Consider the following 144,179-nt stretch of genomic DNA (forward strand, 5'->3'; position numbering starts at 1 on the left):
GAGAAATCTATATAATTGGTGAGAATTCTCCATCAGATAGAAATGAATAAAAAGTAGTGGGATTTCACCTGTGTAGTAGGTTTTAATATTTAAATCTACTCTTTTTGTATCTATAATCACCCTCCATACTCCCAAAATGTGATTCGAAAATATTTTTTGGTACATTGCTTGTTCACACTAGAGAAGCTGCTACACAAAATATGGAAAAAATTCAAGTTATCAAGGTATGTATATGCAATCTCTAATCTCTTACGGATTTTATTACTAATGTTCATTAAAATAATCTGTTCTCTCAGGATTTCCCATGGATCCTGGCAGATGAACAAGATGTACACATGCAGGAACCTCGACTTATACTGCTGAACACAATGACCTCTGATATATTAAAGGTGAGCAGAATTCTGCAGAGAAAAATGATTAGTACAATTTGACCTGTGGTTAAAGGGGTTCCCAAATGTAGTGAAGGCCCAATGCAGAAGAAGGAGGTTCCATAAAATACACATAAAAATAGGAACAAAGGCACGCTCACTTCAATGCTTCTGCAAAAACTACAAGGCTTTTTCTTTTATTTATGGTGAGAGCTCAGCATAAATAAAAGAAAAAGCCTTGTAGTTTTTGCAGAAGCATTGAAGTGAGTGTGTCTTTGTTCCTATTTTTGTGTGTATTTTATGGAAGCTCTTTGCAGCAGGGCTAACATTGCGCACCTGTCATCGGTATATATAAACCTCTCTTATCTGAAGATATACAGTATAAGTGGAAATTTTTGGATTCTGTACCTACAGAAAAAGGAGAGCAGCCTGAAAGCTGTTTAAGGTAGAGTGATGTATTATTGCAGGAGCGCCCATACTTTACTAATGTGTCTACTTTTAGTGATGATGTCCTATTATGATCTACATCCATAAAAGCTTTGTTAACATTCTGTTCCATGGAAAATATTACTTAAATGTTGATTTATGACAAAATGTATATTGCTAACAAACAACTATTTCTTATGTAACCATAACAATAACAAATAATAGTAATACATATCTGAATGAAAAGCATGAAACAGGAGGGTAATTTAGTCAAGCTGTTTGCTGACAGTGTCTTGACTGATCACCAGCTAAAGATCGACTAGTAGATCCCGAACTACCTTTTGGGCACCCCTGCATTACTGCATTGCAGTAATTTAGCAAAGTGACTGTTATGACCATGTGTGCGTGTGTTTATGACCTTGTTATCATATATTATACTTTGAGAAACAGCCTTAAAGGGTTTGTTCACCTTTAAATTAACTTAGTATGATGTAGAGAGGGATATTCTGAAACCATTTGCAATTAAATTTTGTATTTTATTATTTGAAGTTTTTGAGTTATTTAACTTTGTATTCAGCAGTTCTCCAGTTTGCAATTTCATAAATCTGGTTGCTATGGATGCAGGAGCTCTAGCCTAGCAGGCAGTGAGCAAGGCAATTTTTTTATTTAAAATGTCCAAATTATTTTTTATATAAAATTGGCATAACTGTGCAGCCTAGAAGACTCAAGGGGTTATTTATTAAAGTCACAAACTTGGTGGCAAAAAAATAGATTTTTTTAATATAAAAAATCTGAATTCTTTCAGGGGAAAAAAAAAACCTTGAATTTTGAGATTTATTATACCCGAAAGATGCAAAACATCTGAATCCGGAAATCCACCAACTCAGACCTACCAAGGTTTTATATAAGTCAATGGGAGAGGTCCCTATCCAATTTGGAGGTTTCTGTAGTCTGCGCTGGTATTTTTGGCAAAATTCCCAAAAATTTGGAAAAAAATAAAATAAATGGGGACGCTTTTACCACGTTTCATCACAACTTTCTAGATTCCTGACTGCCCGTATCAATATGCAGAACCAGGATGCCACGACTCCCCCAGTTCCCCTTTGTCTGTGATCACAATTTTGTTGTTACTGACCCCATTAGCAGGCCTTAAATGTTGTGTCCTGTTCTCCTCTAGCAAAGACTCAAATGCTTTGCACACCATAGTTGTTGTTATTCTTCTTCTCAGGTCTGTTTAGAACAGGCAAGTCATTCTGTGAATTTGAGTCTTGGTTGGAGGACAGATGATAGCCAAGAAAGCCAACAGTGAGAATAGAAATAGGCTGACAGAAACTGTATTTAAATACCATTATATTTGCAGATAACTTTGAAATCATTCAATATCAGCCATATTCCAATGCCACCGTAACAATAACTCCAATAAGAGTAGTGCAATAATTTTGGGATAAATCAGCAGCACACTGGATTTATGGATAAAAAGTACCAAATGTGATTTATTTGCTAACAGTGGCATAGACCCAATGTTTTGGGGATCACAGCACTTTATCAGGTCAAATTATTTCTGCTCCCATGTAAGTTATAAAGTGTACAGGTTAGTAAGTGAGGAAGTGGGTAGGCGAAGAAGAGAGAATGAGGATTGGTAGGTGGAGCAAGAAGCAGCTCATTTCATTTACATTTCATTTAAAAAGTAAATGTCCCATTGCAGAGTCCATAGTTGGCCAAAAAAAAAAACAGATTAATGGCCATTGCCATACCCATTTTTGTGGATCAGTGTGGTCTGTGAGATCCAAAAAGTGTTTAATTGCTTTTAATTCAGATTTATGCATAATGGCTGTGTACAGAATAGTAAGATTTACATTTACAAGAAAAAAATCATATTCAGGTAAGGTGAAGTAAGTAAATTAAGCAGATGTGTAGTATTTCTACATAACATTTTGCAGACTAAGACAATGGTTACAAAATGCTATCCAAAAATACCACGAGGGCAGTCAAAACTAATTTGGTACCTGCTACAATTGATCGGCCAGGAGGTTTAAGTACAGTACATTGTCTATTTTGGGTAGTGTGTAAAAACAGGCATTCAGGATTATGTTTAGGGAGGAAATTTTTGAGGTTCTCGTCTATAATCCCTTCAGCAAAAGCTGTAAAAACCTTACCCATTATACACTGTTGGCCTCACTCACTGGGAGTTCCATTTTAGGGCAGGATACACTGGATCTAGGGGGGGTGGTGGAAGCACTCTTAAGGCTAATACAAAATATATTTAAGTATAATGGAAGTGCTACTACAATGCACTTCCCTGGGCCCCTGTCTCATAATTAATTCAATATGAATGCAAAGTCATATGTTTACAAAACAGGGGTTTTTAGTTACAAAGTTATGATCATAAAGTTGAAAAGCCACCATACCACATCAAGGTAAACCCCATATGGCGGTCCCTAACTTACTTAACTCAGGTCACAATATAAAAAGATACTTCTCTGCATAATAGCATTACCTGTACACAATGTGTGTTGTGCATTGGTTTCAATCTGAAGGCTGAATCCTCCCCCGCCAGCAAGGGCTTTTAAGAGAGAGATTGCTCAAACCAACGCCCATATTTAAAAGCATAGGACCACCATTAGTATAAAGGAGTGGGTATGGGGTGCTATTAAAAAACCACACTGAGCTGAGCCACAGCTTCAGGCGAACATACAAAAATCTAGGGGGGGGGGTGGAAGCACTCTTAAGGCTAATACAAAATATATTTAAGTATAATGGAAGTGCCACTTACAATGCACTTCCCTGGGCCCCTGTCTCATAAGTAATTCAATATAAATGCAAATGCTTATTTTTACAAAACAGGGGTTTTTAGTTACAAAGTTATGATCATAAAGTTGAAAAGCCACCATACCACGTCAAGGTAAACCCCATATGGCAGTCCCTAACTTACTTAACTCTGGTCACAATACAAAAAGATACTTCTCTGCATAATAGCATTACCTGTACACAATGTGTGTTGTGCATTGGTTTCAATCTGAAGGCTGAATCCTCCCCCGCCAGCAAGGGCTTTTAAGAGAGAGATTGCTCAAACCAACGCCCATATTTTAAAGCTGACATAGATGCAGAGTAGCACAGTGGTGTTCGTTGGCACCATCTTCTGTAATTGTAATTATTTTGTATATATGGGTTCACCAACACCGAGTTTTCTGCCAGAAGCACAGTTAGGACACTTCTTCAAGAAATAGTTTCAGTGGGGGGCAGATGGAGGGCAGTGAATGGAAGCTTTTGCCAGTGTGTGGGAAAAGGGTTAGTTCTCCTTTAAGGCATATCACACAACAACAGAATAACTAGAACCTTCCAAGATTATTCAACCGAGTGTTTGTAGGTTGAAATCCACCTGTCACTCTAACACCGTGACATCAAGTAGTGACAGGTGTTTCTCCACTGTTGCAGCAAGTGCTACTGTAAATGCCATAAGCTTTATTCTTTACTAGCATTAATAAGAGAGAAAGGAAGAACACACATGGCAGTTTTAACCAATGTAACTTTATGAAAACTGAATATATTTAGCAACAGATAAAGGGATAGCATTCCTTTAAAGGGGTTGTTCATCTTTAAATTAAGTTTTAGTATGACGTAGAGAGTGATAATCAGACAATCTGCAATTGGTTTTCAATGGCATTTTGTTTTATATTCATAATGTAAAATACATTTAAATATTTAAAGGAAAACTATACTCCAAAATTAATATTTAACCAACAGATAGTTTGGTATAAACTAAGTGGCATATGTAAATATTGCCCTTTTCACCTGACCAGAAATACTGCAGCTCTAACTGTAACAGGAAAAAGTGTGGACGCAAAAGTTAGAACTTAGTCTGTTAATTGGCTCATGTGACCTAACATGTATGGTTTATTTGTGTGTGAATCCTAGGATCCCAGGGGGCACAGCCCTTATTTTTTAAAATGGCAGTTTTCTATTTATGATTACCCACTAGCACATACTACTAGAAGAGTATATTATTATGAAAATGGGTAATTTACATGAAGCAGGGTTTTACAAATGAGCTGTTTTATGCAATATCTTTTTATAGAGACCTACATTGTTCTGGGGTATTGTTTTCCTTTAAACTACTACAGGTATGGGTTCTGTTAAACAGAATGCTGGGGACCTGGGCTTTCCAAATAACTGATCTTTATCAAATTTGGATCTTCATACCTAAAGTCTACCTAATTTCAACATTAAATAAACCCAATAGGCTGGTTTTGCTTCCAATTAGGATTCATTATATCTTAATTTGGATCAAGTACAAGATTCTGTGTTATTATAATGAAAAAGAAAATAATTTTTAAAAATATGGATTATTTGAAAAAAATCGAATCTATGGGAGACGTAATTTGGATCTTTCTGGATAACAGGTTTCCAGATAACGGAGCCCATACCTGCACTTTGACTTCAGGGTACTAACGCTTGGTACGGATTGATGTCAGCCAGCAACTATAGATTTAAGAGAAGAATCCAAGGCCGGATTATACTGTAAGTAATTAGCAGAAACTTAAATTCTAACATAGGAACTATTCTGAAATTAGTCTTTATTTCACACAGGTGCAGAAGAGAATGGCAACAGTTAGTGATAATATTGTAAACTGGTATGTATGTAACTATTAAAGGACAAGGAAAACCTGTTCATGATAGACTACAAAGAGTGGTGGTAAATGGAACATTTTCTAATTGGACCAGTGTTGTTAGTGGAGTACTGCAGGGCTCTGTACTAGGTCACTTGCTTTTCAACTTGTTTATTAATGACCTGGAGGTGGGCATTGAAAGTACAGTTTCTATTTTTGCAGATGATACTAAATTGTGCAGAACTATAGGTTCCATGCAGGATGCTGCCACTTTGCAGAGTGATTTGTCTAAACTGGAAAACTGGGCAGCAAAATGGAAAATGAGGTTCAATGTTGATAAATGCAAGGTTATACACTTTGGCAAAAATAATATAAATGCAAGGTTATACACTTTGGCAAAAATAATATAAATGCAAGTTATACACTTAATGGCAGTGTGTTGGGAGTTTCCTTAAATGAGAAGGATCTAGGGGTCTTTGTAGATAACAAGTTGTCTAATTCTGGGCAGTGTCATTCTGTGGCTACTAAAGCAAATAAAGTTCTGTATTGCATAAAAAAGGGCATTAACTCAAGGGATGAAAACATAATTATGCCTCTTTATAGTTCCCTGGTAAGGCCTCATCTGGAGTATGCAGAGCAGTTTTGGACTCCAGTCCTTAAGAGGGATATAAATGAGCTGGAGAGAGTGCAGAGACGTGCAACTAAGGGACGGAAGACTTAAATTAGTGAATATATACCATTTAAAGATGAGAATCTATGGATATAGATCAAACAGTATGTTGTATTTTAAAGTGAACCAATTTGTATCTGAGTTGAACTAATTTGTATACTAATGAGGTGGGTGTGTATATTACCTTAAATAGGATATGATGTCATTGTAATTACTAATGCTTGAGAAGAAGCTTCGAAATGTTGCATATTATTTACCAGTTTGGTAAAAATCTTTTTGTTTCATGCACAAAGTTGTCTTTTTTGTTATATATATATATATATATATATACTCAAAGGAAGACCAGCAACACCAGGATTTCAGTGTAACAAAGCAAAGTGTATTCAAATATACATGAAAAGCCGACGTGACGTTTCGGTCCACGCAGGGACCTTCCTCATGGCAACCATGCTCATAATCCACATTCCCATAAATACCCAAGAAAAGGAAGTGACATCAATAGCAATTAGTGACTGCTGTGCATCTTCAAAAAAATTTTTTAAGATCAATGATAAAAGGTGATCTTTAAAACAGCCCGGCAAATGCCAATAGTGTATTTAAAATGTTACTTAGTGAAATATCATGTGTACCAAATATTTCATATAAATACATAAAACATTAAATATGTGCATGAACTATATGTTCATTAAAATTATATCTGTGTTTAGAAAGTAACGAAGTGTCAAAATATTCAATGTGTAATGGCTAAAAGTTATATGCTTAAAAACAATTACAAATGCCTCTGACAGTATATGAGCACCGTTAAAGTTAAATACTATTCATACAATCAAATAAAGAAGAAAAGATCGTGGGAACTATTCCCATTCTATTCGTTTACTTGTGGGGGCTCTAATCTAAGTCCGAGGCAAAAAAAGAGACAGTCAGAATCAGTCCTAAATACATGGAAAATCAGGCCACATTACTTGAAAAGGGAAATAATATATTACAAAATAGCCCAAAAATACTGACTATACGGGGGGCTCATTCATTCACAGGTAACAGCTCAACGATAATGAGGTATTTAGACCCTTCGGATGAACACAGTTCAGTTTATATGTCCAGAATGCTTCTCTCTGTAACAAAGCTTGGTCTATATTGCCTCCCCTTGGTAGATCTGCAATACAATCAATAGGCATGCATTTAAATGCAGAAGCAGGATGTTTAGCCATCAACCAATGTTGAGCCACAGGTTGTTTCGATATATCCTGCTTGGTATCTTTCCTAGGTTTAGGATCGAGTGCGGCCCTGATGGTTGCCCGGTGCATGCTGATGCGCTCCCTCAGTTGCCTACGAGTTTTGCCACAGTATAATAAACCGCACGGGCATTTAATTATATAAATCACGTTCTGTGAAATGCAGGTCAATCTCTGCTTAATCTCATATGATTTGCCAGTGTGTGGATGAAAGAATTTATCTCCTGTGATCAAGGAGCTGCACATAACGCAACCACCACATCTGTAAACACCCACTTTGCCTGTAACCATCAATGATTTGTATTTGCTTACCGGGTCCGCCGGTGACAGAAGTTCTTTTATATTCCTATGCCTTCTGTGTCCAAAACGTATCCGTTTACGGTTAATGCCCGTGAGTTCCGTGTCAGTTTGAACTATAGGCCATTGCTGTAATACAGAATGCTTGATTAAAGGAGTACATGCATCAAATGTGGTCATATAATAAACCATATCCTCCGCATTTTTCTTTTCAGCGGTACCCATTGGACCCCTCAAGATAAGCTCTCGATCTTGGGATTCAGACCATTCCTTTGTTTTATCTATTAGATCACTGGGGTACCCCCTCTCACGAAACTTCTGAGCCATAGCCTGCAGTGCCTTAGCCCTTTCATGCTCGTCACTCGTTATGCGAATGACACGGAGCATCTGTGATCTTGGCAACGAATTGAGCAAATGACGGGGGTGTCCACTGCTGTAATGCAGTAACGAATTCCTATCCGTAGATTTTTGGAATATCTTAGTATGTAACCGGTGTGTTTCCATGTCCTTATACACCGTTACATCAAGATAGTCTATACTGTTACAATTTTTCTGTGCAGTAAACCGTATTGGAGAGACTGTCCCATTAAGATCGGATATAAAGAGCGATAGCTCCTCCTCAGTGCCATACCACAAAAAGAATAAATCGTCTATGTAGCGCCTATAGTACCCACCATGCTTGCGAAACATCGGATGGCAATATATGTACGTTGTTTCATAATCATGCATAAACGTATTTGCATAAGTAGGCGCTACATTAGAACCCATGGCGGTCCCCGACAACTGTATGTAGAAGTTGTTTTCGAACTTGAAATAATTTTTGTGCAATATAAAATCAAGTAAATCTATTACAAATTCCGATGGGGGACCTGCATATGCTGGGCTTTCATGCAGTAGTTTTCTCACTGCTTCTATTCCTTTATCGTGTGGTATGCACGTATAGAGACTGTGGACGTCCATAGTTACAAAAAGGAAGTTCATGTTGGCTGTATCAATGCTAGCAACCATTTTTAAAAAATCTGTTGTGTCACTTAGATAAGAACCCAACTGCCTTACTAGGGGCTGAAGTAACACATCCACATACCCCGATATTTTTTCAGTCAGGGAACCCCTGGCCGATATAATTGGCCTCCCTGGGGGTTGGGTTAACGATTTATGGACCTTTGGTATAGTATAAATCACGGGTCTTACCGGATGCTCAACGTATAATCCATAGTATAAAGTCTCCGATATCCATCCATGGGTGCATGCTTCCTCCAACAGAATCTTGAGCTGTGTCTGAAATTTAAGAGTAGGGTCATAGCTTAGTTTACAGTAACAGCTTGCGTCTAATAACTGCCCCAATATTTCAGTTCTGTAATACTCGTAGTCAAGAACAACTACTGCACCTCCCTTGTCAGCAGGCTTCACGATTATATTGGAATTCTCACGCAACCCCCTTAGGGCCATGCGTTCCTCTTTGGTACAGTTCCCCCTATTGCGTGATTGTTGTAAGAGATCTGGTACTGCTGCGTCCAACATGCGCGAAAATGTGCGTAAAGATGCATTATTAATAATCGGGTCAAAGACACTTTTGGCTCTAAATTGGGGTGTAATGCTATTATCCTTTGTTGTGCTTCCCCTGGCTCCTTTAAAGTGCTCCTGCAGTCTCAATGTACGCGAAAATTTGTAATTGTCCACAACAATATTAAAGTCCTGAGGCACTACAGAGGGAACATAGGATAACCCCTTAGTCAATACGCTTACCTCTGGTGGCGTTAACTGATGTCCAGACAGGTTTATAATCGCCTGTTCGGCAGTGCTCTGCTCCCCTGGCGTGGAGGTCTGCCCCGTCCTCTTGCTTTGCTTGTGTTTGCGGCCTCCTCTGCGTTGCTTGCTGTGGCCCCTGCTCCTTGGGGCTGCTCTCCGCCTAAAAAAGGCTGCTGTGTGGAATTCACCTCTGCCACAGGTTCTTCCTCCGATTCCGCGCTGCTTGAGATGTACCCCAGCGGCTTTCTCACTCGCCGCGTCATCATTCTGCGCCTCTGTACTCCGGATCTCCCTCCATGACGCCATCTGTATACGCCGTCCTCTCTGTAATCCTGCTGCACTCGAAGATATTTTGAACGTTTAAAGGCCAGTATCTCACTTTTGTATTTAATCAGCTGATCTTGCAGCTTATTTAGCCAGTCTCCGTCCTTGTCCATCCTCAGAGTGTTTAGATTATCTGTTTCAAATTGTATTATCTCACCACGCACTGTCCTCAGTTCCCGTCCTGTCTCTTCAATTACCAGCAATATCAGCTCATGTGAACATCTATCTAGGGCTGCACACCACCGATTACAGAAATCCTGGTTACTGCGCCCAATGGTCGGCATATTATTAATCCGAAAGCCGCGTGGGATCCTCTTTTCTCTGTAATATTCAGAGAGGGACACCCCATGTAGGTGCAACTCCACCTCTCGTCTTTTCAGTCGCAGTAACTCATGATAGGTTTCCTTTGCCCCCAATTCACCGAATGTGTCCTTAAATGTCTCTGTAAACAGAATTTTATCAACCTCTTCCGTTATGTATGGTCTGTATTCCATGTCTTGCTGTGTTTGTCTATCCATGTTATTCTTGGATGTAGGACAGAGACTATGAAATAAAATATTATGTAACAAAAAAAAAATAAAATATATCAAAGAAAATTGCAGGTGCTCGTCAAACTGTGTCCAGTATAGTATATCCTCATTAGGACAGCACCCTGCTGATGACGTGTTACCTGGGTGCAAGGTAAAAATTGTAGATACTCAAAGGAAGACCAGCAACACCAGGATTTCAGTGTAACAAAGCAAAGTGTATTCAAATATACATGAAAAGCCGACGTGACGTTTCGGTCCACGCAGGGACCTTCCTCATGGCAACCATGCTCATAATCCACATTCCCATAAATACCCAAGAAAAGGAAGTGACATCAATAGCAATTAGTGACTGCTGTGCATCTTCAAAAAAATTTTTTAAGATCAATGATAAAAGGTGATCTTTAAAACAGCCCGGCAAATGCCAATAGTGTATTTAAAATGTTACTTAGTGAAATATCATGTGTACCAAATATTTCATATAAATACATAAAACATTAAATATGTGCATGAACTATATGTTCATTAAAATTATATCTGTGTTTAGAAAGTAACGAAGTGTCAAAATATTCAATGTGTAATGGCTAAAAGTTATATGCTTAAAAACAATTACAAATGCCTCTGACAGTATATGAGCACCGTTAAAGTTAAATACTATTCATACAATCAAATAAAGAAGAAAAGATCGTGGGAACTATTCCCATTCTATTCGTTTACTTGTGGGGGCTCTAATCTAAGTCCGAGGCAAAAAAAGAGACAGTCAGAATCAGTCCTAAATACATGGAAAATCAGGCCACATTACTTGAAAAGGGAAATAATATATTACAAAATAGCCCAAAAATACTGACTATACGGGGGGCTCATTCATTCACAGGTAACAGCTCAACGATAATGAGGTATTTAGACCCTTCGGATGAACACAGTTCAGTTTATATGTCCAGAATGCTTCTCTCTGTAACAAAGCTTGGTCTATATTGCCTCCCCTTGGTAGATCTGCAATACAATCAATAGGCATGCATTTAAATGCAGAAGCAGGATGTTTAGCCATCAACCAATGTTGAGCCACAGGTTGTTTCGATATATCCTGCTTGGTATCTTTCCTAGGTTTAGGATCGAGTGCGGCCCTGATGGTTGCCCGGTGCATGCTGATGCGCTCCCTCAGTTGCCTACGAGTTTTGCCACAGTATAATAAACCGCACGGGCATTTAATTATATAAATCACGTTCTGTGAAATGCAGGTCAATCTCTGCTTAATCTCATATGATTTGCCAGTGTGTGGATGAAAGAATTTATCTCCTGTGATCAAGGAGCTGCACATAACGCAACCACCACATCTGTAAACACCCACTTTGCCTGTAACCATCAATGATTTGTATTTGCTTACCGGGTCCGCCGGTGACAGAAGTTCTTTTATATTCCTATGCCTTCTGTGTCCAAAACGTATCCGTTTACGGTTAATGCCCGTGAGTTCCGTGTCAGTTCGGATGAACTGTGTTCATCCGAAGGGTCTAAATACCTCATTATCGTTGAGCTGTTACCTGTGAATGAATGAGCCCCCCGTATAGTCAGTATTTTTGGGCTATTTTGTAATATATTATTTCCCTTTTCAAGTAATGTGGCCTGATTTTCCATGTATTTAGGACTGATTCTGACTGTCTCTTTTTTTGCCTCGGACTTAGATTAGAGCCCCCACAAGTAAACGAATAGAATGGGAATAGTTCCCACGATCTTTTCTTCTTTATTTGATTGTATGAATAGTATTTAACTTTAACGGTGCTCATATACTGTCAGAGGCATTTGTAATTGTTTTTAAGCATATAACTTTTAGCCATTACACATTGAATATTTTGACACTTCGTTACTTTCTAAACACAGATATAATTTTAATGAACATATAGTTCATGCACATATTTAATGTTTTATGTATTTATATGAAATATTTGGTACACATGATATTTCACTAAGTAACATTTTAAATACACTATTGGCATTTGCCGGGCTGTTTTAAAGATCACCTTTTATCATTGATCTTAAAAAATTTTTTTGAAGATGCACAGCAGTCACTAATTGCTATTGATGTCACTTCCTTTTCTTGGGTATTTATGGGAATGTGGATTATGAGCATGGTTGCCATGAGGAAGGTCCCTGCGTGGACCGAAACGTCACGTCGGCTTTTCATGTATATTTGAATACACTTTGCTTTGTTACACTGAAATCCTGGTGTTGCTGGTCTTCCTTTGAGTATCTACAATTTTTACCTTGCACCCAGGTAACACGTCATCAGCAGGGTGCTGTCCTAATGAGGATATACTATACTGGACACAGTTTGACGAGCACCTGCAATTTTCTTTGATATATTTTATTTTTTTTGTTACATAATATTTTATTTCATAGTCTCTGTCCTACATCCAAGAATAACATGGATAGACAAACACAGCAAGACATGGAATACAGACCATACATAACGGAAGAGGTTGATAAAATTCTGTTTACAGAGACATTTAAGGACACATTCGGTGAATTGGGGGCAAAGGAAACCTATCATGAGTTACTGCGACTGAAAAGACGAGAGGTGGAGTTGCACCTACATGGGGTGTCCCTCTCTGAATATTACAGAGAAAAGAGGATCCCACGCGGCTTTCGGATTAATAATATGCCGACCATTGGGCGCAGTAACCAGGATTTCTGTAATCGGTGGTGTGCAGCCCTAGATAGATGTTCACATGAGCTGATATTGCTGGTAATTGAAGAGACAGGACGGGAACTGAGGACAGTGCGTGGTGAGATAATACAATTTGAAACAGATAATCTAAACACTCTGAGGATGGACAAGGACGGAGACTGGCTAAATAAGCTGCAAGATCAGCTGATTAAATACAAAAGTGAGATACTGGCCTTTAAACGTTCAAAATATCTTCGAGTGCAGCAGGATTACAGAGAGGACGGCGTATACAGATGGCGTCATGGAGGGAGATCCGGAGTACAGAGGCGCAGAATGATGACGCGGCGAGTGAGAAAGCCGCTGGGGTACATCTCAAGCAGCGCGGAATCGGAGGAAGAACCTGTGGCAGAGGTGAATTCCACACAGCAGCCTTTTTTAGGCGGAGAGCAGCCCCAAGGAGCAGGGGCCACAGCAAGCAACGCAGAGGAGGCCGCAAACACAAGCAAAGCAAGAGGACGGGGCAGACCTCCACGCCAGGGGAGCAGAGCACTGCCGAACAGGCGATTATAAACCTGTCTGGACATCAGTTAACGCCACCAGAGGTAAGCGTATTGACTAAGGGGTTATCCTATGTTCCCTCTGTAGTGCCTCAGGACTTTAATATTGTTGTGGACAATTACAAATTTTCGCGTACATTGAGACTGCAGGAGCACTTTAAAGGAGCCAGGGGAAGCACAACAAAGGATAATAGCATTACACCCCAATTTAGAGCCAAAAGTGTCTTTGACCCGATTATTAATAATGCATCTTTACGCACATTTTCGCGCATGTTGGACGCAGCAGTACCAGATCTCTTACAACAATCACGCAATAGGGGGAACTGTACCAAAGAGGAACGCATGGCCCTAAGGGGGTTGCGTGAGAATTCCAATATAATCGTGAAGCCTGCTGACAAGGGAGGTGCAGTAGTTGTTCTTGACTACGAGTATTACAGAACTGAAATATTGGGGCAGTTATTAGACGCAAGCTGTTACTGTAAACTAAGCTATGACCCTACTCTTAAATTTCAGACACAGCTCAAGATTCTGTTGGAGGAAGCATGCACCCATGGATGGATATCGGAGACTTTATACTATGGATTATACGTTGAGCATCCGGTAAGACCCGTGATTTATACTATACCAAAGGTCCATAAATCGTTAACCCAACCCCCAGGGAGGCCAATTATATCGGCCAGGGGTTCCCTGACTGAAAAATATCGGGGTATGTGGATGTGTTACTTCAGCCCCTAGTAAGGCAGTTGGGTTCTTATCTAAGTGACACAACAGATTTTTTAAAAATGGTTGCTAGCATTGATACAGCCAACATGAACTTCCTTTTTGTAACTATGGACGTCCACAGTCTCTATACGTGCATACCACACGATAAAGGAATAGAAGCAGTGAGAAAACTACTGCATGAAAGCCCAGCATATGCAGGTCCCCCATCGGAATTTGTAATAGATTTACTTGATTTTATATTGCACAAAAATTATTTCAAGTTCGAAAACAACTTCTACATACAGTTGTCGGGGACCGCCATGGGTTCTAATGTAGCGCCTACTTATGCAAATACGTTTATGCATGATTATGAAACAACGTACATATATTGCCATCCGATGTTTCGCAAGCATGGTGGGTACTATAGGCGCTACATAGACGATTTATTCTTTTTGTGGTATGGCACTGAGGAGGAGCTATCGCTCTTTATATCCGATCTTAATGGGACAGTCTCTCCAATACGGTTTACTGCACAGAAAAATTGTAACAGTATAGACTATCTTGATGTAACGGTGTATAAGGACATGGAAACACACCGGTTACATACTAAGATATTCCAAAAATCTACGGATAGGAATTCGTTACTGCATTACAGCAGTGGACACCCCCGTCATTTGCTCAATTCGTTGCCAAGATCACAGATGCTCCGTGTCATTCGCATAACGAGTGACGAGCATGAAAGGGCTAAGGCACTGCAGGCTATGGCTCAGAAGTTTCGTGAGAGGGGGTACCCCAGTGATCTAATAGATAAAACAAAGGAATGGTCTGAATCCCAAGATCGAGAGCTTATCTTGAGGGGTCCAATGGGTACCGCTGAAAAGAAAAATGCGGAGGATATGGTTTATTATATGACCACATTTGATGCATGTACTCCTTTAATCAAGCATTCTGTATTACAGCAATGGCCTATAGTTCAAACTGACACGGAACTCACGGGCATTAACCGTAAACGGATACGTTTTGGACACAGAAGGCATAGGAATATAAAAGAACTTCTGTCACCGGCGGACCCGGTAAGCAAATACAAATCATTGATGGTTACAGGCAAAGTGGGTGTTTACAGATGTGGTGGTTGCGTTATGTGCAGCTCCTTGATCACAGGAGATAAATTCTTTCATCCACACACTGGCAAATCATATGAGATTAAGCAGAGATTGACCTGCATTTCACAGAACGTGATTTATATAATTAAATGCCCGTGCGGTTTATTATACTGTGGCAAAACTCGTAGGCAACTGAGGGAGCGCATCAGCATGCACCGGGCAACCATCAGGGCCGCACTCGATCCTAAACCTAGGAAAGATACCAAGCAGGATATATCGAAACAACCTGTGGCTCAACATTGGTTGATGGCTAAACATCCTGCTTCTGCATTTAAATGCATGCCTATTGATTGTATTGCAGATCTACCAAGGGGAGGCAATATAGACCAAGCTTTGTTACAGAGAGAAGCATTCTGGACATATAAACTGAACTGTGTTCATCCGAAGGGTCTAAATACCTCATTATCGTTGAGCTGTTACCTGTGAATGAATGAGCCCCCCGTATAGTCAGTATTTTTGGGCTATTTTGTAATATATTATTTCCCTTTTCAAGTAATGTGGCCTGATTTTCCATGTATTTAGGACTGATTCTGACTGTCTCTTTTTTTGCCTCGGACTTAGATTAGAGCCCCACAAGTAAACGAATAGAATGGGAATAGTTCCCACGATCTTTTCTTCTTTATTTGATTGTATGAATAGTATTTAACTTTAACGGTGCTCATATACTGTCAGAGGCATTTGTAATTGTTTTTAAGCATATAACTTTTAGCCATTACACATTGAATATTTTGACACTTCGTTACTTTCTAAACACAGATATAATTTTAATGAACATATAGTTCATGCACATATTTAATGTTTTATGTATTTATATGAAATATTTGGTACACATGATATTTCACTAAGTAACATTTTAAATACACTATTGGCATTTGCCGGGCTGTTTTAAAGATCACCTTTTATCATTGATCTTAAAAAATTTTTTTGAAGATGCACAGCAGTCACTAATTGCTATTGATGTCACTTCCTTTTCTTGGGTATTTATGGGAATGTGGATTATGAGCATGGTTGCCATGAGGAAGGTCCCTGCGTGGACCGAAACGTCACGTCGGCTTTTCATGTATATTTGAATACACTTTGCTTTGTTACACTGAAATCCTGGTGTTGCTGGTCTTCCTTTGAGTATCTACAATTTTTACCTTGCACCCAGGTAACACGTCATCAGCAGGGTGCTGTCCTAATGAGGATATATATATATATATATATATATATAACAAACAAGGGAAAGTTGTGCTCACCACTAGTTTTTAAAATCATTAGGCGGGGGTGCAATGAGGCTGTGACCACAAAATACATATAGACAAATACAAGATTCCTCTGCACTCAACACATTATCAATATATTTAAGACAGAGAAATTTTGTGCATACTGCTACTGAAAAATGCCTTACCCTTTAAACAAAACAGGGATTGTTTTTCCATATATTGCAATATATTTAAGCTGGCCAACTACGTCAAAGTCATCCCATATCTGGCCAGTCCTATGCTCAATTTTCATCTGATTCATTAAGAATTCTATGGTTTAATTATACATTTTATAAAAGGGACGAATACGTTTTACCTGCAACTTACTAGCTGCTTTCAAAGTAAAACTCCCAAAATTGGCTGCCCTTTTATTAGACACCAGTGGGATCACCTGACTATAGTTGGAGAGGGTGGGAGCTACAACATGGAGCTGGTCACTGCTCTTGTAGAACTATAACAAACAAGGGAAAGTTGTGCTCACCACTAGTTTTTAAAATCATTAGGCGGGGGTGCAATGAGGCTGTGACCACAAAATACATATAGACAAATACAAGATTCCTCTGCACTCAACCCATTATCAATATATTTAAGACAGAGACATTTTGTGCATACTGCTACTGAAAAATGCCTTACCCTTTAAACAAAACAGGGATTGTTTGTCCATATATTGCAATATATTTAAGCTGGCCAACTACGTCAAAGTCATCCCATATCTGGCCAGTCCTATGCTCAATTTTCATCTGATTCATTAAGAATTCTATGGTTTAATTATACATTTTATAAAAGGGACGAATACGTTTTACCTGCAACTTACTAGCTGCTTTCAAAGTAAAAACTCCCAAACTTTGAAAGCAGCTAGTAAGTTGCAGGTAAAACGTATTCGTCCCTTTTATAAAATGTATAATTAAACCATAGAATTCTTAATGAATCAGATGAAAATTGAGCATAGGACTGGCCAGATATGGGATGACTTTGACGTAGTTGGCCATCTTAAATATATTGCAATATATGGACAAACAATCCCTGTTTTGTTTAAAGGGTAAGGCATTTTTCAGTAGCAGTATGCACAAAATGTCTCTGTCTTAAATATATTGATAATGGGTTGAGTGCAGAGGAATCTTGTATTTGTCTATATGTATTTTGTGGTCACAGCCTCATTGCACCCCCGCCTAATGATTTTAAAAACTAGTGGTGAGCACAACTTTCCCTTGTTTGTTATAGTTCTACAAGAGCAGTGACCAGCTCCATGTTGTAGCTCCTACCCTCTCCAACTATAGTCAGGTGATCCCACTGGTGTCTAATAAAAGGGCAGCCAAGTTTGGGAGTTTTACTTTGAAAGCAGCTAGTAAGTTGCAGGTAAAACGTATTCGTCCCTTTTATAAAATGTATAATTAAACCATAGAATTCTTAATGAATCAGATGAAAATTGAGCATAGGACTGGCCAGATATGGGATGACTTTGACGTAGTTGGCCAGCTTAAATATATTGCAATATATGGACAAACAATCCCTGTTTTGTTTAAAGGGTAAGGCATTTTTCAGTAGCAGTATGCACAAAATGTCTCTGTCTTAAATATATTGATAATGGGTTGAGTGCAGAGGAATCTTGTATTTGTCTATATATATATATATATATATATATATATATATATATATATATATATATATATATATATATATATATATATATATATATATATATATATATATAAATATACTCATAATTTGGAATAAAACATTCCAGGCCAGCACTTCCCTTAAAGGACCAGTAAAATAAAAAAAAAATGTTTAAAAATTCGTTAGTGCACAACGAAAAATAAACACTAAGACAAAAGAAACTTTTAAATAGCAAAGCCTTTATTAAGAAATAACTTAGTGTCCACTTCCTGTCTGCTTCAGAAACGGCAAAAAGGCAACCATCCATCCTGCAACGATCAATTTCTCCTCCCTGGCTATTCACTGACAGGCATCGCTTTCATCCTCCTCCTGGTCTCCCGACGCACACTTCTTCCTGCTACTGTTGTGGGGAAGTGAGTTCGGCTGGAGGGGCCTCCAGTTAGTTGGAACTTGGAGCCGGCTGGATCGATGTGCAAAGTCCTGGGGCAGGAGCTGTAGTTGTGTCCCCGCTTCATGGCTGCTGCTTCGTGTCTGTGGCTGCTGCTCCCGCTGTGTGCCCATGACTGGCTGCTGACACTGTGCTCCCTGCGCTGCCTCTGCCAAGCCATCCCTTTACCACGGTCCCAGCGCAGCCGACACTTCAGTACTGGTGGCGGCGGTAGTGCAGGAAGCGGAGGGGGAGCGGCTGGGGCACTGCACTCCTCTCAGGGGGGAAATGGTACAGACTACAGTGCAGCCGGCAGGGCAGTGAACACAGTCCGTCCACCAGTACTACCGCCGCCTCTGGTTCTCAGACTAGCCCCGGCAGGACCCAACCTCTCAGCTTCATGGCAGTTGGGGCAGTCACAGGTGGCTCTGCCCGAGTAGTGCCGAGCTGCGGAGTGCAGGGACTCCCCCCAAGGGCCCGGTAGGTGACTGCCCGGGCCTCCACCGCTCCCTGCCCCAGCTGCTCCCCCTCCGCTTCCTGCACTACTGCCGCCACCAGTACTGAAGTGTCAGCTGCGCTGGGACCGTGGGAAAGGGATGGCTTGGCAGAGGAAGCGCAGGGAGCACAGTGTTAGCAGTCAGTCATGGGCACACAGCGGGAGCAGCAGCCACAGACACGAAGCAGCAGCCATGAAGCGGGGACACGACGTTTCTGAAGCAGACAGGAAGTGGACTTTCTGTAAGTTATTTCTTAATTAAGGCTTTGCTATTTAAAAGTTTCTTTTGTCTTGGTGTTTATTTTTCGTTGTGCACTAACGAATTTTTAAACATTTTTTTTTTATGTTACTGGTCCTTTAAGGGAAGTGCTGGCCTGGGAATGTTTTATTCCAAATTGAAAAAGGTCCCAAGAGGGACCAAAACGTTGGAACACTATGATGTGTAAAAAATAAAATCACTTGATTCATTAAGGGAAGTGCTGGCCTGGGAATGTTTTATTCCAAATTGTGAGTATATGACTGATATTTGGCCATGCACCCCTAAGATTTCTTTGTTGGAGTGCGGATACTGAAGACATAATATAAATAAATATATATATATCTATATATATATATATATAGACATATATAATAAGTTCTCTGCACTCAACCCATTATCAATATATTTAAGAATGAGACATTTTGTGCATACTGCTACTAAAAAATGCCTTACACTTTAAGCAAAACAGGGATTGTTTGTCAATATATTGCAATATATTTAAGCTGGCCAACTACGTCAAAGTCATCCCATATCTGGCCAGTCCTACACTCAAATTTCATCTGATTCATTAAGAATTCTATTGCTTCATTATACATTTTGCAAAGGGACTAAGTTTTACCTTAGTCACTGCTGGTCACTGCTCCTGTATAACTATAACAAACAAGGGAAAGTTGTGCTTACCACTAATTTTTAACACCATTAGTCGGGGGTGCAATGAGGCTGTGACCACAAAATACATATAGACAAATACAAGAGTCCTCTGCACTCAACCCATTATCAATATATTTAAGAAAGAGACAATTTGTGCATACTGCTACTGAAAAATGCCTTACCCTTTAAGCAAAACAGAGATTGTTTGTCCATATATTGCAATATATTTAAGCTGGCTAACTACGTCAAAGTCATCCCATATCTGGCCAGTCCTACGCTCAATTTTCATCTGATTCATTAAGAATTCTATTGCTTCATTATACATTTTACAAAGGGACTAAGTTTTACCTGCAACTTACTAGCTGCTTTCAAAGTAAAACTCCCAAACTTGGCTGCCCTTTTATTAGACACCAGTGGGATCACCTGACTATAGCTGGGAAGGGTGGGAGCTACAACATGGAGCTGGTCACTGCTCCTGTATAACTATAACAAACAAGGTAAAGTTGTGCTCACCACTAATTTTTTTGCAGGTAAAACTTAGTCCTTTTGTAAAATGTATAATGAAGCCGGTCCTTTGTCATACAGGGCGTGTGGTGTGGCCACTAAATAATTTGCTGTCACTGCAGTGTATTCAGACATGTTTTCTTTCTTCTGTAGCCTCAGGCACTCCTGCAGTTTTTTGCTGTTCAGTTCATGCTTTGTCCTTTTCTTTGTTTCCGATTCCGAATTAAAAGGTATCTTTACACTTATCGCAGTTTTGCAGTCTCTAATGTAGAAAAGATTTCCTGCTGTATTGGAAGAGTTGCTTCTATGATATGTCTTACAGGACTAGGTCAGGCCCCAAAACACTTTAGCCCAAAACCTCACTTTGGGCAGTTATTGTAAGGATGCTCAGTGGGTAGTTTTTTTTGCACATAATCCTTGTTTGTTTCTAAACCAGCAGCTAGGCTACAGAGCAAAGCTGTAATAGTAATGAGTTATATACTGTATATCCTGCCAATTGGCAGTATCTAGAAATTATACATTTATTATACAATACTAAAGCCCAGAAATATGGTGACAGACTGGGTATAGTTTATTTGTGTATAGTGTAAAGATACATCCATATAATGTATACATCTTTGCAAGTGTTTGACGTCTTCCCTAAAATGCATCACATTAATGGAGGAGGGTGCAGTAAAGCTGGCCACAGATGGGTAATCTGCCCTATTAGATCTTTGTACCCACCAAACTTTCAGAAAGCGCAAAGCTAACGCAAAAGCTATGATATCCAATTGAGGGATGCATTATGGTATGGAATGAACAAGTGTGCATGTTGCTTATCACAACTGAAATGTAACTTAGATGGTTCAAAGAATTGTGAATAACTGGTGTGGAAATTTGAGCCTGCTGTTTTTGAGAGTTGTACCAGACTTAATGGCACACAAGCCAGTCACACCAGTCATTGCCTGCTTGTGATGAAAGCTGGCATAAACAAAAATCCAGTTTATAATAGAAGGCAAATGAAACAACCGCTCCAACTCACCGTCCCACCCCTCACAGAATATACAGTATGGAGGAAGAAGAAGACTGAATTCCCAAACACCGGGCAACTAAAAACCAGAATCTTTCTTTATCAGTGCTAAAAGACACGCAGCATACTTAGCTTGACGCGTTTTAGGTGTTTTTCCTGCCCTTAATCATAAGCAATGCGTCAGGCTAAGTATGCAACACTGGCAAATAAAGATTCTGGTTTTTAAAGTTGCCTGGTGTAGCGGAATTCCACCTTCTTCCTCCATAATAAAAGATCTGCGTGTTTGGAGAAGTCATCAAACAAATCAATATACCCACATTGAGATGGGTGATAGTGGGCCAAACGATCAGATCACAACAATGGGAATACAGAATATTGGGATGAGGACTGCATTAACAACTGGTCATCATCACCCTGATGGGATCGTTAATCCTGTGCATTTGATATCTGGTCAATTTTTGGGCAGGTAACAGTCGGCAGGCTCCTTGGTGGGCTCCATACACAGGCCAATAAGCTGCAGCCAAAGTTTAAACCCCAAGCAGCAGACTTGGGACATTGAAGCTGATCTATCATCTGTTACTTGTGCTCCAGAGCAGCCTGTGTATTGAATGAAGGCTATATGAAGTATAAATGTAAACAGAGAAAGCGTTTGGGATGAGTAAGATCAGAAGCGAGACAGAAATCAGCAGAAAATCCACTCAGTGAATCCATAGAATGCTACTTCTAGCTTTTATTTAGACACAAGTTCAGCTGCGAGAGCCAAATATTTCTCGATTGTCATCATTCAATGTGAACGACACAATACATGAGGGTCCAGTGCAGAGATGGGGCAAAGAGGGCTCGTTAAAATAACATATGTATCTCCTTGTTTAAGCATTTGCTTGCACGAAATCAACCCCCTCAAAAAGGTACATGGCATAAAATACTATACTACAGAATATTTACAAATTTAACATGCAAGATGAAATGGACCATTTTACAAAATTCACAATACCTACAGCTCAACTTACAAAGCTTGTGTAAAATGCCCCCCTCCTCCCGAACAGTCCACTGCCCCCTCAAACATTCTGTAACAGTATCAAAATATTATATAAAGGACAACTTAAATTAGAGCAAGTTCATTGAAGAATGACGGCACATTCTGAAACCCATTTATGTGAGGGGCAATAATAGCAGAATACATTTCCATTTGTCTTTCCAACCCCCCCCCCCCAAAAAAAAAAGCTGAAAAATGGGCAGATTTATTAAGGGTCGAATAGTAAATTTGAATTGTATTTTTGGTCAAAACTGACAAATTTGAATAGGAAAAAATCCTGACTCGAGGTTTATCAAACCTTGACCCTGGGAACAATTAGAATTAGACCAATCGCCACCTCAAACCTGCCGAGTTCATGTAGAAGTCAATGGCAGAGGTCCAGTGACCCATTTGAAGATGAATAGCCTTCTTGACATTTAAGTTTTTTTCAGAGAAAAAACAAGTTTCAAGTTTAGTCGCATTTGATTTGAGTTTTATAGTTTAATATTAGTTTGTTTTAGAGGTTCAAATTTTTCTTAAATAACCTCCCATTCAAATTCGAGTAAAAAAATTCACATGAATTAGAAATTCGACATTTGATAAATCTGCCCATTAGAAAGAATTATCTAAATATATTGCAAATATGCACATTTGGTCTGCTGGTTAAGACAAAAGGTTTTATAATCCAAAATGGTGTATATGTTTCTATATTTCATGCTGATTTATGTACCGAGAAAGAAAAATTATCCCCATTAAATAAACAGTTCCGTATTTAAGTTCTCCTGGCCAATAAGTAGAACAGAAGCCCGCATGTATATGGGGCACCCAGAGAGCAAGGTATTTATTTTACATAGAAGTGCCTATGTATCTAATAACTGGTCTGGGGCATATGCTTGCTGGAAGCAGGAAGGAGAGCTGAAACCTAACCATGCTTATTAAACAGATTATTATGCACTGCCATGAGCTCTTGCATAATTTAAAGGAGAAAGAAAGGCTAAAATTAAGTAAGCTTTATCAGAAAGGTCTATATAAATGCACCAGTAAACACTCAAAGTAATACTGCTCTGAGTTTCAAAAGAAACACTGCTTTTTTTCCCCTTCCATTGTGTATACATGGGCTTCTGTATCAGACTTCCTTCTTTCAGCTTAAACCTCCAGGGCTAGGGCTTGAGCATGCTCAGTTTGCTCCTCTCTCCCTCTGCCCATCCCTTTCCCCCTCCTTCCTTTCCTCTCTGCAGTAATCTGAGCCCAGAGCTATGAGTGCGCAGTAGAGACTCAGGCAGGAAGTGATGTCACACCAAGCTAATATGGCAGCTGTTATCCTAAACAAACAAGGAGAGTTACTAGAGTGGTTTACTCAGGTATGGTAAAGCATTCTGCAGAATAAATATAGTCTTATAGCTTGCACTATTGTGTAATCCATTGGCAATAAACTGCTTTGATAGCTTTCCTCCTCCTTTAAACTGAAAACATAGGGAAAACATGAACCACTAGCAGAACGTGCAAACCATAACTGTGGGGCTAGCTGCAGATGTTGGAGTTGATGTGCCGGTTTCTGGAATCTCAGGTTCATTATAGGAAGGGGGGAATTTAAGTGTGCATTTAAAATGTATCAAGGAAAGGGTAGAAAGGTCCCAGTGTGAAATGGACTTAGAAGCTCTTTTCCACATCTTTAAACTGTAAATGTCTAGCCAGAGGAGCTGCTTTAAAGGATAAATTGTGTCTTCTCGGCTACTTTCAGCTGACAATACTATTAAGCTTAAAGAACAATTTGAACCATCACCCCCCCCCCCCAAACTCAGGAGGAGGAATCAATGCCCTAATTTCCTTGTTAGGGTGAAGTTGTTTGTGCAAATCCATTACTCTTGGCCCTTTGGAGGCCCGAGGTTTCGTAACACTTTTGTACAATGAGTCACATTCCACCCAACCACCTCCAGCGCCCCAGGTGACTTGTAATAGCAAATAGCAGGCAATGGTGTTCGCTGTCACACTAGAGGTCCATGTACCACAGCAATGAGAACACGGTTAGTGGCACCCACAAGCAATGTTGCCATTCATGGACTTATTTGTTACCATAACTGGAGCAAAGTGCAGCCAATGCAGCGGAGAAATCTTCCCAAGCTTTGTTTGCTTCTTGCTGCTGCTGCCATTTTCCATGTGAGGTTGCCAAAGGGACTTCATCTTCTGCTCCTGTTGGAATTCTGCAGCTCCTCTCATTGCCATGTTGGCAGAGGGTGACCCAATCGGTTTAACAGCTTGGAAAGTTCAATGTTGTTTTCCCGATAGAGGTCTGTGAGGAAACTACGAGACTGGGAAAGAAAAAAATATCTTCCTTTAGCCAAAAGTAATACAAGTCACACTGCGTTGAAACAGTTTAAGTCAAGAGGCATATTAGAGATTTACAGCATTTTTACAGTCCCACGGGCAGGGGACAAAATGTCTGATACTACCCCATCTTTAAATTCCAGTGGCAATCACCAGGACTCATTACAAAAGCAAATGAGTGTCTGATTTTATATGAATCATGGCAAGGGCAGTAGTGCTGCTAGAATTCCATTCTTCAGAGAATCCCTTCTAAAGCTCAGTGATACAAATTAGGAGAGACTGCTCACAATGATTTCCTTGCAGGTTCTCTTCCCTGGCGCTTCATATGCTCAGCAGAAATCCCTGTCCTGCACTAATGAGCCCCAATAAGAATGAGACCAGTCTGTAACTGGGACCTGATCAGCACCTGCTCCAGACTCTGCTGTAATTCCCGACAACTTAGCTGTGCCCTTTCAAGGAATAGTTCAGTATAAAAATTGAGTAAATAGATAGTCTGTGCAAAATAAAAAATGTTTCTAATATAGTTATATAGTTTCTAATATTATGTGTAACATAATAGCCAGAACACTACTTCCTGCTTTGCAGCTCTCTTGGTTTCCACTGATTGGTTACCAGGCAGTAACCAATCAGTGACTTGAGGGAGGGCCACATGGGTCATTTTGAATCTGAGCTGAATGCTGAGGATCAATTGCAAACTCACTGAACAGTTATGTCCCATATGGCCCCCCTTCAAGTCACTGACTAACTCAGAGTCAGAGAGCTGAAAAGCAGGAAGTAGTGTTCTGGCTATTTTGTTAGACATCCAGTCACTCCAGCCTCTATACATTACATTTTTGGCTAACTAACTATATTAGAAACATTTTTTATTTTGCACATACTATCTATTTACCTAGTTTTTATTTTTATACAGAACTGTTCCTTTAAAGGGGTTTTTTACCTTCCAAACATTTTTTCAATTTAGTTGTTTGCAGATTGTTCCACAGAAAAATACTTTTTTCAATTACTTTCCATTATTTATTTTTTACTGTTTTTCCAAAATCCAAGTTTAAAGTTGAATGTTTGTGAATCTGGTGTTTCAGTCTGACAGCTCAGTAATTCAGGGGCAGACTTTAAACTGTTTAAACAATTTTGCAACATGTAGTTGAAACATTTCTCAGTAACATCTCTGGAGTATTAGCAACTATTGTATCAATTCTAATAGCTGTCTGTAATGAAACCCAGAGATTCTACTCCGCAGGGACAAAGATAAGAAATGTATCAACTAAATGTATCCATTCAGAACAGTTTACAGGGTCGACGACCCCCCCTCCCATGGCTACTTCAGAGGGTGAAAAATGGCACTTTACACTTCAATATTAGAAAAAGGGTGACACATAGAAAATAGAAAGTCATTGGAAAAAGTCGTTATTTCTTGTGATCTGTCTGATACCAACCACCCCTTTAAGGTATTCAATAAAGATGGAAATTTTAGGAGTGATACTTTGATTCCTTCCCTGCATTCTTTCTGTTACACTTGTATTTTTTCCTTATACAATTGGAGGATATATTCAACAGGGTCTGATGCAAGAGAGGAAAATGGAATGGTAAATCATTTAATTATTAAACCCAACAGGTTTGTTTTGCCTCCAATAAGGATTACTTATATCTTTTTTGATCATATACAAGGTACTGTTTTATTATTAAAAATTAGGATTATTTGTATAAAATTAAGTCTATGAAAGACAGCCTTCCCGTAATTCTGAAAAGTCTTAAGACCTCACATCTAAAGCATCTATCTCTCTATCTATTTATCTACATATCTATCTATCCATCTCTCTCTCTATTTGTCTGCCTGCCTCTTTATATGCCCTTACAAATGTGGGGTATATATATATATATATATATATATATATATATATATATATATATATATATATATATATATATATATATATATATATATATATATATATATATATATGCACATGCACACACACACACACACTCACACACATATATATATATAAAGTGTGTGTGCTTAAGACCTTTCTGGCTTCAGTGCCTGCTGATTTGCTGCTGTCCCTCTCAAATGATTTGTTTAAGAAAAATGCACTTGGCGCTGTATCCACTAAAAACAACAATGTAATTTTGCCGTATGAGACCCCACGACAGAGGACACAAAGTGGATTATGAGAAAGATGTCAGGAGGAGGAGAAGTTGGCACTTGCTCCAGTTCTAGGACATATTGATGAAGTGAGCTGGTGGTGTGGCCTCTGCGCTCTCTTGCACAGCACGACTCATAAGCAGCGCTGAGGTGGCAGAAAAATATGTCACTTCCAGACAGTTGCCACTTAGCACCTTTTTTTTTCCCTTGAACTGTGTATTGTGCATATCCTGCCTCAATGCTTCTCTTCTCTCCGACTCTCAGCCTCCCCATCAGTGGAATGAAGACACGCAGTGTGAATGTCTTCATGTGGTTATTATGATTATTTTCAAAATCTGTTTTGGTGCTATACCCCCCCTTTATAAGAATGAGGGTTTTATCAATACCTTTCAAAACAAAAACTGTGGTACCGTGTTAGCCAGTAGCAAAAATAACAATTAAAAAAACAAACAAATACAAAAAGTATTGTAGAAGTGATACCTATATTGGCTAACAATAAAAATACATTGCAAGCTTTCGGAGCACCAAGGCCCCTTCGTCAGGCAAAATCCAAATGAAAGATAGAAAGGCACAGCATATATACTGAATACCTTTCACTGATCTAACAGTAAATATGTTGTGCCTTTATAGCTTTCATTTGGATTTTGCCTGACGAAGGGGCCTTGGTGCTCCAAAAGCTTGCAATTTATTTTTATTGTTAGCCAATATAGGTATCACTTCTACAATACTTTTTGTATTTGTTTGTTTTTTATTTGTTATTTTTGTCAATACATTTTACACTTTGGTGAGAATAAGAATATTGCAATTGTGTTCATGACACTCGTGTTCATCGGTGAACATTTCTGTGACTCTGGTGCCACCCTGTGGGTTTTTTAATGTATAGCAAGAAAGTGGCTCAGGCTGCTTCTGCATAGAATGAGAGGGGATATTGATTTTGCAGAATGTGCAGTATGCAGAAAAGCCCACAGTTTGTTGCATTGTACACACTGCTTGCTGCTTTTGTATAGTGGACAAAAAGCAGCAATCTCTATCTATCTACCTACCTATCTACCTATCTATCCAGGGCAGGGCCGCACTACACGGGCGCCCTAGGCAAGCCGGCGGACGAGGCGCCGGCTCAGTGCGAGTGTGCATGGCGCTTGAGTGCGGTCCCCTCTCTGCCCTTTTCATCTTTCTGTACTCCTGTGCATGCATGCAAACTTACGTTCGTGCCAATTCACTCATGCGCAGAAAGAATAAAAGGGCAGAGAGAGTCAGGCAGAGAGGAGAGATTAGTGTATTTGTAAGTTACTTGTTGCCCAGTTGGTTTTTCCACCAGTGCCTACATACAATGAATGGAAAACACAGAAGAATTGGCCGTTATGGCTTAAAGTTGAGCTCTTCTGTAACATAAATTGATGTTAACTGAATGCAGCATTCATTTGTGCAGACAGGAGGGGAGAGGTTAGAGAAAAATGTACAGTAACAATGAAAGGTAAGTACACCAAGTAACATAAGTACAACATACTTTGGTGTCATACGCCACTGGTTTGCCTCTCCTCCTTATGGCCTCGGGCGCCATCCAGTGCGGAGTGCCTTCACTCTCATAGCACTTTCCAGTCTGTGGGTCCAGGTCCCAGCAGAGTCCAAAATCGACTGAAATGACAGGTTAATGAAAAATTGATTTTTAAATGCAATAACATAAAGTCCTGTATTATGAAACCCTCTGTCTCTATATTCAGAGAAGCTTTCCGTCATCTTATAACTGTTTTACTCACTCAGCTTCACCTTCCCTTTCTCTGTAAGCATTATGTACTGGCTCTTGATGTCTCGGTGCACGGCCCTGATCTTGTGGATGTGCTTGAGTGCCTGAGGGAATTGAGATTCATGTTATAAGACTATAACAGAGAAAGGTATAAGCATTAACAATAATAATAATGATCTACAAAAAGTATATATATATATATATATATATATATATATATATATATATATATATAATATTATATATTGTGACAGGGTGTCACAATGTTTAGCAGAGAAAGTGCTGGATGGTGTATACATTGCACCAGGATTCCGGCACTTCATGTGTTAAAAGACTCCAGGAATGTTTGGGGTTTTACCTGTCTGTGTGCTGATCACACAGGTGGAGTATTTAGGTCAGTGGGCCTGACACAGAGTTCTCTTCCTATATGCAGGCTGCCTGAAAGCTGGAAGGAAAGGAGCTCTGTTAGTGATTTTCAAATTCCCTGAAAACCATGAAACTGTAAGTTGCTCTGTTTTTGCCAGTGACTGTGATCATTATATTTGTGTTGCTAGTATAGATAGGGCCACTGAGTGAGGTAGGCAGGAGCCAGACGGCTATGATTTATTTTCGTTTTGTTTGTTATTTTGAGCAACTTACAAATAAAGCCTGAGCGGCTGAACAGCTTTATGACACAAACTTGTCTGCACTTCTATTTCTGCACGACTATCCCCTGCAAGAGTGTGTAACCAGTCACAATTGGTGGAGCGATGCGGGCATGTTGATTCCCTGCCAGGCGCAATTCACTTAGCAAGTTTGATTGCGTTGCTTCACGTCTGCGGTTTGGAAAAACGATGGAAGATCTCGTGTTACGCTTGGCTCAACTTAGTGCAGCCCAGCAAGAAGCAAATGTACTTCAGCGAGAGACTAATGCACAGCAGTCTGCCCAGCAGGAGGCGCTGGCTGCACAGCAGGCTGCCTAGCAGGAGGCGCAACAGGAAATTGTACGTCTGTTGAGTGCTCAGGTAACAGCCCTGGCTGAGGCAGCAGAGAGAGACAGACAAATGCAAGCTGAAGCTGCCAGGAAAGATAGAGAAACCCTTGCAGAGGTTCTGCAGCAGCTGAACTTGCGCCAAGAACAATCTGGCATTGCCACTTCTAACAGTGGGTTGGTTAAAGCAAGCCATTTTCTCCAAAAGATGACCCCACATGATGATGTGGAAGCATTTCTGAATACATTTGAGCGTACAGCAGAACGAGAGGCGTGGTCTAAGACCCAGTGGGCAGGGTTGGTTGCTCCATTTCTAACGGGCGATTCTCAGAAAGCATATTTTGATTTGTCCACTGAGGATGCTCAGGACTATGAGAAATTGAAGTTAGAAATTCTCCGCCGTTTGGGTGTCACTCCAGCTGTGCGAGCCCAACGAGTGCACCGTTAGAATTACCGGCCCAATAAGTCTCCCAGGTCACAGATGCATGATCTGATTTATCTCGTGCAGAAATGGTTACAACCTGAGACACTCACTGCACCCCAGATTGTAGAAAGGGTCACAATGGATCGGTTCTTGACAGCTCTGCCGCATGAATTAAGAAAGTGGGTTAGTCATGCTGATCCAAAGTCCGCAGATGAGTTGGTCGAGATGGTGGAACGCTACCTCGCCGCAGAAGGGTTTTTGGCAGGTGTGTCACCTCCAGAGAACTTACCTGCAAAGCGGCGTCTGCCAGCAGGGCCAGGAAGAGGCACATCAGCTTCAAGTCCTCCTGGTGGTTCTAAACCGTGGGTGAAGACCAATATGGATGCCAGGTCTTTGAAAGATACTATACCAGGCTCCACTATCCAATGCTGGCGGTGTCAAACCTGGGGGCATGTAGCTGCCAAGTGTCCTACAGTCACAGAACCTATGGAGTGTGAAGCAGCACGGCGCTTATCCTTCTTTGCCCACCCAGCATGTCTGACATCTGCTGTGGCTCACATGGCACTGGTCAAAGTTGGTGGAAGGAGTGTCCAGGCCTTACTGGATTCTGGGAGCCTGGTCACGCTTGTACATTCAGATCTGGTAACACCGGACCAGATGGAAAAACGGTGCATTGGTGTTTTGTGTATACATGGCGACGCAAAGAGTTACTGTACCGCTGTGGTCCCAATTGAAACCCAATTTGGTGTGACATTCCATGAGGTTGGAGTATCCAAATCGTTGATGCATAGTTTTATACTAGGACGTGACTTTCCCTTGTTTTGGGATCTCTGGAAGGTCGAGGTTCCCACCTCCGACTTCCTTAACTTTGGAAGCTGAATGTCCGGTTGGTTTGCCAGAAATTGGGGACTCAAGTTCTGAAGTTTCAGCTGTAAGACTGGCCCCAGTTGAGCCTGACCAGTTCCCTCTCTCTGTGTTACTTGGGGACACTGAAGGGCCCCAGGAGTCTGGGGAAGAGTCACCCATGCCAAAACTAGACTGTTCTCAGGATAACTTTGGCACATCCCAATTAAGGGATCCAACGTTAACTCATGCTTGGGAAAATGTTGCTATGATTAATGGAGTGGCTCAAAGTACAGGTTTGGAGAATGTGTATCCTCACTTTGTTGTCAACCACAATCTCCTTTATCGTGTTGATGATATAAGGGGTGAAGTGGTGGAACAAATGGTTGTTCCTAGTTCACACAGAAAGGTTGTACTTGACCTGGCTCATAAAAACCCTATGGGAGGACACTTGGCAGCTGAGAAGACTCAGCAACGAGTTCTCCAAAGATTTTTTTGGCCTGGGGTGTTTGCAGAAATCAAACGTTATTGTGAGTCTTGCCCAGAATGTCAGTTGATGTCCCCTGCTCCTCATTACCGGGGCCCCTTGGTACCACTACCCATCATTGAGGTACCTTTTCACCGGATTGCGATGGATCTGGTGGGGCCCCTGGTGAAGTCTGCAAAGAGACATCAATACATTCTGGTGGTTTTAGACTATGCCACAAGATATCCTGAGGCGGTTCCCTTGCGGAACACATCAGCTAAAACAATTGCCCGGGAACTGTTTTACATGTTTGCTAGAACAGGCATTCCTAAAGAGGTCCTGACAGATCAGGGAACGCCCTTTATGTCTCGGGTAATGAAAGATTTGTGTAAATTACTGGGTATAAAACAGTTAAGGACATCAGTCTACCACCCTCAAACTGATGGCTTGGTAGAGCGATTCAATAAGACTCTCAAAAGAATGTTAAGAAGGGTGGTTGAGGCAGACGGGAGAGACTGGGATTGCCTACTTCCTTACTTGATGTTTGCAGTTCGTGAGGTACCTCAGTCCTCTACTGGGTTTTCACCGTTTGAGCTTTTGTATGGGCGACACCCCCGGGGACTTCTGGATGTTGCGAAAGAGTCGTGGGAAGAGGAGCCTTCTCCTCACCGCTCAGTTGTAGAACATGTTCTACAGATGCAGGACCGCATCACAGCAGTCATGCCCATTGTTCAGGAACATATGCGGCAGGCTCAAGAAGCACAGAGTTGCATATATAATCGGGGAGCCAGACTCAGGGTTTTTCAGCCAGGTGATCGGGTCCTGGTTCTGATTCCCACAGCAGAAAGTAAATTCCTAGCAAAGTGGCAAGGTCCCTACGAAATTATGGAAAAAGTAGGGGATGTGAATTATAAAGTACACCAACCCGACAAACGAAAAAAAATGCAGATCTATCATGTCAATTTAATCAAGGCTTGGAAGGACCCTTTAGTCTCAATGGCAGCCGAGCGTCTCAGTCCTTCACTCCAGGGGGGAGTTCCTGAGGTGAAGGTCTCAGTGGCTTTGTCAAGGCCACAAGCCCAAGAAGTAAAAGAATTCCTCCTTAGAAATGCTGACGTGTTTTCAGAGGTGCCAGGTTGCACTCATGTCATTGAGCATCATATCATTACAGATCCGCAAGCACGGGTTCGCTTGAAACCGTATCGCATTCCTGAAGCCCATAGACAGGCAGTAGCAGGTGAAATTCAGAGAATGTTGGAACTTGGGGTTATTGAACCGTCACATAGTGAGTGGAGTAGCCCTATTGTGTTGGTACCAAAACCTGATGGATCATTGCGGTTTTGCAATGATTTTCGTAAATTAAACGAGATCTCAAAATTTGACGCTTATCCTATGCCACGGGTGGATGAGCTAATAGAAAGATTACGGCCAGCGAAGTACATCACCACCCTAGATCTAACCAGAGGGTACTGGCAGATTCCACTTACTCTAGCCACTAGAGAGAAGACAGCATTTGCTACCCCACAGGGTTTATTCCAATATGTGCGAATGCCATTTGGGCTTCATGGGGCCCCAGCCACCTTCCAGAGGCTGATGGATGAGATCCTCAGGCCACACCAGCACTTTGCATCGGCGTACCTTGATGATGTCGTGATATTCAGCTCGGACTGGGAAAGTCATCTTCTCAAAGTTCAAGCTGTGATAAACTCCATTCGGCAGGCTGGTCTGACTGCCAATCCAAAGAAATGTGCCCTGGGCCTCGAAGAAGCACGATACCTAGGGTACATTATTGGAAAAGGCCTTATCAAACCCCAGAAAAAAAAGCTACAAGCAATCAAGGAATGGCCTCAACCTTGCACAAAAAAACAGGTCAGGACGTTTCTGGGCATGGTAGGGTATTACCAGAGATTTGTCCCAGATTTTGCCACCATAGCTGCCCCACTTACAGACCTAATCAAAGGCAAAAGCTCGGGGGGAGTTACTTGGAACGAAGATGCTGAGGTTGCATTCTGTAAACTCAAGGAAGTGTTGTGCAGTGGGCCGGTTTTGATTGCTCCTGATTTCAAAAAAAAGTTTCTAGTACAAACGGATGCTTCCAATGTGGGCCTAGGGGCTGTGTTGTCACAGGTGGTGCATGGAGAGGAGCATCCGGTAGTATATTTGAGTAGAAAGTTAACCCCAGCTGAGAGAAACTATAGTATTGTGGAGCGCGAGTGTCTGGCCATCAAGTGGGCCTTAGAAGCTCTACGGTACTATTTACTTGGCCGTCGGTTTCTTTTGGTGACTGATCACTCCCCCCTTACCTGGATGGCACAAGCAAAAGGTCAGAATGCGAGAGTGACTCGCTGGTTCCTGTCTCTACAGGACTATAACTTCTCAGTGGAGCACAGAGCAGGAAAGCTGCAGGCCAATGCGGATGCTCTATCCCGGACTTATTGTATGTTTATGAAAAGTGTCCGTACCCACGGGGTCGAACAGAGGGGGGAGGTATGTGACAGGGTGTCACAATGTTTAGCAGAGAAAGTGCTGGATGGTGTATACATTGCACCAGGATTCCGGCACTTCATGTGTTAAAAGACTCCAGGAATGTTTGGGGTTTTTCCTGTCTGTGTGCTGATCACACAGGTGGAGTATTTAGGTCAGTGGGCCTGACACAGAGTTCTCTTCCTATATGCAGGCTGCCTGAAAGCTGGAAGGAAAGGAGCTCTGTTAGTGATTTTCAAATTCCCTGAAAACCATGAAACTGTAAGTTGCTCTGTTTTTGCCAGTGACTGTGATCATTATATTTGTGTTGCTAGTATAGATAGGGCCACTGAGTGAGGTAAGCAGGAGCCAGACGGCTATGATTTATTTTCGTTTTGTTTGTTATTTTGAGCAACTTACAAATAAAGCCTGAGCGGCTGAACAGCTTTATGACACAAACTTGTCTGCACTTCTATTTCTGCACGACTGACCCCTGCAAGAGTGTGTAACCAGTCACTATATATATATATATATATATATATATATATATATATATATATATATAAATATTCAATGAGGTCCGCATACCCTCTCCTTTGCTTAATTAGACATCGGTTGTAGCGGGTGCTGTGCTCAATTGGAAAATATAGAAAATACTGCTGTTGCACGCACTCCTGCAGAAATCACTGTTTATTGATCATATAGCATTAAAATACATCAACGTTTCGGTCCATGGTCTAGGACCTTTCTCAAGATGTAAACCCATATGTATGTGTGTAAAGCAAATCTGGCCTTACCTTTAACACTTCTTTGCAGACATAGCCAATCTAGGTCTCTCTTAGGGATTGGCCTTCGGTGGAATTGATCATGTCATATAGGGAGCCGCCGCCACAGTATTCAAGGACAATCTGCAGTAGAAAAATAGAAATAAATTATTTAAGGCCTTCTATTACCTTTAATGTAGATCCCTTTGGAACAAGAAGGATAAACGTGATACAGCAAATAATTTCTTACCTCCAGCAGCTCCGATGAGCAATCATTAAGTGGAGCACTATAATAGGCTCCATGGAAAGCGGCAATGTTCTTGTGGCCGCCGAAATTCCGGAGAAAATTAACTTCCCGGCAAAAAGACTCTTCATCCTGGAGTGGGATAATGGGAAACTCTTTAGCTCACATAGTAGACCATACAAATAGGAATGATATGGAGATTGGAACTATAAAAATACACTACCCTGCTGATGTTGGCTATCTTCACAGCCACCACTCCTTTGCGATGGTGGCGACCCTGTAACACAGATAGAAAAGGTTTAACTGACATTCAATATTAGCTGCAAATATCAAGATTCATTTTGGGAACAATACTGTCTATTCTATTTGGGGACCACAACATGCCACTAGCACTTTGAAGTTGCTTCCAGTTCCCCCTGCCATTTGGTGATTGGTTTTTCCCTTACCTTAAACACGTCTCCAGTTCCACCCTCTCCGAGAAGCACGTCCTTCGTCAGCTGTCCATCAGGAGGCTGCAAAATAGAATAGAATAAAAGAGGAACTTTATTGATAACATAATATGTCACAGGGTAACAAAAAAATGTATCACTTACCTGGGGGGATAGACAGAGGAAGAGGGGATTATTGGCAATAAGGTACTTGAAATAGAAAGGCAACTGCCAGGTGGGAGGGTTTTACAACTGGGAGGGGGCATCACCAAACCTAATGCCAGATTTTACCCTCTTTTCTACTCACCTTATCAGTCTAGGAGAGGGACCCGCATTGCGCTTGTCGCTGAGGGAAAAAAAGAAAGATCATTAGTGTAAAGGGACATTATATGGTCCAACACTTGGTTCTAAATGGTACTTCCCAGTGTGACAGATATCCTTTCCCCAAAGTTACTACTCAGTAAAGTATACAGGACAGTGATGCAATTAGAAGTTACTGAGCCCTATAGCACAATCATTTTAGGGCACACTAAGGCATTTTCATGAACCCATTTATTGATTAATACCCCACCATGCCCCCTAAATCTCTTCCCCCCCAAACCACTGTCCCCTAAACCTCTGGGCCCCCATCAGTCACAGGGTCTCATTCCTCTATAATTAAACCCCTGGATAAGAACCAAACTATTATTCTTTTTTAGTGACATGTAATTCCCTTATAATACAGCTGGGTACAGATTTCAAATTTACAGTCTGATTCTGTAATAAGCTGTCCCCAATATGTACCCTTTATAGAGCTGCATATGGCCTGCTCTGTGTTACTGAATGGGTTAACATTGTATACTTTACTTAACATTGTATACTTTAAACCCTTATTTTAAATAAAATGGTATCGGTTGCCTTACCTTCCTCTGGGGGGCCCAGAATGGCATTGCGCCAGTCTTTGTGCTCTTAAAAGAGCAGTTGGGAATAAAAAGCGATATCAGCAGACGTCGATGAAAGGTGTTATTTATAACAGACTTCAAAAAAAAAGGTGGAAAAAGTCACTGAATATTGCTTTGAAAAACTCTGAAGACTGAAAGTCGATTTGAAAATCGCTCCGAAATTGCTCTGAAATCGCTTTGTCGCTAAGAACTTTCACTTTATGGTAGAGGAAAAGAAAGAAGAGATTTTGAGCTCATGTGCTCTGGCCCTCTCTGCTATACATATCAGCATACACTGCCTTATATCAGTATTCACACCTTGACAGCAATAACATTGCAGCAATAACAGCTTTGAAGGGAAAGTTCCCCTTTGAATCAAATTGTACTTGGCCCCATCCTTCCATCTATTATAACATGGTGTCCAGTCCCTGTCGATGAAAAGAAACCTCACAGTTTTATTTTATCGTCTCTAGAATTTCGATTTCAGCAACATCCTGTCTATGCAGAAGTGTTGTTCTGCCTGTTATGAAGTAAGTGCTGGGCTGCAGGCAGGGGGATTTCTATAGGGCAGTTGGTATCAGGCAGGACATGGTGGGACATGAGGGAGTTTTGTCAGAGTCCCTGAGGTAGAGTGAGGGGGAGGGATTAACAGTACATTGTCTGCCATAAAGTGATTCTCAGTGATATAATGTATGCTACTGTATATTACTGATCATGACCAGCCAGATATTAGGCCTGTTAGGGGCCCAATCGGCCATAAAAAAGGGCCAGGCGTCTGGTGGGAATGGGTGGAGTTGTTCTGGGGAGTGAACTCTATTGCTTTGAGCTTTGTTTTTTGAAAGATTTCAGCCACATTTTTCTTAACTTGTAATATACTATATTTTATATTGTATTGGAATACATTATGTATTATAATACACAAGTTTGTGAGTCATGTGACTCACTGTAATTTATAAAAAAAAAGGCACCAAGGAGTTACATGACCATATAAAAGCACAAGATCGCAGGTCACGTAACCCCGAGGTGACTTTCAATATCTTTATACATTTTAACAGGGGGTACATTATTCATTATAATCTACAGTTAAATGTATATCGGTTAGATATCCCAGCTGCACGGTTTTGATCTGGACAGTCCAAAACTGGGCTCCAGGTCAAAAACGTCTGCCCGGTTTTGATTGATAGATTGATGGGGTGATTGGGCAATTGCTGATTGCCATGTCATAACCCTGCTCCCTAATCCTGCTCCTGATGCCACCAAATGCACTCAATATCACCCACCACGCACCTTGATGTTACTGTTAGGGTCATCCATAAGTACAAGAAGGGATGTCAGCTGCAGGATGATTGCATGCAAGAGAACAGACGCAGACCAGGAGTCTTATTTGTTCTGTTCTACCATATTGGTGGATAGACCGTTTATTTATAGGTCGAGTACATACAGAATTAGTTAATGATTATGCTTTAGGGTGGTTTCCCACCATAACCAATTAGAGAAGAGTATTTAGGTTTAGAAATAACAAATATGACATGACCGTTCACCTAGTTCTGTCTCATGGGTTTTGTTATTATTCAAGAAAGAGACTTCTCCTATTTGTAGAAAAGCATAGGACTAACGTTTCAGCTCCATCAGAAGCCTTTCTCAGAGTGCCAAAATTAACTCAGAACATGTCTTATAACTACTAACTGGCGGGAAGCAACAACTGTAACAGTGTCACGTAATCAGCATCATAAACAAGCAGCAATAGAATTATATTATGCACCATCCTATATTCAAATCTCATTGCTATGCCTAGAAAACAGCAACTACTGCTGTTGATGCTTCATATAAGCAAAAATTAAAACCAAATCACATACTATGGAATTTTATAGACACTTAAAACTTTTTTCACCATATAAATAATGGGAATCAATTTCACTATAAATGTTGCAATGTTATCTGTATCAAGTTATGTCCTATCTAATAATGGTAACAATTCCGTTGAAGCTATTACAGTGTGTCATTCTTTGAGACTAAAGGTGGCCATACACTGAGAGATCCGCTCGTTTGGCGATGTTGTCAAAAGAGCGGATCTCTCCCCGATATGCCCACCTTGAGGTGGGCAATATCAGGCTGATCCGATCGTGGGCCCTAGGGCCCAACGATCGGATCCTAACGTATACCAATGGGCAGTCGGATCGCGGGACCGCATCAACGAATAGATGCGCCCGCGATCCGACGGAACTTTCAGCCAGATCCCGATTGGTGAAGCCCGTCGGGGGGCCCCATACACAGGCCAATAAGCTGCCGACACGGTCTGTCGGCAGCTTTTATAGGCCCGTGTATGGCCACCTTAAGTCAGTGTTACTGCCACCCCAGCATTAATTATACTTTTATATCCTTCATGTTACGTCACTACCCATTCCAACCTAAGTGAAAGGCTAAAACTATTTGAAAAGGCTTGTTGTATGCTATATCTTGATCAATTTATCCTTATAGCAGTACTGCCACTCAAAGGACCCTTAATATACTTCTATTGTCCTGCCACTGGTGTAATTTCTATATCCGCAAAGAGGCACATCATTTCCCGCAAACTATCATAGTGTACATAATCACCCAAAAATATATGTGTAAATAAGCATATGTGTGATATTATTACATTCATCACCATATAAAGATTATTATAGTGTTAAACAATGGGTGATTATGTACACTATGATAGTTTGTGAGAAATGATGTGCCCCAATGGGGGCCGAAACGTTGGATTGATGCACTGAATAAAGATTTTTTTGAATTAAATAACAGATTGGAGTGCGGGTCTTTACAGCAAATATATATATATATATATATATATATATATATATATATATATATATATATATATATATATATATATATATATATGTGCTCATCAAACTCCTTGGTATCTTACAATATCCTTATATTTTACAATAGGGGGTACTTTTGAGATACTTTTTAGGGGGGTAGATTTGAGATAACTTTTAGTATGATGTAAAGAGTGATATTATGAGATAATTTGCAATCATTTTTGTTATTGAAGGTTTCTGAGTTATTTAGCAGCTCTTCAATTTGCATTTTAAGCAATCTGGTAACTAGGGCCCAAATGACCCTAGCAACCATGCATTGATTTGAATAAAAGACTGGAATATGAATAGGAGAGAGTAATAAAAAGTAACAATAACAATACATTTGTAGCCTTGCAGAGCATTTGTTTTTTAGAAGGGGACAGCGACGCCAATTTGAAAGCTGCAAAGAATCAGAAGAAAAAGACAAATAACTATAAATAATGAAAACCAACTGAAAAGTTGCTTAGAATTGGTCGTTCTATAACATAATAAATGTTACTTTAAAGGTGAACCACCCCTTTACTACATATATAGAGAGAGAGACTGAAACTGTAATATTAGGGAAATGTGTTATATATATTAGGATTATGTATTATATATTAGTGGGGCCACAATAAAACAGTATAAAATGCGAGATAACTTAAAATTAGAGTAAAATTGAGGTTTCACTCTACACACACACAACACTGTGTTTTGCTACAGCTCTTTTTTTACACTATATGGTACAATAAAAAATATTTTGGAGCAAATACAACAGTAACATGGAGGTTATTTATTTTTTCTTAAATAAGAAGGAAAAGTCACAGCTAAGCAGAACTAGGGACGTGCTGTATCATAAATTGCAAACAGGAACACTAAGAACCGGTTTTCTTTTTCCCCTTCAAGGCCTTGAATCACTTCACCTCCTATAACTGTATTATTATTTTTTTACATATGTTAAACACCAAACGAATGCTAGGAAAGGCTTCGTTGCCATCAGCTAAAACAAGATTTGCGTTGTACGGTATCCATGGCAATGAAATCAGCGTTACTCCATTACAACGCGGGAGAAGCCGCGGTTTCAACCTAACCAATCATCAACGAGAAGCAGAAACGCAATGACGACACTGTGCTGTTCTCAAGGCGTCCATTATCTGGTTCTTTAAAGCCTGTGACAAGTAGTTTATCTTGCGTGTTGCCACTTTAAGGACAGTGAAGGACCGAGGTGGGGGAGAACAGTTTCGAAAAAGCTAAGCTTTAATTGGAAAGACGCGTGGCCAATGTGTGAAAGACCGGCGACGTGAGCTGCAGCGGGAGAGGTTTGGTAATCGGCTTTTACTATCTTCGCATTACTGATGTGGACTCAGGGGATCTGTGTAATGCGCAGTCGCAAATGGTGCCCAGCTTGATTTTCGTTTTCATTCACAGGGAATGCGAACGCCTTGGCTGGCTCTTAGGGCTCACGTGACTAACATGGATCATGAATGATACCAGTTTATTTAGAACTTGAAAGAAAAATCATTTAAGGCGCTGCGTTACTGAAATAGGTTTGTTATCAGTCAGACATCGCACGAAGGACATGTATTTCGCTGCAGGATGTCCTAAAATGTGTTCCGTATAGGTGCCTATCTACTTTAAATGAGTGGGCCAGAAACCATTCTTTTTTTTTTAAAGGTGTAGTAAAGTTCACTCTAAAATTTCATTTTTTTACTTTGTAGAAAATTGTAAAACAATTTGCGATTTACCAATTGAACGTTTTGTGCTGCTGCCCCTCAATTCTGGATTTTCCACTTACCCTAGCAATGGTTTGGAAGCCAGAATGGTACATGCCTATATAGAAAGATAAACTATATAAATGTAGTCATCCGTCACTAACAAAGAACATTTTACACTGCCTTCTGCAATGAGACCATAAAGGAAGGCGAATCAATAATCCTTAAAAAGAGCAATTTTAAGTTTGTAAGCATTGCTAAATCTAAAACATAGTAGAAGTTAATATAGAATTGTTGTTCCCCCTTTAAATAGGGATGTGGAACTGTGCTGAAAACTAGAGGCCTTTATCAGGATACAGATACTGTAATTAGCCACCTTCAAACATTTCAGTTAAAGGAACACCAATAATAAAAGTGATCTGTAGTAATTAAAGGGGAACTTGTGAAAATGAAAATTTAATATAAGCTTCCGCATACTGAATTAATACGTTTTCTAAATATCAATTAAAAATTCTGTAAATTAAGTTCATCTTCACTATTCTTCTCTCAGCAGCTGTTTCTCTTCATTCTCTCTTCATGCAGGAGTTGGGTGGCAGTTATTCATTTACAGTTAGAGCCAATATATCTTGTAGAGGGGCTCCTTTTGCCTAGAAGATGTATTCAGTGTCAGACTGGCCCACCGGGAAACCAGGAAAATTCCCGGTGGGCCCTCTTGCTTCTAACCATTTAGCCTATTTCATGGTCATTCCCTATTTATTTATGGGAAAAAATAGGATAACTATTGAAAGACTAGAGTATAGTGAGTAGATATAAAAGACTAGCAGAATAAAGAGGTTAAATGACAAGAAGAATAATAGTTTGGAAAGTGGGCTTTCATTTTAATTTTCGCGATAGTTCCCCTTTAAAATTAAAAGGATGTTTGCCTTGCATTGCTACAAATGGTAGGTTTGCTACAAATAAAGTTGCTGAGTTTAAAGTTATGTGGCCATTGGAAAACTGAGAAAAGGCTCTGGTTACATAGCAGATAAGCTGTGTAGAATACTGTGGGTTTAGTTTTTACTCAGAAAGATAAACTGGTAAAATGTCATTCTTGACACTCTATACCATTATGGGATCCCTTATCCGGAAAACTGGTTTCTAAAAAACACACGACGAACATTTTAAACAAATCCTTATTAAAAATTATTTTATTTTTTCTCTGTAGTGATAAAATAGTACCCTGTACTTGACCCAAACTGAGCTGCATACATCCATATTGGTATCAAAGCAATCCTATTGTGGTGTTATTTAAAGCAATACTGACACGTTCCTATAAAAATCATAGGAATGTGTCAGTATCAAGTATGTACTGCCCCTGGAATATTTTCCCTCAAAGCCAGCCCCGCAACCCTGCCTGACCGACCCTCCAACACTGTTGAAAGATCTTCTGTGTAGTTCCAGTGATGCTGGGCTGGGGGCGGTGCAATCCTTTCATAGACGAATTACGAATCAAAACAGGACTTCAGCCTATGGGAGGATTGTTCTGCCCCCACCCAGCATCACGTAAGCAAGGCAAAAAATCCGTAAGTAGTGAGAGTGGTCTGCTGCGCAAAGGTGCGTGGGGCTGAGGGTGGCTTTGAGGGGGGCTTTGAGGGAAAATATTCCGGATACAGCACACACTTGATACTGACACTTTCCTATGGTTTTTATAGGAACATGTCAGTATCCCTTTAATATTTAAATGACTTTTAGCAGACTTGAAAAATGATTATTCAAATTACTAAAAGATCCATTATCAAGAAAACCCTAGGTGTAGAGCATTTTTGATAATATACTTGTATAATGAATACCTCTCTCATGTAAAATAGGACACTTAATGACAAAAAATGGTTTATTTCTAGATCAAAAATCTATAATTCAGTAACCTGATAACAGTACAGTGGGAGCTCCGATTATTTAGAAAATAACTTCATACAAAGCACTGTATTAGTACGATTCAGACAGTACCCGCGTATATAGGCATTTACAATAGACTTGTGTCGCTGATCTTTTTGTAAAATATGTTTTAAGTACATGAATGTTTTTAATGAAGTAATAAAGTGAACTTTTTTGATTTTACTTGTGTGATCCCTCGATTTAGGGATTCCTCCATTCTAATACAGTACTTTGTATGTAGTTATTTCTGGATCAACACATACAAATTTTAAATGTAAAATATATGACCATATATTATTGACAACACTTAAACAATTTAATAACCGGTAAGGATGTTTTAACTCTCTAAATACTGCAGAACGTAAAATCTATGTTCTGCAGCATTAGGTTTTGTTGGATTTTATACTATTTCGCTCTTTTCTTCGTTACTTCATTTTGCCCATGGAAATTTTGTCTGTTTTTTTTATCTCCATTTGGAGGTCTCTGTGTGCAACATAGTTTGGTAAATCTATGCATATTGGGCATCAACCTGTTTAGTAGACCCCTGAAGTCCATATTTAGGATGCCTTTTGCTGGTATGTTACAAAATATGGGTTATATATTGAGGTCAAATGCAAGCTTTGTGATTATTTTCCAAAATTTCCAGCGTTATGTTTAGCATAGCTTTACGGTTTGGTAGTGTTACCCTTTTGACACCCCTTTGTTTGTGTTACACTCCACGTGTGGCGCTTACCTGATGACATGGGACAAACCTGAGCTACTCCGCAGTGGTATTGGGAGAGACTGGGTACCTGGTACTTTACCAGCGTAGTGCCTCCACCTAGTGGGATCCGGGAATGCACCTACGGGTGGCCCTACTAGGAACAAAATAATAATGCCCACACAGTATTGGTTAAACTGAATAACTCTTTATCTAAAATAAATGGCCAACTAATACATGCAGCACTCCTACCTGGTGGCAATAGGCCTCACTAACTTGCTAGCGTAATCTGTCTACCTAACTAACTAGAAAAAGGCAAAGTCCTTTAATGTCCTTTCAATAAACAGTGTCTGTATCTTCAACACTTCTTTTGAGTTCTGTCCCTTTAAACAGGATACTCGCTCCATATCCTCTTCGGATGCTTTACAGTTTGTATTCAGATGAGTCCAGCACATTTAGACATACAGTGCAACTACCTGCCCATTTGGGTGCTCAGATAGGAATCTCGTGCTGGTTGCTCCTCCAGTCTGAATTCCTTTCACAGTCTGTCTTTCCAGGCAAAGTATCTGGCTTCCCTGTGCCAGCCTGATCCAAATGTCTGCTTTTGGTGGAGCCTCTCAGCTCTCTGGGTCCACCGGCAGCTCTCTGTCCACCATGTGGTTCTCTATGCCAGACTGTTCTGTGACTTTCCCTTCCTGCCAGCCACTCATTAGCTGCTGTGTCACTACCTGCCATTCACTCACTAGCTGCTGTGTCACTTCCTGCTGCATTGAGATCACTGAACAGCTGGTTGCTAGATAACGGCTTACATCACACAGGCTCCGTGCTTGACCTCTTGCAGGATTCCCTACAGTAGTTTGCAGTAGCAAATCGTATTTACCCGTTTTAGATTCATCAGAATGTGTACTTTCGAAAAATATATGGTTTTCTAAGGCCTCCATACTGTTAGGGGCTCTCATGGCACATAATACACATACCGGGTGCTTATATTCTTAAATTGTAGTAGCTAGAGTGTCATACTTGAGAATTCATATGCACTATTTGGATTTGGGGGTCTCTGTATGTCACATAGTTTGGTAAATCTATGCATATTGGGCATCAAACTGTTTAGTAGACCCCCATGTTCATATTTAGAATGCTTTATGCTGGTAATGATACATGGACGATACAAAGCTTTGAGGCAATTTTCAGGAATTTAACCAAAACCCACAATTTTGGGAAAGCCTTGCAACTCAGTAGTTTGGAGCAGAAAGGCATGGGTACCCATTTTAGATTCAGTATAATGTGTACTTTCCAAAAATATATGGTTTGGGGGGGGGGGGGGTAAACCTATATTTCTGTGTTTTTACCCCACAAAAAATGCAGTCAATGTGTTGATTTTTCATTAGCTGAAGTTACCCACAGGACAATTTGGATGCGCAAACTTCATTTTGGGGCCTCTAAATGCCAGATTCTTTGGTAAACCTATGTACAATGGGCATCAATCTCTTTGGAGGAACCCTGGCAATCATATTTAGAGTGCTTTTTCTTGGTATATAATGATACATGGGCAATATGATGCTGGAAAGTTGAAGCTTTGAGGCAATTTTCAGGTATTTCACCAAAACCGACAAATTTGGGTAAGGCTTGTGACTCAGTAGTTTGGAGCAGAATGGCATTGGTACCCATGTTAGATTCAGTAGAATGTGTACTATACAAAAAATATTTGGTTTTGGGGGTTTAAACCTATTTTTCGGTATTTTTACCCCACAAAAATTGCAGCAAATTTGTTGACTTTTCAGTTGCTGAAGTAAAGTCCTGGACAATTTGGAAGTGGTAACTTAAAATTGGGCTCTTTAAATGCTAGATACTTTGGTAAACCTATGCACAATGGGCATCAAACTGTTGTGGACCCCTGGCAATCATATTCAGGGTGCTTTTTCTTGGTACCTAATACAATGTGGGATATGCGGAGCCGCAAAATAAATTTTTTATAAAAACCGCTATGTTCAGACAAGCTTTGATGTTTGGTAGTTAGGAGTAGAGAGAGACATAGTTACCCATTTTGGAATCTGCAGAATAAGTACTTTTCAAAAAATATATGGTTTTCTAGGGTAAACCTACTGTTGGCATTGGAATCTAAAGTATGCCGTTTTCTGCCTTTGTGCTTTCAAAATTCGGCAATATACTGCCAGGAGTTTTTAGCTGTACAAAATGTCCCTAAAACTATACATATCTGGTATTGGCACGTTCGAGAGACATGAGGCTTTACAAATCAGTTGAATTTTCATATATTTTGAAATATTTTTCTGGTATAAATTTATATATTGTGAAATAATTTTTTATTTTGGTATGTAGGGCTATAAATCTTTTTGCAGAGGTGTAAATACATGAAAACTCTAGTTTTCCTAGATAAAACTATAGGTTTCCCCTCAAAGTGAGAGAGCACAAAATGTTTCACAAACGGCTGGCATTTTGCGTAACCAAAATGTGAAATTCTGTTGGCACTTGAAAGGGTAATAAAAATTTATAATTTGGGTTTTATGTTTATTTTGAAAAAGTCTTTTATTTTAGAGATTTTTTTTTATGTCTGGGTGACAGGTCCCCGTCAAGTACAAGAAACTATTCGTTTTCATTTTATTTTTATGAGAATGCTAAAAGTTGTTTTCTAATTATGCTAATTGTTTTCAGAAATGTCCCATTCAGTTAAACTCGAAGAACTGCGAAGTGCAAATCAATGCCTCCTAAATCGCTTAAAAGAAAAACAGGATAGATTAAGAAAATGGTCAACAGAAGAAGCAAAAACTGTTTTGCATGGTGAACGTTTATGCAAGGTGATCATTTTCAGTAATAAACTAAATATTCATCAATGTAGAATTTAAAAGTAAATACACAGTTACCCTAACAAACATTAGGGGGCAGATTTATCAAGGGTCGAATATCGAAGTCGAAGTTTTTTTTTTCATTGAATTTGCCATTTGCGGTCGAAGAAAAATCGAACGGTTCGAAGGATTTCAGCGATCGATCGAACGATTTTTTTCAACTTCTAAAAACTTATAAAAATGCTCTGGAAGGTCCACCTAGGCTAACATAGCACTTCGTCAGGTTTAATTTGGCAAAGTATTGAAGTCGAAGTTTTTTTAAAGAGGCAGTACTTCGATTATCGAATGGTCGAATATTCAAACTATTTTACGTCAAAGTTGTAGTATCCTATTTAATGGTCGAAGTATCCAAAAAATTACTTAGAATTTAGAATTTTTTTACTTTGAAAATTCCCTCTAATTCACTTCGACCCTTGATAAATCTGCCCCTCGGTATACAGGTTCAAAATATTTCTATCTATGTTCTATTTTCAGGGAATGAATCATATAACAATATCTTAAAGTGCATGGCCGATCTTTACAGATGTCTACAAGTAAAAGAAAAACTTTTTCATAGTATCCTTCAGTATTATGCATATTGTCTGAACTTTATAATTGTTCATGACCAGAGGTTTTTTTTTAATTTATTTATTTTGATTGAGAGCACATTTTTGCTGTCCCCATTTTTTCCATAAATTGAACAGTATCTTAGTGTTCAGTACACTGAAGCTGCTCACTCAGCGGCCAGTTAGAACATAAAAGCTAGACGCTGATTGGTTGCTGGCTTTCACTTGTTCAATTTAACACCTGTCTAAATTAATCCTATTACGTTAAAGGGCCCCTTTATTAAACCTCAAACTTATCTGGTTGAATGTGATGGTCCCTGGCTCACCCACAACGTTGTGAGGTACAGAGCAAAGTCAGACCCTGGACAGACCCGCTATCTGTAAAGGCAATATGGGGCATGCTCATGACTCTTCTATTCGTCAATTGTCCTTTAAAAGGGTGGTTCATCTTAAAGTTAACTTTTAGTATGTTATACAATGGCCCATTCTAAGCAATTCAGGTGGTTGCTTAGAATGTAATTTATTTGCCTTCTTCTGACACTATTCAACTTTCAAATATGGGCCACTGGCCCATCTAAACAACAAATACACTCAAGCTAAACATTTATTGGTATTGCTATTTTTGATTAGTCATCTTTCCCTTTAGGTCTTTTCCTATTCATATCAAAGTCTCTTATTCAAATCAATACATGGTTGCTGTGGTAATATGGACCCTAGCAACCAGATTGTAGCAAATCACAAACTGGAGAGCTGCTGAATAAAAAGCTAAATAGCTTAAAAAAATATGAAAACCAATTGCAAACTGTCTCAGACTAGCACTTTCTACATCATACTAAAGGTTTACTCAAAGGTGCACAACCCCTTTAAGGATTCCAGTGTTACTGAAACATAGGATGACTTACTGCTACAGTGGTAGTTTATATTTAATGCCCATGTAGTCTCCTGTATTGGGCAAAACAAGTAGGCAAATTATAAAGGGACCATCAATGCATAGGGCAAGCATCAGAGCTGCTCTAGACTAGAATAGGGAAGTACAAAATAAACAGAATAAATGTCATCATTTAAATGCATGCTTATAAGTCTTATACCAGCACCGATGTAGGGTGAAGGTTTTCATAACGGCTTAAAGGAGAACTAAAGCCTAACTAAAGAAGTAGGTAGAAATGTTGTACATTGTGTTTCTGTACCAGCCCAAGGCAACCACAGCCCTTTAGCAGTAAAGATCTGTGTCTCAGAAGATGCCCCAGAAGCTCCCCATCTTCTTTTCTGCTGATTCAGTCTGCACATGCTCTGTGCTGCTGTCACGGAGTTTAGGGACCCACTCACAATATACAGTACAGAATAGAAATGTCACAATATAAGGCTGATTAGTAATTAATACAGATAATTACTACATGGCAGCAAAGAAACCAGTGCAGTTAGCATCAGAATGTAATAATCAGCCCTGTAGCATCATCTTATATTCCAGACAAACCTCATTTTCTGCTTGATAATTTGTGACGACCCCTAAGCTTAGCTTCTCAACAGCTGCTCAGAGCCCACTGAGCATGTGAGTGTCACAGACACTTTCCAAGATGGTGACCCCCTTGAGACAAGTTTGAAGTCCTGGATAATTGCTGCTATTTAGAAGCTGAAACTTTAGGCTGGTGCAATAAGTTCATTGTATAAAATATGGCATTTTAACCCTTTTTAATTTTTTAGGATTTAGTTCTCCTATAAACCGAAAGCCTTAGTCTTCTGGAACTTTGAACTGGACCGTGTAGACCTTAGGAGTATGGATAGGTAGTTGGTGCTTCCTTGCTTTTTGACTAAATGTATTTGTGAAAGTTACTTGCATCTAACTTGATGATTACAGTTACCAGATTGTAACTAGTCGGTTGATAATGATTCTAATGATTTTTTTTGCTCTCTGTTGTTACTGATAATTGTTTAATTTTTAGTTCATGTTTTAACTGAGCTAGTACAAGTACTGACACCATGTGGAGAAATCATGGAACTTCAGGTAGATGAAGTAACTGAACAAAGAAAATGTCACTTTTGGTGCTTTTTTGGACAGGAACAGGAAATGGGTATATATGTGTGGAGGAAAAATCAATTCCAATTTATCTTTGATAATGTTCCCAGGGTGGCCAAAATGTAAAAATATAACCTTTTATTTACTTTTTTTTAAGGAAAATAAAGCACAGAATTGTGTAAGAAACGATAGTATGCAAAGTAGCCTCAACAGACTTCAGCAAGATCCTACTCTGTTTGCAACTCCGGGCCAAGCTTCAGCTGCTCGGAGAGCTTTGAGTTCTTCTAGAAAATACAATTATGTTTGTGAGCAGAATCAAGCAAACTCGGTGCTTCACCCGAAGAAGGAATTTAGTGCAAAGCCTACAAACAATCTTAAATCACATAATGAATACAAAAACTTAAAGCATGTAAAAATAAAATTTCCTGGTGAACACCAGACTTTTTCTAATCCTGTAACACAGACAAGCACTGAGTTGTATAAATGTGATGGTCTGCAGTACGCTGACCAATTAATGGATGAAGGCAATATCAGGAATAAAGAACCCAGAACTCCCAAATCTTGTCTTCTGACCCCAGGGAACAAAGATTCCAAGGTACAAAAGTGTGAAAAACAAGAACAATACCAATACTAGTTAAGATAATAACCAGTATTAATAACTGTATTATGTAGATTACTAATTTTTTGAGTAGTATATCTGTTTCTGGAGGTGGCACGTTTAGTAAATGTCACATTTACTTATAATAATTGTTTGTAAATTCTTTATTTCATATACAGGTATAGGATCTGTTATGCAGAAACACATTATCCAGAATTATAGAAAAGTAGTCTCCCATAGACTCCATTTTTTCCAAACTTTAAAAAATTATTTATTTTTTCTCTAATAAAACAATACCTTGTACTTGATTTAAACTAAGATATAGTTAATCCTTATTGGAAGAAAAACCAGCCTATTGGGTTTGTTTAATGTTTACTTGATATTAAAGTAGACTTAAGGTATGAAAATCCAAATTATGGAAAGATCCATTATCTAGAAAATCCTAAATCCGGAGCATTCTGGATAAAAGGTCCCATACCTGTATAGCACTAGAACATGAATGTTTTAAATATATTTATGCAAAACTTGGAAAAAACATTTTGGGCATCCCTAATTTTAAGCTCTGTATGAAAATACATTATGTTATGCATGGGGAAAGTAATAGTAACTGCCAACTCTTTAAAGAACTTGCTACGTAATGTAACTGTGCAATGATAAATTAGGCAGCAACCCTCAGGCTCAGCAACTGTCAGGAATTACAGTTTAGTAGCCATGTGCCATCATAGGTACAAATATTTATTTTTGTTTCTCCCTTCTAGCGAGATTTTGGACATGTGACATTTCTGTCTAATAACACAGACAAAACACAGCGTTGGTCACCACGTCCATTTTTAGGCTATGATTGGATAGCTGGTAAGTGTAAAAGTATATTTAGCTATAGGAATGCTTTTTGTTATGTCTGCTGACCTGCAACTGTTTGGGTGCACCACGGGCAGCCTTATGCCATTTGCTGACTCTTTCACATTGACAGTATTCCCAAGAATGCTAGCTCTGTCCATACATAGGCTGATAAAAGCTACCAAGTTGGCAGCTTATTGGCCCATGTATAGTGTCAGCTGACATGCTTGTCAAAATATCTGCCAGATATCAATCAGGCAGGATTAATTTTTGTGATCCAAACAATAGCCTGAGGGCCAAACAAGAAGATCAGCCTGAGATTGCCCACCTCAAGGTGACCATATCTGTGAAAGATCTGCTTGTATGGCAACTATCTGATAATGGGACTGGTCTGTATGTAGCACAGAACAATGGCTGGTTGGGGGGGGGGGTTCACCCTGAACATCAGCAAAGCTTGGCGGTGAAAAGCCAATATCCTGATTAAGATTTTAATATTTTTTAATAGTTAACTTTATTCATATGTTTAACTTTGTGGGACCTGAAGACATTTTGCACTCTAAATTGGCCTTTTGATTCTGTATTTTTTTTCATCCAGGACTTTTAGAAGCAGAATCACCAATAGCCAATAAGTCGGAGCAGTTCTATTCAGATATAAATGAGTTCCGGCGAGTCAACCGAGAAGAATGTGTGCATAATTATTACACTGAGTGAGTTATTAGTGATTTTTTTTTTTTAACCAAGATTGGATGAACGAGTCATAATAAAACTGGCATATCCATTTATAACATGACATCCTAATGATGATTCCACCTTCTGCCAGGGGCCATATTAAATCTGGACATGACACTGTTTTCTTTAGTACACTTTTTTGCTGTTTTGGAAGAAAATATAACCCTTTATTCCTTGTCATGTGTATGCTGTCTCTCCTCTATACCAGCCTGCATTTTCTTAATATGTGAGCAGAATTACAGTTGTGATCCAGTGTCCTCTGCCTCTCCTCTGTATCCATCTGCTCAGATATTAGTCCTTATCAATGCATTGTGAGTTGCGTCTTGCAGAGGAACAATACAGACATAAATATAGGAGTGGTTGATACTGCCACAAGTTGACTTTGTGATACACAGAATACTACTAATTCCTCTTGATAAAGAGACTCAAATTCCGGGGGTGGCAAATTAAAAATATCAAACTATAAGATTGATATTTTTAATTTGCCACCCCCATTTGATGACAATTGACAGTGGTATTTGTATGAAATCTTAAAAGACCCGTTTATAACCTCCACTTGTTGGTTTATCACTTCTCAATAACTATATGAATTATCTTTGACCTGGTTAATAAAATGAATTAAAACACCTTCACATCTGTGTCAATCAATTAATGGTTATAATGAATTAAAGTGGTTAATTATAAAGTGCAAGTGCTTTTCTTATTAAAAATGGATTTAAATAAATTACTCCATAATTAATTATTTAGCTCCAATCGTAATCCACTCTATATGAATTTCTTAAATTCCAAAGTTAATTCTGTGCTCCACAACAATCAAAACGCCATTACTTTAGTGTAAAGTAATCTTAATAATAATTGTTAAACCTTTAATGAACTTGTCAAAGTGCTAGAGCTTCCAGGTGTTAGTATCAATCCAACCCCATTTCTTATCCCATGAAATTCATAAATTAATAAAGTGACCCGTGCCAATAAGTTAGTATAATTGATTTAAAATTGAGTTCATATATTTGACCACAGAAATAGAAATAAATAGCAGGTGGAGTTGCTCCCATAGAATCTATTTCTGTGGTCAAATATATGAACTCAATAACTCTATTTTAAATCAATTATACTAATTTATTGGCACGGGTCCCTTTTATTAATTTATGAATTTCATGGGATAAGAAATAGGGTTGGATTGATACTAACACCTGGAAGCACTAGCACTTTGACAGGTTCATTAAAGGTTTAACCAATTATTATTAAGATTACTTTACACTCAAGTAATGACGTTTTGATTGTTGTGGAGCACAGAATTAACTTTGGAATTTCAGAAATTCGTATAGAGTGGATTACGATTGGCGTGAAATAATTAATTATGGAGTAATTTATTTAAATCCATTTTTAATAAGAAAAGCACTTGCACTTTATTAATCACTTTAATTCATTATAGCCATTAATTGATTGACACAGATGTGAAGGTGTTTTAATTCATTTTATTAATCGAGTCTTAAGATTCATATAGTTATTGAGCATTGATAAACCAACAAGTGGAGGTGATAAACGGGTCTTTTAAGATTTCATACAAATACCACTGTCAATTGTCATCAAGCGGGGGTGGCAAATTAAAAGTATCAAACTATAAAACAAGGTTCTTTCCTTCTTCTCTTCACAAGTTTAACTTTGTGCTGGCTTTTATGCCTACAGTACTTATTTTGATGCAGCTTCAATGTTAATCCGGACTTCAGCTCTGACTGTGGAGGCTCTGTATTCCACGTGGTTTAGTAAAATTGCTCAGCAGACTTCTCACCTATTCTAAATTTTTGGCTGTAGCAGATTAAAATTATAAGATGTTGCAGTAAGAAAATAGGCACCTTCTTTGCCCAGAACTAGTCTAAATCTACTTTTGCAGAATCCATTTAGCCTTTCTTATCTATTGCTCTATTCAGACTAGGCTTTCTGTTTCCTGGAATCTAATAAGAGGAGAAATTTCCAGTTAGCCAGCAAAGTTCCACATGTCAGGCTAGCCTGGTCTTTCTTGCCTCCGAACCATATAGGACCAGTCAAGACAACACTGTCTGTTTGCGTTATTGGAGTGGCACCAAACCAGGTCTGGTTTGTGGAGCATTTGTAAGCAAATCGTCAAAATATATGGCATATCAATATGGTGATCAAACTATTTACTTTGGCATAGCATGCGGAATTGAAATCACTCTGCACATGGCTTTAAGAAGATTAAGCTGGGAAAATGAGGCTGCATTTGGCGGTACAGTAGTTCAGTTTGGGAGTGTGTAGCGAGGTCTTTGCAGGGGTCCTAACTTGGGTAAACAGAGGTTTTTAGTTACAAAATTCTGATCATAAAATTAATAAGCCACCATAGCACGACAAGGTAAACCCCATATGGTGGTCCTAACTGTTTACCTCTGGTCAAGTTTTTTTCTGGGTTGGCATCTCCCTGCATGTATTTTGCAAAACAGGGGTTTTTATTTATGCATGTATTTTGCAAAATAAGGGTTTTTAGTTACAAAACTAAAAACCATGTTTTTCAAAATATATGCATCCGCTTAGATACTAAATTAATTTGTGAAACGGGACCAGGAAATGTGTGTTGATCAATTTTTTTTTTTTGTATGTTTGTAACTATCTTGGCCAGATAAGCTGCACTTCCATAGTATTTTATTTGGCCTTGGAGTGCTCCCACATATCCCACTTTTTTTGTTTACCCTATAAATACATCAGCTAACTGGTTCAGGAAGGCCTGCTTTTAAATTATTTTAATGTAAACATTCTGTACCATAACATTCACACATTTATTTGCAGTCCAGAAGCTCAGGAAACATCATCCTCCGAAGACGAGCTTGATGGCGTCATTGACACGCACGACTGTAAGACTACATTTCTGTAAAAGAGGCACATACCTTGATGTATGAAACGCATAGGTTCTGTGGTCCCTAACTAATGGAGTGATTTGAGTCATTGGCAGAGGCCATTCCCAGTGTTTTTACTTCTCAATCCTGTAATATGGTTATCAGGAGTATAATAAGCCATGATTGTATGCAGAGCACTGCTACTTCTCTTAGCTGGGCCCTTGCAAAATAGTGAGTGTAAAGGGTCTTCAGCCTAAGTTATACCTCTCACACAGTTACTTGTACCACTAGGTGTCTGAGGCAGATACACTACTACCCTTGGGACAAAGGGAGTCTGTAAACTATTCTGGGTCCTAACCACTGTAAGAACATGTCTGCTTCTCCCTTTTTATAACAAGGATGAACCATAACTCCACAGGGATGTTCATAGCATATACTTTCTATAGGGTATAGGTTACACAGTAGGGGAAGTTTACTCTAGCTCATAACCCTTCAATACAGTTGCTTTAGAGAAGAGTACATTAAACTGTTTGGTTTCAGGATCTCTGTTGCTATTAAAATATTTCAGATTGTTCCCATGAAATAGACTTTTTTTTTTTCAATTGCTTTACATTTTTTATTTAACTGTTTTTGCAAAATCTAAGTTTAATGTTCCGGCCTCTAATCTGTAACTTTGCAACATTTTAGTTGATACATTTCTCAGTAGCGTCTCTGGAGTATTCGCAACCAACTGAACAAAATAAAGTGTTGGAAGATGAACAACCCCTTTAAATAGGCATTTTTTGGCCATCAGTATGGGCTCTCCTTCTACTGCTTTTGTGCCTTAAACTAAAGCAATGTACAATATTTAGCAAAATTTCTTTGAAAATTTTTTATTTTATGGTTGTGAAATGAAGCGGATCTCTTCCTTTACAAAGAAGCAGTTCTGTCATCTTTTAAATAACCACCTTTAAAAATAACCTTTAATATGATGTAGAGAGCGATATTTGTGGTTTTTGAGTTATTTAGCTTTTTAGTCAGCAGCTCTCCGGGTTGCTATTTAAGCAGTCTGGTTGCTACGGTCCAAACTACCATACCAACCATGCACTGGTTTGAATAAGAGACATAACAGTACATCTGTAGCCTTACAGAGCATTTGTTTTTAGATGGGGGTCAGTGATCCCCATTTGAAAGCTGAAAAAAGCCAGAAGAAAAAGGCAAATAATGAAAAAACTATAAAAAATAAATAAAGAAGACCGATTAAAAAGTTGCTTAGAACTGACAGTCTATAACATACTAAAAGTCAACTTAAAGGCGAACAATTGGATCACAGGGTTGAAAAATCCTACCTCAAATTTACTGTTAACTTAACTACAGAAATGTTAACCATTAACTACAGTAAATAGTGGTAGAGAGAGTAATATTTCGTAAGTCAATCAAACCATTTCAATGTGAAAAATATATATCTTTTCACAGCAGCAAGCTATCTAACTCAGTTTACATGTACATGCAAATGAAATAGGAGTGTAAAAGAAGAAGTTGGGAGACATATATTTTATCTTTAAGCTAAGCTCAAAAATACAGATCGTGATAGGGCAATATCAATCTGTATGTTGCAAAGAAGAAATATGTTTTCATAATAAATTGTATTAGATTATTTTAATTATTTATTTATTTTTTGCATTTAAGGTGTCTACTGCTATCGTGTCAACAATCGCTTATTTACTTCTCCTGTAGGATCAGAATCTGCCTGTCCCATATGTAAAAAGCGCAGGTCCAAACGTCGTCCTACCATAGAAGAACCTGCGTATATTCGGTTTGTTCTGACTTGACTTTGACCTATATTCATGTTTTGCTATTAACTTTGTTCAGATAAATACCCCAAATGCTATTTTCTTTTTCTATTTAAGTTTTCATAAACTACAACTGCCTTGACAGCCCTTGTTTTGTGGGATTTGGTGGTCAGCCAGTGGTGCTGGTTCGCTATCCCTCATATTGCCTTATGTACCAATTTTTTTAAACTTCCCAAAAATTTAGTTTTTGACACAGTGGTATCTGTTGGGAAGATTTTGTCATTGAATGCACAGTGACCAGATTTTGTGGCTTGGTTTGGGAATAATTGCAAAAACATATTTGTTAAATAAATTTATTTATTTTAATATTTAAACGAAAAGGCCAATTGAAGTACGAAACGTAAACTAAGCGTATTCATATTTATATAGGGTCAGCATCCCCAGATCAACACTTCTTCCACCTTATAAATATAAGGCTCACAGAAGAAAAAGCTTTGATCCAACAGACAGCCTTGCCTTACCATCAGTAAGTAGATAATTTTTATAAGATTCCTTGCAAACTATGTTATAGTTAATGTGATGTATAACTCTGAGCTGGGGTGGGGGGAGTTGTACAGGTCTAGCATACTTGCATCGTTATGTAAGATAAAAGAGTTATAGTACAGGTATGGGATCCATTATCCGGAAACCAGTTATCCAGAAAGCCTCGAATTATGGAAAGACCATCTCCCATAGATTCCATTTTATCCAAATAATCCAAATTTTAAAAAATGAATTCCTTTTTCTCTGTAATAATAAAACAGTACCTTGTACTTGATCCCAACTAAGATATAATTTAATCTCTATTGGAAGCAAAACCAGCCTATTGTGTTTTTTTAATGTTAACATAATTTTCTAATAGACCTAAGGCATGAAGATCCAAATTAGGAAAAGATCTGTTGTCCAGAAAGCCCCAGGTCCTTAGCATTTTGCATAACCGGTCCAATACCTGTTGTAGGATTTAAGTAAACAATTTCCAATAATGCATGCCCTGTATACATCGACTAAACTTGTAGAAAGTGGCAACTCCTATCTCAACTCGTTTTGATGGTTCATCGACCGCATTCATGATTTTGCTTTCTACCAAAGACAATTGGGTGGTATTTAGAGGCTGTCCTGTCTTCTATATCATTGCTGAAAATCCATGGTATATTCTGTATATTGATCTTAATTTTTTCTCCCTGATTGCACCATTAAATTGCATTATGGTTTTCCGTTTCTTATGGAATTTTTAATTAATACTGGTGTGGCCTAAATCCACCCCATATGCATTGACAGGATGCCTTTCCTGTTAGTGACTGCACACATAGGGGCAAATTCACTAAGCGCCGAAAATGCGCTAGTGACGGCTTTGCTGTACTTCGCCAGGCGTAGTTTCGCCACGGCTGCTCAAATTCACTAAAATCCGAAGTTGCGCTCAGGGAGGCAAAAGGTAGCGAAGTTGCGCTAGCTTTAATTCGTCAAGAAAAGCTAGGTTACTCTAGAGATGCCTAATTTGCATACGACGCCAAGTTAAAGGAAAACTATACCCCCCAAACAATGTAGGTCTCTATAAAAAGATATTGCATAAACAGCTCATATGTAAAACCCTGCTTCATGTAAATAAACCATTTTCATAATAATACACTTTTGTAGTAGTATGTGCCATTGGGTAATCATAAATAGAAAATTGCCATTTTAAAAAATAAGGGCCGCCCCCTGGGATCGTAGGATTCACTGTACTCACAAACATACAACAAACCATACATGTTAGGTCACATGAGCCAATTAACAGACAGAGTTGTGTCTTTTGCTTCCACACTTCTTCCTGTTACAGTTAGAGTTGAAGTATTTCTGGTCAGGTGATCTCTGAGACAGCACACAGACCATCACGAAATGGTGGCTCAAGGCAAGAGATGTAAAAGGGCAATATTAAATATATATTCCACTTTGGTGAGATTCTTTAATATGCCACTTAATATGATATGAACTATCTGTTGCTTAAGTGTTCATTTTGGGGGTATCGTTTTCCTTTAAAGTACAACGGACGTATAAGGATGCTGCAAATACATTACACTACACTACACAAGCCTGGGAAACCTTCATAAAATAAGTTATTTTGCCCTGTACATGTGCCCACTATATAGTTTAGGTGGCATATGTTAGGAAATGTAGGGGGGTAGGAGGGTACCCCCAAAAAAATTTACAATCTTTTTCAGCCTATCACCCTTAAAAAAACAAAAAGTAAGACGCCAGTGTTTTTTGGGACTTAGAAAAAATGTCAACTTTTTTTGAAGCAAGTCCACTCTATTGCACTTCGCCTGGTCTGAGGTGATGAAGGCAAGTCTGGCGCAAGAGGCAACGTTACGTTCAGTAAAATCCGCAAGTTGGTAAATTAGCGTAGTTGCATCCCTTCACCATAGCGCAACTTCGTCTGGCGTAAGGGTGCGAAGTAGCACTAGAGTAGGTCTACTTTGCTATCAAATTTACGGCAGCACCCATTAGTAAATCGGCAAGTGGCAAAATGACGTCACGCTGGCGAATTTTCGCTAGCATTGGCCACTTCGCCCTTTAGTAAATTTGCCCCATAGTGCAGTAGAGTGCTATATCTAGACATTACATCCAAATCAATAGGGAGAAAAGGCAGAGTGTTCTCATCTTAGAAATCTTCCCAAAACAGAAAACCAAGCTAATCCATTACTTGTTTAATGGTGTTTATTGCATCCTCATGTTATTCAGAGATGTATGCACTTTGTGCCATACATTACCAATCCATGTGTGTTTCCAAGGTGATCAGCAGAAATAATTGGTTTCATATGTAAAAGCATGATGGACAAATTCCTGCTGTAGCTGTTCATTGCTATATTATTATTGTTGTTTTTATGGTTACAGGCTGTTGGTCTTTCTGTTCCTGTTGATTTTTCTAAATACATAACATAATAGACTAAACAAGTGAAATTTGTTATCTTGTATTTAACAGCATTGTTTAGTTGGCTGGGAAAATGCAGTGCCGTCCTGTGATTTAAATATCGCCAGCTTAGACCTTAAAACATCAGTGCAACTCGGTACTAAAGCCCATGTATCAACATTTGAAAATTCCACCATGGTAAGAGAAAATCCAGAAAATTAATTTTGTAATGAGTGAAAAATTATTTGATGGCCTGAGCCGAGATGGGGCCTTTGAGTATTTTAGGAAAATTCGCATAATTTTTACTTTCCACTTTCAATCAAGTTTTAATATCCTAGTGAAATAACATTTTTGGCAATAACATTTTCTATTGCATGGCGAAAGATAAAGAAGATTTACCCTGATAAAGCAATGTTAGTACATGACATATATTGGTCTATAACTTGGGACACAGGTAACATAACCATTGTAAAGTTTACTTCAAGTTTTATACCAATTACAAACACAGGCCAGTAAATGCTGCCTTTTCAGTGGTTGCCATGGTCTACTAAAACTGAAGCAATTTTTGCATGTCAATACATTACCTTAAAGGAACAGTTCTTTAGCCAAAAATGTAATTATAAAGGCTGGAGTGAGTGGATGTCTAACATAGTAGCCAGAACACTACGTCCTGCTTTACATTTGTCTAACTTAGTAAGTCAGTGACTTGAAAGGGGGTCACATGGGACATAACTATTCCGTTCATTTGCAATTGGTCCTTGGCATGCAGGTCAGATTCAAAAGCAAAAGGTTATGACCCTTGCAAAGGCACTGACTGGTAACCAATAAGAGAGCTGCAAAGCAGAAAGTTGGATTCTGGCTATTATGTTGGACACCAGTTTAAGAACCATTCTCTCTCTAAAACATTGCTATGTTTTTGTATAATGTTTAATTTCTTGCATAATGGTGTAAATCTATTTTTTCCTTCAGGATAACACATCCTACTATGATTCAAGAGCAAGATCGGAAAATCTTCTCAATATGTCTCGATGTATGTTTTTACAAAGCTGCAATAAGAACTGATGTGCACATCACTATTCACTCATCTAGTATTTTTCATGCATCCTTCAATAAACATTTCCAGGCTGTTACAAATGTGTTACAATTATGAACTGATAGACTAAAATGGAATTCCTCCGACCCCTAATGAATATTATTCTTTTCCTTTCCCAATGGATTTGATAAAGATTAAATCCACTTAATTAGAAGCACAACTGCATTTCCTAGCAGTCCATAAAACTGACATTGATCAATCATTTATTAATTTGCCTGTTTTTCTTTAAAAGAAAAAAAGTTTTTTTAAGGTTAGATGGTAGTGGCCTGTTCTTAGAAATCAGTTCTTTAGCTGGAGCCTCTCCGACATTTTTTTAGTACATGTGGTAGTAATAATTGACACTGCATTTCTGTATGTATATTTAAAGAAAAAACGGTAGATTAAATTTTCAAACCTGCCTTTGCGAACAGTGGGATTCTATGAACACATAGGTAATCATTCCATACAATTTTATCTGTGCATATGTGTGACCCAACTTCAGTTGTGGTTAGCGTCAGATTAACTATACATGTTTTCCTCCAACTGTTGCCCTGTCCCTTTCTGCATCGCTCACTACTACCAGTATCCTTGTAAATAAGTGACAAAACAAGCTTTGCAATAGGTGAGTGATGCTGCAACCCAGTCCCGTCCCCAGTATAGGGCTCTTTAAATAGGTGGTTCACTATTTATTGTTTCAATATTTGTTTTTTTAATTATTTGTCTTCTGACTCTTTCCAGCTTTCAAATGGAGGGGGGGGGGGTCACTGGGCCCTATCTAAAAAAGAATGCCCTTTAAGCCCTACAAATTTTATGATTAATGCTTATTTTTTTTTTATTCATATTTCGATTCAGGCCTTCTAGTATTCATATTCTAGACTCTTATTTAAATGAATGCATGGTTGGCAGGTTAATTTGGACCCTAGCAACCAGACTGCTCAAATTACAAATGGGAAAGATGCTTAATAAAAAGCCTGTAAGAAAACTGCAAATAAAAAACAAAATGCATGTCACTCTCTATATCATACTAAAGTTTAACTCAAATATAAAACACTCCTTTAACCAAGCCTGGTCAAGAGGGCTTCTTTGAACATGAACAGTTTACCAAACTGGGGACTTGGGGACACTTGCAATCATATAATACTTAATATCGACTGGCTGTTTAATTAGAAACCTGTGTGCAATAATAGTTTCTGCTCACTGTTGTGAAATATTGGTCTGTAAAATAGTACTGCTTAAATTTGTATTGTACAAAACCTGTTTTTAAGGTGAGATAACCTGCCTCTGTACATAATTTGGCAATAGTTGGCAATAGAAAGCAGAGCTTAAATGAGTTTCTGCTCACTGTTGTGAAATATTGGTCTGTAAAATAGTACTGCTTAAATTTGTATTGTACAAAACATGTTTTTAAGGTGAGATAACCTGCCTCCGTACATAATTTGGCAATAGTTGGCAATAGAAAGCAGAGCTTATGGCACAAAAGAAATGAGTTCCCTTGCACACTCCTGTGTGGTTAGATGATATCTACATTTTCTGTAAGCTGCATACTTAATAATATTTTAATATTATAATATTTCCCACGCATCAAGTGTTTGCAAACTGACTCATTTATGTAATAGGGCTTCATTTAGGTATTTTTTTGAAAAATACATGTATGTTCAAATTTCCAAGAAAGGAATGACTAAGTATTGGTAAGACTTTTTTCCTATAATGAGAAGGTGAGATTTACAGGGACATGTGTAACTGACATACGTGTGGTATTGGCTCTTCTGATGTGTATTAGCAGATGTGTATCAAAAATGTTAATTCTCTATGATCTTGCCCAAATGTTGTCTGGGAGTACTAAAATTAGATATAGACCAGGGTTAGGACTGGGGTTAAAAAAAAAATTATATTACTCAAAAAAGACCAGCAACACTGGGATTTTGCAAAATCAAATCAAAAGAGTGTATTGAGTGAGTACATACAGCTAACGTGATGTTTCGGTCCCTATTGGGAGTATGATGCAGATGAAATTAACAGAATACGAAAGCTGAAAATTATAACGTGTGTTTTTGCGATTTAAGCAGACTTGAATAAATTTCTGTGAAAAAGTCCACTTAAAGTTATGTATTCATATGTAATTCCAGTCCATTAAACCTTTTTTTTAAACGCTCCTGATAAAATCCACCAGTCCTTTTCCTTAGTGGTTTCCTTACAGCAGACGTGCTCAAGAGGCGAGTTGGTCACCTTTTAACCACAGCAGCATAGTATTGTCCCCTGACATCTTTAGGGTTATAGTTAAAGAAGCTATTATCTCACAGCAAAGAACTAAAGAGAGGATAATATGATCTTAATATACTGGTGGGGATAGGAGGCATGGTATTTGGTGTTCATTACACAATTATTAATTTTGTCCCAGGGTCTATGGAGCTCTGGTTATGCAGATGCAATTTAAATAATTCATACATAGGACAGTGGAGGAACAAGAACAATCTAAGAATCCTTTTTCAATTCAAGTAAAATAAAGTCTTTTTATTTATACTTCTGCATTACAATTGTTTTTTAAAGAAATTTTGACAATGGTGAATAAGAAACAACTTTTGTATTAAGAATTTGTCATGCAATTATTAAAGTAAATGGTTTGTAGGTTTGCTGATTATACAGTACACTTTTAAAAAAAAAAATAATGAATTCAGGTCATTGTAAAAAAAAGTACTAAGCAACGCCTTCTAAGCTAAAAGTTATCTTGATCACATTTACAAAAACCAAATTCTTACAGGCTGTAAGATTTAAAGTGAGAGGCCACAGCAACAGCAGAAATGACATCATTTGTAACCTATCTCATAGTTTCTGAATGAGTTTGGCTTCAGCTTGCTAATTAACGTTACACTAGAAGCTCAGTGTCACATTTGTCTGAGGGAGACACAACATCACACACAGGCTTTTAAATATCGAAGAAAAAGCCAAAAAAGGAGGCGAAGGTTGCAATATTTCTATGAATACAGTGGAAAGAAATCAATTTCAGGCTGAACTAGAAGGTGCAGATGTGAAGAAGCTTTTGCTCTGTGACGCTAAAAGGATAGAAATGGAGCTTATGTTATTTGGTTGCGTGGACTAAAACAACTTCTCAAACTGGGTCTAAATTAAATACTAAAAAATCCACGTATTTCAGAGTGCTTTTGCATAAAATATTTTTCTCGCTTCCGGACCTGCTTTTTGTAATGGGCATCATCACGGCTTTTCCATTTGTCATCCTGATATCCCTAACGGTTTGGGATTTACAGGTGAGTAAACTCTGCCTCAGCTTAGCTACAGTTCCATACAGATTGTGCATGGTATTGTTAGATACTTGATACCATGATACTTTGTTTTCTGCACAAGGGTTTTTTTCTAACTCTGAGTCCGTTAGGGGGGCTTATTTTATTAGTCAACCAAGCAAGAGAGAGCACTGAAGAATTTCCAGAGATTGCATTAATACTGTTGGTGGTTGCAGAGTCATTTTGAAACTTTTCGATTTTATTTTAGATAATCACAATTTGTGAAAACATTACCTGATATTAATATTACTAGTACATAAATGGAATGCAGATGTATATTTTAGCTTCTAGTAGCATAGTCTGTATCACAATAATAATTTTTGGAATGGATTAACTTTTAGTATGATGTAGAGAGTGATATCATGAGACCATTTGCAATTTGGTTTACATTTTATTTTTAGCTTTTTATTCTGCAGCTTTCCAGTCTGCAATTTCAGCAATTTGGTTGCTAGGGTAATTTATTTGAATAAGAGACTGGAATATGAATACGAGAGTGAATATAGAAAGACGAGTAATAAAAAGTAGCAATAATAAATTTGTGATCTTACAGAGCATTTGTGTTTTAGAAGGGGTCGGTGACCCCCGTTTGAATGCTAGAAAGAGTCAGCATAATTCAAAAAATGAAGACCAATTGAAAACTTGCTAAGAATTAGCCAATCTGTAACATACTAAAAGTTAACATAAAGGTGATCCATCCCTTTAAAGGGGTTGTTCACCTTCCAAATATTTTTTTCAGTTCAGTTGTTTTCAGATTGTTCACCATAAACAAAGAATTTTTTCAATTGCTTTTCATCTTTCATTTGTTACCGTTTTCCCAAAATGTATGGTTAGAGCTTTATGTTCCCACTTCTAATGTTTGTCTGGCAGTTTAGTAATCCAGGAGCATCTGAACTGTTAAAATTTGCTACACTTAATTGATACAATTAGTTGATACATTTCTCAGCAGTATCTGTGGAATATTGGCAACTATTGTATCAATTCTAAGAGCTGCCTTTAATGGAATGCAGGGACAAAGATAACAAATGTATCAATTTAAAACAGTTAAAGAGTCAGCGACCCCCTCCCCCAGAGCACCTTTAAGGCCCCCATACACGGGCCGATAAAAGTTGCTTTCCCGATCGATATCTGCCTGAAATTTGGCCAGATGCCGATCGGGCAGGTTAGAAAATCCCATCTGATTGTGGCTGCATCTTTTCATTGATGCAGTCCTGCAATCCAACCGCCCGTTTGGCCTCCGTTCTGATTCGATCGTTGGGCCCTAGGGCCCACGATCGGATCAGCCCAATATCGCCCACTTCAATGTGGGCATATCGGAAGAGATCCGCTCGTTTGGCAACATCGCCAAACGAGCGTATCTCTACGTCTATGGCCACCTTTAGAAGGTGAAAGATGAAACTGAACTGAAATAAGTGTTTGAAGGGTAACAACCCCTTAAAACACGTAAACATCTTTTTTTTTTTATTTGGAAAATAACCCATATTGTATGCTAAAGCTGCTTTCATTTTGGTAACATTTTCTTAAATCCGAGTATGGCCTTGTGGCCTGGAACTCTGTTTTTGGAAAACACTAATGTTGGACTTCTTAAGACTCAGCAGCTTATTGTTTTATTTTGAGATCAAAGATCTGCTCCTATTCAGCTTCACCAACCGCAGTGGGGAGGGGCTTGTAACGAACTGGCAACCACGCTAACCCCTACCCAGCACACATCCTGGGACTCACAATTCCTGTCCCCACCCTACTGGCATCATGTATGCTGGTTTCTGCAATCCCTAAACATTTTTAGTTTTTTTTGATGACTGGGGACTAGACTACTTTCAACTGATCAACACTAATGAAGTCTGTGATGATGTACTCAGTTCATTATTTGTAATATATCTAAGACATATCTAAGAAATGTAGTAGACAGCACCATTTAGTAACTTTATGGCTTGAAACGTTGTATCTGTCCAGACTATGAAGCCATAAAGTTACAAATACAGGGATATATTTATCAAAGAGTGAAGTTAATAGTGAAGTTCCGCCACTAGAGTGAAATTCCACCACTTTCCATTCAATTTCTATGGGATTTTTAAAGGCGTATTTATCAAAGGGTGAACTTTCACCCATTGATAAATATGCCTTTCAAAATCCCATAGAAATGAATTGTGAGCTGCGGAACTTCACTCTTTGATAAATTTACCCCAAAGGCTTTTTAATTGTATTCCTGGATGGTGCTGTCTGCTACATATCTTGGATATATAAAGTCGGTTGAAGTGGACACAGTTTGACATGCAAATGAACTCAAAATATTAAAAAACTTGGTGAGTGATGGCTTGTTGCTTTTCTTTTCTATGTGTCAGCCATATACCAATGTGTTTCTGCATGTGGCCAAGTTGAGGAAAGAGTCCTGGGTGATGAAAGAATGGCAGTTAGCAGTCAGGTAGCTGTCATATTTGACTATATTGTCGCCGAGAACCAGACTGCATTTTATGTGTTGCTGCACAATTTTCAGAAATTACTCCGGTTGATTAGTCAATACTGAGAGTTTTACTTTAGCTCCAAGAATTCCTCTTGTTGGGCTGCCACGTGAGTAAAAATAAGAAAGTATTTTCTGCAGATGGAAAGCATACTATGTAATATAGTACAAATAGAAATGGTCAATAACAAACTCACTTGTGTAGACTTTTGGATATTTGACTGGAGCATTTTGTGAATGAATGTTAAAGGGGTGGTTCACCTGCAAACAACTAGTTGTTTTTAGATAGATCACCAGAAATAATGACTTTTTTCAACAACTTTCTATTTTCTACGTGTGACCGTTTTTCTAATATTGAAGTGTGAAGTGTCATTCATCAAGTGTCATTCATCACCTTCTGAAGCAGCTCTGGGAAGGGGGGTCGCCGACCCTGTAAACTGTTCTAAATGAATACATTTAGTTGATATATTTCTTATGTTTGTCCCTGCTAAGCTACAGGCAACTGTTAGAATTGATACAAAAGTTGCTAATACTCAAGAGATGCTGCTGAGAAATGTAACAACTAAATGTTGCGCCTGAATTACTGAGCTGCCAGACTCAAACACCAGAGACAGAGACATTCCACTTTAAACTTGAATTTTGGAAAAAACAGTAAAAAGGAAATAATGGAAAGTAATTGAAATAAGTCTTTATTTCTGGGGAACAATTTTAAAACAACTAAATTGAAAAAAGTGTTTGGAAGGTGAACAATCCCTTTAATCAACTAGGTAACTGTTGGATAATTTTGCATTTCTCACCCTTTTCACCTCTAGATAAATATAGGCCTTATTTAGTATCTGTTTTTATCATGCAACAAGTACTTACTTTTATAACCCTTACAATTAAGGATGCACCAAATCCAGTTTTTGGGATATGGCTGAATCCTTCGTGAAAGATTTGGCTGAATACTGAATCCAAATCCTAATTTGCATATGCAAATAAGGGTCAGGAAAGTAAAAGGTGGGAGAAATGTTTTTTTACTTCCTTGTTTTGTGACAAAAAGTCATGTGATTTCCCTTCCCACACAATTTCCATATGCAAATTAGGATTCGGCCGAATCCTGCTGAAAAAGGCTGAATCCTGGCCTAATCTCGAACCGAATCCTGGATTCAGTGCATCCCTACTTAAAATGTATATCAGATAGCGGCATCCAATAAAAAAAAGCATATTCTAATACTATATTCACATAAATATTATCCCACTCTCTTCTAATTGCATATGCATGAATGGAAGTGGGAACTAGCAGGTTTCTGAAATATTGTAAGTCTCATGGCAGAATAGGTCAGTTTTTTGCTCTGCGGCCATCGTGAATCATCTGTAGTACACGGCCCATAAGATGTATATTGTGTGCCTGATAATAATGATAACAAACACATTGGGGAAATCCATATGTTGAGCATTGTTTTCATAATGATATTGAGGAGTTTTTCGTGTAGTGCTGAATAGGGATTCCTGGTGATTACTAAAGAAACAGAGGAGTTCCCCGATGACAACTGAACCCAACAAATAAATAGACAAGAAATAATATGTGTGGTACATCAGGCATTCCACACCAGGTGGAGTTTTCAGCAGTGCTGCTGTGCAGTTTCAGGGTCCTGTGCTCAATTTTGTTCAGAGCATGCTCTCCCTACAGTATATGAGTGAGTTTCTTGGATAAGCCAGTTTCTATCCACATTTCAAAAACATGAAGGCAGATGAGCTGAGTGTGTGTAACGTACACTTTGCAGGTAATATAAAGATATGTTGCTCATGAAATAAAGTTACATCTCTTCAAATAAATCCAGTCTATGCCAATGTTTAAAGGGATACGGTCATGGGAAAAAAAAAATTCAAAATGAATCAAATAGCGCTGTGCAGCAGACTTCTGCACTGAAATCCATTTCTCAAAACAGATTTTTTTTATATTCAATTTTGAAATCAGACATGGGGCTAGAAATATTTTGTCAATTTCCCAGCTGCCCCAAGTCATGTGACTTGTGGTCTGATAAATTTCAATCACTCTTTACTGCTGTACTGCAAGTTAGAGTGATATCACCCCCCTCCCTTTTCCTCCCCAGCAGCCAAACAAGAGAACAATGGGAAGGCAACCAGATAACAGCTCCCCAACACAAGATAACAGCTGTCTGGTAGATCTAAGAACAACACTCAATCTTAAAAACACATGTCTCACTGAGACACATTCAGTTAAATTGAATGGAGTAGCACGATTAACTGATGCGTTTTGAAAAAAAACCTGTTTTCCGATGACAGGATCCCTTTAACAATGTTATATGACTATGAAGATTTTCATTCATCCAAGTCATTATAAGTAATTATAAAACAATGTATTTGTTTTATAATAACTTATATTAGATAAACAATGTTATATGTTTCATATTTTAATAATCTGGATTGCAATTTAACTAGGTGTAGGTGTGCCACCATCATTGTATGTTTAGAAGCAAAACTCATAAATGTTTTAAAGCACACTGCAGACAAAACTGGTGTCACAGACATAACTACAGGGGTGCAGGGATCACAACCACAGAGAGCAAAAATCAGATCTTTAAGCTTTTTGCCACTGGGTCTCAATGATCTTGCCATGCCATGTGATTGTTATGCACGAGATACTGTTTTAACTCTTTATTTTATCCCTACTTGCTGCATGTAACATAAAAAACAACACAATTCATCAGAAACGAGAAAACCACATTTCAACTAAAATGTCATCTCCAACAAAATCCAGTGTAAGAGTCAAGTTTAAGATCAAAGAATTTTCACAGGCAGTATTCTGGTTACTGTGGTTTAGGGTTTTTACGACTACTGGTGCAGTAGTAGATAGGCCTAGGGAAATAATGATGACTTAATTCAGTACCTATACAAAGACTTGTCATAACTATGACATTTTATGAGATTAGTATTAACATGTACTGAAAGATGTTCAACAAAATGTCAGAGCCAGACATAAAACTTATCAACAATGTAAAATGTTTTTTTACTTTTAACTTACCCTCACAATACACCGATCCTGCCACTGTCTTAAAATTAGTGGTTAATTCTTATGCCCATATCATATGTTTTTTATTTACATTATGCCTTATTATCTATCGTTTTAACATAATTAATACTAGAGGGTTTAATGCCAACCTGCATTTGCTGGTCAGAGACTTTCTATCAGTATTGTTTTGTAAGTGCTAATATTGTGATAATCATAGTATCTATGTGCAAAGAGAGAGAAAAATGTATAGAGAAATTATATAAGAGAAACGTATAGTTGGTAGTGCAATAACAGAAGCTATGTACACCTTGATTTTGCCCGCCAATTCAGTATAAACATTCCTGGTGTGGTTACATTGGCTATTTCTTGATTTTGTGCAAATATCTTTGAATTCTCTTGAATATCTGCAAAAAGACATTAGAATTCCTTCAGCATATGGTGCACCCACCATGTTGGTCTCAGCCAATTGCACTTATGCCAATGTGCACTACAGGGGAACAAAATGGATAGATTTCTTTCTGATGGTATGATTTTTTTTGTGCATCCCACAACGTATTAGGGTAAGGATTTTCCTCTGTTGCTATAGAACAAAAGTATGGGACCTGTTATCCAGAATGCTTGGGACCTGGGGTTTTCCAGATAACCGATGTTTCCATCATTTGGATCACCATATCGTAAGTCTACTAAAACATTAAACAAGCCCACTAGGCTTCTTTTATCTCAAATAAAGATTAATTGGCCATAGTCATAGTAAGTTAGGCTGAAAAAAAAACATGTCCATCAAGTTCAACTATTTAAGTATATACATAACCTGCCTAACTGCTAGTTGATCCAGATGAACACAAAATACCCCATTTGAAGCGTCCCAAATTAATTCCTTCATGATGGCAATCGCACCAGTCCTTGGATCAACCTGTTCTGTGAGCTATCTTTCATAAGCCTGTATTCCTCATTTGCTAAAAATCCATCCAATCCCTTTTTAAAGCTATCTAATGTATTCACCAGTAAGACTGATTCCACATCTTCACACTGTAAAAAGTCCCTTCCATATTTAGCCTGAACCTCTTTTCTTCTAATCAGAACCTGTGCCCTCTTGTCAGCTGAAAGGACCTACAGGTAAATAAAGCATTAGAGAGGTTATTGTACAATCCCCTTATATATTTATACATAGTTATCATATCACCCTTAAACGCATCTTCTCCAGTGTAAACAACCCCAAATATGCCAGTCTTTCCTCATAGTTGAGATTTTCCATACCTTTTACCAGCTTCATTGCCCTTCTCTGGCCCCTCTCTAATACAATAATGTCCTGTTTGAGCACTGGAGCCCAAAACTGCACAGAATATTGTGGATGGAGCATTACCAGCACTCTGTACAGCGGAAGAATAACCCCCTCCTCCCGTGAATCTATGCCACTTTTCTTTTTACATGTATATTCTTTAGTTTGCGTTTTTCCAGTTACAAAGACACAGGCATACATAAAATCGCCAGGTTGCACATAACATAACATATCCAACAAGAACACAAAGGTGGGACAAGCAATTCCAAGACTCTATGCCCCTTTTAATACAACGCAAGACCTTGTTTGCCCTTAAAGCTACTGACTGGCATTGCTTGCTACAAGGACTCCAAGGTACTTTACCATTATGGCTTGATATTTTTACATCCCAGGTGCATGACTTTACATTTATCAATGTTGAATCTCATTTGCCACTTAGCTGCCCAGATTGCCAGTTTGTCAAGATCCTGTTGCAAGGATGCCACATCCTGGATGGAATTAATTGTGCTGGATAGTTTTGTGTCATCTGCAAACACTGATATATTACTTACAATACCCTTCCCTAAGTCATTAATGATTAAGTTAAATAAAAGTGGGCCCAATACAGAGCCCTGATGGGCCCCACTAAGAACCTTACTGCAAGTAGAGAATGTAATGTGTAACTATCACGTTCCCGGGAACCTTGTACAGTGATAGGTACCTTCAGATGCACAGGTGGACCCTGTGGATCCTGGTGTGAATCAACGCCCTTTTGGGGCCCCGGGCTTTCTGCTGCGGGAACCAATAAGGAAGTGCGTAACTAGAATCAAGTCCGTAAGCGAGGTACTGGCAGGGATTTAGAGTAGTCAGAATCAGGCAAAGATCAGGTTTCAGATCTCTGTTCCTGCCGAAGCATTTGGATTATGTTTTAAATTACTAGATTTGACTTCTGCCTGACTTGTGAATCCAATTCCTGCTGCCTGCCTTGAGCCTCATGAGGTGAGCGTCACGACGCCAACGTCACTTTAAGGAGGATGACATCATCGCCGGGCATGACATGACCTTTCCTTCATAGAGCCATGCTGATTGCTGATCATAATCAGTGCCCGGCCAAGCTGCTGGAGCGCCCAAGGCAGGACGCACGCATCACCCCGCCCCCCTCCATGCGTGTACACGTTGTGCACGTATGTTTGCAGGCTAACACTCCCATGTATAAGAGGCAGGAACGGTCCTCTGAAGCAGGAGCACAAAGAGTACTGTTCCTGTAGTTACCTGCTCCTGTAGTTACCTGCAACAGACGTCAGAGGCAGGAGAGCGGGACGTCCTCTTCACTTCAGGAGCTAGGAACTAGAGGCAGACCGGGAGAAGAGGTACATGCTTGGCGCCCCTTCACCCTTGTGCACTAGGCACTTGCCTCCTCTGCCTACCCCTATTTCCGGTTCTGATCCTAATGCCATTCAATAGGACAACATTTTGAATATATATGTTAAATTTACTGGCATATAATTGCCAGGCTGAGATTGCGTTCCTATTGTAAATCAGCTTTCCTCAAATCCATAGGTACCATACAAGATGAAAGCGAAATCAGAAATAGAGGCAGGTCTAAAACTGAACTAAGCTCTCTTAGAACCCAAGGGTGTATTTTATCTGGCCTTTCTATCATAGTTTGGATCAAGGTAGATAACATGTTGGATAAGGGATAGCATATGATTTATTTAACCTGTTTTTCATGTTAAGTCAGTGTATAAAGCCATATCAGGATATATACAGTGTATATATATATATATATATATATATATATATATATATATATATATATATATATATATATATATATATATACATACACATATATGTATGTATATATGTATATATATATATATATATATATATATATATATATATTTTTTTTTATAATTAGTATAATGGCTGTTAAACATAGGACCATTTTACAAAACCAGGAGCAAACTCGTTTTTTTTATGTACTCACATTAGAAAATGGGAATATCATGCAGTTTCATGAACACTGCAAATTTTTTTTAACCTTTATGCGAAGTTATGTACAGCAAAGAGCAAAGATTTAAACCTCCTTTATTCTGATAGGAACAGGAGGTGGTTTTTGAAGAATGGCCCAATAACTCAATACAGTATTATGATAACCAGCATAGTGCGCACCATAGTAACCGTCCCCATCCCTACAGAGGAGGACATCACAGTGTAGGACGGTTACTATGGTGCGCACTAGGCTGGTTACCAGGCAGATAGCGCTCCGTGCACGTCGGTGCACTGTCGGAGGACAGCTAAGTATGATGGCCTGTTAGGTGATTTTTGGGCTTCGAACATTCCCCGCAGGTTTAACGGGAAAGGGAGGCGTGTTTGCAAGTGGAAAGGCCGTAAAGGGGACTATACTTATAAATTAAACTTAAATTTTTCATATCTTTTTTTTTATATATTTTTTGATGCACTACTTGGAGGTTATTAATTACATTTATGTGTTCAATGGTTGATTTATATATACACTATAAACATCCTACTTGAGGTATATTAATTTGCAGCAATAATCAAATATGGGAGGTTGCTAGTGGAGGCACACACAGGTGGGTATGGATATCATGATATAAGATTAATGGTTTGAGGGTACACTCTTGATACATAGATGGATTTCTAGGGAAGTTTTGTGTCCTTTGATACAAATTAAAATAACCTGCACCTGGGTTTTCTTTTTTAACACATTATCATTGATAAGATAGACGATTAGATAATATGGGAACTTCGCAGCGACACTGATGTAGTGGGATCCACTTGTAATACCACCCCAACTCTTCTAAGAACCTATTAATTAGTTTCACATAGTACTCTGCCACTAGTTTAGGATGTTCATATTATCAAAAAGTTCTATATCCACATATACCTTGATTTACATAGTTCTGCCCCTTTTCATTAGCACAGACGCCGACAGAGCAGAATATACAAAAAGCTATATCAGAGGTTTAAACTGCCAGTTTCAACTGTAAGGAATGTAATGGATATGGATGTATAATATGAATAATACTTATTGCACAGGCAACATTTTTAAAATAGGGACCTCAGGTATTGCCAAGTTATACCCTCCCAAACCCTACATTTTTATTCATATCTTTCCCTTTTTAAATTTTTAAAAAATTAACACATTTTTCACTAAAAAATGTAACCCAAAGTCACTTTTAATCACCTCCCTTTTACTGCCTGTTATAGCATTTTATTTTATCACTGTAAGTTTACATAGCATGGCATCTGCCCTATTGCTGGCCCTGTCTAAGGTTATATATATGATATGCATCTCTTTTGCTGCTACTATAACTGCTGAGCAATCTTGTGTGTTCTAATTTCAGATAGTTTTCAGTTGTGTGATACTATGCCAAACTTACAGTAACAAGTTCATATTCCAGACACATTGCTCATCTCAAGAAATATCATTAACTCAATGGTTCATAAATGATTGGTTTCATCTCCAAAGACCACTTGCAGGATGAGTACTCAAGTTAAGAAGCTATAAGCAGAATGTGTTAGTTTCTAGAATTCACTATATAGATATTTATGCTGGTCATTTGGAGTACAGAATTCTAGCAGGCTGCTAGGAAACTGCTCTTCTGATAATATAATCTAAATATCTTTTCACTAACGATGTTGATTACAAAACTCTGAAAAACCACAGAAAACTTTCTAACCGTGTAACTCATTAAAAAGAATTAGTCGCAAAAAAGTAACATGCAACTGCAAAAGCCTCATGAGATTCTGTTAAATAATTTATGCAAAGCTGGGGATTAAAAATGTGCAGAACTACAGTGTGTTTGCTTGGATCACACTGCAGTAATAGAAGCAGAGCTGAATTTCCTGTTAAAAACAGTACAAGGGGTTATACAAAAAGGAGAAAGATTACCAGCGCACAGTTTCTCCGGTTAAAAAAAATGTTGCAAAAAAAAAAGAAGAGATTTTAGTACCACACTTTGGCCAAAATTTGTAAGTCCATGTGCCACATCAAGGAAAAAGGTGAATGAACAGATGGCAGAGAGGGTGACATTTTTCTGGTACCATTTTCTGCATATGGATACAACTGACAATAAACCAAATTGCAGCTGACTTTGTAGGTCTGAGCAAGCCCTTAGAGGTTTCAAATGGTGGGTTTTGCGGCCAAAGCAAATGATAAAAAAAAGCAGGGAGCCACCTGAAGAATTTTAAGTGAAATCTATAGAATAGTAAGAATGTGGATACTATAGAATAGTGATTGTGCTGATATTTCCATACATGAGTATTCCGTAAAGGGTTGTGGAGCCTGAAGTGTTGGACTAGACAAGTGGTCTTCAACCTAATAAGACTAGAAAAAGTCAACCATACATGCCCATAAGTACTAGTTGTAATGTAACAGTTGGAAAGATTAAAATAATCTTTAAATAGATTTATCTTGAAAACACTGATACATATAGGTGTTGTTGCTATTCGTTTTATGTTGAGAATATAATACCAAAGATTGCCACAAATTACTAACCACTCTGGTTAATGTGAACATCTCCTAGCTTCTTACTCTGTTTAAGGACGTGAGGATAACGATATACCAAACTTAATGAATCAGAGAAATGGTACATGGGGAGAGTTTAGCATTTTGCCTACTTTGTGTGTTTTGTTTTTAGTATCTTAGACACCAGGGGCCAAAACATTTTCCACAGGCCCTTTTGGGTACTGGTTCTACAAGTTTGGAGTACTAAAAACATGGCTACATAGAAACTAAGCAAGTGTATATTTTCCCACACATTATTTACATTATTGCTGGTGAGAAAGCATTTACAGGAGATACGTTGCCAATTGTAGAGAAGTTTGACCTTGAGTGACTAACCTCCTTGAGTGGGTGGATTTTGAATCAAAATGCTAAATGTTGCATTTTGGCATCTAAATCCGTTGTGTCTGCCTACATCTGAGCATAAACAAAGCTTCTGGATGCAGGCAGACCAGAAGCGGAAGAGCAGCAGGGCAGCAGATTCTGCCAGCGTCTGGCCCTGGCCTGCATGCTCAAAATCTCCCTATGTTACATAGTTACATAGTTAAATTGGGTTGAAAAAAGACAATGTCCATCAAGTTCAACCCCTCCATATGAAAACCCAGCATCCATACACACACACCTCCCTACTTTTAATTAAATTCTATATACCCATACCTATACTAACTATAGAGCTTAGTATCACAATAGCCTTTGATAATATGTCTGTCCAAAAAATCATCCAAGCCATTCTTAAAGGAGAAGGAAACCCCCAGGGCGCTAAACCCCTCCCCCCCTCCCCTGTGCTGCCCCCCCTCCCTCCTCCCCCCTGGCCTACCTGTCCCCCTGGGCAAATGCCCCTAACTTTTTACTCACCCCTCTGCGCAGGTCCTGTCCACGGAGTACGCAGTCACCATCTTCTCCCACGCGCGTCTTCTTCCTGCTCTGATCGGCGTTTTCTGGCGCATGCGCAGTAGGAACAGGTACCGGTACGGCTCTACTGCGCATGCGCCGAATGTCACGAAGTGAAATCGGAAAACTTCGTGACATTTGGCGGCATGCGCAGTAGAGCCGTACCGGTACCTGTTCCTACTGCGCATGCGCCAGAAAACGCCGATCAGAGCAGGAAGAAGACGCGCGTGGGAGAAGATGGCGACTGCGTACTCCGTGGACAGGACCTGCGCAGAGGGGTGAGTAAAAAGTTAGGGGCATTTGCCCAGGGGGACAGGTAGGCCAGGGGGGAGGAGGGAGGGGGGCAGCACAGGGGAGGGGGGAGGGGTTTAGCGCCCTGGGGGTTTCCTTCTCCTTTAAAGGCATTAACTGAATCAGCCATCACAACATAACCCGGCAGTGCATTCCACGACCTCACTGTCCTGACTGTGAAGAACGTTGCTTCAAATGAAAGTTCTTTTCTTCTAGTCTAAAGGGGTGGCCTCTGCTATGGAGATCCACTTTATGGGTAAAAAGGTCCCCTGCTATTTGTCTATAATGTCCTCTAATGTACTTGTAAAGTGTAATCATGTCCCCTCGCAAGCGCCTTTTTTCCAGAGAAAACAACCCCAACCTTGACAGTCTACCCTCATAATTTAAGTCTTCCATCCCTCTAACCAAACGTCTATGCACTCTCTCCAGCTCATTTATATCCCTCTTAAAGACTGGAGTCCAAAACTGCAATGCATACTCCAGATGAGGCCTTGCCAGGGACCTATATAAAGGCATAATTATGTTTTCATCCCTTGAGTTAATGCCCTTTTTTATGCAAGACAGAATTTTATTTGCTTTAGTAGCCACATAATGACACTGCCCAGAATTTAGACAACTTGTTATCTACAAAAACCCCTAGATCCTTCTCATTTAAGGAAACTCCCAACACACTGCCATTTAGTATATAACTTGCATTTATATTATTTTTGCCAAAGTGCATAACCTTGCATTTATCAACATTGAACCTCATTTTCCAGTTTGCTGCCCAGTTTTCCAACTTAGACAAATCACTCTGCAAAGTGGCAGCATCCTGCATGGAACCTATAGTTCTGCACAATTTAGTATCATCTGCAAAAATAGAAACAGTACTTTCAATGCCCACCTCCAGGTCATTAATAAACAAGTTGAAAAGCAAGGGACCTAGTACAGACCCTGTGGTACTCCACTAACAACACGGGTCCAATTAGAAAATGTTCCATTTACCACCACTCTTTGTAGTCTATCTTTTAGACAGTTCTCTATCGAGGTACAAATACTATGTCCCAGGCCAACATTCCTTAATTCAGCCAGTAACCTTTTGTGTGGCACTGTATAAAATGCTTTAGCAAAGTCTAAGTAAATCACATCCACTGCCATCCCAGAATCGAGGTCTCTATTTACCTTCTCATAAAAAGAAATTAAGTTAGTCTGGCAAGATCTATTACGCATAAAACCATGCTGGCACAAACTCATAGTATTATGATTTGCTATGAAGTCCAGTATCCTATCCTTTATTAACCCTTTGAAAAGCTTTCCTACCACTGACATCAGACTAACTGGCCTATAGTTTTGAGGCTGAGAACGGGATCCTTTTTTGAATAGAGGCACCACATTAGCAATTCGCCAGTCTCTCGGCACTATGCCAGATCTCAATGAATCCTGAAAAATTAAGTAAAGAGGTTTGGCAATCACAGAGCTAAGATCGCTAAGTACCCTGGGATGAATACCATCTGGCCACGGACCTTTGTTAATCTTAACATGTTCTAGTCTCTTTTGAATTCCATCATGTGTGAACCATGCATCATTAGTTGTATTACTAGAATTGGGACTGTTAAGAAGGAAACTTTCATTTACTGGTTCCTCATTTGTGTAGACAGATGAAAAATATGAGTTCAGAATCTGCGCTTTTATTTTGTTTTCATCAACCAGCTGACCCCCCTCTGATAGTAAGGGTCCCACCCCTTCCTGCTTAATTTTTTTACTATTAACATATTTAAAAATAATTTTGGATTTTTTTTACTGCTTGCTGCAATATCCTTTTCTATATAAATTTTAGCTTGCCTTATACCGTATATACTCGAGTATAAGCCGACCCGAGTATAAGCTGAGGTACCTAATTTTACCTACGAAAACTGGGAAAACGTATTGACTCGAGTATAAGCCTAGACACAACTACAGCCCTGTCTCCCAGCAGTGCACATTCCACCAAAGCGACCCCCCAGCGATCAACCGGACTTCTTTGCAAAGTTGATGGTGACAGAAAATTGCCAAACGGATTACTGTGTGAATTGTCCCCTGTCCCACTACCATGTGCTGAGGGTGCTGTGTGATATTGCCATCACTGTTAATCCTTCATATAACCAACAGATGGCGCTGTGTGATATTGCAGTCACTGTTATTCTTTCATATAACCAACAGAGGGCGCTGTGTGATATTGCAGTCACTGTTAATCTTTCATATAACCAACAGAGGGCGCTGTGTGATATTGCAGTCACTGTTAATCTTTCATATAACCAACAGATGGCCCTGTGTAATATTGCAGTCACTGTTATTCTTTCATAAAACCAACAGAGGGCGCTGTGTGATATTGCAGTCTCTCCCCAAGCGAACTGTTGGTATAGGAATGATTAAAAGTGACTGCAATCTCAACTACTGCCCACTGACTCGAGTATAAGCCGAGGTAGACTTTTTCAGCACATTTTGGATGCTGAAAAACTCGGCTTATACTCGGCGTATACTCTTTGCAAGATTTATTGGCCTCCTTGTACCTTATAAATGATTCGACTGTCCCAGCTAACTTGAAAGCCTTAAAAGCACGTCTTTTCTTACCCACCTCAACACCAACGCTTCTACTGAACCAAAAAGGTTTTGCTTTGCAACGACGTTCCTCGCATACAAGTGGAATATACTGACAAGTGTATTTATTAAGCAGCATTTTGAAGACTTCCCATTTTTGTTCTGTGTTTAACCCTGTGAAATACATTTCCCACTTAATATGTTGCAGAGATGCCCTTATATGTCAAACTTTGCACGTCTGAAATTTAGTGTTTTAGTTAGGAAACTATGTTATGATCACTATTCCCTAAATGCTCACCCACACAAATGTTAGAAATGAGTTCAGTATTATTAGTTATTACAAGGTCCAAACGAGAGTTATTCCTAGTAGGTTCTTGAACGAACTGGAATAAAAAGTTGTCATTCAGCATATTTACTAACCTACTAGCTTTTTCTGTTTTAGCAACCCCATTACCCCAGTCAATGTCTGGATAATTGAAGTCACCCATAGCAACAATTTGACCCAGCTGTGAAGCCGCTTGTATCTGCAAGAGTAGCTGGGCTTCATACTCGACACTTATACGAGGTGCCCTAAATGAAGGCATTATAATTTTTTGTTTGTACAATCCAAAATATTTAAGGGAGCAACTACCCCATCCAAAAACTAGTAAAATATCACCTTTAATAGTCCATCTTTAAAAATCCATGGTAATTCCAACTCATCCCAACAGTATGGATCACACGCTCGACGCATTTTGTGGCTTCTCGCCACGAAACGCATCGAGCGGGCGATCCATAATGTTGGGATGAGTTGGAATAATCATGGATTTTTAAAGATGGACTATTAAATGTGATATTTTACTAATTATTTATACTCCCCTGTTTATTTGCTCCGTGTATGTTTGGACATCATTTTTTGTTTGTGCCTACATCAACCATTTTTACAGTAAAATTATTGTTATCACAATGATTTATTGCAGAAGTACATTTTATGTTAAACTTGAGAAATAGCTTTCTTGGGGAGGGGACAATAGACTGAAGATAAGAAGGTTATGTCATCAGCTGTCTGTGAGTTGTTCAGTTATAGAATGGAAAAACTAAAAATGTCAGACTAACCTGTTGCTATTGTGGAATTTATTTTCCATATAATAAATAAAACAAAATACTGGTAAGTATTTATTATTTCCAACCTATGCTCAATTGAGCTCAGTAATTGACACCACAAGCATGCATACTGGGTAAGGTTTATTCAAGGTTAAATCACACATTTACCAGTGTGGTTTTCACACCCATGTTCAAGGTTCTGTAACATATTATAGGCTCTAGCCCCGTGAATATGTCTTGGGTTTATGATCCACATATGTGTGTAGCTACTTGTGTGTAGTTAATTTCAGTGGGATCTATTTTCAGTAAATGTACTTTACATATTCTCTTGGTTTGTTTGAAATGTATCAGTATCAGTATCAGTTGATGTTTTTAGAGAAGCTATGCTTCTCAAAGTCTTCAATATGTTCAGTCTATGGGTCCCTCAACTTTGCAAGAATTCAACATATCTCTGTTTATGACATCATTTTAAAGGAGAACTGTCACACTTAAAACATGAAGCTATATTGTAGTGCAGTGTCGCCCAAACATTAAATTCTCTTGCTGGTGTTGCTAATCATAGAACAGGGGATCAACAGCAAAGGAGAGTGGCTGAGCAGTGAAGCAGGTGGGTGTGCTACTGCAATCATTAGATTAACTTATCTAACCCATTTCTGGAACTTTATTTACATTTTTTCTCCAATATTTACAATAGTGCTTGTTAATATACAGTACATTTTGTAAATGGGAAAGCTGCAGGCAAGGAAGAAAGGAATTCGAATAGAATGAGAGAAATAGCATGGCTAAAAGAAAGTAGGGATATAAGTGCAAACCCGCAACGTGACAAAGCATTACAATTGGCCAGTGAAAGACAGCATGGAAAGCAGAACTGCATGTAAAAAAAGTAAGAAAGAATAAAGGGTGAAAACATAAAGCGGTGATAGAGGAGGTATAGATTCCACAGTTCTGGTGAGCACAGTTATGTCAATGTGTAGGCATTGCATTTTCAGTGATGCAACATTTCAGGGCCATCTACAAAATAAAAATATGTCAAAGACCTAAGTTCGGTGCCTGATAATAGGTCTTTCTTTAAAGGTTCCTGGGTTGCTGTCCATCTCTTCACTCTTAGCCTGTTCCTGTCTCCTTTTCTTGCTGCCTATGTTGACCAATTGCCTGTTTTTGACATGAACTGTTTAACCTACTGGATACCACGTAATACGACTTTTGGCCTGGTTCTCACTTCCACTAACAAGGCAGAGTGACAGTATCATATTATGGGATTGTGTCCTATGTTTTTGTGGTACCTAGCAAGTGCCCTGTTTCCTTCCCACAATACTGGACAACTAGGGAACCAGAGACTCTCCAGGTGGACCCCAACCTAGAAGAATTTCCATCAGCTCATGTTTATTTCCACAGTGGGCTTATTTAAAATCTTACAATTTGGTACTTTCTTTATTTAATTGCTTTGAGAGTGGGTACAGAGTGTAAAGTTCTTTGTTAGGCCCTAGGAGACCCACTGAGACATTGATTGTACTGCACATGAATGCTGCTGCAGGTATTTTAAGAAAAAATATACTAGTCTTCCATTTTTATTGGTACTGACTGGTGGCAAATCTATGCTCAGGGTAAATGCCTTCTTTGTCGGTGGTATAACTATAGTGGAAGAAGACCCAGTAGTTGTTGGGGGTCAGCAACGGGATAGTGGGTGACCCATGATATCACGCATGTCACGGGTCACTCAAGGTGACATGCAGGATGGACAGATGAGGCCTGGAAAATGTTTTCTAAAGAGGGTCTGGGGCCATAGTGTTACGCCATTGGTCTCTGCCCTACCATTTGTGATCTATCGATAGAAATAAGATGGGGTGTCTTTCCAAAGCATTCCATATTCTGCTGCTTGGAACTATTATCAGCTGCCAGTGTTCTCTAAAGTCTTTCTAGTGTGAGAGTACCTACACACTAATGAGTCATTCTATCTCCCCCTGTAACTCTACATACGTTAAAATTGAGGATCGTATGCATGCATGGATGCTTCTCTGTATATTTGCACATGTACAAACATTAACTCAAACAGACTATTATTTTAAATTGTAGGTTACCAAAGCAGAAGTAAACTGTTTCAACTCTAAATATTACAACGATACACTGAATCAATGGTGCTGTAATTGCAACCAAGGTAAGCATACCCTACACTGATAACGTATTATACTATACTGTGTCACAAAATAATAGCTAAGTTTAGTCATTAATAACACACCATGCCAATTTTATGGTCACAAAAATAAGTAAGGAACTATGTAACTTCTAATGAAATAGGGTCCATAAGAGTAGTACTTTTATCACTTGTGACTTTTGGCCCTGTAAGAGCAATGAGGGCTGAGCTAAAAGATCTATTCTTACCAGCAGTGGAGATTGGAGAGTGGATCTTTGTTGATACACAGGCTGAAAATCAGTTTGGCAGACAAGACCCTATTCATATAACCACTTTTCATCATGATTTGTACAAGTCATCAATCCAAAATAGTTCCATCACCTCTAATTAGTATTTCACCATTCAAACCATTTTCCGCATTGCATATGAATATTTCTTATGTGCATGCAAGATCTGGCACAAATATATTTCTGCAATATTATTATATAAGTAATAATGACAGAACGATACCATGTTCATCAGGTGTTGAAATTGTAGTATCTGAAAATCTCACCTACTAATACATAGGAGTTATTCATACATAGGAGTTATTCTCAGTGCCCCACACAGTGTGTAAAATGCAAAAAAGGTTGCAGTCTGCCATTTTTCTGCACTTGAAGCCAGCAAGAGGCATGCAGGAATTCTTGACTTTAGGGGGCTGTGCTGTGCACTGAGCACAGATTAACCAATCTGGAGCTGTGCTGGTCATGTCTGCCTTGGGGCAGGCAGTAAGTACCTGACCTCAATGCAGGCTGCACATCCTGCTACTCCCTACCTTGTGTGCATAAATAACATGCAATGTAGGGGCAGGTGAGGAGTTAGCTATATACCTCCCCTTGTGAACCTCTCTTGGATCCTGTGCAGTCAGCATTGGATCCAAAAGCCATGCTGCAGACATTTCAGACAGCAGAAAACAGTATGCAAAAATTGCCTATTGCAGATATGTGATTGTGTGTCCTGAAGCTGCCCTCTGTATTGAGCGTCGGATTTTACATCCAGCTTTCATTGCAGAATACAACATGCAAGGGGCACAAGTGCTCCTAGAATGAGCACTATGGGGAGCACTCTTGCACCCATTAGTACCCATGCACTTGTGCCCCCCTGGGGTCAAAAATGAGCCCTCATATTGTTAAATCCTGATGTAATCTGGTATTGCAGTCTTAGCAAATAGTGACACCTGCTGATTATAATTGTGCAGCACACTTCAGATTTCTGGAAAAAGTAAAAACTGGTTAAATGCATAAAATAGAGCAAGAATGAGTAGAGAAATAAAAAGAATAAGCAGGACAGAATAACATTTGGGAGGAATTAGTTATGGTTATGTCACATCATCATAAAATATAATGGATAGAGGTTCAGGGATAGGAAGTTATATACTTTATGCAATTGTATATATGTATACATAGTTGCATGTAATTTGTTGGTCAAGTGATGCTTTGCCTTCTGACCTTTTCATTCCATTTAGATTTTGTGAAGCGCTATCCATGTGTTACGGATGAAAGGAAACAATGCATGAAGCCATGTTCCAAGGGGTATTATATTAATTGGGAAGAAGATGTGCCTCAATGTGAGGCTTGTGTAACTTGCTCAAAAGGTACTCTTACTAAGCAAAAAACAAATAAAGTATAAAACTATGAATACAGATATACAGCAGAAAGGCAACATTGACAATATCATATCAAATTTTTTTTAAAACGCTTCCAGTGACAGAGAGTGTAATACATATAAAATGCAATACATTAATAGTATTGTTTGGGTAATCCCTTTAAGGGCTATTTTCATTCAGCAAATTAAAATGAAATAATTTAGACCAACTGGTCCCCGATATCTAGGCCCACTTTTTTGATTCCCTATGCAGCACCTCTCTAAGACACATACATTCTTGAGTTGTTTTACCACAGCATGCACAGCAGCAAGGGAATTATATATGCCCACTGTCCTTCTGCTTCTGTAGTTATTTCTGATGGTACTTTTGGGGACCCATAACAAGATACTACAAATCTTAGAAATCACCCTCAGCGTTCATCAGAGGGAAGTCTAAGAATTCCATGTATCTTTTCCCCTTCAATTTAATTTTCTTTTAAAGGAGAAAAAAAGTCATTTTATACTTGGGGTTGCCAAAAGTAAAACACTCCCAAGTGATTGTATTTATTCCTGACACTCAGGGCCAGGGGTTCCTATCGGCAGAAATCGGCACCAGCCCGGGGTTCTTCCAGCGTGCACCACTGAGTGATCCTCTTCCTGCTTCTTTGCTCAGCACATGCACAGTAGAACTAAACAGCTGGCTTTTTTGTTAAAGTTCGGCTCTTCGCTCTACTGCGCATGCGCAGCACCAAGCTGAAAGAAGAAGCAGGAAGTGGATTGTTCAGTAACACCAAAAATTCAAAGTGCTTGAAAGTAATGAAAATATCATGCACTGGTAAAACGGATCTGTTTGCTTTCGAAATTCTACTATAGTTCATATAAACAAGCTGCTGTGTAGCAATGGCAGAAATTGAAAAAAGGCTATATGGGACAGGTTAAATAGTGGATAACAGATAACACCATTAAGTTCTACAGAGCTTATCTGCTATCTGCAGCACAGGTACAGCTCTTTATGGGGAAGCAGGTCTTGGCCGGGCCCATCCGATGTCGTACAGGCCCAGTCCAACCCTAAGCACACCAGTTTTACCAGTGCAGGACAACACTGAATTATATTTTTATTACTTTAAAACACTTTTATTTTTCGATGTTACTGTGCGTTTGATTGACTTTCTTTGTCCTTTAAGTTTTAGTTCTTCTTTAATACAAGACATAGAATGAAGATTTCATTAATTTTGTGTTCCTTGCCCTTTATGAAGGGCTAGCTGCAAGTGCAGAATGGCTAAGGAACAAAAAATAAAAAAATAATGTGGCATGGAGCTGCAGGAAAACTATACCCCCCAAACAATGTAGGTCTCTATAAAAAGATATTGCATAAACCAGCTCATATGTAAAACTCTGCTTCCTGTAAATAAACCATTTTCATAATAATATGCTTTTCTAGTAGTATGTGCCATTGGGTAATCATAAATAGAAAATTGCCATTTTAAAAAATAAGGGCCACCTCCTGGGATCGTAGGATTCACTGTGCACACAAACAAACCAAACAAACTTTACTTCTTAGGTCACATGAGCCAATTAACAGACAGAGTTCTGTCTTTTGCTTCAACACTCCCTGTTACAGTTATTTCTGGTCAGGTGAGGCAGCACACAGACCATCACTAAATGGTGGTTCAAGGCAAGAGATGTAAAAGGACAATATTTACTTAAATATATATACCAGTTTGGTAAGATTCTTTAATATGCCATTTAATATGATATAAAATCTGTTGCTTAAGTGTTCATTTTGGGGGTATAGTTTTCCTTTAAAGACTTTGGAGCAAATTCACTAACAGGTCAATTTTTTGCCATCGACCGCTTCGCCATACCTCGCACAACTTTGCCAGGCGGAAATTCATTACCACTACATTAATTCACTAAAATGCGAATGCTAGTGAATTTCCGCTAGAAGTACTTTGGCTGAGAGAGCATTTCCTAGTGAATTTTCGCTAGCATTCATTTCTTCCTAGTGAAACTTCGCTTAGTTTAATTTGAATAGGGCGGGTATCAAAAAGTCTTATGGACCTCTTTATTAGTAATGTTGGTGCATATGCTTGAAGTGGCCACTTTTTGAAACACATGTCCACTGAGCCATAATAAAGACAGAAAAGATCCTCTAATGCCCTAGACATGAGTCCACCCTTAAACAAATGTGGCATGCCCCTCAAATTAGTTTTAAAAAATTAGTTTTAAAAAATTGTTCACACATAAATATTTCATAGTTCGGACTTTTGAAGGCAATCCCGCTTTAAAAAAAAAAGAAAAGTTCCAAGTGTTTTTTACAACTTTAATGCATTTTCGGCATACAGGATATGATGTCACTGACATAAGATTGAGGAAGATGTAGCTTAGTTTTATGAGTTTGCCTGGTCTGAGGTGACGAAGGAAACTCTGGCGAAAGGGGTAATATTCAGTAAAATTGGCATCTTAGTGAATTTGCAGATTAATGACTGTTTCCCAGAGTGAAAAGTCGCCTGGCGATAGGGTGCAAACGAATGCTAGAGATGGTCTTGTTCGCTATTGAATTGTCATCTGCGCCTGTTAGTGAATTAGAGATGTCACACAATGAATCTGCCCTTTTACATCTTTAATAAATCACCACCTTTTCTACCTTGCAGACCATGACCTTATTGAAAAGCAAAAATGCACCTTAGAAAGTGAAGCAATATGCGAGTGCCGGCCTGGCTTTTATTGTACTCTGTTTTCAATTAACACTTGTGCAAGATGCCGTTCTCATCAAAAATGTTCTCCTGGATTTGGTGTGAAGAAGAAAGGTAAGAGAAACATCCAACGCAATGGGGGTGTAACACATTGTCTTTGATATCTTAATTTGTTAATCGTATTTTGTAAGATATTTGTGACATAGTAAATCTAGCCACTCTACTTAGCATAAGTTTCTTATTGTAAAAATGTACATACATACACATTGCAGAAATGAATTCCCAATGGAAGCAGTAAGTCATTAACAATATAATAACACATAATGAGGTTATTTTATATTAAAACACTGTACAACATGTGCATCCCATCATATGTTGCCTTTGACCTTTTTCCTCAGGTACAGCAAACAGTAACACTGAATGTGAAGAGTGTCCTAAAGGTACTTACTCAAACACCTCTTCAGCAACTGAAGGGTGCATACCTCACACAGAGTAAGTAGTCTCTGATCCTCTACTTTTTACCTGTAATAATACAAATAATGGCACCTGTATTACTGATATTTGGGGGGGGGGGGAATAAACCTTTATTATTGGTTTGTATATCCAATGCTTCCACAAATGCTCTTGTTTAATTTATGAGCAGAGACAATCTCAGAATTACTGCTATACAGATCATAGAAATGTTTGTACAATGTACAAAAAAAAATTAAAACACATTATGCAAGTCAGCTTAGTTCAATGTCTGCTAAATTCAGGTAGTATATTTAATGTATTTATTTTTTTGAATGCTCCTTCAAGGCCCTAAAATTTACCAACAGTTCTCAGTGAATTCTAAAGTTTTATGGGAGTACATAGCTCAAAAGGAACAGTGCTGGGAGCTACATATGGCCAGTTTAATTGAGAATGTGATAGGGACCTTAAATTGTAATCTCCACTGGGGCAGGTACTGATGTGAATGACATATACAGTTATACTTGTAAAGTGCTGTATAAAGACCACAATATAAATAAATACAAAATCTCTTCCATCATGAATCCTTTCCTACAGTTACAACAGCATTTGAAGTTATTGATGCTTTTGCTTTCCAAGATGCTATTTTTTTTTTTAAATTCCAGCATAATTGTGGCTGTAAGGGGTGCTCATGCGATATAATAACGCACAATGCACTTAAACGTGTGCAATTGCGCTTTGATGACAATCAGCCACAATTGTGCTGAAAATTTTCCTTGAGCCGTTATCTGTGGCACTCGGCATCAAAATAACTTTTGAACCTAATTCTTTAGAGATAGTTTCATTGCAGTGTAGCTCCAGGGACAGTTCAGTCTTATGTTGATATATTGAATCTGCAGCTTAGTTATGTGAATACAGTATCTGAAGCATTTGTAATAGTTCATCACATGAATAATCACTGTATAAATTCAGAACATCAAATAATTCTGTTTTTTTTCTTTACTTTGCAAACATCCTCTTTACCTAGAAACCTATGGGTGATTGCTAGCATGAAGTTAAAGCTTGGTTTCTTCTAATGTGAAATTATATTCAGGTATTTGTGGATCAGTCCTATGGAGTTATCATTTTGAAGGCATATTAAAATCAACAAATAACAAATGTACAAGAAGTCGTGATCACTTAAATCTTTTCTATCATTTCTAATTGTCTCAGGAGTTGTGTTCTATGTTTTACCTTGTAGCTGTGCCACAATAAACAAAATATCTGTTAGAAAAGGGAATGGGAAACAAGATGAAGTGTGCCAAAAAATTATTCCTACATTCGCAACTCAGATGTCTCCCAAGCAAAGAGAAGCTACTGAACAACTGCTGTCTCTCAACTTGAGTCCATCAACAGAAGCAGCAAGTAAAAGCAAAGTATACCTATCAACTGTAAATACAGTATCAACCCCAGTAAAAACACAGGTTACTACTGAGCTACTCGTTACAACTAAAAATGTTGATCCAGGTACAGACATAGATGTATTTTTTTGTGTATGTATTAAAGATGCAGTTTAACTTGCTATCCTAGGCCTCTAAATGACAAGTAAAGTGAAATTTACTAAGAGGGTGCCATTATATTAGTAATAAATGTAATCACAAACTTTAGACTGGTCTGGGGGTACTAATCCTGTCACACAGCACCATCAATGTTCCAACAATCCACTTCTGTGTACTGGGTACATGTGCAGTAGAGTTAAGATCAGGAATTTAACTGTTTACTCTATTGTGCTGCACACAGGACGGCACAGAGAATTGATTGGGCTTCTGGAAAGATCGTGGCACAGAGTGGCACAAACTGTTCCGTCAGACCGGTGACAGGTGCACCAGCCTAGAGTCTAAGGTTACTGCCTATTTTAACTTTGGGGGTGCCTAAAACAGCTTTGTACCAGTGAATTTTACTTTACTTATCCTTTAAAAGACAACTGAAACACAGAAGAAACACACATTATTTTAATTACTCTTATGACACTGGTCTGCTATACCACTCCCTATTGTCAAAAACCTTATGCCACTAAAACAGCACACCAATACGTAAAGTTAGAGGTGCATATTTGTATTAAGTATCCTGTACTCCAAAGCACGTCTATCCTATAAATCTGGACATGCTAAGAAAGCTGTATCTTAAAGGGGAACTAAACCGTAACAAAGTCATAGGCTAGAAATGCTGCACGTTATGTTTTGAGGTTTTGTACCAGCCAAAGCAAACACAATACTTTAGCAGTGAAGGTCTGTGCCTCCGAAGATTCTCCCAGTAATTTCCCATCTTCTTTTCAGATGATTCACAATAATTGCTATGTGCTTCTGTCATTTACCTGGGCTTAGGGACTGATGCACATTATAATGTATAAGGCTGTTAACTAATGATTAAACTATTAAATTGTATTAATTATAAAATGCAGCATTTCTAGCCTTATTCATTTTTAGGGTTTAGTTCTCCTTTAAGAACCGCTGAGTAAAGATGCACAACTGGTAGTGCACAAAAAACCTCCAATATAAATCAGTGTAAGGAGTCTGGGGCACAACATATGTTCAGTCAAATGCAACAATTGTGGTCTAATATAGGATGAAAACGAAAAAAGCTACTTTTTTGAGCTGATCAAATTTGTATTTAATTTTTGCTATAGAAGATGCAGTTGGGTATTTTTGTATAATAAACCGGATGTGTCATTTACTTCAAGCACATGTATGTGAAATGCTTATATGAAGTGCACAGAACACCCAATGCTCCTCTATATTGCTTTGCCATTAATACAGCATATTGCCTAGGTCTAGGATAAACTTGTGCAACTTATCATGTCATGTTTTACCTTGCATGCAAAGTGATACCTGTCTACGTGGTGGCTGCTGTTATATGTAGTACAATCCTGGTTGTATACATCTTATTTATCTGGAAGCAAATGCTATCTAAAGGGAAGCAGTGTTTGTTAAACAAGAATGGTAAGTGCTAACTGTCTGTTAATGAAAACAATAAAAGAAAAGAAATGTGATACTTACTGAATGGTTTCATTTCCTTTACCTGTTAAAACAGTTCAGCATAGTTCAGGTTTATACTTATTAAAATAGGACAGACAGAAAAAGAACCAAAAGAAAATAAATCTGCTAAATATGATGCAGAGGTACAAATACTCCCCTACTAATATTGTGAACACCCACAAAAAGGAAACCACACCGGATATTTGCATATAGAGTTTATTACAGCAGGTTTGGTTTGTGCTGTCTTCAAGACTAAAAGAAATTCAGTATGTATTTATCAGTATGTATGGATTTCCTGTTCCTCCACACCAGGCAGTACAGCATGGGTATAATAAGATACATATAGTGTATACATTTTCTCTGTTACAGTTTATTTGAAAACCTAAGTACACAGAAGCCCAGTGCATTTCAGGTTTGCACCCATTTTTGTCAATGGGTGAAAGTTCACCATTTGAATAATATGCCTCTAAAAATCCCAGAGGAATCAATAGAGAGTGATGGAATTCTACTGTGGAAAACTCTAAATTTCACACTTAAATCTGCCCCTAGGTGTCTTAATCGTAATGGGCTTGTTCACCTTTGAGATACATTTTAGTATGATGTAATGAGTGATATTCTGAGACAATATGCAATTGGTTTTAATTTTTTTATATTATTTGTGGTATTTGAGTTATTTAGCTTTTTATTAAGCAGCTCTGTAGTTTGCAATTTCAGCAATCTGGTTGCTATGGCCCATGTTACCCTAGCAATCATGCAGTCATGAATAAGAGACTGGAATATGAATAGAAGAGGCCTGAATAGAAAGATACAAAGTAGCAATAACAATACATGTGTAGCCTTACAGAGCATTTGTTTTTTTGATGGGGTCAGTGACCCTCATTTCAAACATAGGAAGAGTCAGAAGAAGGCAAATAATTAAAAAAAAACTATATAGAATAAATAATGAAGACCACTTGAAAAGGTGCTTAAAATGTCTATTCTATAACATACTAAAAGTTAACTTAAAGGGGTGGTTCACCATTAAGTAAACTTTTAGTATGTTATAGAATGGCCAATTCTAAGCAATGTTTCAATTGATCTTCATTGTTTCTTTTTTATAATTTTTCAGTTATTTGCCTTCTTTTTCTGATTCTCTCTAGCTTTCAAATCGGGAGTCACTGACCCCATCTAAAAAAACAAATGCTTAATCAGGCTACAAATGTATTGTTATTGCTAATCTTTATAACTCATCTTTCTCTTCTGACCCTCCCCTATTTTTTTTTGCAGTCCCTTAATCAAATCAGTGTATGGTTGCTAGGGTAATTTGGGCCCTAGCAACACGATGGTTGAAACGACAAACTGGAGAGCATCTGAGTAAAAAGCTAAATAACTCAAAAACCGCAAATAATAAAAAATGAAAATCAATTGCAAATTGTCTCAGAATAACCCTCTCTACATCATACTGTAAGTGAATTTAAAAGTGAACAACCCTTTTAAAGGTGAACCACCCCTTTAAACTGTAGACTGTAGGTCTGTTTCGCTAGTCATTTGCAAAGTCACTGTGTCCACTGGCATATCTACAGTACTTGTATTTAGCTATGAACTAATTTGGTGCATGAGTTTCAGAGATTGAATGACCTATTGATTATTATGTCGCTAGAGAGTGTGCTGACAAAGTTTTGCAAACGTTCACTATACATTTAGGGGCATATTTATTATGCTGTGTAAAAAACAGAGGGATAATTCACCACAGATTTCCAGGCTTCACCATGTTAAAAACGGCATACAATTTTAAATGTTTTTTCTTGGAGAGACTTCCGCTGGAAACAATATAAGATAATGGCAGCAAATCTGGAGTTCGCATGGTATGAAATTACACAGACCTTGATTGATTAGTCATTTATTTCGCTTTTTTTCTGCAAATTACTTTTTACACAGTATAAAAAAATATGCCCCTTAGACAAGACTTAAGGGTTCATTATCAATGGCCCACACAGTGGGAAAAGTGCAAAAAAACGCCAAAATAATTTTTTTGCACTTTGCCCACTGCCTTGGGCATTATGTAATTAGCCGCAGATCTGCGGACTGCACTTTGAGTTGAGTGCGATCTGTGTTAGGCTGTGCTAGATTCAGTAGGGGCAGGCATAGATGTCAGTTCAGCCACCTCCTACCCACCCCTAAGTTATGTGTTATTTGCATGTCCTTACCATCTGTTCCCTGTCCTTACTGTTCCTGTGCCCTCCAAGGTTATAAAAGACTCCTTAAATTGACAAGTAAAACTTGAACAGAAGCCTGGGAAAGTAAGCAAGAGGGGGGAATATGCTTCTTGTTTACATGTTTCCATATGTTAAATTCAAACATATATTCAGAGGCTTAAGCTGGCCATAGATGTAAAGATCTTTAATAGATCTTTTTGTTATCTGGGGCCTCAAAACGATCGTTTAAATGTATGATTTGTCCATCAACTAAAAAGACCATTTCAGGCGATATTGCTAGGAAAACTGAAGGTAGCTGCCTGTTTGACCCTGCAAACATAGATAGGTTGCACTGGGGCCGATAATTTTTTTTTATCCTGCCCGATCGAAATCGTAAGATATACGATTGTTCGATTCCCACTAACTTCGCGATAATTTGACGGATTGGTCGGATTTCGTTCAGCAAAGAAAAATATTTGGGATAGGGAGATGTCCCTATCCCAATGGAAAATATTGTGGTCTGCACTGGGTTTAGCTTGATAGTGGGGTTTTAGGGCAAATACCCGGAAAAATAGAGCGTTCTGGGAGAAGTGTCTGAAAAAATTGTACGATTTGGAGTTTTTTACCGATCCGATTTCATCGAGTTACTTTATTAATAGCAGAGGCAGGAATGGGAGTTTGGTCAAGCTTTTTTAATTGAAACAATGAGATAAATTTGAATTTTAGTAAACAACCCCATAATATCTATAGTAATAATAACAAATTACCATGTAGCTGTAAATCAAGATATGGAAATTGAACTTACTATTTTACCATGACAGTCATTTTCTTTGTTTATACCCTTCAGATTTTGCCCCCTGCAGCTTCTGCTTTGTAAGTATTTTCATAAGAATCTTACTTGATTTTAAGAGAAACACAAGGTATGAGTAGAGGTATGGGATCTATTATCCAAAATGCTTGGGACCTGGGGTTTTCTGAATAAAGGATCTTGGATCTCCATCCCTTAAGTCTGCTGAAAATCATATGGATTTTATCAAGTTATGTTAGGCTCAAGTACAAGGGACAGTGTTATTATTGCAGAGAAAAAGGAAATCATTAAAATACATTTGAATAATATGCTTATAATGGAGTCTATGGGAGATGGGGTTTCCATTATTTATAGCTTTTCGGATAACTGGTTTCCGGAAAAAGGGTTCTATAGCTGTATTTTGTTGTGTGTAAATTATTATGCATATCTGCTGCACACTTTGCACAATACAGTTGTGTTCAATTTATAGATTATTACACCCACAGGGGAAACCTACTGTAGGAGACCTCTACATATAATTTAATTGTATGTCAGTGTATGGGTAGGAACATAAGCATTGTCACACAGATTCTCTCTACACAGAAGTTCCACTCTCTATTCCTTTACTTTACCATTGCTGGGAAATATTTATTGCTATCGTCAGTTTTCGGTGTTTAGGTTAACAAAGCTATTGTGTATAGTTTATTAGGAATACAAATTGTCACATTAAGGGGCAGATTTACTAAGGGTCGAATATCGAGGGTTAATTAACCCTCGATATTCGACCAGGAACTAAAATCGTTCGACTTCGAATATCGAAGTCGAACGATTTAGCGCAAATCCTGCGATCGTACGATCGAAGGATTATTTGTTCGATCGAACGATTAAATCCTTCGAATCGAACGATTCGAAGGATTTTAATCCAACGATCGAAGGAATATCCTTCGATCAAAAAAACGCAGGCAAGCCTATGGGGACCTTCCCCATAGGCTAACATTGAGTTCGGTAGCTTTTAGCTGCCGAACTAGGGGGTCGAAGTTTTTCTTAAAGAGACAGTACTTCGATTATCGAATGGTCGAATAGTCGAACGATTTTTAGTTCGAATCGTTCGATTCGAAGTCGAAGTAGTAGTCGAAGGTCGAACTAGCCAAAGGTGGTCGATGGTCGAAGTAGCCAAAAAAACACTTCGAAATTCGAAGTTTTTTTAATTCGAATCCTTCACTCGAGCTTTGTAAATGTGCCCCTAAATGTAAATACATTTTTCTAAAGAAGTTGGGTGTGTAGCAAAGCAGAATGATGTCTGGAAGCTGTTTATCAAAGCAGTCAGCGGTTGATAGTGTGACTACATACCTATGGCTATTTAGGTTCAAGACAAAATGTTTGTAGTTTATCATCTATGCAAGAAGAACTACATCTAAGTTTGCATTACCGCTGTCTTTTAAACAAAAACCTAATTTATAGGGTAAGGCACTTCATAGCATCATAGCATCCCTCTGTGTTTGAGGCAAATTCTCTTCATAGCTGCTCTTTTAAAGTAGCTCAGTTAAAAGCAGCCTAAAAGCACATCACATAGGAGAAATCAATCGAAAAGGAAGGGCAAAAAAACCTCACATAGTGTGTAGCCCATTAATTAATGAATATGTAATCATTAGTGTAAGTAGTAATTGCCTACGACTTAGTACTGCAGCTATCCAGTTTGCAGTTCAGGCCCAAATTCCCCTAGCAACCATGCCTTGATTTGAATAAGAGACTGGAATATGAATATGAGAGGCTAAAAGATGAGTAATAAAAAGTAGCAATATCAATGCATTTGTAGTCTTACAAAGCATTGGTTTGTTAGATGGGGTCAGTGACCCCCATTTGAAAGCCGGAAAAAGTCAGAAGAAAAAGGCAAATAATAAAAAAAAAGAAAAAAAGAAGGCCGATTGAAACGTTGCTTAGAATTAGCAATTCTATAACATACTAATGTTAAGTTAACTTAAATGTGTTCTATTTTAGAAAACTGGTTGTTCTTGACAAATACACAGTGAGGGAAAAAAAAATAAAAAACGTGATGATAACAGGACTGTGTATTTTCAACTGAAATGTTGGTGCTAATGGAACAAAATATCTACAAACTATATTTCTTTTTTTTTTTCTTTGTTTCCCAGGGTAAGTTGTCCACCTTTTTTAATTACAATGAGCCACACAAGGAAACTATCTTATTTGGCAAGCGAAATGAATCTAATGAAGAAGAACTAGCTCTAGAACAGAAAACATGTTTAAGAGCATCTGTAACAAAGGAGAATGATTGGTTGGTGGAAGAAAAAGCTAATATGCAAAGCAGGGATCATCTGAATAACAGAATTGGTGAGATTACTTGTAAAAAATGTAAATTTGCATGACAAGACAATAGATTTTTTTACTTCTCTTTAGGGTAAGGTCACACTTGGCGTTTCGGGAATATTTAGTCGCCTGGCGACTAATCGCCTTGTCTTTGCGGTGACCAATCTCCCCGAATGCCTTCCCTCACTCATGCGCTGGCTAAAATGAAAAACATGCAGCGATTCGTTTTCCGAAGTCGCCTGAAGTGGGCCCAGATACTCGGCATTCCTCTGTACACCCCCCCACACACCCCTCATGCAAAAAATCCTTGCTCCTTTCACCCATTATATGCTTTTGTTTGTGGCTCCAGCGGGCCGCAAGGGGGCCCCTGTCTAGGTTGCTGCCGTGTCCAGATGTGTGTAGATCCAGGCACACGTGCACATGAGCCCTCTACGCCATGTCAGGTTTAGTGCGTGCCTGTGATATCGCTTTATTTACACTCATCTGAGTGCACCTGCGCCTTGCCTGCCTTCTTTTTCCTGCAGGTGCACCAAACCAGACCCAGCAGCACAAATAAAAATAAATATTAAAAGAAAATAGAAATAATAATTGAAAAAAACTAGATGGGCTCCTGATCACACTGGGCCCTGAGACTTAGGGAACCGATGCATTAATTGACTCCCGTTCTCATGACAGTTTTTGGAAGAAATCCATAAAATTCCTGGCTTTTTAACTTTTATACTCAGTGGTAACATTCAAAATACCCCTCTCTTCCCATTCCCATTAGTACTCAAAATTAACCTGTAGTAAAGCTGTGCCAAAACAAAATGTTAGAGCATTAGAGGTGGAATTAGTAGCATTAGAGGTGGAATTATTTTACCATGCTATAGGTCCTGTTTTGTCCTTAACTACAGCTGTCAGCTCTGGAGGCCCTACTAGGGGCAATTCTTCAAAGAAAAAGTGTCCCTTTAGGATGCACCACCCCATTCAGCAAACATACTTAATAAATGTGTCTCCATCTAAAACATACATGCTTATTCAGAGTCATTCACAATCTCTGCCAAATTCTATGTCTTTTTAAGTTTGAGTGTAGTTATGTAGTTGTGATAACGTTACTTGCTTGCAACCCAGAATGCTTCCCTCGCTGTAGTTAATAGTCCCAAACACCTCAAAAACATAAGACTCCAAAATAAATTGCACAGAACAACTTCCAGTGTTCTGTAGTGGGAACGGGAATCCAGGACGTTGAGCAGAGGGTAATGCTTGAGAAAAAAAGGAGGCAGCGGATTACCAACAAAAACTTTTGGTGAGTGGAGACTCAAACACAGGAAGTGAATCCTTAGCAGGATAAGCTATTCTGACTTAAACTGCACAATTGTGTTTTTGAGGTGTTTGGGAAGTGCAACAAGCATTCCAGGATACAAGCAAATAATGTTATTACAACTACATATTACAAATATTAGGAGAAACAAGGTGCCCCAGAATAAATTGTAGATGACTCACCAAAGAGTAAATGTGGTCCGGGTGCACCAGCCCCAGACCCCCAGCTTTAGGGAGCAGTACGGCAAAGGTATGAAGAAGCAGGGCCGACCGGCACTCAGAGGGATCCACAAGACCAGAGAAAATGAGTTAAAAAGAATATATTTTATTTGTACAAAGTTAAAAAATGTATAATTTGCATCTCCACTCAGGGCACTTAGTCAACTTAGACAACTCTAATATTTGTTTAAACAAATGGTATTAATATTATTACTTATGTATAGTTAATGATTATGTAGATACTGTTAATGGAAGTGTTTGATGTTGGCTTATATTTTTTGACAGAAAAAATCTACATCATGAAAGCAGAAACAGTTGTTGTGGGGTCAAGACAAATATCTGTATCAACCGAAACAGAAAATCAGTCAACAAGCCATCAAGATAGAACAATATTGGCTTCCCGTTACCCTGAACAGGAATCGAGCAAAGTGACAACAAACGAAGTAATGATTTCTATTGAAGAGGAAGGAAAAGCATTTATTGACACTGAACATGACTGTCAACAAAAGTGTTGAGAGATAACTGTTAATTAAGGGGAAAAAAGTGTTGTGGAAATCAGAAGATAACTCTGAACTATTTCATTGAACCGGCCTGGGTTGAAAACCATAATGGTTTCTACGTAAAATCATAAAGTTTGGCAGCAGATATTTCAATTGGTATACCATTGATAGACTGCACTTTCTGCTGGTGGAAACTCTCATTACCAAGTGCTTATTAGAATGGAACATGGATAGATGCACAGTTGTCTAGAGACTTATGAACACTAGTAGCCTGTGGCTGCTGTGAAATGACTAAAGAACAATAGCTTGGTGTCGACATCTTATTTTTCTACTTATAAACAGGCTTATAGCATTTATACCCACTTAACAGGGTGGTTCCCCTTTAAGTCATCTTTTGGTATGTTATAGAACAACCAAATCTAAGCAACTTTTCAATTGGTCTTTATTATTTATTTTTTATATATTGCTCTGTAATATATATAATGCTCTGTAAGGCTATGCATTTATTGTTATTGCTACATTTTATTATTCACCTTTCTATCCAGACCCTCCGCTATTTAAAATCGCAGTTTCTTACTCAAATTAATGCATGGTTGCTAGGGTAATTTGGACCCTAGCAACCCGCTTGCTGAAATTGCAAACTGGAGAGCAGCTGAATAAAAAAACTAAATATCTCAAAAACTACAAATAATAAAAAATGAAAACCAATTGAAGAATATCTAAATCATACTAAAAGTTAACTCAAAGCTGAACAGCCCCTGTAATAAGTATTGTAATAAGCAATGGGCTCAGATCTATCAATCCATAAAATATGTTATAACTTGGAACAGTGACAGTTGTTGGACTAAAATACCTCAGGTTCCACATTTATTCAACATGAAGAAGTAATCATTTTAATAGAAGGGAAAAGATTAAAAATGTTTTATACTGTTTTTCTGTAAATCAATAGCTGTGATTTATTGTAGCCTGGTCTGTACAGCACTGAAGTGTAGTACAATTAAAGCTACTGTGACAAATGCTGAATTTGACAGTTTTCTTTACGGAATTTCTCAAAAAAAATTCTCAAATTTACAGATGCAAATTAGGGTTCAATTTCAGCCATATATTTACTAGCGATTCTGTGCATCCCTAGTAAATAGAGCTTGCTGTTTTCACTGCTGCTATAACATTTTATTTAATATTTTAGATATATAACTCCACCTCAGTTATGCCAGATACACAGCAATATGTATGGTTGCCAGAAATACATACTGGTGCATAGTGTGGACTGCATATACATACAAAGAAGGGTTGCTCTTGAATGGTGGATTTGTGGCATGCTTGTTCTGGGGTTGGGTTTGGTGGCTACTTCACATAGTTACATAGTTACATAGTTAAATTGGGTTGAAAAAAGACAAAGTCCATCAAATTCAACCCCTCCAAATGAAAACCCAGCATCCATACATACACCCATCCCTACTTTTAATTACATTCTATATACCCATACCTATACTAATTATAGAGCTTAGTATCACAATAGCCTTTGATATTATGCCTGTCCAAAACATCCAAGCCATTCTTAAAGGCATTAACTGAATCAGCCATCACAACATCACCCGGCAGTGCATTCCACAACCTCACTGTCCTGACTGTGAAGAACCCCCTACGTTGCTTCAAATGAAAGTTCTTTTCTTCTAGTCTAAAGGGGTGGCCTCTGGTACGGTGATCCACTTTATGGGTAAAAAGGTCCCCTGCCATTTGTCTATAATGTCCTCTTATGTACTTGTAAAGTGTAATCATGTCCCCTCGCAAGCTCCTTTTTTCCAGAGAAAACAACCCCAACCTTGACAGTCTACCCTCATAATTTAAGTCTTCCGTCCCTCTAACCAATTTAGTTGCACGTCTCTGAACTCTCTCCAGCTCATTTATATCTGCATACTCCAGATGAGGCCTTACCAGGGACCTTATAAAGAGGCATAATTATGTTTTCATCCCTTGAGTTAATGCCCTTTTCCTTAGTCCTCCAGGCAGCACAGATACTAATGGGTTAAGTCCCTCACCATCCCTGTAGCACAGGAAAAAAACACAATCATGAATAATTAATCAGCCTACAATTACCCACCTCAGTACCTCCTTCCCCAGTGTTCTTTTTCCTGCGCCATACCATTGCACAAGTCCTAGAGGCCGTGTAGGCGAAGATCCAGGCACTGAGGTGTCTGATGGCCGCATGGGGAACTACCTGAGGGTGAGTTCCCCAGGGGAAGGTTCCCTTAGGCATGACAAACAAAGCTTTTCAGGGCTGCAGGCGATGCTTGGCAGACTGGAAATGAAGATGCAGCCGTTTATTCTCTTCTCCCTAACTCTGGGTGCACAGCACAGAAGCATGCACAGGAGGATGACATCATCACTAATGGCGGTGAGACACATGTGTTGGGAGAGATGCGGCTCAGATTTTAAAGGAGAAGGAGGCATTTTTTTCTGATGCTGGTAAGGTATTTAAACTTGCAGGAACTGTGGTATTGTGCCTCATTTGTTGCAGTACTGTGGCTAAGGGCTGCCAGTCTGTTTTCAAAGGCTGCTAAGGTATTTATCTTGTAGCAGCAGGGTTGGTTATGGCTGCTTTGCTGATTGGACATTTGTTTATCCCTGTTTTCTTTTGTGTTTTGTTAGATGTCAGAAGGCAAAAGAAAAAGAAAGAGCAGGCATAGGATTTGCTCAGGCTGTGATCAACCAATTCCTGAGGGATGGGAATCAAACAGCTGCCAGGCCTGTACCAACCCCAGCCAAGATAGAACGGATGAATTTATGTCTTGGTTTAAAGATATTATGGAAAAGTCAATTGGAGCTTTTCATAAGTCAAGATCAGTGCCCAGTCATTCCAGAGCTGTTAGTGAGTCTGAATCAGAGACTGAATTGGGTGAAATAAGTTCTTCTGAACTTTCCTCTTCTACTTCAACCACTAAAATAAAGATATGTATTTATTTAATGTGGAAAAGATGCCTAGACTACTGAAAGAAGTCAGGAAAATGGTTTGCCCAAAATCGGTGACAACTGAGTCTGGGAATAGATCGGCTTTACCTTTCTTTTCTGAAAAGAAACAAATTTGTTTTCCAATACATGATTCTTTGAAACAGATTTTTTCTGATGAATGGAAAAATCCGGGAAAAAAGCCGGAAATGAATAAAAGATTCAAACAGATGTTTCCCTTTGAGTCATCAGAGGTAGCGGAGTGGGAAGAGCTCCCAAAAGTTGACACGGCAGTTGCCAGATTATCTAAACGCACTACAATTCCAGTTGAAGAGAGTGCATTAAAAGATCCTATGGATAAAAGAGCGGAATGTGCCCTAAGAAGGTCTTATTTAGCTGGGGCCAATGTGTGTAAACCGTCATTGGCGGCCATTTCTGTTTCCAGATCATTAAAATGCTGGTTAAATGATTTAGAAGAGGATATTGATACAGGAACTTCCAGAGATGATCTCCTGGATATGCTTTACCCGATAAAGCTAGCTACAGATTATTTATGTGATGTGGCGGTGGAGTCTTTTAAGTTGGGAGCAAGAACCATGTCTCTATCTACATCAGGTAGAAGAGCTCTATGGCTAAAGGCTTGGACGGCTGATCTAGCTTCAAAGAATAAGCTTATCTCAATGCCCTTTGAACCTGGAAAACTATTTGGTTCTTCTTTGGACAAATTGCTAGAAAGCCTAGTAACAGGAAAAGGGAAGACACTTCCACAAGACAGGCCTAAGGCTCAAAAGAAACAGTTTTTTCGCTCCTCTACAAGAAGATTCTCTCCACAGTCTTCTAGAGGCAGGAGACCTTTCAGAGACGGAGAAAATAGAGACAAGTTCCGGAACAGAGTCTTTAAGTCCAAGTTTCCAGCAAAGGAATTTAGTCAGAAGAAAGACTCCAGTCAGATTAAATCACCTAATTTCTGACGCCAGAAGTCAAGAGGAAGTTGGGGGGAGACTGACTTTATTTTTCCCCATCTGGCAACAAACAACTTCCGACGCATGGGTGTTGAATATAATAAAAGATGGTTATCGCATAGCATTTCAGGAAAAACCTTTGCACAAATTCTGCATAACAAAAAGACAAGACCCAATAAAACAAGAAGCTATTTTAATGGCAATAAGACAATTTCTAGTAAAGAAAGTGTTGGAACCAGTTCCTCAAGAGGAAATAAAGATGGGTGTCTACTCAACAGTTTTCTTGGTTCCCAAACAAAACGGCTCTTTCAGATTAGTGGTGGATCTGAAGTTTCTCAACCAGTTTGTAAGGAAAGAAAAGTTCCGAATGGAAACCATCAAATCCGCAATAAATATCCTACAACAAGGAGATCTGCTTGTTACGATAGATCTAAAGGACGCGTACCTTCATATACCCATTCATCCTCTCAGCAGGAAGTATCTACGCGTGGCAGTTTGGGAAAAAGGCAAGATTCATCATTTCCAATTCAGAGCCTTACCATTTGGGATAACTTCAGCTCCGAGAATATTTACCAAGGTGATTGTGGTTCTAGCAGCAGCACTGAGGGAGCAAGGTGTCTTCGTGGTTCCATATTTAGACGATTGGCTGCTAAAAGCTGAGAGTCTGGAGCAGATGAATCACCACTTGAAGAAAGCATTGAATATTCTGGAGTCGCATGGGTGGATAATCAATTTAGAAAAATCGATGCTGCAGCCTTCCACTTCAATAAAATTTCTGGGACTACAGTTAGATACGTTACAGATGAGAACCTTTCTTCCTCCAGAGAAAATAACAACAATAATGTCATTAGTGAAGGAGTTTCTGCAATATCGAAAAATGCCAATTCGTCAGGCCATGAGATTGTTAGGTCTGATGACTGCTTCTATAGAAGCAGTACCTTGGGTAAGAGTTCATATGAGGAAGTTGCAGAAGGAAATTCTGTGGAGTTGGGACAAGTCGATACAATCTCTAGATCATTTCATGAGACTGTCAGTATCCCTGAAGAAATCTCTGAAATGGTGGATAAATCCGGACAACTTGAGAATTGGAATGCCCTTTCATCTTCCGAAATATCAATTAATAACAACGGATGCATCCTCATTAGGTTGGGGTGCTCACCTTGGAAGCAAGGTCGTCCAAGGGAAGTGGTCATCCTGGGAAAGGAGTCAATCTTCAAATTTCAGAGAGCTCAGGGCAGTTCGTCTGGCGTTGAAGAGTTTCAAGAGTGGTCTGAAGAACCAGGAAGTGATGGTCCAATCAGACAACACGACAACAGTATCTTACATAAATCGCCAAGGGGGAATGAGAGCTCCTTTACTAATGAGGGAATGCCAGAAGTTGATGTTCTGGGCAGAAGAGAATTTGAAGTTGATCAAAGCAGTTTACATAAAGGGGTCCGAGAACTGTCTTGCAGATCATCTCAGCAGGGAGATCATAGACCAAAAAGAATGGGAACTGAATCAGCAAGTGTTTCTGGATATTGTCAAGAGGTGGGGAATGCCTCAGATAGACCTGATGGCGACCAAGCACAACAAGAAGGTGGGCAAATTTTGTTCCTTGTCAAGACTGGAGAACCCAAACTTCCTGGATGCAATGTCTTTTCCATGGAATTTCAAGAAAGCCTACATTTTTCCACCTCTGGCCATGATACAGAGAGTAGTGAAGAAGATCAAGCACGAACAGGCATCAATCATTTTGATAGCACCCTTTTGGCCAAGGAGAGTTTGGTTCACGGACCTGATGGTTCTATCCAAGGGGACGTATTGGATACTGCCACAGAGGAGAGATCTGTTAGTACAAGGCCAAATGTGTCATCCAAATCCATCCAGATGGAAACTGGCAGCATGAAATTTGACAAGGACTTGTTAATTAATCAAGGCCTTTCTCAGGAAGTTGTACAAACACTGCTACATTCTCGTAAACAGTCCACTTCTAAAGTTTACAATAAAGTTTGGAAGATCTTCAGTTCTTGGTGTGTCCAGAGAGATTTTCAGTCTATGACTTGTCCGGTGGCAGGGATCTTACAATTTCTGCAGGACGGATTTGACAAAGGGTTGAAGCCGGCTACATTTAGCAGCCATCTCAGCTATTACTTCTAAAGTTTTAACTTCAGATCCTTTGATCAAGCGTTTTATTAAAGGAATGATGAGGTTGAGGCCATCAGTAAAAATTCCTGTGGCAGCATGGGATCTCAATTTGGTATTGTCAGCATTATGCAAACATCCTTTTGAGCCCTTGGATTCTATTAGTCAAAAGCTTTTGGCATGGAAGACGGCGTTTCTAGTTGCAATAACATCTGCCAGAAGGGTAGGAGAGTTGCAAGCACTGGCAGCTAATCCACCATATACTTTATTCTTTCCAGAAAAAGTGGTGCTCAGAACTCTAAGCTAGATGTAAGAAGATGTCTGTCTATTTATATCGAGAGAACAAAAAGCTTCAGAGACTCGGAACATCTTTTTATTTCCTTTATGGGGAAGTCGAAAGGAAACAAGGTTGCAAAATCCACTATTGCAGCCTGGGTGAAGAATACGATTTCTTTGGCCTATACTTCTTTAGGAAAAGATGCACCTGATCAATTAAGAGCTCATTCAACAAGAGCAGTTGCTACGTCTTGGGCAGAAAAGTCAGCCTTGAGTTTGGAAGAAATCTGTAAAGCAGCCACATGGAGCAGCATTTCACAAGATTACAAGATTCTACCGCCTTGACTTAGCAGCCTTGAATGATGCAGCCTTTGGCAGCCGGGTCCTAGAGGCAGTACTTCAAGATCCTTAAACCCACCCTGGTTATATTAGCTTGCTAGATCCCATTAGTATCTGTGCTGCCTGGAGGACTAAGGAAAAGAAAAAATTTATACTTACCGAAATTTTCTTTTTCTTTAGTCCGGAAGGCAGCACATTCTTTCCCTCCCTGAATAAAATTCTAAGCATTCTATAGTGTTTTGGCTTGTTTTTTTCATTGGCTTGTATATAACACTGGGGAAGGAGGTACTGAGGTGGGTAATTGTAGGCTGATTAATTATTCATGATTGTGTTTTTTTCCTGTGCTACAGGGATGGTGAGGGACTTAACCCATTAGTATCTGTGCTGCCTTCCGGACTAAAGAAAAAGAAAATTTCGGTAAGTATAAATTTTTTCTTTTTTATGCAAGACAGAACTTTATTTGCTTTAGTAGCCACAGAATGACACTGCCCAGAATTAGACAACGTGTTATCTACAAAAACCCCTAGATCCTTCTCATTTAAGGAAACTCCCAACACACTGCCATTTAGTGTATAACTTGCATTTATATTATTTTTGCCAAAGTGCATAACCTTGCATTTATCAACATTGAACCTCATTTTCCAGTTTGCTGCCCAGTTTTCCAGTTTAGACAAATCACTCTGCAAAGTGGCAGCATCCTGCATGGAACCTATAGTTCTGCACAATTTAGTATCATCTGTAAAAATAGAAACAGTACTTTCAATGCCCACCTCCAGGTCATTAATAAACAAGTTGAAAAGCAAGGGACCTAGTACAGAGCCCTGCGGTACTCCACTAACAACACTGGTCCAATTAGAAAATGTTCCATTTACCACCACTCTTTGTAGTCTATCTTTTAGCCAGTTCTCTATCCAGGTACAAATACTATGTTCCAGGCCAACATTCCTTAATTTAACCAGTAACCTTTTGTGTGGCACTGTATCAAATGCTTTAGCAAAGTCTAAGTAAATCACATCCACTGCCATCCCAGAATCGAGGTCTCTACTTACATTCTCATAAAAAGAAATTAAGTTAGTCTGGCAAGATCTATTACGCATAAAACCATGCTGGCACAAACTCATAGTATTATGATTTGCTATGAAGTCCAGTATCTTATCCTTTATTAACCCTTCGAAAAGCTTTCCTACCACTGACATCAGACTAACTGGCCTATAGTTTTGAGGCTGAGAACGGGATCCTTTTTTGAATAGAGGCACCACATTAGCAATTTGCCAGTCTCTCGGCACTATGCCAGATCTCAATGAATCCTGAAAAATTAAGTAAAGAGGTTTGGCAATCACAGAGCTAAGCTCACTAATTACTCTGGGATGAATACCATTTGGCCCTGGACCTTTGTTAATCTTAACATGTTCTAGTCTCTTTTGAATTTCTTCATGTGTGAACCATGCATCATTAGTTGTATTACTAGAATTGGGACTGTTAAGAAGGAAACTTTCATTTACTGGTTCCTCATTTGTGTAGACAGATGAAAAATATGAGTTCAGAATCTGCGCTTTTATTTTGTTTTCATCAACCAGCTGACCCCCCTCTGAAAGTAAGGGTCCCACCCCTTCCTGCTTCATTTTTTTACTATTAACATATTTAAAAAATAATTTTGGATTTTTTTTATAGCTAGCTGCAATATCCTTTTCTATAGCAATTTTAGCTTGCCTTATAGCTTCCTTGCATGATTTATTGGCCTCCTTGTACCTTATAAATGTTTCGGCTGTACCAGCTAACTTGAAAGCCTTAAAAGAACGTCTTTTCTTACCCACCTCAACACCAACGCTTCTATTGAACCAAAAAGGTTTTGCTTTGCAACGACGTTCCTTGCTTACAAGTGGAATATACTGACAAGTATATTTATTAAGCAGCATTTTAAAGACTTCCCATTTTTGTTCTGTGTTTAACCCTGTGAAAAGCATTTCACACTTAATATGTTGCAGAGATGCCCTTATACTGTCAAAGTTTGCACGTCTGAAATTTAGTGTTTTAGTTACTCCCTTATAGAATTGCTTCTGCAACAGAATCTCAAAGGAGACCATGTTATGATCACTATTCCCTAAATGCTCACCCACACAAATGTTAGAGATGAGTTCAGTATTGTTAGTTATTACAAGGTCCAAAAGAGAGTTATTCCTAGTAGGTTCTTGAACGAGCTGGAATAAAAAGTTGTCATTCAGCATATTTACAAACCTACTAGCTTTTTCTGTCTTAGCAACCCCATTACCCCAGTCAATGTCTGGATAATTGAAGTCACCCATAGCAACAACTTGTCCCAGCTGTGAAGCCGCTTGTATCTGCAAGAGTAGCTGGGCTTCATACTCGACACTTATACGAGGTGGTTTATAGCATACACCAATGATAATTCTTTTTGTTACCTTTTGCCCAGTCAAAATCTCTACCCAGAGTGATTCTACACCCTCACCAGTGCCAGCTATTGTTATTTCTTTAGCGCATGGTTTAATTCAGGCTTTACATACAAACACACTCCTCCACCCTTTTTAATCCCTCTGTCCCTCCTAAAAAGGGTGTAACCATTTAAATTCACAATCCAGTCACATGTTTCATCCCACCAGGTCTCAGTGATACCAATCACGTATTACCATTGCAGCCAAATTGTCTAGAACATTGATACACAACCAGTGACTCACCAACCCCTTGGTTTGTTGCTCCCAGTGGCCTCAAAGCAGGAGCTTATTTTTTGAATTCCTGGCATGAAGGCGAGTAATAGTTGCATAAAAGCTATGTGTAGTGCCAAATAGAACCTTCTGTATGATGACAGTCCACATAGGGTTTACCAGTAGCCGGTCACAACCCATTTTAAGCACCCCAGGAAATTTTTACATACTGGTGTTGCTCTCCAAATTGGATTTTGTTGGGTGTATCAGCAGCAAACACTCAGTATGCTCTGGATAGTTAAGAAGCTAAGCGTAGGGGTTGTCATCAAGCAGAACATTAGGTATGTCTGATATATAGTGAATAAAGTACCCCCTCTTGTAAAATATAAGGATATTATTAGTTACCGAGGAGTTTCATGACCATATAAAAACACGAGGCCGAAGGCCGAGTGTTTTTATACAGGTCATGGAACTCCGAGGTAACTTCTAATATCCTCATATTTTACAACTGGGGGTACTTTATTTATTATAATACACAAATTTTAGTGAGTCATGTGACAGAAATGACATCACTACTCACCGTTTATAACTGATGACATCACTACTCACCGTTTATAAGGATATAATTTACAGGATATTCATGGCTTTTGTGTATTATATAAGGCTATAAGGGCTGATTATAACATTGCATCTTCACTGTTAAATGGCTGTGGTTGTCTTGGGCTGGTACAGAATCCCAAAACATAATGTGCAGAATGTCGAACCTACTTCTTTATTAAGCTTTAGTTCTTCTTTAATAATATTTTGATGTATTGGATTTCCTGGCTTTACATACATTACCCTTTTAATCTCAATTACTGATGGTGGTTACTGTCAAGCTGATGGTGAAGATATGAGTCTTTGCTAAATATTAAGCCAGCAACGTGTTTTAAAATGGATTGAATATAGATTCGCAATTTTTAAACGTACAGTCCGGTGTCTGGTGTGCGGAATTTCGCCACTTTCTCCTCCATTCTTTGCTAAATATTACCCAGTGTATTTCAAGTAATTTGTAATTCCCTTCCCCTCCCCTCAACATTATCAGCATTAACAAGGGATGTCCCTGCAGCAGAGAAGTGAATTGAACTCTTAATTTCATACAAGAATATCCTAAGGATGTTATTTACCTGGAGCCTAAATCATTCACTGCAAAGAATGGAAAACAAGGTGGTTACAGTACACAGCCTTCTTCCTCCTCACCTTCCATTGAGCACACCTCTTCCTTATTCTATCTTTTCCCACTGGCACCCTTACACACAGCCTCCTTACTAAACATCTATAAGCCACAGCCTCCTTTCCTATCACCACCTCCACTACCATGGCACAAAGCCTCTTTGCCAACCACTACCTGATTGCAGTCTTTTTTTTCCCTCCATCTCTCTTCTAGCACATAGCCTCTTTACCACATTTTCTTGCACACAACCTCCTACATATAAAAAAAAAAGTCACTAAGTTTGCCCAGATGCAGTAACCAAAAAGATGGTTGCTTTTAAAACAGGTGACCAGTAAATTATATGGGCTAATTGGTCACTAGACCAGTAGCAAGCTTTTTACCTTTTTGTACATTATCCTGAACCTCTTTTCCATTTCTTTCTCAGTCACATCCCATGATCTCTATTTCCCCCATGGTCATTTAAAAAGAGGGTCTGTGTAAGGAGTAAAGTGTGCTGTGTGCAAGAGGAAGGGATTGCTTTCCAAAGCATTATTTGTCTGTTCATATTCTCTACCAGCTAAACAACTATCAGGAAGAAAACTGTCTCCAGCTACATAGTTTTAGAACTTGCGTGCAGGGGACAAAAAGGTATTAACCGCTTTCAATGACAATCACATTTGTACGCGTAACTAATGCATACTCAAAAGTAGGGATTCACTGAATCCACTATTTTGGGATTTGGCCAAATCATTTGTCAAAGATTTGGATAAATGAACTGAATCCAAATCATAATTTGCATATTCAAATTAGGGACAAAAAGTACTTGCAGTTAAAAAATGTTTTACTTCCTGGTTTGTGACGAAAAGTCACATGATTCTAATTAGCCCGACTCTGTGAAGTGGGTTTGCAATCAGAGCAGTAATTTCTTCATGATTTTCGTAGTGTTTGCAAAATTTACATTTAGGAAGCTTATTTGGTCTCCTGTTTTTTTGCTGTAGCCCCTGGTGATACTACTGACTGCACCACGTTTCTGAGGTCATTGAGGGAATCAGTCTCCTCCATCCTACCTTGCCGTTGTTTGGGCACTCCTGTGTTGTATAATGGAAGCTGTTCAGTGTCTGCGGCGCAAACCTGTTATAGTGGTTCGCGTGTGTTTTGCTGCTTCTACTACTGACCGCGCGATAAACTGATGGGCGGTATGGGAAACCGCGTGTAACAGTGTCTGCCTCCAGAGGTGTATGAAGAAAAAACCCCTAACGTCTGCACGGACAGGAGGGCCAACTACAGAAATATTTTCTTCAGGAGGAATTACAGGAACCATAAGGCAGGTTAATGTTGGCTATCCCACAAAGAGACATTGATCTCAGATTACATGAGACTTGCTGCCAGTTCTATGAATATTATTGCTGAAGAATACATCATCCCTGTCAAGTCACTAGGGGGAATACCAAGCTGATGGGAATTGCTATTGCCCCATAAAAGGTAATACAGGTATGTTATCTGTTATCCAGAATGCTCGGGACCTGGGGTTTTCCGGATAACAGATCTTTCTGTAATTTGGGTCTTCATGCCTTAAGTCTACTAGAAATTAATTTAAACATTAAATAAAACTAATAGGCTTCTTTTTCTTCCAATAAGGAATAATTATATATTATATCTTAGTTGTGATCAAGTACAAGCTACTGTTTTATTACTACAGAGAAAAAGGAAATCTTTTAAAAATTGATAAAATGGAGTCTATGGGAGACAGCTATTCCGTAATTCGGAGCTTTCTGGATATTGGGTTTCCAGATAAGGGATCCTATACCTGTACATTACTTTTGGAAGTGTAGCACAGAATTTATTCTAGGGGAATCTTAAACCAATGTGGAGTTGGCTCCCTCCAGCATTGCTAGGTATTAAAAGAATGTGAAACTGGTGACTGGTGGCACCGGTAGATATGGTGTGAGCTGCTGAAAAGCCCTCGGAGCATATAGTTTTCTGAAGCCACCTCAAGGAAAAAAAAAAAAAACCTTCAGGTGACTTCGGGGAAACAAACGTTCCGAGTGCCATCCCCCATGCGATTTCGATTCTAGCCAGTGGGAAGGCTTTTCAGGGAAATTAGTCGCCCAAAGAAGCGTCAATCTGTCGCCAGGCAACTAAGTCTCCCCGAATCTTCGCATGCGTCTTTCCCCTTAAGATGTATGCATATGGTGGTATATTCACTTGCCTCTGCCAAGGACTAGCCATAGACCATTAACTATATGGTTAAACAAACGACTAGGAGTCAAAAACCTAGTACACACTTGTGCCCCCCCCAAAAAAAACACACCACCACAAGAGCCAATTAAACACATTTTATTTGTCTGGATCCAAATGTTAAAACAGTCCAGCTGCTAGGGTGTTTTCCAGACTTGGAGTGAATTCAAGTATTAATGTCCCAAAAATTAATACAGCAGCATACATGAGAAAATTGAACAGCTAGTAATACGTGTGTGTCCCTGGAGTTACAAGACAAATAATAGGAGTGGAATGCAGCTTAGTCAACCTCTTCAATTGTAGGACCAGAGGATGCTCCACCTGATGGAGCAGCACCAGCACCTGGGAAGCCACCAGGCATACCACCTGGCATGCCACCTGCACCCTGGTATAACTTTGTAATAATGGGGTTGCACACCTTCTCCAGCTCCTTTTGTTGATGTTCAAACTCTTCTTTTTCTGCAGTCTGAATGAGTAAATAGAAAAGTTAGTTTTTAATATACAATGTCACTTTACAAGAGCTCTGGCCAGCTATGGGGGAGGTCAGTTATGCAATGTCAGGTAAGCAGGCTACAAAGTACATGTTCTCAAAGTTGCTCAGACATACAAGGTTCAAGCTCATGTGCCAAGATCTAGTAGAAGCTGTAAATGGAGAAGAATGCTTATGACATGTCTTGACTTACCTGATTTTTGTCCAGCCAAGATACAACTTCGTTGCATTTTTCCAGAATTTTTTGTTTATCTTCATCACTGATTTTTCCTTGAAGTTTCTCGTCTTCAACAGTAGACTTCATGTTAAATGCATAGGATTCTAGGGAATTCTTTGAAGACACCTTGTCCCTTTGCTGCTCATCTTCAGCTTTGTAGGTCTCAGCTTCTTGAACCATACGCTCAATATCTTCCTTGCTCAATCGTCCTGCAGAAAACACAAAGATTTAGATACACAGCAAAACCAGTTACCACTACTGAAACAAGTGCTCTGCTCTAAAATGAAGATTGTTTAGTAAACGGTTGTCGCTCAGACATCCAAGGAAGGTGCTAAACCATCATTAGCCTTTCGGCATCTGGTGGAAACTACGAATGGCTTTGGAACAAATTCATCACAGCGACTATTTTATATAGCTTAAGGTAAATACCTTTGTCGTTGGTAATGGTGATTTTGTTCTCCTTGCCAGTGCTCTTGTCAACAGCAGACACATTTAAGATACCGTTGGCATCAATGTCAAATGTGACCTCAATCTGAGGAACACCTCTGGGAGCTGGTGGGATGCCAGTCAGCTCAAATTTACCCAACAAGTTGTTATCTTTGGTCATTGCTCTTTCACCCTCATACACCTGCAGAAAGTATAACAAATAGGGAATTTTAAAAAGCAAATAACTATTTAAAAGCAGTTACAAGTGAAGTCAGTCATTAAAGAATATTTTCAATTATACAACACAAAGCTAAAGTGGACTAATCTCAGAACTTTAGATACAAGACACACCAGCACAACATGGATAATTCTAGCAGGATTTGACCTTGCTCGTTTATTTGCGGATGCAACGTTTCGGGGCGTGACCCCTTTCTCAAGCATGGACGGCCAGGGTGTGCGAGTGTAAGTTTTTCTTTTTTGTAACTAATCTCAGAACTTTGTCATTACACATGCTAGTATATATTTAAATGGAAATGTGCAACTCAGAAGTGGTGCATAAGTTAACAATCCTTTACAGGTTTTTTTTCTAGTAGCCAAGCCATATATGTTAAATCTGAAAGCCATAGATTTCCTGTAAAAATGACATCCTTCTAAATTACAGTAATTTGTCACGTTACAAACAGAAGCCGCCCATAGCCTTGTACAAGCCATGCATTCAATTCACTCTATACCCCCGGAGTGCACGACTTGGAAATTTAGCTTACCTGAATTAACACTCCAGGCTGGTTGTCAGAGTATGTTGTGAAAGTTTGCGTCTGCTTTGTGGGAATGGTTGTGTTTCGCTTGATCAGAACAGTCATGACACCACCAGCTGTCTCAATACCAAGGGATAAAGGTGTAACATCAAGGAGCAGGAGGTCCTGAACATTCTCGGACTTATCACCAGATAAGATGGCTGCCTGTACAGCTAATAAAGGGAAAAAAAAAAAAAAAAAAAAGTTTAGAATGGAAAGTAAACTCGACATTTCTTTGCCCCATCTTTAAATATTCGCTCAGACATCCAAGGAAGGTACAGCCATCACGAGTCTTAACGACTTCTGGTGGAAACTACGAATGGCTTTGGAATCATATTCATCTTAGCAAATACCAAGCAATACAGAACCCAAATGCTCTTCTACATACCTGCGCCATAAGCCACAGCTTCATCAGGGTTGATGCTCTTGTTCAACTCCTTGCCATTGAAAAAATCTTGAAGAAGTTTTTGGATTTTAGGTATACGGGTGGATCCACCAACCAATACAATATCATGTATTTGAGACTTGTCAAGCTTAGCATCACGAAGTGATTTTTCCACAGGGTCAAGGGTACCTCTGAAGAGATCGGCATTGAGTTCTTCAAAACGTGCTCTTGTTATGGAGGTATAGAAGTCAATTCCTTCATAGAGTGAATCAATTTCAATGCTAGCCTGAGTGCTGGAGGAGAGCGTACGCTTTGCACGCTCACAAGCAGTACGGAGACGGCGAACAGCTCTCTTGTTGTCAATGATGTCCTTCTTGTGCTTCCTCTTAAATTCTGCAACAAAGTGGTTCACCATACGATTATCGAAGTCTTCACCCCCCAAGTGAGTGTCACCAGCAGTAGACTTTACTTCAAAGATTCCATCTTCAATGGTTAGAATGGAGACATCAAAGGTGCCACCACCGAGATCAAAGATCAGTACATTCCTTTCTACTCCAACCTTAAAAAAAAAAAAAGAGAAATTTCACTTTAGCAACTTTATTAAGTACACAGCACTCACAAGAACATTGCCTACATGATCGCTCAGACATCCAAGGAAGGTGATAAACCATCATAAGTCTTGCGACATCTGGTGGAAACTACGAATGGCTTTGGAATCACATTCATCACTGCGATCAGAAAGGAAACCTTGTGAACCAACAGTAAAGTTTGAATAAATGAAGGGGTTCTTAAGGCTGGATGCAAGTCTGCTTGTGAAATTGCACAGAACCAGATTTTATAGGTTTATAAGTTCACCCTTGATTAGTTTTAATGTACACACAAGCAGAGCAGTATTTATTCCTACATTAACACTAAAGTGCCGAGGAGAGCTAACAGGGGCACAGGAAAGTTGTTTAGGGAGACTGCCTCCCACTGTGCAGTAACCCATAGGATGTGTTTACTTTCATTTTTCTAGCTGCAGCTGGCTGAAAAAAAAAAAAATATATAAAACAAACTGTGCTGTGGGTTACTGCAAGTGAACTGTGTGGTTTAGCCCTTTACTATGGAAACATGTTTTAGGGATCTTTACCTTCTTATCCAGTCCATAAGCTATGGCAGCAGCAGTTGGCTCATTAATGATTCTCAACACATTCAGCCCAGATATGGTACCAGCATCCTTAGTAGCCTGTCGCTGGGAGTCATTGAAATATGCTGGAACAGTAACTACAGCATTTGTCACCGTCTTTGAAGAGAAAGACAAAAAAAAAAAAAAAAAACAATTTAACCTAAGATATAAATCTGATCTAAAAAACACAATACTTTGAGATATTTGAGAAACACCAATATTTAAGTCATTCATCTTTAACTGGTCAGTTCCACAGCCAAGGCAGCATTAGGAATTTTGGGGTGATTAAAGGGGAAAATGTGTTTGTTTCAAAACAGTTAATATTCAATTGTGAAGTTTTCTAGATGCATTGGGTTGTGTTGGACAAAAACTACAAACAAACCAAAAGGCACTCACCTTGCCAAGGTAAGCTTCAGCTATTTCCTTCATCTTCGTTAAAACCATAGAGGATACTTCCTCCGGATAGAAAGATTTAGTCTCGGCTTTATATTCTACCTGGACCTTTGGTCTGCCACCATCACTCACAACAGTGAAAGGCCAGTGCTTCATGTCAGACTGAACAACCGCATCTTCAAATCTGCGGCCAATAAGTCGCTTGGCATCTGAAAGATTATGGTGCAACTGCATTAATTTTGTTTACATGAAATAAACCCAGGCAACACTGTCACTGTGGTGCCATAATTGTAGAATATGGAGCACCAAACAGAACCCTATTATAACAGCGCACAGAAATATAGGACAAAGATATTCCCCCAACAAGGATATTCGGCTGAACTCAATTATGCAAGGCACAGATATGGCTGAAGCTATTCTCAGGTAAAAGCAAAGCCTTTAAAGCTAGTATAAACTGGCTTAACATACCAATATCATTTTACAGAAGCAGACAACCTTGTCACTGGAGAATGACAGTTACAATATTCACAATGAAATACTTCTAATAGGCATATCTATACCAGCTATTAATCATTAATTCATATTTTAAGCCAGTAAGCCTAGTTTAATATATACCTGCCTCCCCTTTTCTGTAATATGCATTGGAATAGCTTCAGCATTGCATAACACATACACTATCCTTACCAAAAACTGTGTTTGTGGGGTTCATGGCAACTTGATTTTTAGCTGCATCTCCGATCAGCCTTTCTGTATCTGTAAAAGCCACATAACTGGGTGTGGTCCTATTTCCTTGGTCATTGGCAATGATCTCTACTTTGCCATGCTGGAAGACACCCACACAAGAGTAAGTGGTGCCAAGATCAATTCCAACTGCTGGTCCCTTGGACATGGTTGCTGTAATTAAAAACATAAATTTAATTAACTTTACACCAATAGGTTACGCTATATTTCAAGAGCAAGAGTAACTACCATAGAAGTGTTAATTTACAATCTGTACTGGAGGTGAAGATTAACCAATACCAGTATAGTCTTACACCCTACAGTAGTCCTCATGTTTACAGTCATGAAACTTCGTAGTTAGCTATGGGAGACCATTGCTGTATAATATACAAGCCCCTTGCCACAACAGCAGACTATCATTGCTTCCTTTTAATCTATGAAACCATAAATGTTTAAGTTCTATATAGTCTAACAATTGTCCCTCATTTGTTTATATTTGTTTTATCCCATGTGTATTTTTTCTACATTGTAAAATTGTATAGCACTGCAAATTTCTCATAGCGCTGCAAATTTCTCATAGCACCTTTAAGTTAGACAAATTAAAAGTTTGATTAAAAAAAAATCTGATGAAAAAGTGTAAAGTACATTCGAACTTCCACTTGCCAGATTATTTTAATCAGTGCTACACTGATTAAAGTCTATTTGCAGCCTTCAAGAACAAAAGACTGAACACACAGCTACACTGATTAAAGTCTATTTGCAGCCTTCAAGAACAAAAGACTGAACACACACGTCACTGCCACCATTTTGTCCCGCACTGCAGGAGAAAGCCGCCATCTTGGGCTGGAACGCCAACACGTGACAAGTGACTGAACGAATGCACGTGACTGCAGACGCATTGGCGAAGGGAAAGGCGTGGGGCATTAGAAGCTGAATTGCAAGCCGTTTGGTATCGCTTACACAACGATGTACTCTTAACAGAGATCGAACCCCTGTAATGGGTTTACGGAAATTTTTAGAGGATGGGTTTATGGATAAAGAATTTGGCAGTCACAAGGGAGGAGAGTTTATATTAAGACACGCGTGGAAGCGTTACACTGCAGTATTGTGCGGCCATCAGCAAACACCGCATTGTGCACGATCTAATGCAATGCAAGGTTTGATAAAGAATTATTTAAGGAGTACACAGTTCTACTAGAACCCTCTTCCCCCTAAAACAAACACCGGATTAACCAATAGTACTAAACAGATTCTGGATAACACTATATAAAGCTAAACAATTGAGATTTTACACAAACCTTAATAAAACTGACTATTAAACAAGGAAAATATGTCTATAATCCAATAGAGCTAGAAAAGTCTTTACCTGCAGCGCTGTTACAGGCGATTGGATTTAGATAAACTGCTCGCCGTCTCCGAGCTAGTAATGCTTGCAATGAGACAGAGAGCTTCTGCCGGCTGCTTTTTATACAGGCTGAGAAGGTTCCAGAACAGAATGTCGTAGAACTCCTACGTAGGGAATATTCCGCCAATCACAGCTCTGTCCCGATAGCAGCTGACAGAAACTAGCACAAGCTTCTAGAAAGTACCACTGCGGCACAAAGAGCCGGTTTCGATTGTACTGCGGGGAATGCATTCGTCCATATTTGTTTCGGGAAGCTTCTTGTAAAGCAGTCATACAGCATCACGTGTAGCCGCAAATATATTAGTGAAAACGACTAAAATAGTCGCTTAAAAACACAGCCAATTTGACTGAATTTACTACAATTACAATGACGATCTTTTCAGCTTGCCTTTTTCCCAATACAATAAGTTGGCGTGTTTACTGTTTTACACAATTTAGTCGAAGAGACGACTTGCTAAATTCGTTTTCGCAATATCACGTGAAAGGACGAATAGAGTTGTAGGCAATGTTTGTGACTTGCGGCTTATGGTGTATTTGTCCTTAAGCTTCCGGTCCGTAATAAATCATATCGTAAACAGTCTGAATATTGTGTCATTGTTTTTTGGTCCTCCACTGAATTTTCTGCATATTTTTATTCTGCCTTCAGAACCAAGCCTTGTACGTTTTATACGGAGGGACCAGTTAATAAAATGGATGTGTAATCCAGGGCCGGGCCTAGGTATTTTGGCACCCTAGGCAAGGGCTTCAGTCAGTGCCCTCCACCATGTCCTACATTACCATTTCCCACCTTACCATTCATATTGCCCCATATACCTGTGCCAGCACATATATTGCCCCCATTTGTACCCTTGGCAATGTCAGCCAATCCCTCAGATTGTCCCCAAATCCCCCAATCTGTACCATCCATCATATTGTTAACCTCAACTGTACCTATGCCAGCAGCAGCCAAAAAAATCCATCATATTGCCCCTGATTTGTACCTGTGCCAGCAGGAGCCAAATATCCATCACATTGCCCCAAACATCTGTATACCTGTGCCAGCAGACACCATATTGCCCCATGTACCTGAACCAACAGCAGCCAATTCCTCATATTGCCTCTTATCTGTACCTGTGCCAGCAACAGCAAAAACCCCACAATATTGCCCCCAAATACAGTATGTACTTGTGACAGAAGGAGCAAAAAACCCATCATATTGTCCCCAAATATGTACCTGTGCCAGCAATAGCCAAAAAATCTTTCATATTGCTCCAAAATATGTATCTGTGCCAGCAGCATATGTATCTGTGCCGGGTCAACCCAGCCAGGCGCCACAGGCAGACTGGCCTGGCAAAGCGGCCAATACGCGAGTGCCATGCGCGGAAACCGCCAGTGCGCATGCGCAAAAAACATTAGTGCGCATGCGCGAAAAAACGCCAGTGCGCATGCGCGAAACAAAGATTGCACACGTCGGCCACATCGGGGACTGGAATAGGGGGTAGGAGAGGCACAGAAGGTGTGTGCCTGGCGCCCCAACCAGCTTTGCGCCCTAGGCACGTGCCTACTCTGCCTACCCCTAGTTCCGGCCCTGGCCAGCAGCAGCCAAAAATCCATCATATTGCCCCATATAATCTGTTTACCTGTGCAAGCAGAAGCCAAGATATTGCCCACAATTATGTACCTGTGCCAGCAGCTGCCAACAGGGAGATGAGGAGTGCTTCTGCCCGCAGTAAGAATCACGGACAAGAAGGGGTTAGAACAGGTGGTTTATAATTGAAAAACTATTAATAGCCATTCAAAAAAGGTTTAGAAAAAATTCCCCTTAAAAGTGCCCCCCCCCATGATTGCGCCCTAGGTGGACGTCTACTCTGCCTACCCCTAGTTCCAGCCTTGGTGTAATCAATCGCATTAGGAAGGGAATGGATAACCCCACGTAGATGAATTGGACGTTCTACGCTAAATGTTTTATTATCAAAATGTGTGAATAGCTTACTTACTAGCTTACTGAGTTCACACCTGTTTTTATGACAAAATCTCACACATGTACCAGGAGAAGACAATTTACGTGCCTGTATGTATTAGGATTGTGGAAGAAAGCTGGAGTACGTGGAATCAAACCTAGGAGCAGCATTCAGTATGAAAGCTGAATTTGTGAATAAACGCGATGTACCCTTTTGTGGAAATAATTAATTACAAAGAGTAACTTGCACTATTTCTAAAAGTGAGCATCTTTTTAAGACAAACTAAATTATTCAGGCAGCAAAGATAGTCACCTGTATCATTTACCTCGCAGCTCACGAGCGCTGAACCAACGGAGAAACTTTATAATTTTAAAGTGGCTTTATTTGTGCACACAAATACATTATACAGCAGTGGGATAAGGTGCCAACTAACGCGTTTCGTGCCGTGTACTGGCACTTCTTCAGGGAGTTGCAAGGTAAAATGCAGCTGTTCTGGAACAATTTATAATGAGGTGCAGGGAGTTGCAAGGAGAAATGCAGTTGATGTGGAGCAGTTTATGATCAGGTGCAGGGAGTTGCAAGGTAAAATGCAGCTGTTGTGGAACAGTTTATGATCAGGTGCATGGAGTTGCAAGGTAAAATGCAGCGGTTGTGGAGCAGTTTATGATCAGGTGCAGGGAGTTGCAAGGGAAATGCAGCTGTTGTGTAACAATTTATGATCAGGTGCAAGGAGTTGCAAGGGGAAATGCAGCTGTTGTGTAACAATTTATGATCAGGTGCAGGGAGTTGCAAGGGAAATGCAGCTGTTGTGTAACAATATGATCAGGTGCAAGGAGTTGCAAGGGGAAATGCAGCTGTTGTGTAACAATTTATGATTAGGTTCAGGGAGTTGCAATGGGAAATGCAGCTGTTGTGGAACAATTTATAGGGAGGTGGAAGGGGGAATGCAGCTGTTATGGAACAATTTATAGGGAAGTGTAGGGAGTTGCAAGGGGAAATGCAGCTGTTATGGAACAATTTATAGGGAGGTGCAGGGAGTTACAAGGGGAAATACAGCTGTTATGGAACATTTTATAGGGAGGTGTAGGGAGTTGCACGGAGAAATGCAGCTGTTATGGAACAATTTATAGGGAGGTGCAGGGAGTTGCAAGGAGAAATGCAGCTGTTATAGAACAATTTATAGGGAGGTGCAGGGAGTTGCAAGGGGAAATGTAGCTGTTATGGAACAATTTATAGGGAGGTGCAGGGAGTTGCAAGGGGAAATGCAGCTGCTATGGAACAATTTATAGGGAAGTACAGGGAGTTGCAAGGGAATAAATGCAGCTGTTCTGGGATAATTTATGATCAGGTGCAGGGAGTTACAAGGGGAAATACAGCTGTTATGGAACAATTTTTAGGGAGGTGCAGGGAGTTGCAAGGGAATAAATGCAGCTGTTCTGGGATAATTTATGATCAGGTGCAGGAAGTTGCAAGGGGAAATGCAGCTGTTATGGAACAATTTATAGGAAGGTACAGGGAGTTGCAAGGGGAAATGCAGCTGTTATGGAACGATTTATAGGGAGGTGCAGGGAGTTGCAAGGGAATAAATGCAGCTGTTCTGGGATAATTTATGATTAGGTGCAGGGAGTTGCATGGGGAAATGCAGCTGTTATGGAACAATTTATAGGGAGGTGCAGGGAGTTGCAAGGGAATAAATGCAGCTGATGGAATTGTATAACATATCATCAACAGATACAGGGAGTTACAAAGGAAAACCCAAAAATTCGTTGATTGCTGTTTGTATACTGTGTAGAAAATGACTATGGTACTTACACTAACTGCTCATACACATTGCCCCCAGAAAAGAATAAAATACATTTAGCAGCAGATTATGTATTATTTATACAGAAGTTTGCTTTTCTTTCTGTTCCACAATTATTACAGGGCAAGAGAAAGGAACAAGCAGTGAAGGGAGGGGGAGGAAAACAAACAGGGCAGAAAGGGGGTTAACTCTTTGACCGCCTTAATTGGGCTTACATGAACAAGGTGTTAGATCTGATGGGTTTTGGGGGTCCCTTCTGGAATGCAATCTCGGCTCTTTACTCTAATCCCACAGCAGCAGTTAAAATAGAGGGATACCTCTCCTCTATCATTCCGATTTCCAATGGCACACGCCAAGGATGCCCTCTTTCTCCCCTTATCTATGCACTCTCAATTGAACCCCTGGCTACTGCAGTTAGAAATTCTCCGAATATACATGGCATCGCTCACCGAGGAAAGACTTACAAAATATCCTTATTCGCTGATGATGTCCTACTCAATATTAACGTCCTTTGACGTCTCTACCGAATTTACACGCTTTATTAGACACCTTCAGTAAGCTCTCCAATCACAAGATTAATCAGGATAAATCTGAGGCTCTCCCAGTAAATATACCTCACTCCCAAGCCAAACTCCTACAATTAAATTTTAACTATAAATGGAAATCTGATTATATTAAGTACTTAGGTGTCAGGATCACTCCCACTTATGCAACGCTGTACAAGGAAAATTACACCCCCCTTCTCTCCCAGCTCTATAGTGATCTGGAAAAGTGGACCTCCCATACGCTTTCCTGGTTTGGTAGGATGACCACGATCAAAATGGTTTCCCTCCCTAGACTACTTTACCACTTCGAAACGCTCCCTATTCGTATACCTAACAAGGTCATGAAGGTTCTGCAGGCTAGACTTACTAGATTCATTTGGGCCTCCAAGTCGCATAGGCTAGCTCGTAAGGTATTAATGACCCCAATTAAATGGGGGGGCCTGGGTGCTCCTGATATTCTTAAATATTTCCTGGCAGCACAACTGCGACAAGCAGTAGCCTGGTCTGACAAATCACATTGTGGTAAATGGGTCACGATTGAAAATGATGCAATGTTTCCGTATACAGTTGCCTTTTTATTGTGGGATATTAACAAATTGATTCCCTTGAAAGACATTAAGCTGAACTCTGTGCAACTGACTTTGGCCATATGGAACTATTCCAAATCACGTTACAATATTGTTAAAGGCCCTCACAGAATGGCCCCTATCTTCGGTAACCCGGACTTTGTCCCAGGCCTGTCCGCCTCATTTGCCCAACCCTGGTTGAGAAATGATCTAACGCAGGTGAGGGATTTCTATAACTCGTTGACTCGTAACCTTCACACCTTCCAAGAGCTACAAGCTAAACATGGTGACTTACCCAATGCAATTTTTTATCAATACCTGCAGATCCGGCATTATGTCTTGAAGATGATTGGTCCCCAATTACTTCAAAACCAGACCCCACTGGACATTATTATGGCCACTAGATCCCACAGAAAAGGTCTAATTTCGGATATTTATGGAATCCTCACGATGGACACTGAACTCTCATTTGTGAAACACAGATATATGCTGTTATGGGAACAGACCTTGGGAGAAGAGCTCTCCTTACATGACTGGACTACAATATGGGAAAACCTCAGGAAGGCTTCGGCATGTGTGACACATAAAGAGGTTAACTATAAAATCCTCACACATTGGTATATGACACCCGCCAAACTGCACTCTATATATCCAACTACGTCAGCATCATGTTGGAGACTCTGTGGTGTAGAAGGCACATTGTACCACATATTCTGGATTTGCCCTATCTTGGTGGATTATTGGAAGGGAGTTTTAGCATTACTAGAACCTCTACTGGGACGTTCCCTGCATTTAGACCCGCAAACATTCCTCTTAGGGAAACCATTTCCCAGATTAAAGAAACATGTACAGAAACTGGCCAACCTTATATTAACCGCAGCCAAACGTCTTTTAGCTCGAAACTGGAAGTCTCCGAGAGCTCCTTCGGACAACGAACTCAAAACAGCCATCCAGGATGTGAGACGGATGGAGTATTTGGCAGCTCTACATCGATCCCAGTTAATGCTCTTTGATAAAGTATGCAATCAGAGCAGATATCAGCAGCACACCGTAGATATGAACAAACGTGTATTTTATTGCATCAAATCATTTTAAACAGGGCCCTGTTTAAAATGATTTGATGCAATAAAATACACGTTTGTTCATATCTACGGTGTGCTGCTGATATCTGCTCTGATTGGATAATTTGGCCCGTAACAGGCGTGGGTCCTTCAGTACAGCACCTGGTACCGCAAAGGTATGTGTTCAAGGTTTTAAGCTCTCTACCTCGGTTTCTGCTTTGATAAAGTATGGTCACAATGGGACTTGATACACACTATCTCTGCCTGACTTCCATCCCACCTGCAGATGTCCACTCCCTCAGGGACACTATCACTCTTGAGAATATATACCCCCTCTTCCTTTTATGTATGCATATGGTCCTCTCTTCTGATTCCCCCGGGCTCAAATGGTTTATGGTTTAATTATTTTTCTTGTTTTCTATTATTTTTGAATACTGCTCTAGTCTACGGTGCTCGACTCATATCCATCCTTAATGCCTGTTTACATGCTACAAGGTATGCACCCACGGGCGTTACACCATAGGATTTTCTTACACAACTGTGTATGCCTTGTTGTTAGGTCACCTAATCTAATGTGAAAAGATGAGTCTGAAATGTGATAATATGCAATGCTTTGTTAAAACTTCAAATAAATAAAGAGTTATAAAAAAAAAGTAAGGGGGTTAAATAAATAGGACAGAGAGGGAGAGAAAGGAGCAGGGAAGGGAAAACCAGCAGTAAGGGTTAACAGAAGTCTGCAGGGAAGGACTGAGAGTGACGTCACAGACACACCCACTTCTCCCTCATTGGCTCCTGCTCGATAGCTTATACAGAAAGAGCTACAGGGCTGCAGCTCAGATACTGAAGAGTCTGAGACAAGAAGTTGCAAAGGGGGAGGGCTGAGAACAGTTTTCAAGCTAATACAGATGTTTTTTGATGGAAAAGGTATTAAAATAAAAACACTTTCTTCTATTTTACATTATTTGAAATGGTTAGATGCATTGTGAAAATTGATGCTATATGTCCCCATTAAAAAAAAGTATTTTTTTTCTCCATTCAACTAACAGGTGTCTTTACCTTTTCTCACCACTTGGTGCCAGTATTGTGTTCTTTATGAGTGTTCTTTTAAGCATGTGTGTATAACAATTTCCAGGAAAAAGAAACTTTGTTTTTACAATGAAACAATAAAGAAACAATAAAACCATGTTACTTACAAATTTGGGAATTATTCACATCATATTCAGATAGATACTACGTATAAATTCCTGCAAAACGAAGAGACACAAAGTATATATTGTTTATCATGGAAAATCAAAACCTCAAGTTAAGAAACAATTAAGATGTAGTTGTCCATTTAATCTGTTAGGGGTGACACAATTCAATTGATAGATCCAAAAAGCATCACATTTCAATAACATTTTATCCATATCAATGGAATGGAATGGATCATGTCTGGCTTCCCACCAGTGTTTTGCTACTGACTGTTGGGCAATGTCCTGTTTATCTGAATCAATCCTGCCCTAATGCTTGCTCTGAGCATATTAATCCTTTCTTTCAACTGTCTAACAGTTTTGCCATAGTAAATGCACGGCATTTAATGCACGGGCATTTAATGATGTATACCACCATTGTGGATGTGCATGTCAACCTATGCTTTATCTCATATTTTTTACCCATCCTTGGGTGTAGAAGAAATATAGAATAAGAGCCTCAATCAGTTGAAAAAATAGTTATACATAGCCTGCAGGTTAGAAGAGATATATATGCCAAAACCCAAGAAAAATAGAGAAAGGGAATGTTGAGGTGTCTTAGTAGGTGGACACACCATCCTCCCTCTCTAATGCTAACCAGTTCAGACAAGCATAATAATACAGTGTAAATAAGTTACTGGCGTAACACTAAAACTTCACCTTTAATTCAAACAATTAAAAGCTAGTACACACAGCACTGGGCCATGCCCACACAACACACCAAACACAATCTAAATAGATTCACTACTCCACAAACCATGGATAGTGCTGGACCGTCGCCATAAAAACATCTATTAAAAACTAATGCCAAAAGGTGGAAGGTGAGGGATTCATCAAGCAAAAAATTGTATACATCTCGATGGTTGTGTGCAAATAAATTTTGCACAAATTGTTAGGGATAATCCATGTAAGTATCCCATAACCTTTTAACCAGTAAGCCCCCCCTTTCCCCTGTGCCTGTCTATGTGGGGAGTGGATAGGGGCTATATCCCCCACTGTCCACCTATGCTGCCCTACACGTTTCGCTGTTACCAGCTTCTTCAGGGGCATAGGTACTGACTGTGTGGCCAGGACTGTCTTAAATAGACTTCCATCGGCATCCCTCATGGCTGCGCTGTAAGATGACGACGATGTGTTGTGTGGGCATGGCCCAGTGCTCTGTGTACTAGTTTTTAATTGTTTGAATGAAAGGTGAAGTTTTAGTGTTACGCCAGTAACTTATTTACACTGTATAATTATCCTTGCCTGAACTGGTTAGCATTAGAGAGGGAGGAGGGTGTGTCCACCAACTAAGACACCTCAACATTCCCTTTCTCTATTTTTCTAATTTATACATGGAAATGCCACTGCGCCATCCTTCTATTAGTTTTGGGGTATTTATACATGAAATTGCCACTGCGCCATCCTTCTATTAGTTTTGGGTTATTTATACATAGAATTGCGACTGTGCCATCCTTCTATTAGTTTTGGGGTAGTTATACATGGAAATGCCACTACACCATCCTTCTATACATTTTGGGGTATTTATACATGGAATTGCCACCACACCATCATTCTATTAGTTTTGGGGTATTTATACATGGAATTGCGACTGTGCCATCCTTCTATTAGTTTTGGTATATTTATACATGGAAATGCCACCGCGCCATCCTTCTATTAGTTTTGGGGTATTTATACATGGAATTGCCACTGCGTCATTTTTCTATTCGTTTTGGCGTATTTATACATGGAATTGCCACTGCGCCATCCTTCTATTAGTTTTGGGTTATTTATACATGGAATTGCATCTGTGTCATCCTTCTATTAGTTTTGGGGTGTTTATACATGGAAATGCCACAGCGCCATCCATTGGGGGGGAGGCAGTTGAAAATTTCCCACCAGGGCCCCTAGGTGTCTAGTTACGCCACTGTCACGTTCAATAGACATTACTGCATCAATTGTTTCATTAATCAAATTTTCAGGATAACCTCTCTCCAAAAATGTTTTGCCCATCTTCCATAAATCTTTCTTTTTCTGCTCAGGTACTGGAACAAGGTAGAGCAAGTGCACACCCACGGCAACCTCCTGAAGATAACAGCCTGGTGCTCAGTAATAGAGGATACGGCAACCTCCAATTGAGTCAAGGAACAAAGATACCGGCACACAAGGCTTGCTTGCAGGGAAACCCTTACTTTAATTACACTGTAATAAATGTTGTAAATCAGCAATCCGGAAGGCTAAGAAAAGAAATGAAGAGTTAATTGCGGTGGAGGTGAAAACTAACCCTAAAAAGTTTTTTAAATATATAAATAGTAAAAAGATGCAGGTTGAGAGTGTTGCTCCATTAAATAATGGTACCAGTATGGTTGTAACAGATACAGATAAGGCAAATGTGTTAAATCAGTTCTTTTCTTCAGTGTATACAATAGAGGAGTCTGGGTTCACAGGCTCACTTAATAACTGCACGAATGGTTCAGCTCAATCTAGTCAGTGGCTGACTCAGGATATGATTCAAAAAGCTTTAATACAAATTAATGTAAACAAGGCTCCAGGGCCTGATGGCATACACCCCCGGGTTCTAAGAGAGCTTAGTTCAGTTTTAGACCAGCCCTTATTTCTGATTTTCTCAGATTCACTGTCATCTGGTATGGTGCCTATGGATTGGAGAAAAGCTGATGTTATTCCAATATTTAAAAAGGGATTACGATCTCAGCCTGGCAATTATAGGCCAGCAAGCTTGACATCTGTGGTGGGCAAATTATTTGAAGGCTTGTTAAGGGATCACATTCAAAATTTTGTCCTAATGAATGGCATTATGAGCAACAATCAGCATGGCTTTATGAAGGATAGGTCATGTCAGACGAATTTGATTGCATTTTATGATGTGGTAAGTAAGATTCTGGTGGGGGGGGCAGTAGATGTGATCTATTTGGATTTTGCCAAAGCGTTTGATACTGTGCCCCACAAACGACTGCTTTCTAAACTAAGGTCTGTTGGGCTTAATGAAGTCGTTTGCACGTGGATAGGAAACTGGCTACAGGATCGGGTACAGAGGGTGGTTGTTAAAGAGGACCTGTCACCCAGACACAAAAATCCGTATACTAAAAGTCCTTTTCAAATTAAACATGAAATCCAATTTCTATTTTTTATTAAAGCATTCATAGCTGTGGTAAGCTCATTTAAACATCTCAGCTGTCAATCAAATATTGTCTGCCCCTCCTCTATGCCAGTGGCATAGAGGCGGGGCAGACAATTACTTTCACTTTCCATTCAGCACTTCCTACATGTCACTGCTCTCCCCACATTCCCCCATTCTCTTTACCGTTTAATTGTGTAGCCAGGGCAAGGAAATGGACATCAGGTTCCCCATTCTGGTGCACAAACAAGATTCTGAGATGATGCAAGGCTTGTCTGAATAACAGTGTCCACAATATGGCTCCTGCCTGCTCGTTATAATTATGAATCCCCAGACTGAAGGAAACAAGATTCAAATAATTTATATAGTGTAATTTAAGTTCATTTTGCTTGACTAATGTGATAAAATAGGATTTGGAATTTTTTTTTTGGTGATGGGTCCCCTTTAATGGGACATTCTACTTAGAGTAAGGTTCTTAGTGGGGTCCCCCAGGGCTCAGTATTGGGTCCACTTTTATTTAACTTGTTCATTAATGACTTAGGGGAGGGTGTTGTAAGTAATGTATCAGTGTTTGCAGATGACACAAAATTATCCAGCCCAATTAATTCCATCCAGGATGTGGCATCCTTGCAACAGGATCTTGACAAACTGGCAATCTGGGCAGCTAAGTGGCAAATGAGATTCAATGTTGATAAATGTAAAGTCATGCACCTGGGATGTAAAAATATCCAAGCCACTTATACCCTTAATGGGACTGCACTAGGCAAATCCATTATGGAAAAGGACCTTGGAGTCCTTGTAGATGATAAACTTGGCTGTAGCAAGCAATGCCAGTCAGCAGCATCAAGGGCAAATAAGGTCTTGAGCTGTATTAAAAGGGGCATAGAGTCAAGGGAGGAGGGGGTCATTCTTCCACTGTATAGAGCACTTGTAAGGCCCCATCTAGAATATGCCGTACAGTTTTGGTCTCCATCACTCAAACAGGACATTATTGTATTAGAGAGGGTACAGAGAAGGGCAACTAAGCTGGTAAAAGGTATTGAAAATCTTAGCTATGAGGAAAGACTGGCCAAATTGGAGATGTTCACGCTGGAGAAGAGGCGCTTAAGGGGTGATATGATGACTATGTATAAATATATAAGGGGATCATATAACAATCTCTCTAATGCTTTATTTACCAGTAGGTCTTTCCAGCTGACACGAGGTCACCCATTCCGATTAGAAGAAAAGAGGTTCCGCCTAAATATTCGGAAGGGGTTTTTTACAGTGAGAGTTGTGAAGATGTGGAATTCTCTCCCTGAATCAGTTGTACAGGCTGATACATTAGATAGCTTTAAGAAGGGGTTGGATGGCTTTTTAGCAAGTAAGGGAATACAGGGTTATGGGAAATAGCTCATAGTCCAAGTTGATCCAGGGACTAGTCCGATTGCCATTTTAGAGTCAGGAAGGAATTTTTCCCGATCTAAGGCAAATTTGTGAGGCTTCAGATGGGTTTTTTGCCTTCCTCTGGATCAACTGACAGATAGGTAGTTAATAAAAAAAAAAAAAAAAAGGTTGAACTCGATGGACATGTGTCTTTTTTCAACCTTACTTACTATGTTACTATGTTACTATGTATGTGCAATGTTTCGGGGACACCCCCTTTCTCAAGTACTGTCTATCCTGACAACCCTCATCATTTGAGATTTAGGTAAGTAAGTTAAGAAGATGTTTGGGATTGATGGCCTTTTTTAATGTAGCAGGGTATTCCAATCAGTGGCTTTAGTTTAGACACATGTATGTAAGTCCCCATTATGTTTGTATATTGAATCCAGAAAGCTAATCTGTTGAGAGTTGTAGTACAACGTAAGCTTTATCGGTGTGTCCAATCTATTGAGGCTGTCCACATACCCTTCAATTTTGTCTGTTGTACCTGTCTATATTAAAAAAAAGATAATCTATGAAGCACCTGTAGAAGCTCCCATGTTTTTTAAATAATTCATGACCATAGATATGTTCATTTTCAAAATTACACATGAAACATTAGCATAAACAGGTGCTGTTCTTGAACCAATAGTGGTTCCTGTCTGCTGTATGTAGAACTTTGTTTCAAATTTGAAATAATTTTTACGGGGTACAAAGTCTAGCAATTGCAAGATATATTCTGCAGGTGGCCCATTATATGCAGGATTATGTGTGATCAATTTGCTTACTGACTCTATACCAGCAGTGTGTGGTGTGCAATTGTACAAGCTTTGTATATCCATTGTGACTAATATCACGATTTAGTTGGCAATCTGATACTTCCCACCACATTCAAAAAGTCAGTTGTGTATTTTAAATAACTACTAGTAGAGGTTATAGATGGTTGTAATAAAACATCCAAATATTGAGCAACCTTTTTATTAAGACACCCGGTGGATGATATAATTGGTCTCCTTGGGGGCCTTTCTGGGTTCTTATGTATTTTTTGTAAAGTACTGTATATATGACAGGGAGTGTTGTATTCTCAGGTATTACATATTTACCAATTTCCTTTGATAACCAACCTTGTGATACCCCTGAATTGATTAAAGCCTTAAGTTCCCCTTTAAATTTGTCAGTGAGGTCATAGGTAAGTTTACCATAATTGTTGGTTTCTGATAATTGGGATAATATTTCTGTTTTAATATAGTTATAGTCCATAATTACCAATGTTCCTCCCTTATCTGCATTCTTAATAATAATAATAATAATAATAATAATAATAATAATAATAATAATAATGTCTTTATTGGTTTTTAAAGTTTTTATTGCCTCCTTTTCTGCCGGGGTAAAGTTGCCCCTCCATTTATGTGTATTGTGAATCTCTGCCAGCATATTATTGTTTAGTAATCGGTGAAAGATCCTAATTGAGGAATTATTACCAGGCCCAGCCAGGGCCGCGCTGCGCCGCACAGGCGCCCAAGGCAAGCCGGCAGACGCGTCGCCAGCTTAGCCCAAATGCGCATGCGCAAGGTGGCGCTCGCGTGCGCATGCGCAAGAAAATCGGTCGTTTTTACTTCTCTTGCGCTTCTGCGCATGCGCGAATTGGCGCGACTGTGCGCATGCGCAGATTGCAGAGAAATACATTCGGGCGCATGCGCAGGAGTGCAAGAAGAAGTAAAGATCACAAAGAGTCGGGCACCGGACTGAGGGTAGGCGACAGAGGAGGTGCGTGCCTGGCGCCCCCCCAGCTTTGCGCCCTAGGCACGTGCCTACTCTGCCTACCCCTAGTTCCGGCCCTGGGCCCAGCCGCTTCATGTGTGTCCCCAGTTCGCTGGCACTTGTGCCCGGGCGGAGGAGGGGGGTAATGGGGGCAGAAAACTGGCCCTGATTATTACTCTGGGATCATATGTGCTTTTGGGCTTAAAGGAGAGTCCAACCATTTTCAAAAAAAAAACCCTACCCCCCACTCCACGTAGACCCCCCCTCCCTCCTCCACCCCCAGCATAGCTTCCCCCCGGGGAAATGCCCCTAACTTTAAACATACTCCTCGGCGCAGAGTCAGGCATCGGAGTTCCACACAGCCATCTTCCGGGTCACCCCTAACGGATTAAATGGACAGCTACATCTTAATTGTTTCTTAACTTGAGGTTTTGATTTTCCATGATAAACAATAAAGTATATACTTTGTGTCTCTTCATCTTGCAGGAATGTACGTAGTATCTATCTGAATATGATGTGAATAATTTCCGAAATCTGTAAGTAACATGGTTTTAGTGTTTCTTTGTTGTTTTATTTTTTTCCTGGAAATTGGTATACACACATTCTTAAAAGAACACTTATAAAGAACACAATACTGACACCAAGTGGTAAAAAAAGGCACCTGTTATTTGAATGGAGAAAAAAAAACTTTCTTGAATTGATGGACTGTATATGGACTGATGATTTCATGTTGGCACCAAAATTCACTGGTGGGGGTGGGTATTTAAGTTGTAACACTGAAAATGCACAATATCCTTGAAAAAGGTCCCCAAGTGGGACTGAAATGTAAGATGCTGTAACAATAAAATAAGCATTCGTTCATTATCTAAGGAGTGTGCTGATCCTTCATCTTTGTATATAACAGTTTGTTTTGCATTATTTCCTTGTATTTTGCACATCTAGGATCAATTAGTCAAAAATGTCTTTTGGTGCCTCCTCCCTTTCTTTGATCCTTTCAGGACTACTCCATTCCGAAAATTGATATTGGATAACCTTCTCCTGCTTAAAGTGGTACTGACACTTAAAAAATACTTTTTAAAATATGAATGTACATTAAAAGTTACATATAGGTCATACTGAATGTTTTTTGCTGAGAGATTTGTTTTTAGAATTAATTGTTAGTTGCAGTTTATAAACATGAAACCTGAAGCCTGTTAGTTAAAGTTTCTAATGCTAACAGACTCCTGCTGCACAAATATGGCATCCGCCTCATAGATAAACACAGGGAGTCCGACAGTTAATGTTAAAGCATTGGGCAAATACTTTATGGCAAAATTACAAGTAGCATGTTAATTCAATTTTATGGTAGCTGTAAAAAATAATGTTTTGCACTGTTTTCCTTTGTAGGGGACTGGTAAATTAGTCTCCCAGTATTATTTAGCAGGCAGTCCCCTAGGTTTATATACGCCTAACTGGGTCCAATAATACAATTAGGAGGGGGACCTGTTTCCTTATCCTGCTTAAAGGAAAACTATACCTCCCGAACAATGTAGGTCTCTATAAAAAGATATTGCATAAAACAGCTCATGTTTAAAACCCTGCTTCATGTAAATAAACCATTTTTATAATAATACACTTTTTTTAGTAGTATATGCCATTGGGTCACCTATATAGAAAATTGCCATTTTACAATTTTACATTTGATGAAGACACTCACTTATGATGGGTAAGTTCTAAGAAGACATTCTGTCATTTGCCAGAATACATAGATTGGCAGTCCACGAATGTCTAAGACCCCCAGAGGTGTTTCGTAACAGACAACCCAAGGCAAGTGATTGGAAATCTTAAAGGTTTATCAAATAATACAGAAATGTTGCATATAATAATACAGACACAAACTATTCTGTGTAAAAGCTAAGGCCTACAGGACAAAAGATGACCAGTTTCAGTTATCCTTATCTCTACCCTGCAGGCCATGATGTAAACGCTGACCACATAGAACATTTTGGGTGTATTAGCTTCTTCAATCTACAGGATACTTACAAGTCATTTTGTGCATCTTATGTTATTTCAAATGTCAACTAAATTTCAAACAAGTAGCCTATAAAAAGCCATGATTTGCAAAGCCACATTTGAAGCCTTCTGTGATACATTTCATTCTGTGTGGCTGAACGCTTCTCAAAACTCTGTATTTTTGACATAAAAATAAAAGCATCTGTTTATGCTGAAAGCCTTATCAATGAGTCTTGCTGTAAGAGATACGGTTTGGGTAAGTAAAACTGCCTACATCTTCCACTCACCACAGATTTTAGTCTGCTTTGTCACTTCTTTTTGACTTTGCAAAAAATGGATTACCGGTAGGTTTTAAAGGGACTTAATCACAAGGGCATTACAATGGCATTGTTACAGGGTACCTTTAACATTGACAAACTAAATACAAAAAAGTTACATAGAAAATAACATAAGCATAAAGCTCACCTACCTGGTATTTTTTCTGTTTCTCAGTGTGAAAAAACTGAGCAGAGACGCATCAGGGAATCAGGTCTTCAGCTGTATTAAAAGGTGCATAGATTCATAGGAGGAGGGGGTTATTCTTTCACTTTACAGAGCACATGTAAGGCCCCATGTAGAATATGGTGTACAGTTTTGGTCTCCATCACTCAAGCGGGATATTATTGAATTGGAGTGGGTCCATAGAAGGGCAACTAAGCTGGTAAAAGTTATGGAAAATGTCGGCTATGAGAAAACACTGTCAAAACTGCCATCAGCCTCCTCCTCTGCTGCCTTTCTTTCTGACTTTGACACTTGGCTTTCTTTCTTCCTCTGCACTGACAGCCCTGCAATCATTCTTGGGGATTTCAACTTCCACATTGATGATGCTTCACAACCCTGGCCCTCTCGTTTTCTCCGCCTAACCTCCTCCTTTGAGCTCCAGCAGTGGACAAACACCCTTACTCATAACGATGGCCACTTTCTGGATCTAGTGTTTACTAAAAAACTCTCTCTCTCTCGTTTCAACAGTGAACCCTTCCCCCTTTCCGATCACAATTTGGTTACATTTTCCATCTCTCACTCTCCATGCCCACCTGCTTCTTCCCCCACAGTCTTAGTCCGTGATACACGTGACATTGACCTTCCAGCCTTAGCTCAGTCTTCCAGTCTCATTTCCCTTAAGGAAACGTCTGATCCTGATATCCTGGTAAATGAGTATAATCACATTCTATCCTCAACCATTGGCTCATTTGCCCCTTTACAAGCTAAGCGTTCACGTGCTCTGAACCCACGACCCTGGCTGAATTCACAAACCAGATACTTACACTCCTGTACGAGATCTGCTGAACGTATGTGGAAAAAATCCCGTACGCAAGCAGACTTTATTCACTATAAATTTCTATTGTCCTGCCTCAATTCTGCCTTGTCAAAAGCCAAACAAGAATACTACAGTACCCTTATAAACAATCACAAATCCAACCCACGACACCTGTTTTCTCTATTCAATACTCTTCTCCATCCCTCATCAACAATATCAGTCAACCAGACACACTCTCCTCAGGACTTTGCTGATTTCTTTAAAGACAAAGTAGAGTCCATCCGCAATCAGATCCCTACCTCTACTAATGTAAACCAGTTCCTCCTTCCTTAGCCCCCTTCTGCATGTCTTAATTCCTTCCCTCCAGTAACAATGTCTGAAGTCTCCAAGCTTCTTTTGTCCTCCCCACTCACAACTTGCCCCCTTGACCCTATGCCCTCTTCTCTGCTCAAACACTGTGTTGCAGAGCTTACCCCACTACTTACTCACATCTTCAATTCTTCTCTAGCTTCTGGAACCTTCCCTTCTCCTTTCAAACAGGCCTGTGTAAAGCCTATTCTTAAAAAGGCCACGCTTGACCCAGCCTGTCTATCAAATTACCGTCCTGTCTCCCTTTTACAACTTGCCTCTAAACTCCTAGAGCGTATTGTGTTCTCCCGTATTACTAACTTTCTACACACCCATGATCTGTTGGACCCTCTGCAATCTGGTTTCTGGCCTGGTCACTCTACTGAGACTGCTTTGTGCAGAATTACAAATGATCTTCAGGTTGCCAAAGGTCACTTCTCCATCCTTCTCCTCCTTGACCTATCATCTGCATTTGATACAGTTGTTCACTCTCTCCTGATGCAGATTTTCTATTCACTTGGCATCAGTAACCAGGCTGCATCTTGGCTCTCTTCTTACCTTTCTAACCGATCATTCACTGTCTCCTATGATAACAAAACCTCATCTCCAGTTCCACTTAATGTGGGGGTGCCACAAGGCTCCGTACTTGGTCCGCTGTTGTTCTCCCTGTACACTCTGTCTTTGGGAGATCTCATCCATTCATTTGGCTTTAATTATCATCTGTATGCTGATGATACCCAAATATATTCATCCACCCCTTCATTAACAGCTGAAGCAGAGGCTCAGATCTCTAACTGCCTCCTGGCTATCTCAAATTGGATGAACCAGCGCCACCTCAAACTCAACCTAACAAAAACTGAACTTATCATCTTTCCACCTAAGCCTGGTCCAACTCCCCTATTTACTATCTCTATTGATGGCATACTCATTAATCCTGTCAACTCAGCTCGCTGTCTGGGGGTAATCTTTGACTCCTCTCTCTCCTTCTCTGATCATATTAACACCACTGTCAAAACCTGTCACTTTTTCTTACGCAATATTGCCAAAATCCGTCACTTTCTTTCACCTGATACATCCAAGATGTTCATGCATGCTCTCATCCTATCCAGACTAGATTATTGTAACATTCTACTAACAGGCCTCCCTAACTCCCATCTCTCCCCTCTACAGTCTGTATTAAACACTGCTGCAAGAATTATCCTCCTCTCATCCAAAAGGGTACAGGCCCCTCCACTGCTGAAGTCCTTATCATGGCTTCCTATAAAACAAAGAATAACTTATAAACTCCTCCTCATAAGCTTCAAATCCCTTCATTCATCTGCACCTAACTACATCTCATCTCTTGTCTCTCTATATGTTCCTGCCCGAAACCTCAGCTCCTCTCAGAGCAACCGCTTGGTTGTACCCCCCACTACTACTGCTGTTTCCCGTATCAAACCCTTCTCTCTTGCGACTCCTTATATTTGGAATGCCATTCCTGAATCTCTCAGGAGAGAATCCTTCTTCAATGTTTTTAAAACAAAACTCAAAGACTACCTCTGAGAGCACCTGGATAACACCTGAACTGGAACTTATATAACAGTGTAACAAACTGTAACCCACAGCACCTTAATACCCCTATGAATTGTGTCTGTATGTTACCCTCCCATTAAGACTGTAAGCCCTACGGGGTAGGGTCCTCTAGCCTTTTGTTTCCTTGACACTGAGCATTTAATCTGCATTGTAATTATATTTTATATTTATGTGAATTGTATTCTAATAATGCACTTATTGTTACTTTTTATTCCAATGACCCCTTGTTTGTTACTACTAATTTATTGTTTTGCTGTACAGTGCTTTTCCCTCAATGAGCGCTTTACAAATAAAAATATACATACAAAGTTGTTGTTGTTTATTTTGGAGAAGAAGTGCTTAAGGGGTGATATGATAGCTATGTATAAATATATAAGGGGATCATATAATAACCTCTCTAATGCTTTATTTACCAGTAGGACTTTCCAGCTGACATGAGGGCACCAATTACAAGAAAGGAGGTTCTGTCGATATATTCAGAAAGGATTTTTTACAGTGAAAACTGTGAAGATGTGGAATTCTCTCATTGAATCAGTTGTACTGGTTGATACATTAAATAGTTTTAAGAAGGGTTTGGGTAGCTTTTTTTAGCAAGTAAGGTAATACATTGTTATGGAAGATAGCTCACAGTACAAGTTATCCAGGGTGTGGTCTGATCTTGTAGTCAGGAAGGAATTCTCCCCCCCCCCTCTGAGACAAAATGGGGAGGCTTCAGAAAGGGTTTAGTAGTTAGGCAGGTTATACAGAGATATAAAAGGTTGAACTTGATGGGCCTGTGTCTTTTTCAACCTAACTTACTATGTTACTTTGAGTTTAATAGGTGTGTGTATACATTTCACCCTTAAAGGGGTTGTTCACCTTTAAAATACCTTTTAGTATGATGTAGAGAGACAATTTGAAGTTGGTTTCCATTTGTTATTATTTGTGGGTTTTGAGTTATTTAGTTTTTTATTCAGCAGCTCTCCAGTTTGCAAGTTCAACAATGTGGTTGCTAGGGTGCAAATTACCATAGCAACCATGCACCTATTTCAATAAGAGAAAGGGATATAAATAGAAGAAGGCCTGAATAGAAAGATGAGTAATAAAACATATCAATAACAATAAATGTGTTGTCTTACAAAGCATCTGTGAGCATCAATGACCCCAATTTGAAACCTGGAAATGGCAAATAATTAAAAAACTATACAAAATAAATAATGAAGACCAATTAAAAAGTTGCTTAGAATTGAAAGCACTATAACATGCTAAAAGTTAACTTAAAGATGAACCACCCCTTTAAGGTTTTGCTAGGAACCCTGTTTCTTCACAGGACAATAGCTATAAATCGAATCTAGTTTATATCCGAGCTGCTCTGTTCCAGCAAGAATCAGTCAGTGCTAGAAAAGCAAAAGATTTGTAAGGAAATAGGAAAGCTAAGGCATGCTCCTGTTGAGCCTGGATTCTAGAACAGTTTTTAAAATACCCTTTTAAAAGACAGAGGGGGTATGCAATCGCATTTCTACTGTCCTGAACATCTAGAGCAACCAATCAGCATTTACTGGTGACTTGATAAAATGCAGACATCTTTTTTGGTTACTATGGATTACTGCATGGATTAATGCAGGACTGGAATGCTAATCTGTGGATTGCCAGAGGGGCTGCTGTAAAATGCCATAGAAAGTGATAGTAATTTTTTTGCCAGCTATGGATTCGCAATGAAATTCCGCATTTTGCCATCTGCAATTTTTTTATGAAACTGTGGCAAAAAAATGGCCTGGAAAAGGTTGGCGCAACAAAAAAGTTGCCAAGACAAAAATGTCACAGAGACGAAAAAGTCGCCAGAAGAAAAAATGCCCATTGACTTTAATGCATTTAGACCAAAAAGTTTCCACAAGAAAAGACTGCCATTGATTTTAATGCATTTGGAGCAAGAAAAACTGTCGCACACAAAAAATCTTTGACACCGATTGACTTCAATGCTTTCTCTGAATTTTTCTGCAGTTTTCAATTTGTTGGCGAAGCAAAATGGGACAGATTCGCTCATCACTAGCCATAAACACTTACTATTTACTGGCCTAGTAGGAGCTGGTTTGGCCTTTATAATGCCAGGGCCTGCTTTTAATCCCAGTCCGGACCTTTTGTGTCACAGAAAATAAAAAATACTTTGCAACCTTAAAGTGTTAAGTATCTAAATCAAATGGTAAAATTTCCAATTAATTTAATATCCAGATTGTTCCACGACAATATGTGGAAAAATTCCAAGGAAATGAATACTTATTCAAGGCACTGTATTTTATACATGGTTTATTATATTGTGCCTCTGTGTTTTACAGTTTGGGCAGACCTACATATGGAATTATAGTTTCCCTGTCTCTTGCTATATTCTGCCTGCTCTATGCTGAATGGCAGCAGCAGGCAAGCAAGTGTTACGACCTGTATGCAGATAAGCCCGTGTACTGCCCGGAATACTTCTAGATGAACAAGAAAGCGCCACTTACCCCGGTTTTCACCGACACCCTTTTGGGGCCCTGGATGTTCTGCTGCTGAAATAGGCAGGGATCTTATTCACAAGTGAAGTGTACTGGAACTTGGTGTCAGAAGGGTTAATCGGTAGTCTTAGTCAGAACTGGCAGTGGTCAATGGCGGGTGGCAAGGTTCATAGTATTAGGCAGGCAAAGGGTCAAAAGCTGGCAGCAAGATTCGTAATCTAGGCAGGCAAAGGTTCAGAGGCTGGCGGCAAGGATCGGTTGAAACCACAGGCAAGGGTCAAAACCATTAAGGCTAATCAATAATAAACACTTTAGGGGAGCTGAAGACAAGCTTGAGCAATGAGTACAATTAAATTGCGCCTTTTATTTTGAAATTTGGTGGCAAGCGTGATGTCAGTGCATCCGCCGGCGTCACATTGCATTTTGCATGCGTCCGGGTGCGTCATTACATTCTTTTGTACATGTCCGGACGCACCGATGACAACATTACGCTGGCGCGCATCCAGACGCCAGTGCTGGGGAGACTCAGGAAGCTGGTGTACTTAGAGGTAAGGGCACGTGCCGGTCTCCTGGAGTGCCTTACAGTACCCCCCTCTCAGGAGCACCCACCGGGAGCTCCCAGGGCTTTCCAGGAAATATTTAATGAAAAACTCTCACTAAATGATGGGCATGAGTATTTTTGGCAGCAACCCAACACCTCTCCTCAGGACCATAACCCCTCCGATGAACAAGATATTAAATAATACCTCTACATCTGCAGGAGTCAAGAATCTCTTGAACCTCAAATTCCCAATGCCCATCAACCAGAACAGGAAGAGGGGAAGAGCAGACAGAAGAGAAGGCATTACTAACCACAGGTTTGAGAAGAGACACATAGAAAGAGTCTGAAATCTTCATACTAGGAGGGAGTTCAAGCTTGACACAAACAGTATTGACAATTTTAAAAGGACCAATACAGTGAGGACCCAGCTTAGGAAATGGAATACAGAGCTTGATATTCCTCGTGGATAACCACACAGAATCGCCAACAGCAAAGGAAGGGGCAGGTTTACGATGTCTGTCAGCTGCCTTCTGATGGGTAGAAGCCTCCACAAGAGCCTGATGAGCAGCGGACCAGATGGACTTAAAATCGAGCACCGTGGCTTCAGCAGCAGGAACCTTCACACCGATTGCGGATTCTGACCATAATTCAAATTTAGCCCAGGCAAGGAGTTCAGGCCAGTTGTAAGGCCCGTTGCCAGTTGATTCTGTGAGATAAAGCACCTGAGAATCTGCTCCAAAGCTTGGTTTGTTCTTTCTGTTTGGCCATTACTTTGAGGATAATATGCTAATGAGAAATTCAGACAGATCCCCAGCGACTTGCAAAAGGCCCTCCAAAAAACTCCACTGTCAGACACAACAGATGAAGGAAATCCTTGAAGATGAAAGATTTCTCTGATGAAAATCAGAGATAGCAGCAGATGGAACTCCCTTCAAAGGAATAAAATGAGCCATTTTGGAAAAGTGGTCCACAACCACAAAAATAGTAGGGAAACGTGTGGATTTTGGTAAATCAACAAAGAAGTCCATAGAAATGTCCAACCATGGCTGATTTGGAACAGGCCACAGGGGAGGGTGCGAGGAATCCTCTGTTGAGCACAGATAGAGCATGCCGCAACAAACATCTTTAGTGAGAGACGGCCACCAAAAATATGTCGTTTTGCTCTTTTTTTATGGACACATTTCTTAAAATTACCACTAAGAACCTGAATAAGTTTATAAAAGGTTTACATTTTGTGTTCAGCAACCCTTCAAATAATGGACCTTCCAATGCCTATTTTACTGCTCAAAGCAGCAGTCCAGATTTAGCTCCGTCCATTTCCTCTTGTGTGACGATTCCTACTCCTCAACTGTGTGAGAATCAGAGATCTGAAGAAGCATCTTCTTTCCCAGGGCAGATGAGTGTGAATCTGTTGTGTTCAGCTTAGTGTGTGTGTGAATACCAGTGTGTGTATCAATGCCAGTGTATGTCTGTGTGTCTTTGTGTGCATCTATATCTGTGTGTAAAAGGAAGTGTTAGTGTTAATGTGTGTAAGGGCAACTGTGTGTTTAAGAAGGTCTGAATGTGTAGGTTATAGAAACTATAATGAACCTGTATATAGCTGTGTAACTACATTAATTACTGAATTTTTTAGGTACAGATTGGCTGTAGGTTTTGCCTACAACCATTCTCTTCATTTGCCACAAAGCACATTAACCCCTACAGTTCCTTGTCCTGCTGCTCCATTGTATAACCCACCTATCCAAGGCCTCACTCTATTCACTGTACTCTTAGGGGGTTATTTACTAAAATCCAAATATTTCTCACTATTTTTAAAAAAAACACCAGACCAAACTCCCATTCATGATTTTATCTTATATGTCATTTTAAAAACTCGAAAAATTCTGATTGAAAAAAAACTAGAAAATCATGGAAAAAAAATCGAAAAACTAAGACGCCCGAAACCTTTGAATTTTTTGGGATATCGGTCAAAAAACCCCCAGGGCAGACCATGATATCTTCAAACTGGGAATGAGACCTCTGCCATTGACTTATACAGGACATAAATAATTTGGAGATGCTATATATTCGGATTTGGACTTTTAGCAGCCTCCGGATATAATAAATCTCAAAAAATTCAAGTTCCTTTATGTTTCACCCTTACCCTTCTCATTCTGCTGAGTTACCCCCACACTACCATCTTTCTGCCACACTCTATATCTGTATAGATAGAAATAATAATATAATAGCATAATATATATTTTTGCACCTCATCTCCCTCTCCTACTTTTGTCCTGTATCCACCTCATTGTTTCTTTTTGGACTTTTTTTGGACTCATCTTTTAAAGGAGAACTAAACCCTAACAATTAATATGTCAAAAAATGGCATATTTTATATAGTGACCTTATTGCACCAGCTTCTCAATAGCAGAAAACTTGTCACAGGGGATCACCATCTTGGAAACCGTCTGCGACACTCACATGCTCAGTAGGCTCTGAGCAGCTGTTGAGAATCTAAACTTAGGGGTGGTTACAAATTATCAAGCAGAAAATGAAGTTTGTCTGTAATATAAGATGATGCTACAGGGCTGATTATTCAATTCTGATGCTAGTTGCAGTGGTTTATGTGCTGCCATGTAGTAATTATCTGTATTAATTACTAATCAGTCTTATATTGTGACATTTCTATTCTATGTGTTCTGTATATTGTGAGTGGGTCCCTAAGCTCAATACGTGACAGCAGCACAGAGCATGTGCAGTAAATCAGCAGAAAAGAAGATGGGGAGCTACTGGGGCATTTTTGTAAACACAGATCTTTATGGCTGTGGTTGCCTTGGACTGGTACAGAAGCCCAAAACATAATGTACAACATTTCTAGCTACTTCTTTAGTTAAGCTTTAATTCTGCTTTAACCCTTCTTCCACTCTGGGAACAAAGTAGCTTTCCCTTAAACTGAAATAGAATGTATAAACATAGATTCTATGCTAGTGACATTTTGTTGTGCACAACCTCTCCCTGCTGTTGTTACGCTACTTTATGTACAGTAGAACCCCCATTTTACATTTTTCAGGGGACCATAAAAAATGGTGTAAAATTAGGGAACTGTATTATGCATTATATATTGGTGGGACAAAAATGGTATAAAATATGGAAAAACTTTAATGGAGGTGTCACTGTATGTTTCCAGCTGTAACTAGAACTCTAAATGGAATAACAAAGAGTTTGTGTCACTAATAGAATGGCAATGCTATTCACTATACGGTTACTACTTTATATATTTATGGAAAAGCTTTTAGGTTTGTGTGGAAACCAAAATATGGGTACAAGTCATTTGTGTAATATGTTTTCATCCTTGCCCCCCCCCCCGGGAAATTTTCTTTGGACACCCATGCTTGCAGGTATTGTATTGTATTCATTTATTTGTATAGTACCACAGATGTACAAAGTGCTTTACAAGGCTCAGATACAATCAGGGGTATAGTTATTATAAATTAGATAATAAAAACTTTAACAGGGTCTTACATTTTCATGACCTCTCATACCCTTCCCTATATGTCACCACAATTTTCAGAATTTTTTTTCAGGAACCTGAATTAGGGGTTCCACATTTTCTTAAACAAATACTGACTTTTTTGTGTTTATAGATTTTTGTGCATTGGAATCAAGCATCACATCACAGTCTTAGTAGAAACCCTAAACATAATGCTGATTGGAATGCTTTTGAACTGCCACTGTGGCTACATACTTAGACCATTAGACAGCTGAGACCCCATAAGTTGCCTTGTTACTAGTTGTTCGGGCTCTTGTTGAATATGTTGCTAATTACTAACTTCTGTATATTGGGTTATGCGGTTATTGCACTTATGTGTGCATTTGAGTGAATTTGCCCAGTTTATCCTGAAGGTTTAGGAACAAACTTTCTTTAAGTGATATTGTGTGGACAGTCAGATCATACATTTTTGGGAACATGGAATAGGTGCTGCACTTATGGGGACACAAAGTGCTCTTTGGTGCACACGCATCACAATAAAAAACATATCGAGATGAGTTTATTCCTATGTCATTGCAATTGCAGGAATTGGATAACTAATTATTGCATTTGTTGAAAGCAGAGAAGAAAAAGCTTACCAAAACAATGCTTGTCAGGTTAGTAAATCTGAAAAATAAAATTTGGTACAACCCTAGGTGATCTGGGCATGAGATTTGACCTGTGGCCCTCCATTTAATGGTAAAACACTAAAACAGTACTTCTAGGCTTGAGTCCTATAGGTTGGCCATTCCTGCTGCTGAGACTGTGGAGGTATAACTATAATGATTATTTGGGATGCCAAGACCAGACTATATAAAACACACTTACTGGGTGCACTGAGGTTTGTAAGTGGCAGTTTAAATTATTTTATCTGGGGAGCTAGATAAGGGAGGCCCCAAGTCCACTATCCTGGTCTCTTAGTTTTATTCTGTGCAGGTATAACCTGCTCCGATAGTATCTTCTAGTAAATAGTAGAAGAACAGGAAAGAAACCTGTAGGATCTGTGCTGGCATTGATATAGAATGCAGAGAAGCTCCTAAGTTGTCGTAACAAGTTAGGAATTGCACACCTGGCAGAAAGAGCAGAGATAAATGGGTCAGTATACTAAAGTGTGGTAAATTTGACTTTAAGTTTCCGCATGTTATCGCTGAGAATATTTTTCCGCTAGAATATTCACAGCGACTAAGTTTACTAAACAACAATGCGCTCAGAAGTCATTGAGATCACTTGCGGTAACTACGCTAACGAACCACCATAAGTTAGTGGTAATTTTAGCGAGTTGCGAATTTTCTGGCGACAAATCACGTTTTTGCGAATATTTATGCTATAAAATTGTCTTGTTTTATGGCGGTTATTATGGCAATTTTTACTGTGACATTTATGGCCAGAAATGCATCTTCAAAACTAATACATTTTATTGACTAATGATTATACCACCCAACAACATTACCAGAGTAACACCAGGTATGCATCATATAAACCCTTCTGCCAATAGAATCATATGAACAAGAAATCATACCAGTCAATCTCTTTGCTTCATAGAAATGCACAGTTTAATGTAGCCATCACAATGAAACCAAAAAAGCGTAGAGGCTTATGAATCCTTGGACTGTGATGCCAATAATACGACTCTGAGCTTAAACTGCTGCTGTTGCAGCAGATAGAAGCAGAAGCAAAAACATCCTGCCAGCAATAGCTACAGATCTCTCTCCTGTCAGCAAAGAATGATGGGTAAAAAAAGTATTATGGGATATTTCTTGCCCCTTGAGAATTTTCTGAAGAAAATACTACATAGGTGGCGGTAAAATTTTGCAAATATTCTGGCGTTAATTTTGTTTTTAGCACATTTCGCTGTTTAGTAAACCAGCGTTAATGTGTATGTAGGTTATTTTCAGCGAATGCGATAACTGACAAAAAATTATTCTTGCGTAAGAAAATTCTCAAATTTATATTTACCACAGGTAAGTAAACTGGTGATAACATATTTGGCGAAAATTCTGTCTATTTATTGTGCAAATATTTTTAATGCACTTTTGTAAACGGGCGCCATAGTTTGATCTTTCATGCTACATGGACCCACAAAAAGGCAAAATTTAAAAAGGACATTATATTGACCAATTGGGAAAGGTGTTGTACATCTGTGTGTGTCAGCTGGAAAACTGGGCTGAAAATTATCTGGGGGAATATAGTGGAATAGGTATTATATATATGCCTAATTTATTATATGCAGATGTTCAGCTCTTTCTCTAAGTGGCCCAATAAAATGCCACTCTGTCACCTTAGCATTTTAGATAAAAAACACAAATGTGAATTTGCACAACCTAAAAATAAATATATTCAAAATAATTGATTATAAAAAATATGGCAGCCTGATCCATTTCAACCAACCCAAGGGGTTCATCAGGGACAAAAAAGATAAGAAGTTAGAGATGGACTGACAGATGGAGAGAAGCTGGTTCTTTCCTCAAGCCCAGCATTGCAATGTAAGTCCATCACTTAAATTTTGGGTCCTGTCATTTACCTGACATTGACCTGACGATATCTGTTACTTACCTCTGGAAAATATCCTCTTCTGCTTTCCAAAAAATTTAAAATTGCTCAGAAAAGCTTAGAAAAGACGTCTACAGTGAAACTGCAATTTTACATACCCGGATTTTAAGTTTTCCCATATTTACATAGTTTTTTTGTGACCCCACCAATTTATAATGTATTTCAGTGGGTGCTTTTCCCTGATTTTATATAATGGTTTCCCAGTTTTTACACCAAAATGATCTCCTGATGTTCTCACAAAATGGCTGTTTGTCCTCTGTGAAGAATAAGTTGTTTTAACACATTTCCCTGATTTTATATTTTCCTGGATTGTACACTATTTTTTCTGGTCCCCTATTTAGTTTTATTACGTTTTTATAATCAGCTTGCCATTTAGCAATAGCCTCTTTTTAAATGGGATACATTATAATAAATTTAAGATCACTTCAAAAGTGTTCCTTAACGAGAGGATATGTGAGAGATATAGGTGGAATTAGTAACATCTAGTAACGGTATCTGTTTTCTGCCAATAACTATGGCAGATAATGTTACAGGATTGTGCTACTGGGTTATATGAAAGATGATTAATAGTGAGTGTATTGTATGTATGTTTATCAAAATACTTAATTGGGGTTTGCTAATGACGCCGATCATGTGATAACGCTGCAGCTGTTGTATTCCCGCCAGTTTGTAATTTTAAGGCATGTTAATAGTTGATTTTGGGCTTGGCACTTTGAGCAAAGCCTTAGGGTAGGCCGAAACGTCAGTATTGAGCCATTTTATTAATAAAAATGTTTCTATATTTTAAGACCTGAGAGTGCTGATCTTTCATGAAATGGATTTATATATATATATATATATATATGTGTATGTATATAGTACGTATGTGGTCTGCATCCTTGATTTTTTGGTTAAGACAGATACATAAACATATACAAATGATTTGTCTGTATAGAAAGCAAAATCTCCCTTAAAAATGGATCATCTGGTCAAAATGAATCACCTACAAATAACCAGTGCTTTAAAGTCACATGGATTTAAAGGGGTTGTTCACCTTTAAATTCGTTTTTTCGTGTGATGAAGAGAGTGATATTCTGTGAAAATTTGAAAGGTATTATTTGTGGTTTTTGAGTTATTTAGTTTTTTATTCAGCAGCTCTCCAGTTTGCTGTTTCAGCAATCTGGTTGCTAGGGTCCACATTACCCTAGCAACCATACATTGATTTGAATAAGAGACTGGAATATTAACAGGAGAGGCCTGAATTGAAAGATGAGTAATAAAAAGTAGCAATAACAACACATTTGTAGCCTTACAGAGCATTTGTTATGGGGTCAGTGACCCCCCATTTGAAAAATGGAAACAATCAGAAGAAGGTAAGTTATTCAAAAACTGTATAAAAAAAATGTAAAATGATGACCAGTTGAAAAGTTGCTTAGAATTAGCCATTCTATAACATACTAAACTTAAAGGAGAACCATCCCATTAAGGTGTAGCTAAGAACTAAGGATTTGCCTGAATCTACATTCTGTAACCTCGATCCAGTGCATTCCTAAAATATTTAAATATATATGCACATAAAAACTC

At 39.1% G+C, this 144,179-nt stretch overlaps 4 protein-coding genes and 3 non-coding genes across 11 annotated transcripts; 2 read left to right on the top strand and 5 right to left on the bottom strand.

Annotated features, from left to right (window-relative positions):
• Nucleotides 1–6,856: 6,856 nt before the first annotated feature.
• LOC121395524 lies at nucleotides 6,857–10,628 on the bottom strand. The gene is made up of 2 exons (XM_041569142.1): nucleotides 8,792–10,628; nucleotides 6,857–7,729 (listed from the first exon to the last, which is right to left on the bottom strand). The coding sequence occupies exon 1, from the start codon at nucleotides 10,189–10,191 to the stop codon at nucleotides 9,379–9,381; it is 813 nt and encodes a 270-aa protein (XP_041425076.1). The 5' UTR covers nucleotides 10,192–10,628; the 3' UTR covers nucleotides 6,857–7,729; nucleotides 8,792–9,378.
• A 1,556-nt stretch (nucleotides 10,629–12,184) lies between these two features.
• On the top strand, nucleotides 12,185–15,846 carry LOC121395525. Its single transcript, XM_041569143.1, has 2 exons — nucleotides 12,185–14,019; nucleotides 15,081–15,846. The coding sequence occupies exon 1, from the start codon at nucleotides 12,620–12,622 to the stop codon at nucleotides 13,430–13,432; it is 813 nt and encodes a 270-aa protein (XP_041425077.1). The 5' UTR covers nucleotides 12,185–12,619; the 3' UTR covers nucleotides 13,433–14,019; nucleotides 15,081–15,846.
• A 24,322-nt stretch (nucleotides 15,847–40,168) lies between these two features.
• Nucleotides 40,169–61,743, top strand: miip.L (migration and invasion inhibitory protein L homeolog). Of its 4 annotated transcripts, XM_018225672.2 has the most exons (11): nucleotides 40,169–40,389; nucleotides 40,494–40,612; nucleotides 46,062–46,204; nucleotides 48,969–49,406; nucleotides 50,168–50,261; nucleotides 50,842–50,953; nucleotides 53,775–53,839; nucleotides 55,490–55,616; nucleotides 56,023–56,119; nucleotides 58,592–58,717; nucleotides 59,489–61,681. In XM_018225672.2, the coding sequence occupies exons 3-11, from the start codon at nucleotides 46,064–46,066 to the stop codon at nucleotides 59,579–59,581; spliced, it is 1,293 nt and encodes a 430-aa protein (XP_018081161.1). In that variant the 5' UTR covers nucleotides 40,169–40,389; nucleotides 40,494–40,612; nucleotides 46,062–46,063; the 3' UTR covers nucleotides 59,582–61,681. The 4 variants fall into 4 exon arrangements, with proteins under 4 accessions (XP_018081161.1, XP_018081160.1, XP_018081159.1 ...); XM_018225671.2 differs by lacking the exon at nucleotides 40,494–40,612 and having other exon boundaries at nucleotides 40,169–40,384; XM_018225670.2 differs by lacking the exon at nucleotides 40,494–40,612 and having other exon boundaries at nucleotides 40,170–40,389.
• Nucleotides 61,744–109,006: 47,263 nt separating this feature from the next.
• Nucleotides 109,007–115,364, bottom strand: hspa8.L (heat shock protein family A (Hsp70) member 8 L homeolog). Of its 2 annotated transcripts, NM_001086163.1 has the most exon segments (9): nucleotides 109,007–109,389; nucleotides 109,607–109,839; nucleotides 110,060–110,258; nucleotides 110,821–111,023; nucleotides 111,239–111,794; nucleotides 112,365–112,517; nucleotides 112,797–113,002; nucleotides 113,478–113,687; nucleotides 114,880–114,922. In NM_001086163.1, coding segments are annotated over 8 exon segments (1,941 nt in total). In that variant the 5' UTR covers nucleotides 113,683–113,687; nucleotides 114,880–114,922; the 3' UTR covers nucleotides 109,007–109,203.
• LOC121395830 lies at nucleotides 109,938–110,032 on the bottom strand. Its single transcript, XR_005962709.1, has one exon. It is a non-coding gene; the product is annotated as a small nucleolar RNA SNORD14 (small nucleolar RNA).
• On the bottom strand, nucleotides 111,105–111,199 carry LOC121395831. The gene has a single exon (XR_005962710.1). It is a non-coding gene; the product is annotated as a small nucleolar RNA SNORD14 (small nucleolar RNA).
• On the bottom strand, nucleotides 111,874–111,969 carry LOC121395829. Its single transcript, XR_005962708.1, has one exon. It is a non-coding gene; the product is annotated as a small nucleolar RNA SNORD14 (small nucleolar RNA).
• Nucleotides 115,365–144,179: the final 28,815 nt, after the last annotated feature.

This window comes from Xenopus laevis, chromosome 7L, assembly GCF_017654675.1.
Source record: "Xenopus laevis strain J_2021 chromosome 7L, Xenopus_laevis_v10.1, whole genome shotgun sequence".
Classification (NCBI taxonomy): Eukaryota; Metazoa; Chordata; class Amphibia; order Anura; family Pipidae; genus Xenopus; species Xenopus laevis.

Coding starts and splice junctions, on each gene's coding strand:
- LOC121395524 (XM_041569142.1), bottom strand. CDS start 10,191: ATGGATAGACAAACACAGCAAGACATGGAATACAGACCATACATAACG.
- miip.L (XM_018225672.2), top strand. CDS start 46,064: ATGTCCCATTCAGTTAAACTCGAAGAACTGCGAAGTGCAAATCAATGC. Junction 46,205..48,968: donor ATGGTGAACGTTTATGCAAG/GTGATCATTTTC, acceptor CTTTTTTTTAAG/GAAAATAAAGCACAGAATTG. Junction 53,840..55,489: donor CGTCATTGACACGCACGACT/GTAAGACTACAT, acceptor TTTGCATTTAAG/GTGTCTACTGCTATCGTGTC.
- LOC121395525 (XM_041569143.1), top strand. CDS start 12,620: ATGGATAGACAAACACAGCAAGACATGGAATACAGACCATACATAACG.
- hspa8.L (XM_041568355.1), bottom strand. CDS start 113,682: ATGTCCAAGGGACCAGCAGTTGGAATTGATCTTGGCACCACTTACTCT. Junction 111,024..111,238: donor AGCTGTGGCTTATGGCGCAG/GTATGTAGAAGA, acceptor TCCCTTTATTAG/CTGTACAGGCAGCCATCTTA. Junction 110,259..110,820: donor AGCCTGGAGTGTTAATTCAG/GTAAGCTAAATT, acceptor TACTTTCTGCAG/GTGTATGAGGGTGAAAGAGC.